Source organism: Musca autumnalis, unplaced genomic scaffold, assembly GCF_047663935.1.
Source record: "Musca autumnalis isolate F117 unplaced genomic scaffold, ASM4766393v1 scaffold_1, whole genome shotgun sequence".
NCBI lineage: Eukaryota > Metazoa > Arthropoda > Insecta > Diptera > Muscidae > Musca > Musca autumnalis.
In genome coordinates, this window is record NW_027411644.1 from 186,296,423 (window position 1) to 186,440,601 (window position 144,179).

Here is a 144,179-nt window from a genome sequence, read left to right on the forward strand (position 1 = left end):
TTTGCAATGGATTTGGATATGTATGCAAATATGATTGAGAGAGTTAAGGGGGAAAGGGGAACCAATGTGTACAAATGAGAAATCGATGACCATTGTTGAGGCATAGCGTTTGTATGTATGTTATTGAGCTTCCTTTAAATTTATGTTGTGTATGTTTGCATTAAACCTACATTCAGCATTATACAATATCGGATTTGTTTTGATTAAATGTTATGAAGCTGGGTTATTGAATTTTTTTAAAGACGACACCACGTCTGGTTCTTTAAACCCTATATGTATGTATAGATGTATGTATATTTCATATTCATATGTTCACATTGGCCTTGAAAAGGAATATGTTTAGATTATGACTTTGATTTCTTTACGTCTGTGTGTGTATGTCGTTTGGTTCCTTTTGCTTTGCATTGGATCAGCAGCCACGATAGCTTTATTATATGTTTGTGTGTATGTCGTTTGGTTCTTTTGTTTTACTTTAAGTCAGAGGACAAGTGTACTGAGTATTTGCTGTGTGTTTGAATAAGAATTCGATCGATCTTTTCGATTTGTTTATTATTATTCGATGAAGGCGACAAAATCTTTAATATTTAATTGAAGGGTGGAATGAATTTTGGTTGCTTCAAATTGATCTTTGCAATGGATTTGGATATGTATGCAAATATGATTGGGAGAGTTAAGGGGGAAAGGGGAACCAATGTGTACAAATGAGAAATCGATGACCATTGTTGAGGCATAGCGTTTGTGGTGGTACACTGAGAAGATATGTATGTGTGAGTGTGGGAAATTCTTGGAATTCTGTCTGTCCGTCCGTAATGTAAACAAATAACACGTGTTACCATGGGACAATTCTTGGAATTCCGTCCGTCCGTCCGCTGACCGTGGGAACTTTTTGGAATTCCGTTTGTCCGTCCGTCTGTCCATAAGCATGCTCAATTATGCTTAAAATCAACGTGGGTGGTCCTGTTTGTCCGTCCGTCTGTCCGTGGGCATGCTCAATCAAGATTAAAATCAACGCCTGTACGTCCGTTTGCCAGTTCATTGATCTATTTTCCCAATGTTGTGAAATAAATGAGTCATCATCAGCTGGGTTTAAATAAAAATGAATGAAACTGTACTCAAAAAGAATTTCTTTGAGTGCATAAATCAAAAAGATCCAAATGAATTCATTTGGATCTTTTCGATTTGTTTATTTCAGAAGTCAAGTAAAGAATTAGCAAAAACTTGAATATTGGATTGAAGGGATGGTTTGGGATATTAAAGCATATGTGGGTGCGTGTGTATGTTTGATTCTTTGCAGTTATGAGGAGTGTATTGGCATTAAGTTCTAGCAATTTGTTATGAGTAAGAGGTTGAAAGGGGAAGCAAGCATCGAATGCTTTAACATTAGCTAGAGCATTAACCATATGTTTGTATGAATATTGCCCTTCGATTGAAGCAGTGACCATTGTTGAGGCAATCAGTTTATATGTATGTTTGTGTGTATGCCGTATGTTTCCTTTGCTTTGCATTGGATCAGCAGCCACGATCGCTTTATTTTATGTTTGTGTGTATGTCGTTTGGTTCTTTTTCCTTTGCTTTAATTGTCGCCTTTAACGAAAGCAAAATGCGACAAGTGCCTGTGATTAGGGAAGTTAAAGGGGATGGGGGAACCAATGTGTCCAAATAATAAATCGATGACCATTGTTGAGGCATAGGGTTTGTATGTACGTCAGTCCAGCTTACTTTAAATTTATGCTGTGTATGTTTGCATTAAACCAAAAGGAGGAATCATTGAACTTTCATTCAGTATTACACAATATCGGATTTGTTTTGATTAAATGTTATGAAACTAGGTTATTGGACTTTTTTAAAGACGACACCACGTCTGGTTCTTTAAACCCTGTATGTATGTATAAATGTATGTATATTTGTGGGTATATTGACCTTGAAAATGAATATGTTTAGATTATGACGTTGATTTCCTTACCTCTGTGTATGGAAAAGTGAAGATAGGTTTATTTTAGGAGAGTGAAGGGGGAAAAGGGAATAGCGAAAAAAAGAAATCAATCTTTACAAATAAGAAATCGACAAGAACTTTTAGTTGGCTTAACATATGTATGCTTAATGAATTCCACAATATTGTGAAATTCATGTTCTTTTCGATTTGTTTATTTCAAAAGTCAAACTAGGAATCGTCAAAGACTTGAATATGGAATTGTAGGGGTGATTTGGATATAAGTGGATCTTTGCAGTTGTGAAGAATGTATGACATTAATGCTCCACATGAATTCGTTAGATTTTTTAGATATGTTTGTTTTGGAAGTCAAATTAAGATTCGGGTTTTTGGAATGTTTTATTCTTTACAGTTATAAGGAAAGTATGGAATTATGCTGCAACACTGGTTTACATTATGATTAAGGGATTTGAAGGGGGAATGCAGGGAAAGAATAGATTTTGCTTTAAGCTTTGTTTAAGCATTGTTCTGCGACTATTCGATTGAAGCAATGATCATTGTTGAGGCATTATTATGTATGACCATCAACTTTTTGTTGTTATGTGTTTACATTAAAACAAAAGAAGGAATCATTGATTTTTCATTCAGTATTACTCAATATCCAATTTTGTTAGTATTATGGATTATTGGACCTTTTTCAAAGATAAGAAATGTGGCTGGAACATCAAATAGAGGCAAAAGTATGCTTCAACTTGACCTTGAAATAACATTTGAAAATATGCTTATGTTGCTTTTCATCACAACATCAAAATGTCACCCCATTTCTCTGAAATTTAATACACAAATTATGAAACACATAAATCTCACTCTTCATTCAAATTTTCGATCTATAAATGCACACCTATATTAAAATAATTTTATTAGTCAGAAACATACTTTCAAACTGTTACAATATGGACTCTCAAAATATACTTCCTGAAATCTTCAAGGAAAGCACATTAAGGGAGTCGAAGGATATCGAAGCAGATAAATATTTGTTAAGAATAACGGATGAAATTCAGGCGGAATTCTATATAACACATGGTTTGAAAACGGACAGAAACAGAATCCTTAAGCTTTTAAAAAGGTTGGAGAAAATCACAAATGCCAATAATAATTGAATTTAAATGATTATTAATAAATAAGAAACAAACAAATATATTTGTTGCATATTTTTTGGGGGAAGAGAATGCAATGGTTTATGTATAATTGTCATCTTCTAATCTAAAATTTTGTCCCTGTGTTTAGGGAAAATGTGACAACACTATACACAGTTACTATTTCGTGCCACAGCTCGCTTTTCGCTTCAACAAATTCTTATTATAGCTCACCCTATCCCTAATTTGGTTCAACAGCTCTCTCTTAGAGTTAAACAGCTTCATATTATAACTTAAGAGCTCCCTAATCTTATTCAACAGTTTCGTACTCAACCCTCTTCACTTAAGATCGATCCTCTTCATACAAGGAACACATTTTGATAGTTAACAAACATACCATTTGCTTCAAATTTATGAAAGTTACAAAAATTACAAAGCGTACAGATATCATATTTTCAAGAATATTTATTTCAAGCAAATAAATATTAGTGTACCTTACTCAAATTGAAAATTCGAAGGAATAGAAAATTAAACTTAGCCATCTAGGGGTTGAGCTATCGATACCTAAATTATTACGAAGATATTATAAATGCTGACTTGTGTACATAACTGTACCATATTACTAATTAAAACAAAACAAAAAATGAAATAAAAAAACAATGATGTTCAGAAATTCCTTTTATATTTAATATAAACATTAAACCCCTATAAAAGTTGGGTTAGACTCGGAAACTATATTCAGTTTTCAAAATTCCTTTAAAGGAGTGAGACATTTCATCAAGAAAAGTAAGAAACCTAAAAATGGTCAGTAATATCAACGGAGAGCTAGGAGTTGAGTTCGAGAATAAAACAGAGCTCGAAAAGATTTGTTGCAATATGTTAGACCATTACGAGGCAACACAAAATACACCACAACAAATTGAATTATATGAAATGGACTATGAGTTCGAGGCTGCTTGCGTAAAAGCTGTAAATGAATTCGAGGCAAAGTATAATGAGTCTCTGCGAGTGGAAACCGATGCTGAAGGAAAGGAGAACGAAACCCGAACAAACCAATCTTTGGAGAACTCAGAAGAAGATTATCCGTATATACCAGAAGCACAAAACGTATGGGCATTGGATGAAAACGATCCATGGTTTATAGTTTAGCCGACGGCACTCAAGCTTTTGATATGTATATTAGAGGTGCCTATAGCACCACTCTTTGTTTACTTCTGCATTTGTTTCTTCTTGAAAAATGTTGACATTTAAATAAATGAATAATATGGTTTGTCTACAAAAATATATCTTTATTCTGGGATAATAAACAATAGAAAAGGTGAATACACATCTGTGGGACTGTAAGTTTTAATAATCTACTACTGCTAATCATGCAATTATGACCGTCTAAGCAAAGTTATAAAATATTAAAGATTGAACAAATGTATATGCTGTTGAGTTGGGTTCGGGTTAGGTTGGGTTCAGGTTAGGTTGGGTTCAGGTTAGGTTGGGTTGGGTTCGGGTTACGTTGGGTTCGGGTTACGTTGGGTTCGGGTTAGGTTGGGTTCGGGTTAGGTTGGATTCAGGTCAGGTTGGACTTAGATCAAGGGATACACTATTTATATTGTGACAATGTCCCACATTTAACAGTAGGACTCTAACTATGGACGAAGAAATGTTAAAACGATTGGTTCAATCCCGCAATGTTTTGAAAAGAAAATTTCAAAACATCAAAAGGGGAGAACAACGCAATTGGAAAATACCTTCAAACCTATAACAGAAGAGTTAAACAAATTAGTTAAAACAACAAGTGAAAATGCATCCAAATACATTCCTAAAACAGAAAATATACCCGAGTATGGGAAATCATCGTTTTCCAGTATCAAGAGATATAAGGAAGATTTTAAAAACGAAATCACTGCAAACGATGAAGAGTACAAAGAAGATAATAATCAAGATGAGTCAAGCAACGATGAGGGTGGAGAAGAATCTTTTTATTCTGATCATGATGATTATGATTATGAAAACAATCTTCTTCAATTGAAAATCAATAATAATCTGGACACTGTATACGGTCCACATACAGATGTTAATGGGGAATGGAAATTTGGTGATAAACCTTTACATATAAATAATGAGAAAATTGTCGTAGGAAACCAGAATTGGGCGCTCACACCAGGCTTATTTGAACTTCTATTTCATCAAAAACCCAAAAACTACGATGAATCAGAGTTGGAGATATATAAGAAAATTTTACTCAACTCCAATGCACATAAAGTAAACTACAGCCATAATGAACGAGTGAAATCTAACAAAGGATATAAATACACCAATATAATAAAGAAGATAATCGATGGTACTCACACTGGTAAAGGCCTAATGAGGGTAAATTCCGAAAAACCTCAATATGTATATTGGAACGATCCCAATGTTCTTGTTGAACGACTAAAGCGGTTGGTGGAATCAAATCAAAGTGGAAAATATGATCATACAAATGAGATGGTCTCTATAATTGAAGAACTACGAGAGGCAGATATTATATATTAATCATATTTTATATTATATCAAATGTGTACATTGCGATTACGAAATAAATGCAACCTATGGTCTTCTGAATATCATTGTTTTTTATTTCATTTTTTTGTTTTGTTTTAATTAGTAATATGGTACAGTTATGTACACAAGTCAGCATTTATAATATCTTCGTAATAATTTAGGTATCGATAGCTCAACCCCTAGATGGCTAAGTTTAATTTTCTATTCCTTCGAATTTTCAATTTGAGTAAGGTACACTAATATTTATTTGCTTGAAATAAATATTCTTGAAAATATGATATCTGTACGCTTTGTAATTTTTGTAACTTTCATAAATTTGAAGCAAATGGTATGTTTGTTAACTATCAAAATGTGTTCCTTGTATGAAGAGGATCGATCTTAAGTGAAGAGGGTTGAGTACGAAACTGTTGAATAAGATTAGGGAGCTCTTAAGTTATAATATGAAGCTGTTTAACTCTAAGAGAGAGCTGTTGAACCAAATTAGGGATAGGGTGAGCTATAATAAGAATTTGTTGAAGCGAAAAGCGAGCTGTGGCACGAAATAGTAACTGTGTATAGTGTTGTCACATTTTCCCTAAACACAGGGACAAAATTTTAGATTAGAAGATGACAATTATACATAAACCATTGCATTCTCTTCCCCCAAAAAATATGCAACAAATATATTTGTTTGTTTCTTATTTATTAATAATCATTTAAATTCAATTATTATTGGCATTTGTGATTTTCTCCAACCTTTTTAAAAGCTTAAGGATTCTGTTTCTGTCCGTTTTCAAACCATGTGTTATATAGAATTCCGCCTGAATTTCATCCGTTATTCTTAACAAATATTTATCTGCTTCGATATCCTTCGACTCCCTTAATGTGCTTTCCTTGAAGATTTCAGGAAGTATATTTTGAGAGTCCATATTGTAACAGTTTGAAAGTATGTTTCTGACTAATAAAATTATTTTAATATAGGTGTGCATTTATAGATCGAAAATTTGAATGAAGAGTGAGATTTATGTTTTTCATAATTTGTGTATTAAATTTCAGAGAAATGGGGTGACATTTTGATGTTGTGATGAAAAGCAACATAAGCATATTTTCAAATGTTATTTCAAGGTCAAGTTGAAGCATACTTTTGCCTCTATTTGATGTTCCAGCCACATTTCTTATCTTTGAAAAAGGTCCAATAATCCATAATACTAACAAAATTGGATATTGAGTAATACTGAATGAAAAATCAATGATTCCTTCTTTTGTTTTAATGTAAACACATAACAACAAAAAGTTGATGGTCATACATAATAATGCCTCAACAATGATCATTGCTTCAATCGAATAGTCGCAGAACAATGCTTAAACAAAGCTTAAAGCAAAATCTATTCTTTCCCTGCATTCCCCCTTCAAATCCCTTAATCATAATGTAAACCAGTGTTGCAGCATAATTCCATACTTTCCTTATAACTGTAAAGAATAAAACATTCCAATAACCCGAATCTTAATTTGACTTCCAAAACAAACATATCTAAAAAATCTAACGAATTCATGTGGAGCATTAATGTCATACATTCTTCACAACTGCAAAGATCCACTTATATCCAAATCACCCCTACAATTCCATATTCAAGTCTTTGACGATTCCTAGTTTGACTTTTGAAATAAACAAATCGAAAAGAACATGAATTTCACAATATTGTGGAATTCATTAAGCATACATATGTTAAGCCAACTAAAAGTTCTTGTCGATTTCTTATTTGTAAAGATTGATTTCTTTTTTTCGCTATTCCCTTTTCCCCCTTCACTCTCCTAAAATAAACCTATCTTCACTTTTCCATACACAGAGGTAAGGAAATCAACGTCATAATCTAAACATATTCATTTTCACGGTCAATATACCCACAAATATACATACATTTATACATACATACAGGGTTTAAAGAACCAGACGTGGTGTCGTCTTTAAAAAAGTCCAATAACCTAGTTTCATAACATTTAATCAAAACAAATCCGATATTGTGTAATACTGAATGAAAGTTCAATGATTCCTCCTTTTGGTTTAATGCAAACATACACAGCATAAATTTAAAGTAAGCTGGACTGACGTACATACAAACCCTATGCCTCAACAATGGTCATCGATTTATTATTTGGACACATTGGTTCCCCCATCCCCTTTAACTTCCCTAATCACAGGCACTTGTCGCATTTTGCTTTCGTTAAAGGCGACAATTAAAGCAAAGGAAAAAGAACCAAACGACATACACACAAACATAAAATAAAGCGATCGTGGCTGCTGATCCAATGCAAAGCAAAGGAAACATACGGCATACACACAAACATACATATAAACTGATTGCCTCAACAATGGTCACTGCTTCAATCGAAGGGCAATATTCATACAAACATATGGTTAATGCTCTAGCTAATGTTAAAGCATTCGATGCTTGCTTCCCCTTTCAACCTCTTACTCATAACAAATTGCTAGAACTTAATGCCAATACACTCCTCATAACTGCAAAGAATCAAACATACACACGCACCCACATATGCTTTAATATCCCAAACCATCCCTTCAATCCAATATTCAAGTTTTTGCTAATTCTTTACTTGACTTCTGAAATAAACAAATCGAAAAGATCCAAATGAATTCATTTGGATCTTTTTGATTTATGCACTCAAAGAAATTCTTTTTGAGTACAGTTTCATTCATTTTTATTTAAACCCAGCTGATGATGACTCATTTATTTCACAACATTGGGAAAATAGATCAATGAACTGGCAAACGGACGTACAGGCGTTGATTTTAATCTTGATTGAGCATGCCCACGGACAGACGGACGGACAAACAGGACCACCCACGTTGATTTTAAGCATAATTGAGCATGCTTATGGACAGACGGACGGACAAACGGAATTCCAAAAAGTTCCCACGGTCAGCGGACGGACGGACGGAATTCCAAGAATTGTCCCATGGTAACACGTGTTATTTGTTTACATTACGGACGGACAGACAGAATTCCAAGAATTTCCCACACTCACACATACATATCTTCTCAGTGTACCACCACAAACGCTATGCCTCAACAATGGTCATCGATTTCTCATTTGTACACATTGGTTCCCCTTTCCCCCTTAACTCTCCCAATCATATTTGCATACATATCCAAATCCATTGCAAAGATCAATTTGAAGCAACCAAAATTCATTCCACCCTTCAATTAAATATTAAAGATTTTGTCGCCTTCATCGAATAATAATAAACAAATCGAAAAGATCGATCGAATTCTTATTCAAACACACAGCAAATACTCAGTACACTTGTCCTCTGACTTAAAGTAAAACAAAAGAACCAAACGACATACACACAAACATATAATAAAGCTATCGTGGCTGCTGATCCAATGCAAAGCAAACCCTGCGTTTACAAATGCCAGTATTGGCAAGACAATAGCAAAAATGCAAACCTTTTTCACAAATACATTTACAAATTTTTAAATATGAATAGAGAAAAGTGTGAATGTATTGGTGAAAATGGTTTGTAACTTTGCTATTGTCTTGCCAATACTGTCTGTGTGTAAACGCCTAGTAAAGGAACCAAACGACATACACACACAGACGTAAAGAAATCAAAGTCATAATCTAAACATATTCCTTTTCAAGGCCAATGTGAACATATGAATATGAAATATACATACATCTATACATACATATAGGGTTTAAAGAACCAGACGTGGTGTCGTCTTTAAAAAAATTCAATAACCCAGCTTCATAACATTTAATCAAAACAAATCCGATATTGTATAATGCTGAATGTAGGTTTAATGCAAACATACACAACATAAATTTAAAGGAAGCTCAATAACATACATACAAACGCTATGCCTCAACAATGGTCATCGATTTCTCATTTGTACACATTGGTTCCCCTTTCCCCCTTAACTCTCTCAATCATATTTGCATACATATCCAAATCCATTGCAAAGATCAATTTGAAGCAACCAAAAATTCAATCCACCCTTCAATTCAATATTAAAGATTTTGTCGCCTTCATCGAATAATAATAAACAAATCGAAAAGATCGATCGAATTCTTATTCAAACACACAGCAAATACTCAGTACACTTGTCCTCTGACTTAAAGTAAAGCAAAAGAACCAAACGACATACACACAAACATATAATAAAGCTATCGTGGCTGCTGATCCAATGCAAAGCAAAAGGAACCAAACGACATACACACAAACATACAATAAACACAATGCCTCAACGATGGTCAATGCTTCATAATTAGATCAATCAACAGACAGGCGGACAAACGAGACCACCCACATTGATTATGAACACGATCCAGCATGCTTACGGACAGACGGACGGACAAACGATGCCACCCACGTTGATAGTAGACATGCTTCCCCCCCAGCATAAGGAATTCCAAGAATTTCCCACGGTCACCCCATCTCATGGTATGCTGTTTGTTTACTTTATAAATGAGTCTGCCACCCTTTTTACCCCATTTGTTTACTTAAGATATGTAATTTGATACTTTTAATTACTATATGACTTGTAATTTGAGTTTTTTAATGGATTTTGAATCCTTCTCAATACTCTACTTGTGTGTGTATGTGTGTTCTACCTTATATAAATGTGCCTTGGAACAGGGCTAGAATCATGTGTCATGGCTAGAATGTTTTTTTTTTATTTTTCTTTATTAATGCGAAACCTAAATAAGGACGGGACGTACACAAATATTTCACCAAGCTACCAAAACAACGCTCTCTAAGCGTCCGTATTACCCAAATATGTTGAGTCCCAAATCACATTTAAAATACAAAATCCGCGACCGAAACTTACTTAAATTTTTTCATTCGTAAAACAAATAATTTCCTTTTGCAATGAATTGTACTTCAAGCTTTGTTGGGCCTTTGTTTTTAAAATACAAACCACTTTAAAAACAAAGGCCCAACAAAGCTTGAAGTACAATTCATTGCAAAAGAAAATTATTTGTTTTACGAATGAAAAAATTTAAGTAAGTTTCGGTCGCGGATTTTGTATTTTAAATGTGATTTGGGACTCAACGTATTTGGGTAATACGGACGCTTAGAGAGCGTTGTTTTGGTAGCTTGGTGAAATATTTGTGTACGTCCCGTCGTTATTTAGGTTTCGCATTAATAAAGAAAAATAAAAAAAAACATTCTAGCCATGACACATGATTCTAGCTCTGTTCCAAGGCACATTTATATAAGGTAGAAGCGACAATCAGCTGTAGTTTTACTTTTTTGTAAATTTGGTTTTCAAATTATAATAGGGTCTACTCATGCAATTTGAAAATTCGAAATGTGCTACCATAAAATACTTCTTTTCATCGTAAACGTGTAATAACAATGACCTACGACAGTTCTGAATGCTTTATATTTACATTTTGATGTGAATTTGTTCTATTTTAGAGGATTTTCAATTTTATTTCCATTTATAATGCCCAGTCTTTCAACCTTAGGGCTGTATACTAAATTTGAATTTAAAATAACAAATTGCATGACTTAACATAGTACCTTAAAATTAACAAGGAAAGGGTGTTAAACTACTCCAATCGAAACAAAATACACCTTTTGCAGATGTAATTCGAATCATTTAAATGTAATTCGAGAATACCATTTGTAATTCGTAACATTTTATTTGTAATTCGAGAATTCTAGTTGTAATTCGAAACATTTCAATTGTAATTCGAATTATTCCATTTGTAATTTGAATTATTCTATTTGTAATTCGAATTATTCCATTTGTAATTCGAATTAATCCATTTGTATTTCGAATTATTCCATTTGAAATTCGAATTATTCTATTTGTAATTCGAATTATTCTATTTGTAATTCGAATTATTTTATTTGTAATTCGAATTGTTTTATTTGTAATTCGAATTATTCCAATTGTAATTCGAATTATTCTAGTTGTAATTTCAACTGGAATACTTCGAATTACAAATGGAATAATTCGAATTACAAATAGAATAATTCGAATTTCAAATGGAATAATTCGAATAACAAATGGAATAATTCGAATTACAAATAAAACAATTCGAATTACAAATAAATAAATTCGAATTACAAATAGATTAATTCGAATTACAAATGGAATAATTCGAATTTCAAATGGAATAATTCGAATTACAAATAGAATAATTCGAATTACAAATGGAATAATTCGAATTACAACTGAAATTCTCGAATTACAAATAAAATGTTACGAATTACAAATAGAATAATCGAATTACAAATGAAATGTTACGAATTGCAACTAAAATGATTCGAATTACATTTGAAAAAGGTGTAGACCATTATAAAGGGTAAAAAAACACATATGTAAATTTGCATCTCCTTAAGCTGGGCACTCACCTATCAGTCTGTCCGACAGCATTTGTAATAGTATGTGTAAATTTTCGAAAATTTGAGAATGTATGTGTGAGTTTTCCTAGACTGATGAAAATAAAAACTGTTTTGAATTCAAAATGAACCCCCATCGGTCTGGGTGAATTGTGTTTATTTTCAAATTGTCAATAAACAATTTTGAAAAAAGAAAATAATGTTGGTGTAGGAATACAAAAATCGTAGAATTCATTCATATTTGGAGGAGAAATTCAAGGTTTTTAGACCTGACTGATGGTTCGTGCTACACACTTGTCAGTCACACATACAGAAAGGGTTCATCGGACTGACGGCACAGACTGATAAATGAGTGGGGGCCTTTACAGACAACATTTGATTAAAAATTCATGAATTAATTTCAAAATGGTTTTATGTTTTTCCTGAGAAAATTTTTAGAACAAACCCATTTTTCAATATTTTATTTGACATTAATAGTGCGGTTACACTACAGTTTTTTGCAGGGTTAACCCACTTTATGAGGATTTATTGCTTAATCTGGTCAAATCTGACCAGATTTGCCATACAAAAATTAAATCCTCTCATGACTGGGTTTATTTTAAATCCGGCACAAATCCACCAAAAATACAGTGTTGTATTCGGTATTTGTGCAAAAAAATCCAACTCTACTCAAAAAGTACCAAAAATTGCAACTGTTTTTGCAACAGAGTTTGTCGTGTTTTACACGTTTACGATTGGTCGCATGAGATTTTATGGAGTTAATAAATCTAAAGTTATTTGAAAATCATAAAATTATTTATTTTTTTTACATTAGACACTTTTTTAACAAAAAGCACGCTTGATACCATGATACAAAAATGTATCCCTGTGTGTAAAATATACCAATATGAGCAAAGAGGGGACGATATACCATACGAGAAATTGTAAAAGTATAACACACGACTTTATTAGTTATTTTGTATGTATACGTAAACAAACATCAGCTGACAGTTTATACCCTCGAAAAGCTAAATGTAACCAGCAAAGATTAACCCACTGGATCTATTAAACCCAGTGGGTTAACCTTCAATAGTGTAACCGGGGTATAAATTTTCTATAACAACAATGTGGTTTTTGTAAATTTGTTAGTTGTTGTCAAGGCATATTTATACAAGGTAGAAGTGACAATCAGCTGTATTTTTACTTTTTTTGTAAATTTAGTTTTCAAAATGTAATAGGGTCTACTCATGAAAATTGAAACTTCGAAATTTGCTACCATAAAATTCTTCTTTTCACCGCAAACGTGTAATAATAATGACCTACGACAGTTCTGTATGCTTTATATTTATATTTTGATTCAAATTTTTTCTATTTTAGAGGATTTTCAAAATGTATTTATGTTTTTCCTGAACAAATTTTTGGAACGACCCTATTATTCAATATTTATCTTTGACAATTAATTTTCAATAACAACAATGTTGTTTTTGTAAATTTGTTAGTTGTTGTAATTCATGCATTTACCTTATATGAATATACCTTGGTTGTTGTAATTCATGCATTTACCTTATATAAGCTTTGTTCCCTTACTTTATAATGGAAACAGTGGTAAAAGAGAAAAGTGTCAAAATTGCTCTCTCATGAACATTTTTACCAGAAAAGTAAGGAACGAAAAAATGGTAGATCTGGTAGCAATGTCAAAAAGATATGTACATAAAAATCAATTTTCGTCATTTATTTCACAGTTTTTAATTTAGTTTTGTCAGCGTTCGACTTTTTCTTCTGTTTTTCTTCTGTTTTTCATCCATTTTTTTCTTCATTGTGAAATAATCCTCAAACAAAAGTCGAAAAATCAGTTCTAACATTTTTTACCTGCAGAAATTTTGCTGGTAGCCTGTGGTAGAAGAGAAAGGCATATGAGCTCTCTCTCTCCTCTCTCACTCTCTTAGAAATTGCTGCCAGTTTTGCCACTTTTTAGGGTTAGGTTTTTATTAATAATAATAATAATAATCAGACAACGAAGCCGACCGATTTTTTCGGCTCGCTCGCTAACCTCTGTGCAAGACAATCGGCGGCGGCGCGCCGACTTATTTACCGACTCGCGGCTTATGCTTAGTTTACATTCGGCGTCGTTTCGTGATTTCGAAGGCTTTTCGTGATTTCGCGCGGAATCAAGCTAAATTTATCATGATTTCGCATACAAAAATGAAATCATCTCATTTCGTGATTTCAGCGAAATCAACATCGAAATCACAGTACACATGATATGCAACCCTGTTTTTGCCTAAAAAAGTACCAAAAGTTGCAACACTTTTCACGTATCACAATAAACAAGGTAGATGGTCAATTGCTGCAACAAAAAATTTTAGTATCAAAATTTGTAAACAATTTGAAAAAAAATTAAATTACTTTGTTATAATGCTATTTTTCATTGTGTTCCCATACTTTTTTAATGGTAATGTTAGAAAAAAGAGCGAATTGTCAAAAAATGCTTCCCCATACAAATTTCTTAAAAAATACGGGAACGGAAAAATGACGGAAATTGCAGAAACTCCTGCATAAATGTCAAAATCAACGTATCAGCTAACATATTAAATGCCAATGAAAATATTTGCTGCTAGTTTCTACTAGGCCAAAATTTTATTGCAGAAAACAGCAAAAGGTATTAGTCGGCGCTACCCAGCAAAAAGTTTGCATCCACGGAAGCAGTTAAATCACTGGTGCAAGTGTCACGAAGTGCTTCTTTTTCTATGAATTCCTCAGTGAATTTTACAAGGGAGCGCGCAGAAAGGAAGCACTCCATTTTGCTTCCGCAGCACGCAGTTAGGAAGCACTCCATTTTGCTTCCGCAGCACGCAGCTAGGAAGCACTCCATTTTTACAATTTTTACCACTTTTACGAGTTTTGCGTTCCCGTACACAAAATTTGTATGAAAATAGTTTACGACTTTTACCACTTTGTAAAGTACGGGAACAGGCCATTAATAAGACATTTTAATTTTATTCTTATAGGCCGTTTATATATAACAAGGTTAACCCAGTGGGTCTGGGTTTCAAATGTCATTTCCATTGTATATACTTCAAACAAATCCTCATAAAGAAGGTTAACCCTGCAAAAAACTATAATATAAACGCCGTATTACTTTAATTTCATTTGTTGAATGAAAATTGAATTTTTTATCGTTTATACATAAAAGTGCTTGTTGGATGTAATCCAAATGTGAGGAAAAGGATTGCCTTTTTCATTAGTCCACTGGAAGCGCATCCATGCATGTAATGAAATCCTCACTCCAACTTGCACCACTTCCATTTTTTTTTGCTGGGTATTTTTGTTTGAAGAGAAGTGCAAGTCTTGCTAGATTTCGGAGTACGGGAACGCATTTTTAGCACTAAACGGGAAAACTACTGCAAGTACTAATATTATGCAGGTTCTGAGCACAACTTTTATCTATCAAAATTTATTATTATGATGTCTCAACGATAAAATCATTTTTTTATTTTTTCATTTTTTAATACTATACACATTTTACGATAATTTTCCAAATAAAGTTGTAAAGTTCTATATTTTTGATGATTAATTCAATTTACAACAACTTGTGAAAATTCATGTTCGATCAGCTACGCATATGCATCTACCTTGATCATTGTGATATGTTTGAAATCAACAAAAAATAAGTGTAAACACCGGGGTGTATTTCAGGATTTCGTGAAATCCAGTGGATTTTGGAGCGCTAGTGTAAACTTAGCATTAATTTCAGCTTAGTTAACATGTAGTTTAAACATAGTCCCGGTACACACTAGAATGAATTTCATTAAAAAATTTCATGAAATTAGACGTTCTACGATCAAATTCTCCACTACAGAAATTTCATAAAATTACTCAGAAAGCAAAATTTCATGAAATTTTTTCAATGAAATCAGTCTAGTGTGGACCGGGACTATGTATATCGCGAAATTTCATGGATTTTTGCTGAAAATTATCGGCGCGCGCCTTTTCTACCGATTTGACGACTGGCGATTTTTAGCCGATTTGAACCGACAAAATCGGCGGCGGCTCGACTCGAAGAAAACGAGCGGCGGCGACGCGCCGCCGATTTTCAGCCGACTGGCTTCCTCCTCTGATAATAATGATAATAATAATAATAATAATAATAAAAGAATAACAATAAAAGAAGAAGAAACGGGCAAACTAGTTCGAAATTGGCTCGGCCTTCTCATAGGTCTGGGTACATAAGCTGCCTTGCCTGCTTACCTTGCTTACTTCTGATAAAAGAATAATGCTTGGTTTACATTCAGCGTTGTTTCGTGATTTCGCATACAAAAATTAAATCATCTCATTTCATGATTTCAGCGAAATCAACATCGAAATCACAGTGCACATCATATGCCTAAAAAAGTACCAAAAGTTGCAACACTTTTCACGTATCACAATAAACAAGGTAGATGGTCACATGCTGCTAGTTTCTACAGAAAACAGGAGAAGAGGGTGTTATTCGGCGCTATTTTTGTTTAAAGAGAAGTGCAAGTCTTGCTAGATTTCGGAGTACGGGAACGTATTTTTAGCACTAAACGGGAAACCTACTGCAAGTTGTAATAATTTGCAGGTTCTGAACACAACTTTTATCTATCAAAATTTATTATTATGTTGTCTCAAGGATAAAATCACTTTTTATTATTTCATTTGTTAGTACTATACACTATTAATTAATTAATTCTATATTGTCGTATATTTTTGATGACTAATTCAATTTACAACAACTTGTTTTGAAAATTCAAGTTCGATCAGCTGGGCATATTCATCTACCTTGATTATTGTGATATGTTTGAAATCAACAAAATATAAATGTAAACACTGGGGTGTATTTCAGGATTTCGTGAAATCCAGTGGATTTGGAACGCAAGTGTAAACTTGACTCAAAAAAGAAAAGGGCAACCCAGTTCGAAAATTGCTCGGCCTTCTCTATACTTTAATTTTTATTATGTCAGAAATGAAGCAGAAAAGCAAGGCAACCAGGCGAGGCAGCTTATGTACCCAGACCTTTATTCTTTTATCAGAAGCAAGGCAAGCAGGCGATTTACCCTGCGTTTACACACAGCAAAAACAAAATACACGTATTTCAATTTTAAATACAGTCGAACCTCGATTATCCGTTATGGTCGGGACCGGAGGCATTACGGATAATCGATTTTCCCGGATAATGGAGGCAATGTTTTTATGCGGTTTTTGAACATATTTTGAAGTAATAATGACAATAATAATAAAGTCTGCAGTTCTTATTATATTTGTTAAGTCAATCCACCAAATTTTAGAAGGATACATAATATCATCATCATCATTATATTCATCTGTAGTGGGATTCTGTAACTCATTTTTGCTGTTACCGACAAAAATCGATCAAATTAAATCGCAAAATTATGACTAAAAACATAAAGAAAAGTTGGCATCACTGTTTGTGTCGGTAGAGGCTAGCGACTACTTTTTATTCATCGTTAACTTACCGAAAATTTTCGTTAATTATCAAAATTATAAGCATTTTAATTTTACCGACAATTATCGATAACAGCAAAAATGAGTTAAGGCCTGCGTACATAAGCTGCTCTGCCTGATTGCCTTGCTTTCCTTCTTCATTTTTTACATAATAAATATAAAAGAATAAAGGCCTGCGTACATAAGCTGCTCTGCCTGATTGCCTTGCTTTCCTGCTTCATTTCTGACATAATAAAAATAAAAGAATATAGAAGGCCGAGGAAATTTTGAACTCGGTTGCCCTTTTCTTTTTTATTCTTTTATCAGAAGTAAGCAAGATAAGCAGGCAAGGCAGCTTATGTACGCAGGCCTTAAGGAAGGCCGAGGAAATTTCGAACTGGGTTGCCCTTTTCTTTTTTATTCTTTTATCAGAAGTAAGCAAGGTAAGCAGGCAAGGCAGCTTATGTACGCAGGCCTTTACAGAATCCCACTACTGAATGGACTTTGTCCCATGGTTTTTGTGATACCATTAATACACAAGTATTGAAATATGAGAGAATTTCCAGTTTTCTTTTGTCTACCTTCTGTTGCTTAATCAAATTAATTGGAAAATTTGCGTTTACTCCCGTATAATAAAGTTTATAATGGAAAATAGAGGAAATGGAAAAAAATGACCAAAATTTCTTTTCTATCCCGGATAATGGAGGTTCTCGGATAATCGAGGTTCAACTGTACATATATTTTGTTGTTTCTTTGAACGCACACGCAACACGCAAAGTTTTAGGTTTTGGCCTTAAATAACTTAAAAATCGCCATACGAAAGAAAAACACGTCATGTTGTCACAACTGGCATTAGTCAAATTTTTGTTTATAGGCGGAATTTGTTGTTTTTATCTGTGCTTGAGATAGTTTGCGTCCTTTGCATTGAAAGAGGATTATTTTCAGGCTGATACTGATCCTTAAAGTGTAAGATAACATAAACAAGTCCATGTATTTTGTTTTTTTGGACGCACCCGCAGCACGCAAATTTTTAGGTTTTGACTTTAAATAACTTAAAAATCGCCATACGAAAGAAAAACACGTCATGTTGTCACCACTGGCATTAGTCAAATTTTTGTTTATAGGCGGAATTTGTTGTTTTTTATCTGCGCTTAAGATAGTTTGAGTCCTTTGCATTGAAAGAAGCAGGATTTTCAGGCTGATACTGATCCTTAAAGTGTAAGATAACATAAATAAGTCCATCTATTTTGTTTTTTTTTTTGAACGCACACGCAAAGTTTTAGGTTTTGACCTTAAATAACTTAAAATCGGCATACGAAAGAAAAACACGTCATGTTGTCACCACTGGCATTAGTCAAATTTTTGTTTATAGGCGGAATTGTTTTTATCTGTGCTTGAGATAGTTTGAGTCCTTTGCATTGAAAGAAGCAGGATTTTCAGGCTGATACTGATCCTTAAAGTGTAAGATAACATAAACTTCTTCTTCTTTATTTGCAAATCCGTTATCCGGATATAAGCGATCATACAATAGAATTATAAATGTGTTAATATAAGTTCATATTTATATTATAATGATTATTCAGGCATAAACAGCTCTCTATTTCTTGCAGCCGAAATCACATTTCCTTCATCTTGGCAGCCTGTCCAGTCTTGTATATTTTTCAGCCAGTTCAGTTCTCTTCTACCTCTTCCTCTTTTTCCTTCTATTTTACCTTTTATAATGGTTTGCAGAAACTTATATTTGTCATTTCTCATGAGGTGTCCTAGGTATGCAATTTTTCGAGATTTGGCATGTTGCAGCAGTTGTCTTTCTAATCCCATTCTTCTTAGGACGTCCTGGTTTGATACATGGTCGGTCCAGGGTATCTTTAAAATCCTTCGATAGACCCATATTTCGAAGGATTCAAGCTTTTTCTCATCGGTAATTTTGATGGTCCACGTCTCAACTGCGTAGAGTAGTACAGACCATATATAGCATTTCACAAATCTGGCTTTTGTTGAGAGGCTTATGTCGTGGTTTGTTAATACTTGTTTATACTTGAAAAAGGCATCTCTGGCCATCTCTATACGTCGTTTAATTTCGTTTGACGAATCCCATTTTTCGTTTAATAGTACCCCAAGATATGTAAAATTTGTGACTCGTTCAATATTATTATTTTTAATTTTTAGGGTGGTGTTATATTGATAGTTCTTCCTACTCACAACCATGTATTTGGTTTTTTTAATGTTTATTTTTAGGCCATACATTTCGCTCACACAAGTAACTTTGTCTATGAGCTTTTGTAGACCAGATATGCTGGCAGCTATTATTGGAGTGTCATCTGCATAGCGTATGTTGTTGATTATTATACCATGTACTTTTATTCCTATTCGTTCGCTTTCAATGGCTTCCTTAAATATTTTCTGGGAATAAATGTTGAACAGCAAAGGGGACAATATGCATCCCTGTCTCACTCCTCTTGAAATTTCAATTTCGTCTGTTGGTTCACTGTTTATCTCCATCCGAGCTTTTTGATTCCAATACAAGTTTTTTATGCATCTTATTTCTTTTTCCCCAACTCCAATGTCCTTCAATATTTTGATTAACTTGTCGTGCTGAACGGTGTCAAACGCCTTTTCGTAATCTGTGAAGCAGAGGAAAGCATCTTTTTGGACATCTCTGCATTTCTGCACCAGTATCAGCATGGACAGCAAAGCTTCTCTCGTCCCCATGCCTTCTTTGAACCCAAACTGTGAGTCTCCCATGGCTTTTTCACATGCAGGATATATTCTTGTGTGTATTATTCTAAGAAATATTTTTAGAACGTGGCACATAAGACTAATGAGTCTGTACTCACTGCATTTCTTTGCATTAGTCTTCTTTGGTATCGCTACAAAGGTCGATAGTAGCCAGTCATGTGGGTATTGACCAGTGTCATATACAGTTTGACAAGTAATTGTTTTCAAACTGAGAAAACGAACACTTTTCATGCATTAATTACTAAAAAATTACAAATACTTGTGATAAAAATGTCGGTTTTTTTGCAAAAATTAGTTGGTCGTTTTATTTAAGACCCAATTAAACGAATAAATAAAAAATTAACTCGCTTATAGCTCATTTAGACTAGCCATAAATCCTCGACTGGATTTAATAAATCCAGTACAAATCTCATTGCATTTAGATATACATTTTGGAGGATTTAAATGGCAGTCAGCTGATTTTTGTTCATAGCACAATTACCAAGGTAGATGCATCAGCCCATCTGAACGAATGTGAAACGTTAAAAGATTTTTTTGTAATTTGAATTCGTCTCAAAAAACATTCGTCATATTACAAATGTATTGTTTAATACTGAAAATGTTAGCACATTATGCTACTAATGCTAACTGAATAGCAAATAAAGAATTATTTTATCGCAGTTTGTCCATATAAAATAAATAAACGAATTATTTTATCGTTTAGACATCGTAAATATTAGTCTTGGTTGATTAAAATCGACTTTGTACATCAAAACAAATTTAATTTCTCCGCCTTGTTTACAAATTTTTACATTTTAAATTATTTTTTTGTAGCAATTCACCGATGCATCTACCTTGTTTCTTGTGCCAGTTTGCAACTTTTTGTATTTTCTAGCAACATGTTGCAAAAAACAGAGTTGTATACGAGGATTTATGCCAGATTTAATACAAATCCACTCAATAGGAGGATTTATTTTTGTATGGGAAATCTGGTAGATTTTGGCTGGATTTAGCAAATAAAACCTGATAATGCGCTAAATCCGGCTAATGGTGTCATATCTAAATGGCATATTAGTTCAACAATAAGAACCAAAAGAATAATTAACATGTAATGCAAGGTGCCAAGAAAATGTTTTCAAAATGTAATTAAGGTTCCAAAATACCCCATGTTTTCGGTACATGCTTAAAAATCATGACATTTTATGAATTTCATTATTAGCAAGGAGTAGTTGCTAACAAGTATCAGCAATATTAGGCATGGGATATCCCCACTAAGACGGTTAACATATGGACCAAGGGGGTATCAGATCATATTGTATGAAAACAATGTCCTATAGGTCTCAAGCCGGGAATATCTAAAAACTAAGACGTTTTATGAGTATTTTGGTTTACCAAGATTGTATGACATCAATTACAATGAATATTACCTACAGCAGAACTCGATCAGGAGGGTTGCCAGATCGACAAAAAATGTACCAGTTCTTAATAACTGTAAACTAGACCTCCTAGGCCCACAATTAGATCTTAAAAGTGGTTTATTTAACTGAAATTTAATTTAGGGATAAGGATATTCACTAAAACAAACCAAAATATAACCAAGAAGTACAAAAATCGTTTAGAAATGCATATGTAAGATATTGCTAAATTATACTGAGCTTGCTATAGACATCCAATTTTATCTATTAACAGCCAGATTGAGGAATTCCCGTAAGTTTTTTGGCTTTGATGGTATACCATGGTAACACTGTAGCATTATTTCCCCATCACTTAGACATTTTTGTCACAGTATTACTTCACAGTACACAAAATGTCTCCAGTAGGTCATAGTAAGCATTTGCGAAAATTGTAGAAATCTGTACCCCACAAATTTCTAAGGAATATTATAAGAATAAGAATATTTCATGAAACAGTCGAAAATAGCACATTTGGAGACTAATACCAAATGTGCTATTTTCGACTGTTTCATGAAATATTCTTATCTCTTAATAAATTTTGAGTTGAATGAACCACTTGTAGGCTGTGGTTGTGGGCCTAGTTGGTCCCTTTTACTGTTAATAAGACCTGGTACTATTTTAGTCGATCTGGCAACCCTCCTGATCGAGCTATTCTGTAGGCAATATTTATTGTAATTGATGGAAGTCCATCCTGGTGAACTAAAAATACTCATAAAATGTCTTAGTTTTCAGATATTCCCGGTTTGAGACCTATAGGACATCGTTTACATGTAATATGATCTGGTACCCTCTTGATCCATATGGTAACCCTCTTAGTGGGGATATTCCATGCCTAATATTGTTGATACCTGTTAGCAACTAATCCTTGTTAAGAATAAAATTCATAAAATGTCATGATTTTTAAGTATTTACCAAAAAATGGGGTATTTTGGAACCTCAATTACATTTTGAAAACATTTTCTTGGCACCTTGCATTACATGGTAATTATTCTTTTGGTTATTATTGTTGAACTAAGCTGGTTAATTTTTTATTTATGCATTTAATCTGGTCTTAAACAATTCGACTAATCAATTTTTGCAAAAAACCCGACATTTTTATCACAACTTTTTGTCTTTTTTTAATAATTAATGCATGAAAAGTGTTCGTTTTCTCAGTTTGAAAACAATTACTTGTCAAACTGTACATAATTAAAAAGTTTTACTATTATTGGTATATGGCGTCCATCTACTAGTTTCAGCATTTCGGACGGGATTTGAACAAGTCCATGTATTTTGTTTTTTTGAACGCACACGCAGCACGCAAATTTTTAGGTTTTGACTTTAAATAACTTAAAAATCGCCATACGAAAGAAAAACACGTCATGTTGTCACCACTGGCATTAGTCAAATTTTTGTTTATAGGCGGAATTTGTTGTTTTTATCTGCGCTTAAGATAGTTTGCGTCCTTTGCATTGAAAGAAGCAGGATTTTCAGGCCGGGCCGATACTGATCCCTAACGTGTAAGATAACATACAACAAGCCCCTGGACAACAAAATTCAAACAAAACAGTCCTCATCTTGCTATAATTAAAGGGAATAAAAGCAGCAAATATGGGAGACATGGATTATCCAAACATGGAGAGTATATGCCGTTTGTGCCTGAAAGAAGATGCCGGGATTGTTTCCATCTTTCCACTACCGGAGGTAAAACTCGAAAAGAATTGTGTCAACATATCCATACCGATGCGCATAATGTCGTGTGTAGCATTAGAAGTTCAGTCCTATGACGGGTTGCCGGGGAAAATATGTCCAGAATGTCGTTATCAGTTGGAAAAAACCTATCTGTTTCGTAAACAGAGTCAAGCTTCCGATTCCAAGCTAAGAAAACATATACGCCTTTTGAGTTTGGGTAAAAAGAGTAAAGTTTTCAAAAAATCTACAGACGATGATGATGACGATGATGAACTGGAATTTCAAGATTCCATTGATTTTATAAAAGAGCATGAAGACAAATTGAAGGCGGAAGAACAAACAAAACTTCAACGTTTAAAGGAAGAAATGAAGTTGGAGCAGGAAGCCGAATTGGAACGTTGTAAAGAATCTATAAAAATTACTTGCAGAGAAGAAGTAAGAAAAGAAGTTGAACCTGTGCTCAAGAAGGAACTACAAGAAGAAATGCAAAAGGAAATGAAAGAAGTTATAATACCAAAGATACGTAACGAATGTCTACAAAAAGCTAGAGAATCATTAAGGGAAGAAGTACGAGAGGAGTGCCGTGAAAATGAAATTAAAAACCTATTGGATGACTTACAAGTATTTCTCAAAGAAAGGCAGAATTCTCAAGCAAATAAAACTCCCACTAAAAAAGCATTAGTAATTTCCCAATCAACAGCGAGAAATGATGAACCCGAAGCCAAAAGACCTCGATATTCTAATAATATGAACCAAATGCAATTAATACAAATAGGCAGCAATTCGACAATGAAACCTGTTAAAGTATTTACAGCAAGTCAAATTAAACAGGAAAACAGAATGGCCATAATGAAACCTATTTCGGTTTTAAACAACAATCCTTCTTCTGCTGAGTTGAATATAAACATTCAAAATGATGTTGATGATGATGAGGAGGAGTTAGAGGATGAAAATGATTGCGATAGTGACAATTTCTTAATATACGATACAGATGAAGGCTTCGAAGTACAAAAGAAATCAATTACTTCCTCTCAGGGTAATGATGGCAACTTAATCTTATCCCAAGAATCTGCTCAGACATATGATAGCGCTGATGATAATTTGATAACAGTGGAATCCCAACCTCAAAAGAATTTAGAAACAATAACAACAACATCGTATAGAAGTAAGTGATATTGAATATTTGTTCAAATTTTATACATAGTTTTTAATAATAAACATTTTTAAAAATATTTTTAATTTTATAGAATCAGTAGTTTTTAACCAAAAAGCAAACTAAGATGATGTAGGTTGTAGGCTAGGAAACATATGCCACTAAGAGAGTTTTTAGGCTTTTACTGAAGTTATTTGACAAGGTTTGGCAGGGCAGTTGAATAGGTGCAGTGTGTCGCATGCTGGGCGGATGTGTTGCACGGTGTCATTGATCCTTGCCCCATAGGAATTTAGAGGGCTGCACCATCCCAAGCGTAGTTGAGCCAAAACTACTCTGGCTTGTCGTGGAAGCAGACGCCCCTCAGCTGCGATGGCTGTGATGGCTCCGAGGACCACATTCCCATGATAGTTGTTTATGTCATCTGCGACTGCATCCTGTGAATTCTTGATAGGCATGTTGATCTAGGTGTTATCTCTTGCAACATTGGGACTCTCTTTGCCGGTCTCAAGGCGGCATTCTGACATGTTTGAACATTTTTACATAGCGTTGCATTTATATTCTGGTAAACAGAGTGACCGTAGAGTGGCGGATATTTGCATGTTCCTCGCGTGGAAAAAAAGTGATAAGATCAGTCAAATAGGAGTTCAGCCTTTCATGGTACATGACGCCAAGATCGTACAATCATCTGCATATGCTGCGATCACAATGCGGTCTGGAGGGGCGGAATACAAGAGAGGTAGAGGTTAAACAGTTCCGAAAATATTACCGCACCTTGGAGAACTCCCTCTTTCACTCTACGGTGCGTGGAATTCTTGTTCCTGAATTCCAATGTTTCCAACTTGTGTGGAGTTCTTCACAGTTTCAAAGGCTTTTGATAAGTTCTATCACACGGCTTGCTCTGGTTGAGTCCTCGACTAATATGTGTGGAGATAACGTGCAGTCGGCAACTGGATAGATAATTCTAACTAAAGCCTAAAGTGTCTTTACTAGGGCGATAAAAGCTGGCATTCTTGTCTCGCTTCAGTAGCGGCAGGGTGGTGGATGGTATTCGCAACATCATCCATTGTAAATTGTGCACCTCTTCGGATCAGTTAGCGTAAAGCCGCCAAACGTAACTGAGATTCCTTCTTTCCAGGGTTCGAGAGTGACTTAACCGTAATCCACAATTCACATATTCCGGCTCCAATATTGCAAATCTTCTACCGATTTAGCCAGCTTTTCCGCTTGTGCTCGCCGACCAACCTGTCAGCTCCCTAACTCATATCGCTTCTGCTGGGAAATTTGGTCTTACTTCGGCTATTGGGTCAGCAGTTATACAGCTAGTGGCTGCAGCTGTGATGATGTCTTGGGACGTGCCTTCTACTATCCGTACATCAGAAGAGTTGGGCTGTTCTCTGAAGCGGTGATTACTGAACTCACTGAAACTGGGCGATGAAATCGGGCGGTCTACTGAAAGAGACAATTATGGGGAGATGATGTTCTGACCAAAAAGAAATAACGGCTTGCCAGGTGACATCATTTGTCAAACCAGGTGACACGATGGTTACGTCTGGCGAACTGTGGCACTTCCTAAAATTCTGGTAGAGGCGAGCTCATTGACCATGCAAAACTTAGAGTTACCAATATGCTCAGCCAGCACTATACCCTCTGGTCGTTTCCAAAACTGACAATGATGAGCATTTAATTCCCCCACGATTGTGACCTTCCAAAAGCGGGCTAATGTTGGTCCTATTACCTGAGCACAACTGTTATCGGCGGGATGTATACGTTAAGCAACTCCAGCTCGATAGTTCCACACCTAACTACTAACCCAATATATCTAATGTTCGTACATGATCTAAGACTTTTATAAAGTTACCCACAATACACCTTGATTTATCTAAAAGGATTTAAGTTCTTTGTCATTGTAGTTATTCACTATCATGTTTTTAAGATGCATAACATATTGCATGTTTATTTTCCCATCTAGTTGAAGACTCTCAAAATGGTGAAATAAAATTTCTAAAGAAATCTGGTGGCATGACGGATCACTCGGAAAATAATGAGGAGGAGGACAACAATGATCAACAGCAGAATGCCAATATAATGATATTGGATTATCCCACAGAAGACGCTGAGGAGGAACATTTGGAACTAATAGATTGTGGAGAAGATTATGACAATAAAAATATGGTATGAAGCGGTTTGTATTCAGCTTCAAAAAATACCTAATTTATTTTTTTGTTCTTTCAACAGAAACCGATCATATTAAAAACACAAGTAATTAATACCGTACAACCAGAAGAAGAAAATAACCCTCATCAATTTACCTCAGCTACAGTGCAAACAACAACGACCACTACAACGCTTATGTCGAAAACCTATACACTGCAACGCCAAACAGATACTCCAAAAACCTTTAAATGTACCAGCTGTCCCATGGTATTCTCAACAAACGGCTCACTGGAAAGACATTTACGTACGCATCGTAAAGGTGAAGAAACTGGTGTTTCATTTCAGTGCCCTGAATGTCAAGTAGTGGTGTCGTGTGCCAGTGCCCTACGACGTCATATGTATGTTCATTGTGCGGAAAAACCTTTCATTTGTACCGAATGTGGTCGTTCGTTTGTTCAAAAGGAAGTACTCAAGCGCCATATGCAAACACATACAGGGATTAAACCATATCAATGTGAACACTGTGATCGATCGTTTGCTCAACGTATTAATCTGAAACAACACATAAATCGTCATCATACCGATGAGCCACATATTCAACAGTATTCCTGTCACTTGTGCCCGAAACGTTTTAATCATGCATCTGGTTTGAGTCGACACTTGGCCACTCATAGTGGTGTGGCATTTCAGTGTTCGGAATGTGATCGCACATTTGGTGACCGTTCGTCAATAAAGAGACACATTGCAAATAAACATCCAAAAATTGCCCTAAAAGAATTGGAGAAATCTTAAGAGAATAAATCGATCGACATTTTATTAGTTTTTGTATACATAAGTATGTATTTTAAATGACGTAAATATGTATGTTTTAGGATTGCTATAAATGATATCAAAGAACAAAGAGTAATTTTATACTCCAATACTGTATCACAAAATGTTCAGATATGTGTTGTCTTAATTTATTAGTTTTACAATATTGAAAGAATTCCCATTCCTAATTGCTAATAAAACAATATATTTAGGTTCATTCAAAATGTGAACGAATTTTTTTTGCAAAGTTATTTTGTAGGAATTAAAAAAGTAAGAAAGGTTGCAGTCGGAACGCGCCGACAATGAGATAAGACTAATCCTGTCATAAGTTTTTCGTCATGAGACGGGTTGTTACCACATTCGAATTCCAGCCAGTGGTTGTCACATCAGTGTACATATGTTTGTATCGTTTTTCTGTTTTTTTTTGCGTTTCTGTCAGTTTTTCCATTCCCTTACTTTTATTTATTTATTTCATAGAATGCAATTTTAAGCTCTATGGTCGATTAAAACTAAATTGCAAAATTGTTTTTTGCACAAATTTGGATGTGGTACAAATTTTTGTCTGTTCACTCTTTGGGAACTTTTACCATTAAAAAGTACGGGAACGGAGCTTATGTTGTTGCATGCTGTGTGAATACGACACACTGTGCCGTCATCGCCATAATTAGAATACGATACTCCCCAGCAATCCCCCAGCACTTAATGCCGGTCTTAGCTGTTCTAATTCCTGAAAGTACATTATTTTTGCAATTTGAAAAGTGGCCTTCATGAGTCGGATGAAAATAAGGGTCGCGGTGGTGCAGGAAATCAAGCTTAATAACAACTGAAGTTTACAACGTTGTGATATTCACCACGTACTGAGAAAGTTTCGTTCCAAATTGAGCTGGGGGTATTAGCTTTCCTGCTGCATGAGTCTCTTTGAGCCTGACTCTAATGACACGGACATGGGATGTATGGTGTAGCAGTCAGATATGGAACTGCCGAGGTAGAGTTACTTAACGTATACATCTTGCCGATTAATAGTTGTATGTACTAATAGTCCCAATAGCCCGCTTTTTGAAAGTCGTAACCGACTGGTCTTTGTTCTCTTTAATCCGTGAAAAGTATAGCGCTGTACCGCCCGTATACCGACGGGTCACTACCCACTCTTAAACACTGACATGTGAGATGTTTGCCAAATATGTGGACAGGCACTGCACCCAGTCGAAGCAACCCGATGCCCTATTCCGGATGTGGAAGCTTAAATGTCCCTTTAATTTATTACACATACATACCAAACCTGTAGACCCTACAACTACTACTACAACAACTTCTCCATCACATCTGCACGCCGAATTTTTATCGATCACATGAAACTCAATTGGCCTAGTTTAAGAGAGTTCACTTATCATCACTTCAGAGATCTGTCCAACCCTTCTGATGATCGGGTAGCAGCAAGGACTTACCGATACATCATCACTGCTGCAGCCGCTGGTCGAATATCCGAAGTGAGACCAAATTTCCCTGCAGAGGCGATGGGATTAGCAAATGAGCGTGATGAGCTTCGTCGTGCCAACCCCAGTGACTCCAGAGTCAGGGAGCTTACACTGGAAGTTAACAGGTTGGTCGGTAAGCTTATGCGAAACAAGTGGCTAAATCATCAGAAGAGTTGCAACATTGGGATAGGAATTAGTGAATTGTGGGCAAGGGTTAAGTCATTTTCGAATCCTAGAAGGAAGATAGGACCTCAGCCGAGTTTGCTACGTTACGCTGACGGATTCGAAGAGGTGCGCAAGTTATTTCAGTCGAGCACCCCAGGAGCGACAGATGAACCACCACAATTTACAACCGATGATGTTGCGAATATCATCAGGAACGCTAAATCATCCGAAGCGTTGAGCCCTGATGGAACCTCCATGGCAATGGTGAGACAGATAGATGAACCAGAAGTTGAGTATCTTATCCATATTGTGTCCGAAGTCTGGAAAATGGGCTAGGGGGTATCGGTACTGGAGGCAAAGGTGAATCATACAGACGATTTTGCTTTTGTCATCCGCTATTGAGGCTTTACTCCTCTCCTGTAATCCGCACCTCCAGACGGTATTGCGATCGAACTTATGTGGATGATTGTACGATCTTGGCGTCCGAAACCTTCCCGGAAGTCATTTGTGAAAGGCTGAAATCCTATTTGACTGATCTTACCACCTTTTTCCACGCGAGAAATATATAAATATCTGCCACTAATTCTACGGCAGATGCGAGAACAGAGTTGAATGTCATGGTCGATGGTAGCAGAATTCCGATCACAAACTACCCCAAAATGTTGGGGGTCACATTCTACAGCATGTTCATGACTACCACACATGCCACAGCTATCTGTGACAAGCTGAGATGTAGGATCAAGGTACTCAAGTCCCTAGCCCGCAGCACATGGGGTGCAGATTGTTGTTGCAGATTGCTGTTGTTTGTTGTTGACCACATATAACGCGATAGTTCGGTCTGTGGAAAGCCATTCGGCGCTAGTTTAGTCCGCAAGTATAAGTGCAACGTGATTGAAACATATTCAAACCTATCGCCCTGAGAACAGCAACTCATTTCTTCAGTGGACCATCTACATGAGAAGACAAATATTCTTCCAGTACAGCGACACAATGGCATGCTTTATTTGGAGTCCTTGCTCGGGTGTTACAGCGAGAGACATCCTAATCACAAGACGGTGTTTAAGACCACCCCTCCATCCATGCATTTCAGGAGGGATCTTCATGATCTAGAAAGAGAGATCCAACGTTACAATAGAGAACACCTACATCAACATGTCTATCAAAAAGGTTTGAATAGCATTTACACAGATGCAGTGTGAATGCGATCCTCGAAGTACACACTCCTCTATCAGCTGTCAACAGAAACCAATTTTTCAGAGGATTGGTGGTTAGGCCATTCATTAAAGTACAAAAAAAAAAAAAAAAAACAATGGATTCAATAAGATTTGATGGTTTAACAAAACCAATATATTTTGTTTAAATTAATTGCTAGGTTGCATACAGATTTGCTTCTTAATTTGCGTCAATAATATTTTATATATAGAGCTCAACAAAATTTGTATAACAATAGGAATTTGTTTTTAAAAAATACAATTCATATCCAATTTGTTTTCAAATATATAAAATCAATTAATAATGGATGAGCAAGAAAATGAACAATGGAAAGAAAAAAAGAAGAGGAAAAGAAAAACAAGCACTAACGTTTGACTTAATTTAACTCATTTAATAAATATTAATAATAATAATTAGGTATTAAATAAAATCAATAATAATATTTACCAAAATAGCAAAAATAATGATAAGAGTAATAAGGATTATTGTTTTTTGTTTTGTTTTAATAATTATTGATATAAAAATTCACAATATTTAACATTGATTATGATTACAATTAGCTCTTAATAAAAGCACCTCACATCATCATCGGGGGTTTTTATGAATGCAATTGATATTTATAAATATATTTTATGCGTGTATGTGTATAAGTTTTTTAATAATTATAAGTATAATATTGTATAAGTGTATAACAGTATGACTGATATTTTTTCTTAATGATGTTCTTTTTCGTTTGTTTTTCTTCAATTTTTATAAATACAATTAACAAATAACACGTACATACAATATAAAAAAACAAAACGAAAAAGTGTAAATTATAAGAAAAAAACAAAAACAATATTAAAAACTGTAGATGGGTGGTGTTTTTGTATCTCTACTTCTTAATTTCATTAAGATCAAAGAAGGGCTGTCGTATTTAATTGTTGTGACATCAATCCGAATTGGTCATGGAAGAACGTTGAGATTCCAGTGTATTTGAATCGTTACGATTTCGCAACATGCGTGGCTGACTGGATGTAAAATTGGAAAAGTCCTTCATAACATCTTTATAGGTTTCGTCTTCGCCATTACCTTCGTCATTTAGTCCGATTTCGTCATTTAAACGTGTTAAACGTAAACTGAAAGAAAGAAGTAAACATCATTTTAAAGAAATATCATTCGAAAGGAATTAATGGTAAAAACATGGCGAATGTAATAAAGTGAAGTTTGAATCTATCCATGGATTTTTTATTAAACGATGAGCCGGTGTTAGCAAACAGAATAGATAATCAAAATTTTTGTTTTGGTTCAAGAAAATAAAGCCATTTGGTTAGAATTTTTCCACCGAAGACACGAGGAGACAGCCTGTTGCAGATCTCAGGGCTATATTTTGGCAAGTTTATATGTTCTTCCATAGGGTCTAATTTACGCTGACAAGCCACACTGGCGCCGCGTAGTTAAGTCAAAACTACTATAGTTTGTCGTGGCAGCAGGTAGCTTGTTAGCTGTGAAAGATGGGGGATGTACTACGAGGACCGCATTCACACAATAGTTGTTTATGGCATCTGCGACTGCATCTGTGCGAATGATATTTAAACCTGCATGATATATATTCTCCTGACATGCCTGTTAAAGGCGTGGGGTCCTTGTTGTTGTTGTAACAGTGTTTATTATTATGTTTGTATGTTCGTTCTTCTGTTCAATCTGACTCTGGGTCTATCTCCAGCTCCAGGAAAGTGGCTGCTTCGATGGGATGTAACCACAGATTCACTGGAGTTAGATGAGTAGGTTTGACTGAGCAGTTGAAAAGGTGTTTTGTGTCGTGCGGGCCCATGCCACATACTGGGCAGATGTCTTGCTCGGCTCGGTCGATTTCCGCCCAATAAGAATTTAGGCGACTGCAAAATCCCGAGCGTAGTTGAGCCAAACCTACTCTAGTTTGTCGTGGCAGCTGACGCTCGATGGATGGCCTTAGCAACTGCATCCGTGTGAATATTATTTAATCCTGCTTGATATGCCTGTTGATCTAGGGGTTCTCTCCTATATTGTTGGACCCCCTCCCTCTCTAGAGCGTAAATATCCTTCCTGATATACCTGAATGTGTCGGGCCTAGCCAGCAGATGATTGGGATGGCTCTCACGGTAACACCCAAGCAAGTACTGCAAGTACGAAAGCATCTCATTGTGTTGGTTTACTGAAAGAATATTTGCCTCCTCATGTAGATGGTCCAGTGAAGACTTAAGGAGGCTGTTTTCAGGGCGACATTCTAGCAGGTTTGAATCTTTTTTCAATTCGTATCACATAATCCCGAAAGCATCTCATTGTGTTGCTTTACTGAAAGAATCTTTGCCTCCTCATGTAGATGGTCCAGTGAAGACTTAAGGAGGCTGTTTTCAGGGCGACATTCTGGCAGGTTTGAATCTTTTTCCAATTCGTATCACATAATCCCGGAAAGGACCTTGTTCCTACTTTTCAGATTGTCGCAGATAGTGTCGAATGCGACCCCCAAAAATTTTGGGGCAGTTTGCGGTCGGAATTCTACCACCGTCGACCACGACATTCAATTTTCTTCTGACGGAAATCTGCGGATCGGCGGATATTTGCATATTCCTACCGTGGTAAAACGTGGTAAGATCTGACAAATAGGAGTCCAGCCTTTCTCAAATGGCATTAGGGTACCCTTACAATCATCCGCATACGCTACGATTTTCAACGATAAACAATTCCGGAGATATCACCCCACCTTGGGGGGGAACTCCCTGTATCACTCTATTGGTCTTGGACTTTTTGTTTCTGAAATCCATGTACGAATGACGTCCAAACATATAATTGATTATCCAACGTTTCAAAATTGGCCGCAGGGTAGTCTGCTCAATGTCCTCAAACATCTGATAACACTATTCGACACGAAAATTATTAACCATATTCTGACACCGCAACGTGATAGAAGGCCAAAAATAATAACACACGTGTCCCGGCGTTTTCCCTATCACTTCAACTTTCGCGTTTATGGGCCCTCAAAGAACTGAGGCCTTGATGTCAAAAGGTATCATTTTGTCAGGTTCATATCTTCTAACCCGCTAAGAATTTGCATTGACTCTGGAAGCAAAGCTGTAGCTCTCATCTTGAAGAATAATAATTGTGAACACATAAAATCCACTCAACTGCATCTTCAAGGTCAAAATCGTCAAAGTCAAATTTCCATTATAATTTTTTTCTCGGAATTTAGTCTGCAGATATACAACCGATCAAAATTGAAGCAAACAACCATCTAGAAATATGTTCCTTAGATCTCAATAAAGAACTCTCTAGAACCTACGTGCCCTGTAGCAACGGTTCTTAATGGCCAAAATAGGAAAACAAATGCGATTTTTATCCTCTTTTCCGCTCGGTTTCCGCTCCATAGATACTAAACCATTCAAAATTCAAGAAAACAAACAACCACAATTATGTAGCAACGACATCAGCAAACAACTTTCTGGAACATACGAAATGTCTATGAATGGTTCTTAAATACGAAAATACCCAAAAACTTTAGAAAATATTAGATTTGCGTACTTTTTTCTCCAATTCAGGTCCACAGATACCACAGATAAAAATTAAGGATACGGTTAACTACAAAAATTTACGTAAGATTTCAATAGACAACTTTCTAGAAGATATAAAGATTCTAGGAATGATTCTTTAAGCTGAATCAGCTGCCCCCAACGCAAACGATACAAATACAAACATATGTACTGGAATGATGAATTTCCGGGCGCGAGATAAAAACAAAACATTAGATGTAAGATACTACCTTTGTCGATGTTGAAACCACAAGCAGAAACCACAAGCAGTATGCTTCCTCAGTTACAGTAACCATTATTGAATACGCCAGACCAATGGCCTTCTAATATACCGCCCGTCCTAAAACCTAACTTTCATAAGATCTATGAGCCGTTTATATCCTCAACTATAGCCATTTAATAATAAGGATTTTATTTATAAATAATTATGGCACTTATATAGGACATATGTTCTGTAAAACAAATGAAATATACATAATAACATTAACAGCATACTTACAGTGTAACAATATCTGCATTTCGTTGTTCAACAGCTATGTCTAGGGGATTTTTACCATCATTGGCTTTCAAATCATATTTGGCTTTATGTTTAAGTAATAAATATACTTGAGCTATAAATCCTTTTTCAGTTGATATATGTAAAGCACTATAACCGTTGTCGTCAACAACATCTATGGGTACGCCATTTAGCAGGAGATATTCGCAAGCCATAACAGAGCCCTTTTAAAAAGAAAGAATTTAATCAATTAATTGCCATCAAAGCTTTATAAAACTCTACACTCACCGACAACACTGCTTGATGTAAGTACGTACGATTATGATCTTCAGGGTTACGCCAATTTTTATCAGCACCTAAGGCAAATGCCATACACATAACTGGTAAATTGTGTACAGCTGATGCCTGATATAACATGAGATTCGCATCCAATTTGGAAAAGGGCACTTCGTATATCACCTCCGGTTCATTTTCACCTTCTGTTGATTCCTGATCCGAGCCTAACATGTGGGGTGTTTCATAGGTTTCTAAACCTAAATCATCACCAACTATTAAGAGATCTTCTCGTGAAATACTCAATGACATTGAGGGTATATTTATTGATTCATCATCATCGTCGTCATCTTCATCATCTACCACGGGGTCATCAGACGATTTCGAACTGGAACGTTGACGTTTACGTTGACGATGGCGACGACGTCTAAACTTCTTAACAGCCCATTTTCGTGTACTGCCCAATGAGAGAGTAGCACGTTTACTAATATCATTGCCACCACTATCGATGGACAAGACTTCAGCTGTTTCACTTGACAAGTATTCCGGTGGTTTTGGCATACCGCATACAAAACGTTTTTCAACATATTTAGCTTTAATCCACGCCTCTCGTACTGCTATTTCACAATTTTCTGTAGCCGGTTTAAGGTCTGAATTTTCACCAATACGTGCTTCATAAATACGATTTACCACCGCATTACCAAGTTCCATCATTACTTTAACATTTTCCGTTTCCCATGCATCTAGCGTTAGGGAACGCACTTTACTGTAGTGCACCCCGAGGCTGCGATGTACCCCCGAACATTCAATACACAATGTAATGCCTAGATTAATGGAAGCCCATCGTGGATCGGTACCACGACAATCACAACATATTGAATTTCCGGGAATTTTCAAAAATTGTTCCCAGTGTCTGTAAAAGAAATAAGAAGTAAAGGGGATGCATTTAAGTCTTATCGTTCCTTAAAATTTATTGTTAAAAATAATGTATGGTTCCTCTAAAAATCGCGATTATAATTTTGATAGTCCAATAAAAGTCTAAAAACCTGAAATAGGGAAAAGGAAATAGTTCAAAAAAACATCTTCAAAGGGAGAAGGACAGGCTGATTTTATTTCTAGTCTAATAAAATGGGCCACATTTTTATCGTTGAATTCGAACGGCACTTGGAACATGTAGATTCTGGAATACCTATCGGGAGTCAATTTCCCTGTATGTTTGGAAAATCTACAACCGACACGTCACAGTCAGCCTCACGCTGAAGAGCATGATAGAATGTTTGGCAAGCTACCCAAAACTTATATGAGCCATTCGCTCCTTCCAACCTTAGCAGCCTATGTTAACAATCCTGAAGGACATTTGCCTTTTTGGGAATATCGCTCATACAGAGTCTATGGAATGAGGTAACTCCATTCTCATAACTGGAAAACCCATGTCACACTTTACCCAAAGGCAGAGGTATTTTTCTGACTCTCAGTCCTTTGATAGCAGCCAGAGGAGTTAGAAGGTTTGGAGTTCACACTCAGGCTGGGTTTCTTGGCATTTGGGTGAGATTACTACCTTGACCTACACTTTGTTCTTTGGTCCAGAAAGGATGGTTTTGGTTGAAACCACACGACCACGTATAGGGCAGGTGCCGAGTCAGTCTTCCCAGCTTTCTGCATCCTTAACTTATTCTGTGGCTGATTCATCTCCTTTGACTCGAAAGGCTATTTCTATCGGCTTCGGCCAAAGGACAGTCCTCCTGGTTATCGACGGTTTTGGTTTAAAATTGTTAGCGCTTTCATCATCCTCAGCAGAAACACTACCCTGTAGTGATCGTTGGGTTTGGAAGTAGCTTTGTTTCAAAATTTTTATTCACTTTTAAAAATACCTCTCACAACTAATGTGGCTTCTGGAGTTAAAGGAAATTCTTGGTCTGACCTGATGCATGGAGCTCTAGTACAGCTATCAGGCTGGGCCCGAGACAGTGTTCTTTGAATAAACCTGTTTCTTTGAAGCTTTCTTCCGATCCTTAATACCTTGGAACGATCCTGGACCATCGCCTAAATTGGTCCAAAGCAAAAGTTTTCAGAACTATAAATATTTTGGGACGATTCCGTACTATCGCCTAAATCAGAAAAGGGGAATCAAGGAGCTACTAAGATCTTTAAGCACTTTACTCCTGCAAGAACTTTATTGGTAGATGTTAGAACTTAACGATGACTGCACCGTACTTAAGGATTAAAGAAACCAAGTTGGTGAGGAAATTTGAACCAGGAAATTTGAACTAGAACCACATATGTATGTAGTTTTCCCAGATAGTCTTCAAAAGGAATAAAACTCAGATTTACTGGCCAGACTGCAAAAATAACCCCTCATATTTGCCATGTTATATCCTTAAAAATATTCTTCTAATAGGTCTATCGACCACATCAACACATATAATAATACTTACACTTTTCTCTTTGCATTCTTCAATGGATTTGTATTCTGTGATGACTGAGGTCTGGAATGTTGGGGATCATGTTGTATAGCTGCACCAATACTCTTTTGTAATGCTGAAATCCACATAGCCAACATATCAGCTGAGTCAGCTTGTAAAACGTGAGACCTAAATGATGATGATAACATACACAAGAAAAAAGAAAGAGGGAAACACAGAAGCAATACAAACATAAGTTAGGCAGGCATCACAGGAGGGGGGTTATTGAAATTATACCAATAACTCATAATCATGCATCATGAGTTAAATATATCAAAACAACAAAACAGCAATTTCTACTTACTTTGTTGGTGATATGACTTCGAAACAAAATCGACGATCGCCATCGTTGACGGGACGTACTGTACAAAGGCGTAAGTCTTCTTCCATCACAGAAAATGAATCCTCGTTGCTACGTTTTCTGCAATTCGAATCCAAATCACTTCAGCGTTACAACAACAACAACACAAGACAATTTCAATTCAAATCAACACAACAACAACACAACACAATAAAAAACATAAAAAGTATAAATGATTGGATTTTTAGCGAAAAATAAGAATTAGAATATTTTTTTGTTTTGGTTTGTTTAAGAACAAAAGAGACAAGCAAAACAAGAAATTAATTTTTGTTGGACAGACAATTTTTGGTTAAGCAAACAGTTTAAACAATAGACAATTAACACATGAACGAAAGAAAACAAGAGAAAATATCGTTAACTTTTTTGTTTAGTTAAAGAAAAACATAATGTTAAAATATAAAGGAAAATTATAAGGAGTAATAAAATATAATAATATAACCTCAAATCCTATCGAACATGCCTTACATTAATCAGTTACTACTTTTCATTTAGGAATTTATTGTTTTCTTTATCTATTTTGTACACAAAACAGACATATACCAGACACTGAAACATTTTATGAAAAACTTGGAGTTTTTTTAACCTCGAAAATGTTTGATAAAATATTCAGTTTGTGGCATATGTCAATCAAGGAGATTATTGTAACAACATTCCTAACAACAATTGCATAAACATAACTTGTTTTTGGTCTCAAAATTTATAATCCAAAATGCCCCTCTCGAATGTTATTACAATATGCCCTCGAAATTGATTTGTTTTTTATTTTCGTTGAGCAACGCACCTGTACACCAATTGATTGTCACTCAAATAAAACCAACGACGACACCATGTTTTAAATCCTTTGGATTTCTTCTTAAAGAGATAACCTTCAATCTTATTGGAAGTACTATTCGTATTTGTATCACTAAAACTATTCACACTCATGTGACGATTTTGCATGACTTTTTCTAATTTTTGGTATTCGCCGCGCATCGCATTTAAGTCGTCTGTGAAACTTTTAAAGAACACATCGAAATCGTGGCACAAATCGAAACCTTGATGATAATAGGTGACGCATGCTTGGTAATAGTCAAGTAACTGAAATGGAGAATAAAGAAATTTATTATTAAAAATTAATTAAAATATGTGCATGTTTATTAAATACAAAGTCGATCAGTTGGTTTTGCAGAGATTGAGAGATTTTTTTTTTGAGATTTCCTACTTTCTTTGTTAGGTGCTTTTGCACTACCTCTAATAGCTGAAGTGATATTCGAATAAAAACCAGTAAAAACCCTCATTCTATGTATTTGGGGGTTTTCAGAATTTTAGACGTATGTACTTATCGACAAAAATATGGACTTGGATTAAAGCTCAAAAGTGTAGCGGAGGAGGTATCTGAAGGAATGGACCGACACAGTCCATTTTTATAGTTGGACTTATTTTGGGAGTCATTACTTTCGATATGATATCACGACAACCAGTCATTTCAGTTGCTAACCGTATAATTTAGAGCTTTTGGACCATTATATCAGGAAGCATGTACTTGCCCAAGGAGTAGCATCGGTATAATTTTGCAAAGGATCTTCAAACAGATCCTAAACTGCACTTAAACAAAAATGTCGACCTTTTGTGGGGTAGGTACCCTAAGGAGAAGTCCGCTATGGACCATTTTAAAGTTAAACTATATTTGGACAAATATTAAGAGATCCAAAGTTTGGACCAAATCGGTTGTTCAGTTTATGGATGTTGGGCGCACAATGTTAGCAAATATTTTTGAACTTTAAAATTTTTATGTCAAGTTTGGAACAACCCCTTTGTATCCATTCGCTACCCATGGTGGCCGTGGGGTTTTTACAGCTTTCGGTCATTTTCTCAAGAAGTATGGACATGCCCTCCCCTGTCAGGGGTAACAATCTTGACGCGATACAGGGGCTTAGGTCGCAATCTCTCGGTACTCGACATGGCATCTCAAACGGACCAATAGAGCTCCGTTTTACTTGACTTTTTTGAGCGCGAGAGAGTGCGGCTGACCAAAGGTTATCCAGGTAGCGATCTCCTACCCATCAGAGATCCCCCAACACCGGGGTGTTATGCGTAAAACTCGTGCCTATCGGTGTTTTAAGGTTTGCAGTGGGGTACCTAAAACTGTATTCGAACGGAGCCTCGTTGACATCTGGGCGAATCAACGAGTAACGAACTTGTTTTTCTGTCAATGCCCTTACCGTGGTAAGGAGGCAATGCCACGGTTGACCTCCCATCCTTCCTTAAAAACAATTAGCCTATGGATAACAGAACTTTTAAAAAAACCCCCCCAAAAAACAAAAACCTTCAAAAAAAAAAAACAAAAAACCCCGACTGATGTTGGTGTGGATGCCTTGGCACCCTCAGTCTTCACTTCCACAAGTGCAAGTACCTCTCTCTCGTTGACGATTAGGAATATGGACACGGACAACTCTCATTTAATTTCCCCCTCCACTTCACGTGGTACCCCAACCAGGGGTAAGGTCGACAGCCCTACGTTAGACATAATTAATGACAGTCTAAACAGACAGAGCAGGGTCCTCCTATCCAAAATAGATGAGAACTTTCTCACATCAACAAATTTGGATGACGAACAGGTCGACGAGGTAAATGACTCAACTTTAACCAATGAGGAAGAAATGATGGAAACCACCATTATTCCCTCCACAGGTCAAGCTGAGTCGTCACCTCTGTCCGACAAAATCGTTCCTCCAGTTTGTTCAGGAGAAAAACCCTCACAGCTTCTTAGGCAAACTGCGGTTGATGAAGTTGTCGGAGAGTGCGACGCAACCATGGAAGTCATGGATGAGTCGCAAAAACCCTCAACCTCAAAACGTGCAAGCAAAGAGGCTATGGATAGGAAAGACTATCGCTTTGCAATCTCGTATTGTGGGCGATTTGTCGATAAGGACCCCAAGACCATCACCGAAAGGGAATTTAAATTGATTAGGAAAAACCTAAAGTTTGTGAGGAGATTTGAAAGGAAATATCCTCACCTAACGATTAAGGATTTCCTAATCAATAAAATTCCCACGTCGAGTGAGGGAGGGTATTCTGCCGTAACCCGTACGGATGTGACGACAGACCACCCTCCTACTACTACACCCGCCGGGGACCTGGCAAAATCACAGTCCATACAGACTGTGAAGAAGCCAACAAGGTCAAAAACCAGGCCCAAAAAAACCGCTGCCTCCCCAAACCCCTCTGCTGCCCCTTCTTCTAAGCCCATAAACAAGGTGATGGAGGTGGGTCGGCTGATGGGCAGGGGGAAGCTCGAAAAACGGGATGAGAAGTCAGTGGCAGGGAAGGCTTCTTCAAAGACCAGTGGTACCTCAAGGACAAACTCCACCGAACCCGTAGTGGTGAAGAGGATGAGGTCCTCTGAGGAGCAACCACCGGCTGCGAAGAAGTCATCCCTGTCACGACCGATCATCTCGCAGACCTCTGCTACACCGGTAATCAAGGTCAGTGCAGGTGCCAGTAACTGTGGGGCTACACACTCCGCAGCTACCGCCACCACGCAAAAACCTTGCGAGCCGAAGGTGATCAAGGAGAGTGTGAAGGACAACACAGGGAAGAGTAATACTTCCACAATTGTTGTCCCTTCACAAAAACCTTGTAAACCAGCCAGCGGGTCTCAAGAGAAACCTTGCACATCAAAGCAGGGTGACAGTGCGTTGCGACGGACAGTTCCGGATGACCTGAGAGTGGCCATCATTGACAAGGCTGACCCCAATGGGAGGATCAGCACAAGTCATTGGTTGCAAATCGAGGGTCATCTTAGAGACGTCCTCATCTCAGACGAGGTGGATCGCAGTAAAGTGAGACTCGGTCAGTCTGCCCCCTATAAGGGGGTCATGGTTGTTAACTGCGAGAATAAGGAATCTGCGGATTTCCTTAGATCTACGGTTAACAACCTTGATCCTCTTTGGGAGGGGAGTGTTTTGGGTGCTGTCAGCATTGCTGAGATCCCGTGTGGGATGGTGACTTCAGTATGGGTCCCCCCTCCATCTATGGAGCTGGACAAAATACTGAAGTTAGTCGAGAGGCAGAACGTCGGTCTTCAGATGGAGAACTGGAGAATTCTCAGCTCCTATCCGAAGAACGGCGGTCTTGTCATTCGCTTTGCAACGGATGTTAGCGGGGAAGCCTATCTACGTAGTCGAGAGGGGTTGCTTAACTTTGGATTGGGAAGGTTATGCTTCAAAATCCCAACAAAGCAACAGTAGGAGGTAGGCGACAGCAGCTCAGTGTGGTGCAGATTAATCTGCATCATTGTAAAGCTGCTGCTACCGAACTCCTACTTACTCTCTCGACTTCCAAGATTGATATTGCTCTAGTCCAGGAGCCTTATTTATACAATAATAAGGTTGCTGGACTGAGTAATAACAACTACACTGTCCTCGCTGCCTCGAACGGAGACAAGGTGAGAACATGTGTAGTCGCAAAAAAGAACCTAAAACTAATGCTTCTCTCTAATTTCAGCAGAGGAGATATCACCACTATAAGGATGGACAGAGGTCATGGAAAACCCCTTATAATGGCCTCTGTCTACATGCCCTATGAAGCCCCCGACCCACCCGGCGGTATCGTAAATAATCTAATGGACGAAATGGGGAGCACAGGCCACATCATTCTTGGATGCGATGCAAATGCTCATCACTTCCATTGGGGAAGCAGCGATACCAACACTAGAGGTGAGTCAATTTTTAAATTTATTTTGCAACATAATTTAAGAATTTGCAATAGGGGCACCACACCCACTTTCCAAAATAGAGTTAGAGGCGAAGTAATTGACATCACCCTAACCAATTTGGAAGACTCCGAAGTTATGGACTGGAAGGTATCCGAAAAGTGCTCTTTTTCAGATCACAAGATGATACTCTTCAAAGTCCCCATAAGTTCGGAGAAACAAAAACCATACAGGAATCCCAGGAGGACAGACTGGAACAAGTACAGCTTACAAACGACTTCGGTGTTAGGCAATTCACAAAGACTGTCTACATCAAAGGAAGTCGAGGTTGCTGTAAAAGATCTAAGTAAGTCCCTCCTGAGGTGTTACGAGGATTCTTGCCCAATAACCTACCCTGGGAAGAAATCTCAGCCGGTATGGTGGAACAAAGACCTGGCCAGTCTTCGCAAGGCGGCCAGGAAATCATACAACAAAGCCAGCAAATCTTCTGTCAGTACAGATTGGGATACCTACAGGGTTAATTTCAATAAGTACAAGAGTGAAATTAAAAAGGCTAAACAGAGATCTTGGGTTTGCTTCGCTGAGTCTATAGAAGGAGTAAACGAAGCTGCCAGGTTTCGTAAGATTCTATCCAAGGATCCCAAACCCATGGGTAGCATCAAACGAGAAAACGGCACGTGGACTAACTCTGGTCTAGAGACTCTAAATCTGCTGTCTGAAGTGCACTTTCCAGGCTGTACAGACCTAGAGAGTGACTCGTTACAAACGAGTCAAAATCAGGGCTGCACGGCACAGGACGAGCAACTGATTGACAGCTTAACTAGCATCCCAAGAATAAAATGGGCGATAGACAGCTTCCAACCCTATAAGTCTCCTGGACCGGATGGCATTATCCCGGCTATGTTGCAGAATGCAGCTGACTCGGTACTGACAACCATAAAGGAAATTTACAGGGCTTGCCTGCGTCTATCGTACATACCTAACTCATGGAAGGAGGTAACGGTGACTTACATTCCCAAAGCTGGGAAGCCTAGTCACACACTACCTAAAGACTATAGACCTATTAGTCTTTCTTCCTTCCTCCTTAAAACTCTAGAGAGACTACTCGACCACGACATACGGTCTCATCTAGATTCCAATACTATAAGCAACTCGCAGCACGCCTATATTAAAGGCAAGTCGGTGGACACCGCCTTACACGAGGTGGTTGGATATATTGAGAGGAATATGGAGGGTTCGTGCTTCACACTTGCAGCCTTCCTCGATATTGAGGGAGCCTTCAACAATGTGAAGCTGGAATCCATTCATAATTCGCTCACTAATGCAGGAGTTTCCTCTATCCTTGTTAGGTGGGTTGATGAAATGCTGAAGAGCAGAATCATCAACTCCCATCTAGGAGAGAGTTCCGTAAGGAAAAAGGTTTGCAGGGGTACGCCTCAAGGAGGAGTCTTATCACCCCTCCTCTGGCTCCTTGTAATAAACGAAATTCTTGTGAATTTCAACCAACTAAGGACGAAGGTGGTAGCCTATGCTGACGATGTTGTTATCCTTATAAGCGGCAAATTCTTGTCGACCATATCAGACCTTATGCGGCGTGCTTTAGTGCAGCTGTCTAGCTGGGCTCGCACCAATGGACTTGGTGTGAATCCAACGAAGACCGAGCTCGTACTCTACACGAAGAAGCGCAAAATTCCCGATTTCCCGCTACCAGAGCTGGATGGTGTTGCCCTAAAACTCTCATCAGAAGCCAAATACCTCTGTGTTATCCTGGACCAACGCTTAAATTGGAAAAGGAATACTGAGGAGAGGGTTAAGAGAGGTTTTATGGCACTCTATTCCTGTAAGAACTCCATTGGTAAGAGTTGGGGTCTCAAACCAAAGATCATACACTGGCTGTATGATACCGTGGTTCTCCCAATTCTTACCTATGGTGGGCTTGTCTGGTGGCATGCACTCGGGAACAGTGCACTTCTGTCCAAATTATCTAGTGTTCAAAGAGCTGCATCTCTGCTAATCTCTGATGCCATTAGAAGCACACCTCAAGCCGCCCTGAATGTGATACTGGATCTCCAGCCTCTGGACATCACTATCAAATTTCAGGCGGCGAGAACGGCTTTCAGGCTTAGAGAGGCAAGTATGTGGCAGTGTTCACGATTTGGACATACAAAGGTCCTTTTCCCCTTCACCGATTTAGTTGAGTCCAGTGAACCCAATCACATCAGTGATTATATACCCACTGTGCTCAACTTCAACCAAATTAACGTCACAATCCCAAGCAGAGATGCCTGGTCTAGTGGCAGACCTCCTCTTAGCGGTCTGGCCATCTACACAGACGGCTCAAAGATGGAGGCCGGCACAGGTGCCGGGGTCTTCTGCGAAAACCCACATATTAAGCAATCCTTCAAACTCAACGATAACTGCAGCGTCTTTCAGGCAGAGATTTTTGCAATTAGGAAAGCAGCGGAGATGATCAAAGAACTTGGGAGTGTCCTTAAAGGACCGGTGACTATTTTTGTCGATAGTCAAGCGGCCCTTAAGGCTCTCAAGTCATGGACCATAAACTCAAAAGCTATCCTCGATTGCAAAAACGCTCTGCTTGAAGTACGCGACTTCGTTGATCTTTGCTGGGTTCCAGGACACAGTGATATAAAGGGAAACGAAGAGGCGGATGAACTAGCACGGGGTGGCTCTCAGTCGACCGACTTACCAGTTGAGTCATCTATTAGACCACCAAAGTGCTACTACATCCGGCAACTTCGCGGTTACTTCCTTGAGAAGGCGGGACAAAGATGGCAAATGGAAACTGGCTGTAAAGTATCCAAGGCAATCTGGCCCAGCTATTCTCAAAAAAGAACCAACTCTCTTTTCTCGCTAAATAAGTTAGGGATAAAGACCACTGTAGGTCTCATTACCGGTCACAACATGGTCAGGTCACTAACTTCTAGATGGGACAACAGTGGTGTAGACTACTGTAGGCTATGTCAAGATCCGGAAGAAACAGAGACGGTCGAACATCTACTATGTAGATGCCCCTCGTTACTCACGAGGAGACATCGATTCTTCGGTAGATATGAGATAAATACTCTGACTTTCTTCTCCGACATAGACCCCATCTACTTGTACCAATTTGCCAGAAATCTCACATGGCTGGCAAACAAAACTAATTAATCATTGTTTTTTTCTCTCTCCTTCACACAGGGGATGGAAATCGGCTCAACACTGAACAACACCCTCAGCGGCAATACACCCACATCACATTCATTACATCAACAACTTTGCCACAATCACAACAGTCGCGCAACCATATCCATTACTCACCACATCCATCACACCAAGCCACTTTACATCAACAAAGCGACAATAGCCCAACCACCTCACATTACTTCAGAATAAACCAGTCACCAGTTTCAACACCCACCTTATAAACCAGCATCCATCATCATCACATCCAACCCATCTAAACTTACATCCACCATCACAACCTCAGCAACAACCTACAAACTCACATCCATCATCACAGCATCACCTACACACTCAACTTCACAACAAATCCGCAATAATCCAGCATCTATCATCATTACATATAGTCCAACTACAACACACAGTTTCTTTAAGGATGATCACAATGGACCTCAAGGTCTCCGAGTGAAGTAGCTGCCAACAACGGTAGCTGCGCGTCCTAAAACCAAACCATGGACATGCCCTTAAAAGCGAATACAAATTCTTGCAATAAATCAAAGCGATTCGAAAGCAGGTCTTAAACTGCACTTTTCCGCATTATTTTTGTGGGATGTACCAGAAGAAGTGAACCGGTATAGTCCACATTAGAAACTGATCTATGTCTGGTAGAAATATTACGATGTGCAAAGAATGGACCGAATCGGTTATTGTCTTCGTTAGTTTTAGTGCACAACATTTTAGCGAAAAGTTTTCGTGGAGCTACCAGAAGGAGTGGACCTATATGATCCCATCTTCGAACTTAAAGTTTGGGCAAAATATTACGAAGGCAACATTTTGGACCGAATCGATTGATCCTTCGAGAGTTATCATGCACTCCAGCCAGATCGACAGACGGACATGGCTAAATCGACTCCAAATTGTCTGAAACGGATTTCGTCCAAACATACTTGGGGTCTAAAACCATTATTTCGATGAGGCACATTTTCATCGTATTAAAGTGTATATACCATATTTAGCTGAAGGTATAAATAAACTGCCAACGATGAGGTCAATAAAAGAAGATATAATAATGTTCAAAGTATAACTTCTAGAGTCTGCAATCAACAGAATGCCTACAAGTTGCAAAAGGTTGGGGAAGAGGAACATGGTCATAACTAATAAAATAAATTGTTGGTCAACACAAAATAATAAAAGCTTTCCCACGTTCCGATGATGGCTGTAATAAAATTATCATGTCCTTGTTTTCCCAAGTAGTGATATTGATAGTAAAAAACCTTGCTGGACTTTTTCTCAAATGCTGCCATAAAACAAATACATATGTATGGATTATCAAATATATTACTTACCGTCGATAAAATGGAAGGTACTTTACGGGACTGAACTAAAGTAATGTAGTTGACATAATCTAATGCTGTATGATGAAAACATGATTTGGATGCTGATAATATGTTGGCGGCTTCCTGTACTTCTTGGGTACGATTTTTACTTGCCTTGAAAAAAAAAAACAACAAGAAAAGGAAAAAGGATATATTGATTATGTGTGTATTAAACATATAAAAAGACGTAGTACATTCGATGGATGAAACATGTGTTGTAAATGTAGACCAAAACATGCCCATCCAACCAAGCAACCAACCTTTTTTGCATTTTATTACTACTTACTTGAGCATTTTTAATTAATGCATTGTCATAGCCTTCAGACACTTTTAGAAAATGCCCTTTATAGTCTTTTACTTGATTAATGTCGTCCTTAACGAATACGGTTAAATTTTTTAATACGGTACGACTGGCTTGATCCAATAAAATGGTATGAAATTTATTCATTTCCTATAAGTAAATTGAATCATGGAGAGAGAAAAAACATCAACAACAACATCGTAGTCATCATCGTCGTCGTCATCATCATGTGAATGATTGAATGAATGAAATGAAATGTGAATATGAGAGACAGAGCATGACAGTGCTTTGTAATTAAAAACTTGGCACAGTGTTCTTTGTAAATGTACAATTTAAAACTTTATTTTCTATATAATGAAGTGTGTTCAATGCATTGCCATTTATTGTCCATGTAAGCTATTTAGTTGTTTATAAATGTTTGCATTCCACAATAATGCAACAACAATTCATACTTTTTTTAAGTTATGCAGATTTTTTGCAAGCGTTCAAAGGCCCCAAAATTACTCACGAGAAGTTAACATGCAATTTATTTTCAATAGAACAACTTTGGCAATGTAATATATTTCAATGAATGTTCACACTGAAATATCGATTTTAATAAATAAAAAGAACGTTAGGTGTTGTGCTTTTATTGTTGTTAAATAAAAGACAATATTTAATAATACTAAAGGTTTAAATGATTTATTGGATGATGAGCGTTCACAGCTACTAACTTAGAAAATATGATGAAATTACTAGACTACTGAGAGTGATTACTGAGAATGAAGTGGCGGTTGATTAAGAGTGTTGCCATATTGACAGTGTTGTAAGACGTGATGCCACTCCACTAGTGTTGCAATACGCGATGCCATATTGTTATTGTGGGATGTGTCCCTAACATCTCCCTCCTTAAGATGAAATGGGTGATCTTGAAATAGTTTCAACAGGTTGTCTGCGACATGTGATCCTTTTGGGAGACCAATGTGGTGAACCTGTTGGCGTTGCAAAGTGTTCTTGTTGTTGTGTTGGTAGATCAATTTCGAATTCTTCAAGTAGGAAGTCCAATGGCAATTTTGATGGTTCTTCGCTGCTTGGAGAATCTGCGTCTCTGTGTCTTAGTTGATCGGTATGAGCGCGTACGAGAATTTTTCTATCTCCAACGTCAATTAGAGCGTTGTAAATGACTTTACCTTTGCGTTCGATGATTTCGCCTGTAGTCCAATAACTTTTGTTTCCTTTGAAGTTTCTTGCATAAACTAAGTCTCCGTTATTGAACTCTCGGTTTTTGGTACCGTGTTTGGTGTTGTACTGCTTTTCCATTTTGTGATTGATGTTGCGCTCAGTTGGTTGTGGTTTTATTAAGGCGTCGAAAACTGTCCTCATTTTTCTTCCGATGAAAGATTCTGCTGGAGTCTTACCTTCTGGTGAATTTGGATTTGGTGTAGATCTGTAGACTTCCAGGAATGTCTGAAGAGCTTCCGTAGGCGTTTCCTCCCCTTCGAGTTTTTTTAATGCGCGTTTAAGTGTATCAACGAAACGTTCTGCTTGTCCGTTTGAACTTGGATGGAAACGTACAGTTCTGGTGTGTTTGATGGCTTTTTTGCTGCACCACTTTTCGAACTGTTCTGAACAGAATTGTGATCCGTTGTCTGAGACTAATTGTTCTGGATTTCCGAAGAGAGCACAATATTCGTTCAGCATTTTTAATGTTGCATGTGTGGTTGTAGTTGACGTCTCGTAAATAACTGGGTATTTCGAGTATGAATCGATGATAAGGAGATAATATTTACCTTTTACTGGACCTGCATAGTCTATATGGATCCTTTCAAGAGGGTGTGTGGTTAATGGCCATGGACAAAGATTTGTTTTTACTGGACTCTTTGCCGCATGTTGACATTTTTGACATTTTCGAGCATAGTCCTCGATTTGTTTGTCGATGTTAGGCCAATAAACATAGCTTCGGGCAATGGATTTGCTGCGTTCTGCCGATATGTGTCCTCTGTGAAGTTGTTGTAGAATCTTCTTTTGATGCGCTTGAGGGATTACTACTCGATTGTTGAATAGAATACATCCATCGATGATTGAAAGATTTTCTTTACGATTGTAAAATTGAATTATTGATGTGTTAACGTTTTTGTTGCTTTCTGGCCAGCCAGTGTGTATGTATTTGATTACCATTTGTAGATCGGTGTCTTTTGCTGTTGCATCCACGATCATTTTGAATGAGACTGGTAGGACTGATATAGCTTCGTTTACCTCGTTACGTATGTCCTCTTCGAATGATATTGAAGCCACTATAAAGTCGTCTGGTGGTTTTTCGTGATTGTTGACTAATCTTGATAAAACGTCTGCGTGACCAAAGTCCTTTGTGTTTGTGTATTTGATTTCGAAGTCGTAAGCGAGTAAAATGAGAGCCCATCGTTGTAAGCGATTCGCTGTGTATACAGGAATACCTTTCTTTGATCCGAATATTGCCAGTAATGGTTTGTGATCGGTGTGCAAAGTGAATTTGCGTCCGAATAACATTTTGTGAAACCGCTGAACTGCAAATATAAGGGCTAAGCCTTCTTTTTCAATTTGGCTATAGTTCTTTTCAGCTGGTGTGAGGGATCTTGATACATGATGTATTGCTTTCATACTGTTGTCTGGAAACATATGATATATAACTGCTCCTATTCCGTGTGATGATGCATCTGCTGCTACGTGTATGGGCAGGTTTGGGTTATAATGTGTTAGAAGTAAATCTGATGTCAAAATGTTTTTGAAATCGTCTAAGGATTTTTGACACTGTGACGTCCACTCGAACTTGGTGTCCTTCTTTAGTAGATCGTCAAGAGGTTTTCGTAAAGATCTCATGTTGTTGACAAATTTCCCGTAATGATTAATAGAGCCTAGTAATGATCTTACCTCTGAAACGTTTTCTGGAATTTTCAGATTTTGAATGGCTGCAATTTTGTTTGGATCTGGTCTGATTCCATCTTTATTTATAATTTGTCCTAGATATTTGATTTGTTTTTGAAAAAATTGGCATTTTTCAAATTTTAGTTTGAAACCATGATCTTGAATCCTTTGAAGAAGTTTATTTAGGTTAGATTTATGTTCTGAAATAGAGGCACTTGCTAGCATAATGTCGTCTATATATGCGTTTGCTCCGTCTATGCCTGCGCATAGTTCATCCATAATCCTTTGAAATGCTCCAGGCGCTGATTTTATACCTGGGGTTAAACGGTTGAATTTATACAATCCTTTGTGTGTATTGATGGTGAGTAATTCTTTACTTTCGTCGTCGACCTCGACTTGTAGGTATGCGTCTGACAAATCTAAGTGACTAAAAATTACACGGTTATGACAATCTGAAAGGATTTCTTCCGGTGTGGGTAATGGATATTGATTTGGTTCTACCATTGAGTTGAGACCTGTTGAATAGTCTGCACATATTCGTATTTTCCCATTACGTTTGCTGACCACTATTGGTGCTGCGTATCTTGATGAATTTACCGGTGTTATGATGCCTGAATTTTCCAATCTTTGAAGTTCTGCTTCAATTTCGGTTCTTGCGGCGAAAGGGACTGGTCGTTTAGGAACGAATACTTCTTTCGCGTTTGGCAGTAATTGTATGTTGACTTTTGTTTTGCACAGACCTGGGGTGCTGTTGTCAAATACGGATTGATATTTGCTTTTTAATTGTGCAATGTCGTTATCGAATTTTATTTGATGGCACCATGAAGTTATTGGTTTTTGCCATAAATTGAAGGCTTGAATCCAGTCGATTCCCATGATGTTGAGTTTATCTATATCTGATATATAGCATTTCAGTGTTTTTGTTGTGTCATCGATTGTGACGTCACATTCAAATTCTGCTAGAAGCTTGATTGAGTTTGCATTTGCGTCACTAGCGCTGTCTTCTGTTATGTAGGCTTCTGGCTTACCTATGGCTTTCCATATGTTGACTGATATTATTGATATGTCTGATGCAGTATCAATTTGAAGTTTGACTGGATTGTCGTTGATTTTGACTGTTGTGTATTTTCTGAGATCACGGAAATTAATGTTGTTCGTTTTGTGAACTGCCTTTGTGTTGAAAGCTTTCTTCGCTTTGTTGAAGTTTTTGAATTTGTTTTGATTGTTGTCTGACGATGACTTGAAATTCTTACCAGATTTGGCGATGTTGCAGAAGTTGTCTTTGTGACCCACTTGGTGACATGTTGCGCACTTGTGTTTCTGAAAAGGGCAAAATTTTACGTAGTGGAGGTCTCCGCAATACCAGCAAGGTGATTTGGGTATTTTGTGTTTCTTGGAACTTTCTGCGTGTTTGTTGAGTGAACATACTGTTTTTGGTTGATGTTCAATGAGACTGTTGTCTGCTTTGAGGTCGAGAATACGTTGTGTTTCGTCCACTAGGTCATCTAGTGTAGTGTTTTCATCATCCAGTACCTTTAGTAAGCGTATTCTTATGACGTTATCTTTTGCTGACTTGAGTCCTAGCACGAAAATAAGACACTTGAATTGATCGATTTTCAGATCTTGCATTTTGAAAAGTTCGCATTGTAGGTTTACTCTGCTTGCGTATTCTCTGAAGTCTTCATTGTCACTTTTTGCTAACTGTAGGCATTTGTACCTTTGTGAAACCTGTGTTTCTGTCTTACCGAAGAGTTTCTTAAGTTTCTCGACTGTTTGCTTAAGCGTCATGTCCTCTGGTTTTGTTGGTAAAACGTAGTTGGCAAATCTCTCGTGTACTTGGTTTGACATTTTTCTCCATAAGAGAGCCACTTTATCATGGTCTTCGAGTGAGCTTGCTTCTTTTTCGAAAACATGCACGAACCTGTTGTACCACGCTTGAAATATGAGACCGCTCTCTGGCTCGTACTCGAATGCTGTCATTGATTGTGCCAGTGATTCCATTAGTGCTGCTTTGGACGAATTCGATGTTTGTGGAGATTGTGATGAACTTGATGCTCCTTGCGTTTGAAGAAGTTCAGCCATTTGTTGAAGTAATTGCGTTTGTTGCAACATTGCTTGTTGTTGCTCTGCTAACAATTTCACAATTGTTTCTTGAGACATTTTGGCAAACTGTTGTGTGTGCAATTATTGATTAATTTTCCACTATCCTCGTCGCCACTTTTGTTGTGCTTTTATTGTTGTTAAATAAAAGACAATATTTAATAATACTAAAGGTTTAAATGATTTATTGGATGATGAGCGTTCACAGCTACTAACTTAGAAAATATGATGAAATTACTAGACTACTGAGAGTGATTACTGAGAATGAAGTGGCGGTTGATTAAGAGTGTTGCCATATTGACAGTGTTGTAAGACGTGATGCCACTCCACTAGTGTTGCAATACGCGATGTCATATTGTTATTGTGGGATGTGTCCCTAACATTAGGATTGGCACAGTAGAGTCCACAGTTAAAAGAATTAAGTCAAATACTTTAAATTTTTTTTCATCTGAAATAAGCAGAAAAGGATTTGAGGCTATTGGCCTTTCATCAATGGCATCCGGTTTATAGTTTACTTTTTTAGGTGGGCCAGTACAAAAGGAATGTTTTTTTCTTTTTTTTTTCTTATTTCAAAGTAGTTATTGTTGAAGCAACGCAAATATGTTCGCATATTTTATTCAGTTATCTGGCTCTAGATCCTCTGGGCCCAGATTCAAAAATTCTGAAACATGGACTGGCTTTGTCCATAAAGAATCAGGAGACAGGTGACTGGGGTTATCTGGGCAATTAAACAAATGCAGCGTTGTTGCTGTTATGGCTTCGGGTTAATTGAGTGCGAAAGAATCCGCTGCCGTGGGATTGGACATATGTTGGGTATCGTGCTGTCAATTCGGGCTCAATTCATATTGCCTGCATCGTTCGGATCTTAACTGGTTTAAAACCACTCGTGCTTGTCTTGGCAGCTGGCATTCTTCTATTGTGATGAAGTACGGCATTCACACTGTATCTTTGCACTGCCTGCGCAACTTTATCAACATTCACGTCTTTCTGATAGGCTCATTGATCTATAGATTCTCGCTTTTACCTTTGGACCTCTCTCTCTCTCTAGATTGTGAAGATCTCTCCTGACGCGACTGTGTTGGGAAAGTCTGTCCACTTTACTGTGGTAGGGATGTTCACAACGGTAACATTCAAGTAGGTACTGCATCGACAGCATCTTGTTCTTCTACTCATAAAGATGGTCCAAGGGTGTCATGAGGAGGTACCCTGTTGCAGTATTCTGGCGGCATTCTGACGGGGTTTAAAATTCTTCCATTGCGTAGCGCTAATTTTTGATACCACGCTGTCGCCGCATAGCTTACCACAGACCGGCCTATTATTTTATAAGAGGCCAACAATGTTTCATTGTCAGCACCCTAAGTACTGCCGACCAGCGACTTGAGAACCTTGTTCCTAATTCTGATTTTGTTATAGATTATTGTCTTAGAACATTACCCCAATATCTCGGAGTTGGTAGTGATCTAAATAATGACACCATTGACCAATATGCTCTGGGGCAGTCTCATTTCAGCCGCCCAAGTAGCGAACAATGTGGCAATGGATTTAGCGGAGAATATTCTCATATTCCACAGATGGAAGAACAGTACTAAGTCAGCTACGTAGACATCCTCATCATTACGATCTCTATATCGCCTGGAGTGGGTGGAATGCAGGAGAGGTAGAGGTTAAACAGTTCCGAGATATCACCAGCCGTGGTGAACTCCCCTTGTTTCACTCTACGGGTCTCCAGTTTCTTTTTCTGAATTCCACAAACGACTAGCGCCCACAAATATAGTTAATTATCCAATTTTTCAAACAGCCTGGAAGGATGTCTTCTCAATATCCTAAAAACTTAGCAAGGTTGATCGTATCGAAGGCCTTCGATAGGTCAAGAGCCACCATTACTGTTCGGCCTTTTCTGGTTATATTCTCCATTGATATGTGAGGCTATGGCGTGTAATGCTGTTGCCGTGCTGTGCATTTTCCGAAACTCCATCCTGATGCTGGGCAAGTGGAAAACTGTTTCTCATCTTGGGAAGGAATAATGGCTTTAAAATCTTCGCAGCTGCAACAGGAGGGAATTCGGTCTGTTCGATTCAGTGGTAGGACCACCTTGCCAACTTTGCAGGCTTCTGGTACAATATACGTGGCTAACGACAGATCTGTTCGATTCTCCGTATTTATCCAGTTGCTTAAGCATTGTCATTGAGATTCAGTATGAGTCCAAAGCTTTGTATGATTTCCGATTTCGGATGATCATTGTAAATTCCTCCTCAGCTGAGAATGTTCTTATACGGCGTAGCTTACTTCTCTTAACCCTATTACTGCCGGTTAAAATAACAAGTTTAACAGCCTTTCTGTCATCCTTCTTTCCCGAACTCGAGAGTAATTTAACTATTGCCCACAATTCGAGGATTCATAAAAGTACGGCGAACAGAGTTGGTCTGTTAACGGAGACAATAATAAGCAGTTGGTTTGTGCCAAGCGAAATAACAGGTTGCCAGGAGACATCATTTATCCGACCGGGTGTCACGATGATGACGTCTGGCGAGCAGTGGCAATCTCCTTTTATCCTCGAAGGAGCGTCTTCGTTCACCGTACAAAATGAGCAGCTATCAATTTGCTGGGCCAGGGATGCACTCCTCTGATCATTGCGTAGAAAAAAATGCCAATGCTCATAATGAGAATTAAGGTACCCTAGCACCAGACGTTCATTTCCCTTCAAAAGCGAAATAATATCAGGTAGAAGCCCCTTTACCTCGGCATTTTTAAATTTTACTGCATGTATGGGTCACCAAAGTCAAGCTCAAACGAGATAAACATTTACTGGACAGTCTGGTGTATATGAGCGGCAAGTTCTCCCCGTCTTCCGCTTACTATACAAACCTTCCGCTAAACATTCTAACCACTAACCATTGCAATAATATAGGAATGCTAAGAACCTCAAGCTAAAATATTCGATGAATTAATATTAATTATATAAAGATAAAGTTTTTCTGACTTTAACCAAAGTTTTTCATTTTTGTTTAATTTCAAAACACTGTCCTCAACTCTGTTATTTTTTAATGAACTCAGCAGTATGTCTCTGGTATGGCAGTTTGTTGTAGTAAACAATCAAGAATTACAAACCTGAAAGCAATGTATCAGCTTGCCCAAGGCATTGTGGGCACTTTTATTATCCGAGAAATGTTGTTGCAAATCCCAAAGGGACATTGCAAATGCACTGAAATATTAAAGGAAAGAACGGCAAATGAGAGAATAAACAAAAAGAATATCGAATATGTATGTACATACATAAACAATATCTATTGAATATTTAAAGAAAATTTAAACAATGAAATGAGTAAAAAACTTCTTTGTATTTACCTTTGATTTTTTACATATTCTTTACCAGAATCTACAGCTATATTACAAAGTTTGATTATTTTCTCTAGCCGCTGTTCCAAATGTTCAATGTCTGCTTCTTCTTTGGATATAAATTGCCTGAAAAAAGAAAATATTTCCATATATAAAATGCTATCATAATTTATTTAGAATGAAGAAATTAAGAAAATGTTTAATGTTTAAATTTAAATTGGCAATTACTGAAAATACTCAAAGTATTGTACCGCATAATTATTAAATGAGAAACAAATTTTTCTACGAGAATGTCAGGAGTGACAAGGGGAGTCTTTCTCTCCTATTTCAGAGTGATGCCCGATTCACTCCAATGATATGGGATCCCCTACTTTCACCCAGTCTGAACATAAGCATGTAGAGTAAGACACCACTAAAAAATAAGATTTAAATGACTGAAACGTAGCCAACATTACGCTTAGGCATTTAACAGCAGCCGAAATATGTGATGTCGTGTTTCCTCTTTTTCGTATACAGGAATTTCTTTCTGCAAGATGTTACCGCGATTCTCTAAAGAAATACAAACTTCTTTGTGATTGTTTTAGAAAATAAGACAAATTGCCTCGAAATCTTACAGACTTAAAAAACTTGAAGCAATATGTTGTGGAGGGAGCCACCGATACTCCGACAAGCCGCTCAATAGAGGGGCTCCTATGGGTTTCCTATGGATAGAAAATGTTACATGTCTTCAGTAGGCAGATGATCTTTTAGAAGCCTTCTATAGATACAAAGTTTATTAAGGGGTTATTCTACATAATAAAAGTGGTCTTTAAAGCAAGTTCGTGAAAAGTCACCTTTGGCCGTATACAAATTACTATGGTAAATTTGAGGCCCTATTGGCACGTGTTAACATCTTCCAAATATGCTGAAAATTTGACAATCTTAAAATCTAACAAAACTAAACATTTTAGTAGACACCGCTGCTAAAAAATCCAACATAGATTTTTTACAACCACATATTTTCCCACAGCATCCCCAAAGGGACAAGGGGGACTTCTCTCATATTAATGAGGTTTCAAGGTGCTAGCTTATGTTTGCAATTTCATTGTTATCGGCGATACGGCTTAAAATTGCATTTTATGAATTAAAATAAAAAAAATTATAAAATCTTTCTTAAAAATTCCATGTTATTTGTTGTTGTTTTAAAGCCGCATTAAAGGTTATTTTAAAGGTTTTATATATGTATGTATTCATTTTAAAAAATGTCGCATTTCGCGCCTTGTAGGGTGAAAAAATTAATACAAATTGTAATGCTAGAAGAACACGTGTTCGATACTCGGGCTTATCAGAGTATCAGAGCCTCATTAGGAAAAAGATCTTTTAGATATCTTTCATGGACAAAATACTTTCTAGATGTGTTTTAGGCAGTTTGGATTTAGAGGTTCGATTTTGCCACTTTATGTCGGCTTTCGTCACGGAGACGACGTCATTTCTTGCTTTCCGTTTTCGCTTCATTCGTATTTTTTGTAAGTAGGGTTGCATTTTTGCGGAATTTTTGTACCAATCGTACATCTTTACCTAAGCGTACTATTCAGGTACCGAATGTACATAAATGTTTTAATGAAATATGTAGAAATAGAGATTACAAAATATGTGTATAGATTGATTCTGATGAAAAACATCATTGCAGGTAAGAAAAATAATAAATGAGTACAATAAAATAATTATATTGTGTATGAATTCACATCAATAGTACTTTTTCGTACGTTTTCTTGCACTACATTTTCCCACCCTGACAACATCTACGAATGGATATCAAAACGGAAACTGCGAAATGGTGTCGTCAAAACGACACAGTGTGAAAGCCAACTCGTTCGTTTATCAGCCTGACTCTCTCAATAAGACGATAACTTCCTAGTAATATGTCTTCAAAGCTAGCAACAAATTTGAAGATGGATTTTATCGATTGCAAAAATTATATAATTATAGTAGGGATAGGTAATGGAAGACAATAATCGGTTTTTTAACTTTTCGATTTTGGTCTAAAACTAAAAATGCGATTTTTCGGTTTTGCGATTATTTCAGTTGTCTTAAATCTCGACTTTCGACTTTTTTATAACCGCAGAAGATCGATTATAATCGACTATTCGTCGACTTTCGAGTTTTTTTTTTGAAACTGTAAAACCGCCAAAAGTGTAAAACCGCCAAGTCCACAATCTGTGGGCAAACTCGAAAATCGATCACAAGATAATCGATTAGGCAATTTTCCCTCCAGACAAAAGTCGACTACGATTTTAAGGTTTTTGACTTCAAAAAGTCGATTAATCGATTAATCGAAAGTCGACTTACCCATCCCTCAATTATAGTCAATCAAAATTATTGAAAGACACAATAACTATCTTAGGGAGTGACAAATATTGGTCTACAAAGTTCAATGCCTTTGCGCTTAAAATTAATAATCCGTCCCTAGGACATTTAGGTAACAACTCCGAACAATTCTTTTTCATTACCTTAAAGACCTTCAAAAAAAAAAATATTCTTACATGACTTCTATGAGTAGTAGACTTGTTAAACGGCTTCTCTGAAAGCCTTTTTTTGGACAGATAGCCTTTAAGAGTACCTCAGATAGATAGAACACACATAAAAAGTCTTATATGGAACAAAACTTCTTCAGAGGTCTTCAATGTGTAAAACACCCTTCAGAGGTCTTCTATGGATAAAAGACTCTTTCCCTTATGAGTATTTCTAAAGATGGAACATACTTCACTGTTTTTTTGACAGATTGAAAACGCTTCTATAGACCAAATATCTTTTAGAGTATGTCCATAATAATATGCATTTTCGAAGGACCCTATAGAAGGTCTCTAATGTCGATTTGCTGTCTCCGTGCGTATGTCTGATAAGAACAATAACTCTCGAGCCAAAAATTAAAACAAAACAAGTGATAGAGGGCAATAGTCGAACGATGCCGATCATGCTATACCCTACACCACTTTCTCTGGACACTGTTTTCCACGGAATTTATTTTATATGATTGCGATACGTTATTGATATAATTAATTGATATTTTTGAATCATTTATTTTTGATATAATTTTCATGAAAAGAGAGGGCAAGAGTTGTTTCTTAAGGGGTTATGGCTCCTTATTTCGCGCGACATGCCCTTGTTAAAATAATGGGTTAGTATGGGGGTTTTGTAATGAGTATTTTTGCTGGGCTATAACTGCGACCTCTAGCGTTATGGTTACATGGCTATAATTACATACACACAAATAAAACTGTTTTATCCCTGTATATAATAGGTTGTAACTCTGTTATCTGACCACGTACATCAATACAATTGGCATCAATGGAAAGGTAGAGAGATCGTCTTCCAAATATAACTAACGTGGACGTAATGTGTCTACCAGTAACAATAACAATAGGTGTCTACTCTGGTCTGAAGCTGACCTTCATTCAAAATTTCGTGACTATCGTTCCATAATTGCGGTCTGGAGTTTGATTACAATTTGTAATGGACAGATGGGCGGACACACATCGCTTACGACGAATAATTTTTAATATCTTAATTTTAATTTTTAATATCTTGCCTAATGATATGAATGTTTTCACTGTTTCCCCGATAACTTTTGCGAAACGTCTTATATGCCACTTAACTATTTTCTCCTACTTTTAATGTTTTTTTGTGATCGGTTTTGTAATTTTTACCCCAGATCTCACATTCTATATACATACATAAATTTGTTATATTTCTCATACACTCCACGTCAGTAGAATAGAACACCTACATTTTTGTTAATGTTCGCTTATTTATCCCAAAATAATTGAATCTACGTTTTTAATTTTGTGGGGATTTAAGGTCCATGATGTTCCGTATCAAACACAGAAAAAATTATGTTTCTAGCTTTTCGCGAAATGATTTTCTGCTCAATTTTCAGATAGTACTATGAAAAATAGACATTTATTTTTGGTCATCAGGATAGAACAGTCACTTTATTTTCGCGAATTTTTGAGATATTAACGCCGAAATTTCTTTCAGTCGATAAAACAAGGCTTTCTAATCATTTTCCACCAAAGAAAACCTATAAATTATTCCGCGGACACCGAAATAACAGCGTTAAAGGGTTTAAATTGGCAGATATTTTAAACATATCGAAATATCAATAGGAGTCGCGCAGTTATGTCATATTTCTTCACAATAAGATAGAATATGAAACAGACAAGCTCGACGGATACAATCGAGTGCTTCGGATGCTGATAAGATGGAACATTTTCCAAATAATTATGAAAACGTCAAATTTTCTCATAAAAACCATGATGTTTTGATCAATAAAACGGTTTTTCCGCGAACAAGTCTGCCGTTCAACGGTTTGGAAATATGCTCCAGATTTAGAGGAAAATAATCTGATATGAAAACAACCGCTATTTTAATACACTGAGGGACATTTTAGCTCATTTTCAAATTGAACACACCCTTTGGACTTTGAATTTTATATGTGTTCTTATTTCGTTGTCCGCGACTGTTCTCAACAGTGTTATGCTCCAATATAAATGGACCAGGTTATGCTCTCCATACCGGATTTTACGAATTAGTAGTTTTTTAACTGAACTCGCAAATGTAAAATACCCGTTTTCGCGGAAAAACACAGTCATGGAAATTGAGGTTTTAGGTTTCGTATGTTGTTTTAAAAAGTACTAAAATTTCTCTCAATGTATGAAAATAACGGTTGTTTTCGTATCAGATTATCTTCCTTCAAATCTGGAGCATATTTCCAAACCGTTGAACGGCAGACTTGTTCGCGGAAACCCCGTTTTATTGAACAAAACGTCATGGTTTTTATGAGAAATTTTGACGCTTTTCATAATTATTTTGAAAATGTTCCATCTTATCAGCATCCGAAGCACTCGATTGTATCCGTCGAGCTTGTCTGTGTCATATTCTATCTTATTGTGAAGAAATATGACATAACTGCGCGACTCCTATTGATATTCCGAGATGTTTCAAATATCTGCCAATTTAAATCCTTTAACGCTGTTATTTCGGTGTCCGCGGAATAATTTATAGGTTTTCTTTGGTGGAAAATGATTAGAAAGCCTTGTTTTATCGACTGAAAGAATTTCGTTAATATCTCAAAAATTCGCGAAAATAAAGTGACTGTTCTATCCTGATGACCAAAAATAAATGTCTATTTTTCATAGTACTATCTGAAAATTGAGCAGAAAATCATTTCGCGAAAAGCTAGAAACATAATTTTTTCTGTGTTTAATACGGAACATCATAGACTTTAAATCCCCACAAAATTAAAAACGAAGATTCATTCGTTTTGGGACAAATAAGCTAACATTAACAAAAATTTAGGTGTTCTATTCTACTGACGTGGAGTGTATGTGTTATTATATTTTAATCATACAATTGTCAAATTAATATTTTGAGTAGTGATAACATACAGTAATGTTCGGTTGTTAAATACATAAATAATATTTCGCGACGTTACATGAATTTTTAGCAAAACAAATTTATAATACCTTTCCAAATCGCACAGTGGATCCAGTCATTGGCCAAAAATAAAAAACGTAAAAACGTAATGTAATGTCAAATTGTTGTTATAACATCTGGCAACTCTAACAGCTAATAGCTTAATTTTCTTTAAAAAATAATGTTTAAACGTGTTGTAAAATTCCAGATAGCTATATACTTCCTTGGTGTATTTTTTAATGTCAATTCGATCATGTACTTAAATTTGAACTAAGGTTTTAGTCATGATGCCCCAGTGCCCACCATCATTTTCCAAATTAGGTCATGGGTTTAAGATTATTCACTAATAGTATCAGCTGCAATCTAGTGTCACACTATAAATGGTGGGTCGCTGACTAAAGCTGCCCTAGAATAGGGTTTCTATGGATATATTAAGGTATAACTCTGTTATCTGACCACGTACATTAACATAATTGGCATCAATGGAAATATCAAGAATTCTTCAACCAAATATGACTTATTTGGGCGGTACGTGCCTTCCAGAAAGAACGCTATAAGATATACATTAAAAATTTTACCAATTTTCAGACAAAAATGTTGATCAATTTAATAATCTAAATTGGTTGGATTTTATATTATTTTGAAGATTGTTTTGTTTCCCCATGCATATCTTTGCATTATAATATAATAGGGACCTTTGTTCATAACATCTTGTATTAACAGCATAAAACAATTCCCAGCAAAATTTATTTTTAGTTGTTCTATGTGAAGTAGTGATGAATAGCTTTTTTAGAAGCAGTCCACGCAGAGTCATGAAAAAGCCATTCCGTTCTTCACATTTTGACAACGTCCGATTTGAATCCATTTCTTAAAATTTTCACATTTAAGCAATGTTTACATTTATGGTAACTCTTTGCAAATAAAATTCTTAAGAACACAAGAAACAATTTATTTTATGGTATTTTAATTACTCAGCAAAATGTTTGTATCCAAAAAGATAATCATGGGTGCAAGAAATGTCAGACTGCATCTTTGTTTGTAGCCAAAAAAGTAGTTGAATCATGAGTGCAAATGGCTATGTCTTTTTACGTGAAAGAAGTCATGATTTTTACAAGGACATGGTGCAGCTAGAATGCAATCAATTTTAGATGACTCTATGCAAGAAGCATTTTAAGATGTTTTTGGGTATTTTTGAGTAATAAAAGCTAACTTTCTAGAATAAAAGTATTTGTTTTTGCACTCAGTCGCTTTTTATAATGATTTACTTGAGATATTCCATTGTTTTATACTCATTATATTTCAATTTCATTAAGACGATCGAACTATTATCGAACTACTGTTTTTTTTTTTCAAACAAAAATGTTCTACAAAAGTTCTGGTAGTAATTAGAACGAATTTTAATTCGAATCGTCCTAGAGAAACAGGCCATAAATATTAATTAAATAAAAGTTACCACAACTTTTTTAAATAATTTTTTCAAATACCCCTGAGGTCTCAGATCAGTGAAAAATCCTCGCTTAATAGATGTTAACTTTTCCCATATCCTCGCTTGGGAATCAATTTTTAAATGAATCGAAAAATCAATTCAAAGTACTTTCCATGGAATGTATATTTATTCACTACAAAGAACTAATATGCAAGCTGTTATTAAGAAGCAAATTAGACAGTATCCTCACTGCACCATGCCCTTGTAAAAAGCATGACTTCTTTCACGTAAAAAGATGTAATCCGAAATCACTTGCACTCATGATTCAACTACTTCTTTGGCTACAAACATTTTGCTGGGTTCTTACCGTATACCCCCTCCAGAGGGGAAAGGTGGGAGAATGCTACGCTCATGGTTTCTTAAAACAATCTTTGAAGCATCAAAAAGCTGTAACTCCATTCAAGTGGATCCACAGTGCATTGTGGAGTAAGGTATAATATTTACTACAGCAAATAAAATATTGATTTTACTTGAACAATTTTTGGAAAAGATATTTTTTCGTTAGTCGTCCTTGGATTTTTTCCATACATGTTATTATTTGTATTACCGCAATTATTATATTTTCAAGACCAAAACAAAAGAAGAGTTCTACATGCATATGATATGTACGAACGTGTGCATAAAAGTAAACAAGAATGTATATTAAATTATCGTAGCCACTTCACGCCCCCTTTTCATGGGTTTTGTTTATTTATTCTGCTTACTTGCCATTGTCAATGCAAACTTTCATTCGCTTTAAAGGGGTTTCGTGTCGAAATTGTGGTTTTACCATTCTTGTCACTACTTCAAGTGTGTGCTTATGTATGTTGTCGTACCTGCTGCTTAGCTGTTGTTAATAGTTTGTTATTTGTTTTTCTAAGCTTGTTATCGGCAAATGCAAATAATTATAGATTCAAATATATGCTGAGGAGATATGTCATAATATAGCGACCGACGATAAAGAAAGTAAGTAAATAATAAATACTGTTGACAATTTTATAATTTAAAACAAACATGGTTTTAATTAAAATGCATTTAATCGCAGACAAATTATAACAGCATTGATATCCTTTATAACAGTCATTTAGTAATTTGATACTAAGGGTTCTCCTAAAGTTGTTGTATGACACACAACTTAACGGAAACTAATATAAACGCACTGTAAATACATGACAGCAGGAGTTTTCTAATAACCAATTCTTACAAGGGAGACAAAGTTAAGGTTTAATTTAGATTGATAGGTAGTAGGATCCCATAAGTAAATCACTAAAAAAAACAGTCCATACTGGATTTGCTTCTTTTTATTATGCCGCATGAGGGTATATCTCTGTCGTCTTTGCCGGCAGATACTTTTTAACTTGTTTTAAATACTATTTACTTAAACCATATTTCTGCCTCAATAAATAAATCACTTGAACTTAAATGTCACTTAAAACCGAGGACAGGCAACAATCACATAAATAACAAGAAAATACCCTCAGTCTGTGGCATAATGAAAAGAAGCAAATCCAGTATAGGCTGTTATTTCAATACGTTACTGTTGTAAATGTGCGTGAAGATAAAATCGATTTTAACTAGCGGAGACAAAAACCATAACTACCACCACCACATTTAGCCAAGACACATTCTCTCACGTATAACAGATTTATAACAGTTCTAAAAACGATTTTGACAAAATCGTTTTTGAAGAATATGTGTTTTAGCCCCTTTTCAGGATCTAAAAAGATATGAGCACACGGAAAATTGACAAAATTGAAAAAAAAAACGGAAAGTTTAAAAAAAGGTTCTGTAGGACTTTTTATTGAAAACCTTCATACATGTGGGTGGACCTATTGAGGGCCCCCTAGGCGAAATTTATGCCGCGTACCTACAGATTGCGAGTACAGCTAATTAGGCCATTGGGTCGACTATAAGAAAATAATAATTTGATTACAGGTTGATTGTATAAATTTTGAAATATCGACATTTTATGAAAAACCTTCATACATGTGGGTGGACCTATAAAGGGCCCCCTAGGTGAAATTTATGCGGCGTACCAACAAGTGGCGAGTACAGCTAATTAGGCCATTGGGTCCACTATAAGAAAATAATAATTTGATTACAGGTTGATTGTATAAATTTTATTAGTTTCTCATAGTGGACCCAATGGCCAAATTAGCTGTACTCGCAATCTGTAGGTACGCGGCATAAATTTCGCCTAGGGGGGCCTTTATAGGTCCACCCAAATATATGAAGGTTTTTCATAAAATGTCGATATTTCAAAATTTATACAATCAACCTGTAATCAAATTATTATTTTCTTATAGTGGACCCAATGGCCTAATTAGCTGTACTCGCCACTTGTTGGTACGCGGCATAAATTTCGCCTAGGGGGGCCCTTTATAGGTCCACCCACATATATGAAGGTTTTTCATAAAATGTCGATATTTCAAAATTTATACAATCAACCTGTAATCAAATTATTAGTTTCTTATAGTGGACCCAATGGCCTAATTAGCTGCACTCGCAATCTGTAGGTACGCGGCATAAATTTCGCCTAGGGGGCCCTCAATAAGTCCACCCACATATATGAAGGTTTTTCATAAAATGTCGATATTTCAAAATTTATACAATCAACCTGTAATCAAATTATTAGTTTCTTATAGTGGACCCAATGGCCTAATTAGCTGCACTCGCAATCTGTAGGTACGCGGCATAAATTTCGCCTAGGGGGCCCTCAATAAGTCCACCCACATATATGAAGGTTTTTCATAAAATGTCGATATTTCAAAATTTATACAATCAACCTGTAATCAAATTATTAGTTTCTTATAGTGGACCCAATGGCCTAATTAGCTGCACTCGCAAACTGTAGGTACGCGGCATAAATTTCGCCTAGGGGGGCCTTTATAGGTCCACCCAAATATATGAAGGTTTTTCATAAAATGTCGATATTTCAAAATTTATACAATCAACCTGTAATCAAATTATTATTTTCTTATAGTGGACCCAATGGCCTAATTAGCTGTACTCGCCACTTGTTGGTACGCGGCATAAATTTCGCCTAGGGGGCCCTTTATAGGTCCACCCACATATATGAAGGTTTTTCATAAAATGTCGATATTTCAAAATTTATACAATCAACCTGTAATCAAATTATTAGTTTCTTATAGTGGACCCAATGGCCTAATTAGCTGCACTCGCAATCTGTAGGTACGCGGCATAAATTTCGCCTAGGGGGGCCTTTATAGGTCCACCCAAATATATGAAGGTTTTTCATAAAATGTCGATATTTCAAAATTTATACAATCAACCTGTAATCAAATTATTATTTTCTTATAGTGGACCCAATGGCCTAATTAGCTGTACTCGCCACTTGTTGGTACGCGGCATAAATTTCGCCTAGGGGGGCCCTTTATAGGTCCACCCACATATATGAAGGTTTTTCATAAAATGTCGATATTTCAAAATTTATACAATCAACCTGTAATCAAATTATTAGTTTCTTATAGTGGACCCAATGGCCTAATTAGCTGCACTCGCAATCTGTAGGTACGCGGCATAAATTTCGCCTAGGGGGCCCTCAATAAGTCCACCCACATATATGAAGGTTTTTCATAAAATGTCGATATTTCAAAATTTATACAATCAACCTGTAATCAAATTATTAGTTTCTTATAGTGGACCCAATGGCCTAATTAGCTGCACTCGCAATCTGTAGGTACGCGGCATAAATTTCGCCTAGGGGGCCCTCAATAAGTCCACCCACATATATGAAGGTTTTTCATAAAATGTCGATATTTCAAAATTTATACAATCAACCTGTAATCAAATTATTAGTTTCTTATAGTGGACCCAATGGCCTAATTAGCTGCACTCGCAATCTGTAGGTACGCGGCATAAATTTCGCCTAGGGGGGCCTTTATAGGTCCACCCAAATATATGAAGGTTTTTCATAAAATGTCGATATTTCAAAATTTATACAATCAACCTGTAATCAAATTATTATTTTCTTATAGTGGACCCAATGGCCTAATTAGCTGTACTCGCCACTTGTTGGTACGCGGCATAAATTTCGCCTAGGGGGCCCTTTATAGGTCCACCCACATATATGAAGGTTTTTCATAAAATGTCGATATTTCAAAATTTATACAATCAACCTGTAATCAAATTGTTATTTTCTTATAGTCGACCCAATGGCCTAATTAGCTGTACTCGCAATCTGTAGGTACGCGGCATAAATTTCGCCTAGGGGGCCCTCAATAGGTCCACCCACATGTATGAAGGTTTTCAATAAAAAGACCTACAGAACCTTTTTTTAAACTTTCCGTTTTTTTTTCAATTTTGTCAATTTTCCGTGTGCTCACATCTTTTTAGATCCTGAAAAGGGTCTAAAACACATATTCTTCAAAAACGATTTTGTCAAAATCGTTTTTAGAACTGTTATAAAACTGTTATACGTGAGAGAATGTGTCTTGGCTAAATGTGGTGGTGGTAGTTATGGTTTTTGTCTCCGCTAGTTAAAATCGATTTTATTTTCACGCACATACTGTTGTAATAAGTACTGAGAGAAGAATCCGAAAAAAAATAAAATTTAACAACATCTTCTGAATGACTACAAAAAATAAAAATAAAAGGAATGGTGGACCCAAATGTACTAACACAGACCAAACAAACACCGTCTACACCAAAAAATCCTTCTTAAGTTGCAAAAATACCACTTGGGCGTTTTTTTTGGGATCCACTATTGGGAGAAGTGTGGAGAATAGTGTTATAGTGGTGAAACAAAGACCACTATGGCTACTAAAAACTTTAGAATGAGAGACGTATGAAGGAGGATTTCACAATGTAGGAACATTTCGGGGCCCATACCTACGAAGTTTTGGCTTATCCTAATGAAAAAAATAATTTTGTAGTCATGATCAGAATATCTAGCCTACATGAAAGTTCTATCTACACGACCCAAAAAATGGGCTTAAACTTGATTACAACGCACGAGTGTAGAATTTTTGTACATGTGGTACCTGAAGGATTGTACCTACATAGGTCATCTTGGTACTGGATCTAAGTTCTGGAGTCATTCCTTTCGCTAGTTATCATTTCTACCAGTCACCGTAGGATTTTTGAGACCTTCGGCTAATTATGTCAGGAAGCATTGAATCGCTTAGTACCTTGCAATCAGAATCACGAGAACTATTTTCGATGGAAATTTCAAAACAATTCTTGAGTAGCACTTAAACTCAGCTTAAGCGAAAAGTTTGAACTTTCGTGAGGAACGTACCGGAGGAATTTATTTGTACAACGTTTTTTTTGTAGTTGTTGTAACCTCTGGCTATCCCCAGGTCTGCGAATTTGACTGCTTCGATCGGTTGCAACCACAATCCTGCTGGAGTTAGTTGAGTAGGTTTGACAGGACAGTTGAGTAGGTGCTATGTGTCGTTCGGGCCTGTGCCACATGCTGGGTAGATATTCGTTGCACGGCGTCACCAATCCTTGCCCTATGGGAATTTAGACGACTGCACCATTCCGAGCTTAGTTCAGCCAAAGTAATCTGGTTTGTCGTGGCAGCTGATATTCTTCAGTTGCGAGGGATTGGGGATGCATCAGTGTAAATGTTATCCAAACGTGCTTGATAGGCTTGCTGCTCTAGGGGTTCTCTCTTATATCGTTGGACCTCCCTCTCTAGATCATGAAGACCCCTCTTCATATGCCTGGGCTGGGAGTTCTATCCACTATACGGCGATTGGGATGGCCCTGAGGGTAACACCCGAGGAAGTACAGCAACGAGGGCATTGTGTTGCCGTACTGGAAGAATCTTCGGCTCCTCATGCAAGCGGTCTACTTATCACATGAGGAGTCACCCTGTTGCAGTTCTCAGGGTGGCGTTCTGATATTTTTGAATACAGTTCTATCGCGTTGCACTTATGGTGGACCATACTGACACCTCATAAGTTACCACAGTGCTGCCGACCAGCGACTTAAGGACTTTGTTCCTACATCTCAGCTTGTCAGAGATAGCAGTGGCATGCGCAGACGACGAGAACATGCTGTCGAATGGCGTGGAAAAACTCAAAAAGATCAATGAGATAGTTGTATAGCATGACACAAATGTTATCAATCGCATAGGAAATTACCTCATTGCCGTCGGGAGGACGTACAATTGCAGAATGGTAGAGGTTGAATAGTTATTGAGTTACGCCCTGCCCATTTTCCAGGCTTCGGGCACTATCTATGTAGGTGGCTAGCGGACAGGTTGAAAACTTTCGTAAGATACTCAAATCCCTGCTCATTTAGCTGTTTTAACATTACCATGAAGTTACCATCAGGGCACAACGCTTTGGATGATTTAGCGTTCTTAATTGTGGTTAATCATCGGCACTAAGATATCTAACGTGACGTAATACTCTTCTGTTCCCCATGTCACAACTGGGGTGCTCGACAAACTGTCGATTAAAATAACTTCTGCATCTTCGGATCAGTCGGCGCAACGTCGCCAAATGTGACTAAAGTCCTATCTTCCTTCTTTCCAGGGTTCGAGTGTGACAAGGGTTACCTTGTCCACAATTCCCTTATTCCGGTTCAAATGTTACAACTCTTCAGATGATTTAGCCACTTGCCCCATTTATGCTCACAGACCAACTTTTTAACTTCCAGTGTCAGATGCCTGACCCTGGGGTCACTGGGGTTGGTATTTGTTAATCCCGTCGCCTCTGCTCGGTAAGTTGGTCTCACTTCGTGTCTTCGGGTCGCCTCTGCTGGCATATTAGGTCTTATTTCAGGTTTTCGACCAGCAGAAATATTTCGAGCGGACGCAGCAATGATGATGTCTCGGAAATTCTTCTCTGCAACCTGAACATCAGAGAGTTGATGAATTCTTTATACCCTTGTCAATTAGCTTTCCCTTGGTTAAGGAAAGTACTGCGTCCAGAGTTTATGAAGTCCGGTGATCTATTGATGGAGATGAGAGTAGGGAGATTATCAAGCCACGTCATTCGTCAGTCCACATGACACTCATCATTCCATAACTTTCCTAAAACCAGCCGGTTATCACCTTCCAACAATAGCCTGGTGTCAGGCGAATATCGCGGGACACAGCTCTTAATCGGCCCAAACTCTCCAAGTATGGGTCACTAGAGTCGAGCTCAAGCGAGATAGGACCGATTGGATAAAACGATACAATAGGATAGCAAGTCCACCACCGCCCACTTCTCGTACGGTTGAAGCGAATTACGTTGTATACATCACAACTCCGAAGACTTCAGGTGTTGTTCAGCTTCGTTTCATGAATTGCCGCTACCATTATACTTCTACGAATCAAAAAATTCACAATTTCATTGATCTTGCCATGACAAGACAATCACAGTCAAAATTCAGGAATGTTACATTGCCGTGTACTGGAACAGCAATACGCGGTGTTAAAAAGTGCGGCTGGCACTGCTGTGCGGAGATTGCGAGGGAGTTTCACAATCCGATGGGGACAAGGAAAACTCACTGGGGATCAAGTTGGTCTGGGGTTATGTTTATCCGGCCCGGACCAGAAGAATCCGGTGCAAGCATTCCAGGACATACCACACACAAAATAAAAATAAAGACGAAAACCAACATGTAGTTCCTCGGGTCATCCGGAACATAAAACCGTCCGTCGCGGGAATGATGCTCATCAGTAATATTAGTTGGTGCCGGCAAGGTTTTGAGGAACTTTTGGACTATTATATCATCCAGCGGAAAATGTTTATCTTTTGTGGTTGAGTACTCGAAAGAGTGGAACGATTTGGCACATCACATGGGCTTCATCCTCGAACTTGATTATAGTTTAGACAAAATATTACGAGGTGTAAAGTTAGGACCAAGTCGGTTGATGAGACCGACAGACAGATAGGTAAAAAGACATTACTAAATCGACTCAAAATTGTCTGAAACGTTTGCCGTGAGTAAAACTGATTTTTTGAATATGAATATTTTCGTTTTACGGTATGAATTTATATAATTTGTCTATTATAATAATCCGACTAAATATTTAAAAAATGTGTCAAACTTCCCACAAGTTGCACTAAAAATTATTACAGTCGAACCTCGATTATCCAGGATGCTCCATTAACCGTGATAGAAAAGAAATGTTGGTCTCGTTTCCATTGCCTCTATTATTCGTTATAAACCCTATTATCCGGGAGAAAAGGCACAACTCTTTACATAAACATACCCAGCAAAAATTTGCCTCCAAAGAGGCAGTTAAATGATATGTACAAGTGATCTGGAAGTGCATCAAATTATGCATTTTCACTCAGGATTTTTACAAGAGCGTGACTACGGAAAGAGGCACTCCATTGCACTGCATTTTAACTGACCCTCTGGCACTGCATTTTAATTGATCCTTTGGCATTGCATTTTAACTAACCCTTTGGGGTAGAATAGGAGGCAGTCCAAAGCACGTGTTTTGATACAGGCATTCTGCGGAAATTGTGCAATCCATTACAAAATATCCCAGAACAAATAAAATGCATTATTTGTGTAAAACAAAAATATTAAGAACTTTATTACATTAACACAAATTATGAAAATTCTCCATTGAATTCAATCGCAAACATGCGTGTTTCCTCCGCTCACCATTTGTTCCAAGCTGAACTGTTTTTGCTTCATTTGCTAAATGGGTTCCCATCACCAGTTAAGATTTCGACATGTACTCCAACAGCACTCCATTCTTCTCTTGAGTTTCCGGAAAAATGTTCACAAATTAAATATTATTTAGTTTGTATTAACAAATGTTTGGAAATGTTAACACGCTTATCTCTTTTTGTAAAATATATACCGCTACCTGTAGAGATGTACATACAAACTGATTTATGTACATGTAGGGATCTCTAACAACTGCTAATAAAATGTAGCGAACGGAGTGCCTTTTTCACGACTCCGTTCGGACTGCATCCGGATGCTGTTAAAATGTGAGGAATTGGAGTGCCTTTTTCACGACTCCGCTGAACGGCATCCGGATGTTGTTAAAATGTGACAAGTGGATGTGATTCTTTGGATTGCATCCAAATGCAGTTAAAATGTGAGGACTGGAGTGCCTTTTTCACGACTCCGTTTGAACTGCATCAAAACATGCTGTGACAGAACTAGTCCACATTGCACTACTTCCAATTTATTTTGCTGGGTACATATTCGAATTCGTCACCGATTGCATTCAAAACATCACCTGTTGCTAATCCTCAACAAAACCACTTCAATTGCATTTTGGACCTACGGTAATTAATTACTGAGAAATTTATTTGAAACAAACACACAGCACAATAACACCAATGTAAATACCAAACACAAAATGAGTCATTCCAACATGATGCATAGCAGCGGTATGCCAAACCCAGTAGTAGATTTACATTGGCAAAACATTGTATATCTTTTTTAAATATCATCGTTTTTCTGCCAGAAAAAAAATATTCTTAAAAATGTATTATGGATAACGTACATAAGAGTACACACCCTCTCATGTACTACAAGATGTCGCGGGTACAATTGTCGCAAACTACTTCCCGTTAATGAAAAAATTATGTAGTTGCGAAAAGAGAAAAAATTATTAAATACATAATAAACATTTTCAACACATACAACAACAACGACGATGTCAATGATGAATAATCAAGAAAAGCAACAAGATTGGAATACAATTTCATTACGTTCACATTGGTTTGTTGTGTTTTAAGATAACATTAAATGTATGGGGTTGCCATTTCGCAATAAAATGATAACAACTAGTGAATATGGAAAAGATATTACAATTCCAGATTTTATGGAATAAAATTAATTTAAAAAAATCTGCAGAGGTAGAGTTGCTGAACGTATTCATTGCACCGATAAATACCTGTACTCAAGGTTATAGACCTATTGGAAGGCCATAACCGTTTGGTCTTGGGAGACTTTAATGCCCATCATGAGTTGTGGCACTCGGTAACGACCGCTGAGGTATAGTGCAGGCTGAGCAGATTGATAGCTCTACGTTTTGCAAGGTCAATAAGGACGCCCATACCTGAATTAGCGATGAGTGTCACAGTTTGTTAGACATAACCATCGTGTCGTCATCGTTTCACTTGGATCAGGTAATCTCCCCATAATTCCTCCACAGTTCTCCGTCAGCAGACCGCTCGACTTCATACCCACTGAACGCCGTACTTTCCTTAACCATGGGGAAGCCAATTGGCAAGGATTCAGAGAATTCACTAACGCCCCTGATGTGTTTGGTTAGCAGAGAGAAAATTCCGAGACAACATCAATGCTGCAGCCGCTTGCCCTATTCATGCTGATCGAATACCTGAAATAAGACCTAATATCCCAGCAGAAACGATCCGAATAGCCGAAGTGAAACCAAATTTCCGAGCATAGGCGACGGGTTTAGCAACGTGTCAATCCCAGTGACTTCAGAATCAGGGAGCTCACACTTAAAGTTAACAGGTTTGTCGGTGAGCATAAGCGGAATAAGGGGCTAAATAATCTGAAGAGTTGCAACATTGGACCTGAAATAAGTGAATTGTCGACAACGGCTAAGTTACTCTCGAACCCTGAAAATAAGGAAGATAGGACCTTGGTCACGTTTGGCGATATTACGCTGGCTGATCCGAAGAGGTGCGCAAGTTATTTCAATCGTCAATTTGTCGAGCTCCCTGGGATTGACAGGACGAAGAGAAGAGTATTACGAAGCATTAGCGTTGGGCCCTGATCGAGTATCTCAAGTATCAAGTATCTCAAGTTCCCAACCTGTCGCTAGCCACCCATATCGTCGTTCCCGAAGTCAGGAAAATGGGCAGAGTGGTCCCGCTACTGAAGTCAGGCAAGGATGCCAGTAAATGTGAATCGTACAGACCGATTCCCCCTTTGTCGCCCGTACCAAAGACCCTTGAGGCTTTATTCCCCAGTAGCGCCAGATGTAGCTATCCAGGTGCCGATTATCAACGCTGCACGTCATCCCCACACATATTAGTCGAGGACTCAACCATAACAAGCCGTGTGATAAAACAGTGATGGTGGGGATTGACTTATCAAAAACATCTAACACTGTCATGCAATCCACCCTGTTTGAAGACATCGAGCAGACAACCCTCCGGACAAGTTTGAAACGATGGATAATCAATTGTGGGTGAACGCCAGTCGTACGTGGAATTCAGGAATAAGAACTCCAAGGCCCGTAGAGTGAAAAAGGGAGTTTCTCAAGTTGGGTGATAACTCCGGAACTGTTTAACCTCTACTTCTCCTGTATTCCGCCACCTCCAAACGGCTTTGAGATCTTAACGTATGCGGATGATTGTGAGATCTTGGTGTCTGGTACCTTCCCTGATGTCATTTGTGAAAGGCTGAACTCCTATTTGGCAGATCTTACAACCTTTTTCCACGCGAGGAACATATCCGCCAGTAAATCAGAGAGAACGCAGAGTTGAGCACTTAGCTGAATGTCAGGGTCGATGATAGCAGAATTCAGACCACCAACTACTCCAAGATTCTAGGGTTACATTCGACATCATCTTCACGTCGCCGCCCATTTCAAAGTTATCTTCGACAAGATTAGTAGTAGGACCAAGGTCCAGAGTGCAGATAAAGAAACCTTGTTGACCACATATAACGCGATAGGTTGGTCTGTGGTAAGCTATGCGACACAAGTATGGTCCGCGAATATAAGTGCAACGCGAAGGAAAAAATATTTAAACCTGTCAGAATGCCGCCCTGAGAAATGCAACAGGATGCCTCCTCATGTCTTTAGTGGACCATCTACATGACGAGACAAACATCCTTCCAGTACAGAAACATATGTAATGACATAATGGCTTACGTTGCAGTACTTGCTCGAGGGTTGCCGCGAGGGCCAATCCTAATCACCATATGGAGGATAGGACAACCAAGGCATGTCAGGAGGGATCTTCATGATCTAAAACGAGAAGTCCAAGAGATAACCCCTAGGTCACCAAGCCTATCAAGCAGGTTTAATAGTACTCACACAAATTCAATCGGAGATGCTATTAACAACTATCGTGTGAATGCGGTCCTCAGAGAACATCCCTATCTATCGCAACTGAGGAGCGTCAGCTATCACGGGATGGTGCACCGTCTAAATTCCTTTAGGTCAAGGATCGATGACACCGTGCAAAACATCGACCCAAACCCGCACGACATATAAGACCTTTTTTAACTGTCCTGCCAAACATACTCAGGTTACATCCCATCGAAGCAGCCACATTCCTAGAACTCCAGATAGACCCAGAGTCACATTAAGCAGAAAAACAAACTTACATACATATCAAATAATGTTATAACAACAACAACTGGAGCAAATTTCCTTTACCGACAGTTTTCATTTTTTTTTTTTTTTTGGACAGGAGCCAATCTCGGGAACGGGAACAAAATTTTCTTTTAAATTAAATTTTTTCTCTAAGTAGCCGACCTTTAACAAGGGATTTTCGGAACTTCAGAGGCCCATATCTCTGGAAGTATACAAAAATTATACAGCGTTAGAATCTGCGTAAAAAGCACTATCTGTGGTAATTATTTCACATTTTTCCGAATACTGTCGGTAAAGGAAAGATATGCCCAACAACTAATGTAGACATGGCAAAGAGATCCACGAGGGGCTCTTAAACTGAACTTGTTCCAAACTTTCTTAGGGTCATCTACGTGAGTAATAAGGAGTAACAACATCACACCATACCAACATATCTTATTAGAAAAATAATTCCGACCCTGCTTTTATTTGGTTATTTCTCATGCAGCTATTCTTTCAAATATTATTTTAAAAATTAATGGCATGGCATCTCCAACTATTTTTATTAATTTTACGCTATGTGAATCTACACACATGTAGACAGGGAATTTCTAACTCGATTTGTAATTGATGATAATGAAGGGGAAAATAGAGTGTCGTGCGGCGGCTGCATGGCTATTAAAGAATGTAGTTGTTTTATAATTTTAACGAAAAACATGTTAATTATGGCAAGTACAACAGCATAATTAAATTGATCATCGTCATCACTACTTTATCATCAATTCAATAAAAAGAAACTAAAAAAAATACGATAATATCCAACATTGCATGATTCGTTGGAATTTGAATATTCTTAATGCGGTTACTGCTGTCTGTCTGTTGATTTGCATTTTGTTTGTTTATTTTCTACTCTAACCGCATTTTCATAGGGGCGTAGCTTAAAGTTTATCACAAATATCAGACTGACGGACGAGAGTGTTCTATCCATCCATTGTCGCATTTCAATACATATAGCCCCGACACGACAGCACAGTAAATCGCAATCTAGAGATTCGTTGTTTTATTTTCGCTTTTGTGTCATCCTCAAACTACTGAACAACAACAACACAAACAACCCTCTTTTGCAGCAACAAAATAAGTTCATAGTGTATTTATATGTTCAACAAATGTGGGTTTTATTTCTGGGTTTCTCAAGTGTGTGTTCTTAGAAGTTGTAAATTTGGACTGTTATGTTATTTGCTTACCTAAACTTTGGAGAATCCTTGAGACATTCTTCAAACTCGATCGTAGGTCTCATGTTTAGCCAGTTTTTTGTTTGTTGTATGGGTATTTTTTATAATTTCACATGCAGACACATTCGCTTGAAAAACAATTAGCGCTCACACACAAAGTAAATCTTCAAAATAGTTTAACCCGTTTCTTATTGTCAGTGACACGATACTGGTACACTACACTGCCTTTTCTCGACTAAAACTGGCACTTATAAAAATTACAACAACAACAAGAATATAATCACTGGTTTCAAAACTTTCAGCTGTTGCATGTGATTATCCTTGTGTATTCCTGTATTCCTCGTTGTTTGACGAAGCGTTTTTCTTTTTTCTTTTGTATTATTCATACACTCTCTCACACTTTATTTGATGTTATTAACTTGATTGAACGCGTATATTTTTGATTTAAAATCGTTATCTACTTCTGTTAGCCTTATTTTACAATTTCTACGGGTTTTTAATAGTTTTCGTTGTTTCCAGATAATTTTTTACAATTTATTATGTTGTTTTGCAAGAAAGCAAAAACTGCCAACAATAAGGGAGAACTACAATAAAAAAACTAAACATCAACGTACCCACTTTCCCCCGTAAATGACAACTACCAAATACCGAGTACTTTTTGATTGTCTTTGACAGAGTTATACTTAATAGTAACGCAAGACGTAAGGTAGACGTGTAGTATCCTTGGTCTGTTCCTTTACGTGCAAGAATCTTCAAGTTTTACCACTTTTTACTCGAAAAGCATTCCTTTACTTCTGAGACCATACAATTCATATGGGAGCAGTAGACAAGTTTTACTACTTTTGCCGGTTTCACCATTTTCAAAAGTAAAGGAACAGACCACTTGTAAACTCTTGTGCCAGAACTGATAATAAAGGTAGAAACACAATGAAAAACGCCGCTTTTTCACGCTCAGAATGTCCTTGGTCACACTAGATGGTTTCATTGAAACAATTTCATGAAATCCAGGGTTCCTAGGTCGATTTCCATACTAGAGTAAAATCATGAAGTTGCTGTAATGAGGAACTCGATTTAAGAATCCCTCAAAGTTACAATGAAACCACTCTAGTGTGACCTTCGACTTTCATATAAAAGACTAAAGGCCAAGTACTAACTAATTCAAATGAATTATGCAGTATTTCATGGTTTAATAATACAGGTTAGCTAAAGCTTCCTGTCAATTTAATTTTTTTTCTTTCGACCATTCCTAAAACGTCAAAACAATATACACAGTTTTTGTATGTGTGTGTGATGTTTGAATAATATGCCAACAATTTTAAAAACAATCGAATTCAATGATTTTCAAAATTGTTTTTAGAACATTTGTATGGAAGAAATCCTTCAGCATATAATTGAAACAAAAATTTTATCATATCCACAACTCGATTATGTGGAGAAACCTTGGCCCCTCATTCATTTTTCGCGTTTTTTATAAAATGCTCAAAATTGGTACTTTGTAAACAAACCCACTTGTTGCCTTTTTGTTTACTAATTTTGAAGTTTTATGAATTCAGGAAAAACAAGGTTTCTATAGATTTTTTCTATTTAAATCTACCTCTTTACTTATACCATGCAGCATTTGAATTAGGTAGTACTTGGTCTTTAATCTTTTACATGAAACTGAGCGTGAAAAACACTAACACAAACTTTACACGATTTGTTTTTTACATATGAGTTGTCACTTTGCATATACATTTTGTATGGGAGAAGTGACAACTCATATGTAAAAAACATATCGTGTAAAGTACACATAAACATATCCAACCTTTGTTTTGAAGTTTCGTGTCGTTCGTCGTCATCGATTTATGTTGGGCGTTGTGCTAAGTTTACATTTATGAAATCCACTCGATTTCAACTGTCAATTCCATAGCTCAAACCTATGGATTTGACAGTTGAAATCGAGTGGATTTCGTAAATGTAAACCAAGCATTGGTAACACACATAAAACGCTTGATAATAGCCCGTTTAGACTATACCCTTATACGATTATTAAGGGCATTATCTCGATTTAAGTGCTTAATTCACCCAAATCCACCCTGATTTATATGCCATTTAGATATGACACCATTAGCCGGATTTAGCGCATTATCAGGTTTTATTTGCTAAATCCAGCCAAAATCTACCAGATTTCCCATACAAAAATAAATCCTCCTATTGAGTGGATTTGTTTTAAATCTGACATAAATCCTCGTATACAACTCTGTTTTTAGCAACATGTTGCTAGAAAATACAAAAAGTTGCAAGCTGGCGCAAGAAACAAGGTAGATGCATCGGTGAATTGCTACACTAAAAATAATTTAAAATGTAAAAATTTGTAAACAAGGCGGAAAAATTAAATTTGTTTTGATGTGCAAAGTTGATTTTAATCAACCAAGACTAATATTTATGATGTCTAAACGATAAAATAATTCGTTTATTTATTTTAGATGGGCAAACTGCGATAAAATAATAATTTATTTGCTCTTTAGTTAGCATTAGTGGCATAATGTGCTAACATTTTCAGTATTAAACTATACATTTGTAATTTGACGAATGTTTTTTGAGACGAATTCAATTTACAAAAAATTCTTTTGACGTTTCACATTCGTTCAGATGGGCTGATGCATCTACCTTGGTAATTGTGCTATGAACAAAAATCAGCTGACTGCCATTTAAATCCTCCAAAATGTATATCTAAATGTAATGAGATTTGTACTGGATTTATTAAATCCAGTCGAGGATTTATGGCTAGTCTAAATGAGCTATTACCATACAAAATGAAATCAACTCAAAACTTGGATTTGTTTTAAATCAAATGTTAAATCGAAATTTTTTGATATACAAAACTGCTTTTTGCTCCTAAAAATTCAACTATGCAGTCTGTACCAATATTGCCAACTATGTTCATGTGTCGTTTATTTACTAGGGTTATGACTATTTTGTTTTTCAAAATAGTCAGGCTTAATCCCATAGTCGTTGTTTTAATATTTTATTAAAACAACTTTAATTTATTAGTGGAAAAAAATTTGGCGATGTTTATCAAGGGGTAAGGCAGGGAATACTATAGTTTCAGATCTCGCCACAGATCTTCATCAGTTCCCTTATTTCTTGTTTTTCAACAAGAAACTTTTTATAGTCCCTGTTTACACAGGGAAAGTTGATGGGAAAGAAAATTGAGTTTATGGGCGAGGGAGTAGAGAGGAATAAGAGGGAGTACACACAACTCTGTACTGGCAAATTCTGTTTTGTTTCGTTTTTCTTCGTATACAACCTGAAGTTGGCTGCAGATTTGTTTTTGCATTTTCTTTCATTTTATTTTCTCTGTCGAGAAACAAACAACAGCGGAGACAATTGAAAAAAAAAACCATTTGGAGGAAAAACTATTTTTTTTAAACAAAACAATTCGAAATAAGTGGAAATATCAAAATTAAAATGAAATTCAAGGGTTCCTTTAATAATTAATTGTTTATCACACACTTCAATTTTTATTTTTCATTACAATTTTGCCTTGGCTTTGTTTTTGAACGGCGCAATGAGAATATGAGTGTGAAGAAGAATAAGAAAAATTATAAAATTGACACAAACATGATTTCCGTGTCTAAACAACAAGAAAATTTTAAAAGAAATTGAGAAGAAAAATTTTCTTTCCAGTTTGAATGTCTAAACACGGTCTTACCCAAGTGTCAATTGCTAGCTCAAATAGATACGTGCGCAAAGAAACACTCTGATCGAGAATTTCTTTGGCACTACCTAAACTCTAGCAACTTCACTTGCAAACAAAACTAAATTTTTCCCACTGCTATGCGTTCGTCGATTCTCGACGAAAAAACACATAACTAATTTGTTGGTATTGCATACTACAGCAATAAACAACATTGTGACGGTGCCCGGTCTCACAATTAGGAGGGTTGGCGTTTTTTGTTTGGGATGACGACTTCTATTTTGTTTTTCAAAATAGTCAGGCTTAATCCCATAGTCGTTGTTTTAATATTTTATTAAAACAACTTTAATTTATTAGTGGAAAAAAAAGTGAAGTTGCTAGAGTTTAGGTAGTGCCAAAGAAATTCTCGATCAGAGTGTTTCTTTGCGCACGTATCTATTTGAGCTAGCAATTGACACTTGGGTATAAAAAGTTTCTTGTTGAAAAACAAGAAATAAGGGAACTGATGAAGATCTGTGGCGAGATCTGAAACTATAGTATTCCCTGCCTTACCCCTTGATAAACATCGCCAAATTTTTTTTCCACTAATAAATTAAAGTTGTTTTAATAAAATATTAAAACAACGACTATGGGATTAAGCCTGACTATTTTGAAAAACAAAATAGAAGTCGTCATCCCAAACAAAAAACGCCAACCCTCCTAACTAGGGTTATGACTTTATGACCTTTTTTCTCAAAAATGATTTCCTGTAGCGAGAGTGAATGAACTTTTGCCTATTAATGCCAAAAATGACGTTCATTCTATTTAATTATTGATGTGATTTTTATATTAGCACGAAAAACAGGTTTTAAGGCCTGCGTACATAAGACGCTCGGCTTTCTAGCTTAATTAATTTCTAGTAAAAGACTAAAGACCAAGTTCGACCTAATTGAAATGTGGTTCTGACATTTCTTTATTCCTTTACCAGAAATGAATTAAGTAAGAAGGCCGAGCGGCTTATGTACCCAGGCCTTTAGGGCTGTTTCGTCATTTATTTGCTAAAACAGGTAACATTTTGCGTCATTTACCATACAAAAACAAATGACGATAGCTGCGTCATTTATTCTAAACAACGCACGAAAAAACCATACCATTATAAGCAGTCTTGTTTTTTGTCATAAACTACCAAAAAATGCAACTGTTTTATGATGTCTTTGTTTGTTTCTGTGTGTTGTAGAAAAAAATACTCAAACGATGACAAAAGTGAAAATAAATGGTTAAAAAAACTTGCAAAAATTTGGTTTGTTCCAGAACTGCAAGAATCTACTTCTTGCAGGTTCTGGAACAGAGCAATTATGTTTTTTTTTTAATTTTGATTTAAGTCAAGTTAGTTGGTAAACATTTGTGTTGTGAAATTATTATTTTTTTCCTGTTGCACGAATAAATTACATTTTGACTATTAATGACTAAAATAATTTTTATTCCACTTAAATATTGAAAAAGGTCCCGCACAAACCACTTTCAATTTATGTGATACATGGAATAAAGCTATACATACATGATATAAAATGATATATGTATATGTAATGATATGACGATAAAATTGGTGAGAAACAAAAGCTTATGTCATTCTGGATATGTCGTGTGGCTTTAACGATTGTTTGGAGTTATTTATGTGCTTAAAGTGACTCCAAAATTTTTTCCAAAAAGCTCATCTATAAAAACCTCTAATCTTATGCAAAAGCTCATCCAAATATGATACAGGGATATAAGGTTGTAAAAAAGTCATAACCCTATTATTTACATTTTTCAAATAACTGTAAACACAAACACACAAAAACAAACAGAAGCGGAAAAATAGAAAAAATATTAAATAAAAATGAAATGGAAGTAGCTTTAATTTAATATAAATTGTAAACAACATATTTAATAGCAATTTGTCAGATTGTTTTTTGAAGTATTCCATTCCATTTTTAATTTTCAATTCTTTTTGCAAATTCGCGTATGTATACGTAAACAAAGATCAGCTGACTGGCATCTTACATCGTTTTAGACTAGTCTAAACAACTAGGATTTGAAAGTTGGATTTAGAAATCGGGCTATTACGCCAAAGTCAGCCATATATTTAATAATGTGCTTTTTACATTAGCACGAAAAACAGGTTTTAGGGCTGTTTCGTCATTTATTTGCTAAAGCAGGCAACATTTTGCGTAATTTGCCATACAAAAATAAATGACGATAGCTGCGTCATTTATTCTAAACAACGCACGAAAACACCATACTATTATACGCAACTCTGCTTTTTCGTCATAAACTACCAAAAAATGCAACTGTTTTATGATGTCTTTGTTTGTTTGTGTGTGTTGTAGAGAAACAAAAATACTCAAACGATGACAAAAGTGTAAATAAATAGTTAAAAAACTTGCAAAAGTTATATTTTTAATTTTGAATTAAGTCGAGTTAGTTGGTAAACAATAGTGTTGTGAAATTCTTATTTTTCGGAATTAAAATTATTGTGTGCGTGTGTATGTGTTATTGTATAAGTGTGTGTGTGTGCGTAAGCAAATGACGCAAAAAACAGATGTAAATACACTTCATTTGTTTCTAGGATTTCGTAAAACGAAATCATTTAATGTGCATATGTAAATTGGACTTAAATGTAAAAATATGATATAATTCCTCTCCATTGTTATTATATACGTTTTATTATAAAATAAGAAACAGAGAAACAAAAAACAGGAATAACTTAAAAAATGAGTCAATGTGTTTGTATAACATGTAATGGCTATATCACACTATATGCTTTTCACATGTATGTTGTCACTTTGGGTATACTAATATACAGACCAGGGGCTCAAATCTGTTTCTATGAAAATGTGAAATGAAAACTTTTATAAAGAAAAACACTTTCAAATGAAAAAAAAATTATATAGGGAATATTTTCCATTTCAAATTTTCATAGAACAAGAATCCAGCCCCAGGTGGTGTCATACATATGAAAAAGCATATGGTGTGATGTAGCCATAAACAATGAAATGTAAAAAACAACACAGGTGTCAGTTTTGACACCGTCGGCAAATTCAAAAATGTTTAACTTTGAAGTCTAAAACTGAGCAACACAAAGAGAAACTAATGGTTCACACATACGCAACAGTTGCTGCAATTTTACAATTCCGTTTTGACCTTCATTTTCACATTCTGCAGGGATAGAAAAAAGTAGCAAACATGGGTAGAAAACGTACAATGTAATTATGGTAATTCTGCATCCAGCAGATTTTCATCCGAATTCATCTATTTTTAAAATCCCACACACATAATTTTGAGCCTCTTTATTTCATAAAACACACAAATTTATTTTTTATTAAAGGCAGTTCATGTTGCTTTGGTACCAGGATCTATTTAGCAGGTCACGTAAGTAGCACAACAACAACTCTATTTTGGCCGAAAATTCTTCAATATGTCAAAATGTTTGTTTACGTTTTCATACAATTTATTCACAATAACAAAATATTTGACAGATTGAAACCAATCAGCTGGCCGTTTTACGCCACCTTATAATTTCATCATGCTTTGGTACATGAATAGTACATTTTTGTTCACAAAGTACGTTTGTTACAAAAATGCAACAAAATGCAACCCTTCTGCTAAACATAAGAAAAACGGTCAAAACGGAATTGAAAAATTGCTGTTGCGTGTGTGTGAACCATGAGATATAGAACAAGAGAAATTTTCGGACGTCAATGCCAAACGCAAAATTTTACCCAAATGTTGTATGCGTTTACAGCTTAGTCGATGGTCAGACTATTACGATTTCAACATGGCGACGTCAAGTTTATAGGCGAGGGGTATGAAGTACTGAAACCCATGTACATGGTTTTCTGTGTTTGTTGTGTTGCCTCTTCTTGTTATTCGTTGCAAGATTTTTTCTTCCATTTTCTTTCATTTTTATTTTCTCAAGCAAACGTTAACTACAAAACAAGCATAAAAATATTTAATAAAAACATTTAATTAATGAAATAGTGAAAATTTAACTATTAATATTAATTTAATTATTAATGTTAATTATTTTGTGTCGTTTTTTAGTTTTTTTATTTTTGTTTTTATTGGTCTGAGAAACACAACAAACGCGAATGGTAAATTAAAGAGGACACGCAAAAATCCTAATTTTCACGCTAACGTGTGTGGACACTAACGAAACTTGAAAAGAAACTTTAACGAAATTGGTTTCAAGAAACCTTGCTAGTCTGACCATCGACTTAAGAACGCCAAATTTAATTACATTTTTTCAAAGAACCCACTCTAGTGTAAACCGGGGCTAAGAACGCATAATTTCATGAGATTCATGGTGGAATAAGAAGTTGTTAAATCCCAGTAAAAAGTTTGCATCCGCGGATGCAGTTAAATCACTAGAACAATTGCCGCTGGAGTACATCTTTTCCTATGAATTCACCTATGAATTTTGCAGCTGGGATGCACTCCATTTTGATTCCACGGCACACAGCTAGGATGCACTCCATTTTCGATCCAGATCACAGCCTTTGATGTAGTGTTTTCGATTGAATTTAAATGCAGTCTAAAGATGCTATAAAATGCAAGCCATTGCAGATATCCCAAAATAAATAAAGTACATTGCTTATTGGCGTAAAACAAGAATTTTAACATTATTACATTAACACAAATTATAAAAACTCTCCATTAAATATGATCGTAACTGTGTTTACTTCCTCTGCTCTGCTTTATATGACACCGAAATTGATATTGCTTCATCATCCAAACGGTTTTTCATTTTTCCTCCTACTCCAGTTCAGATTTCCCAAAAAAAAACTCCAACTCCACTTCAAAAGAATTTGCGTTTCGTGAAGCAATGTTCGTAACTTTAGTTTGTATTTCTTTATTTTTTTAAACAAATTCTTATAATTTTAGACACTCTTTCATGGTTTAATAAGAAAGGTTAGCCAAAGCTTTATGTCAATTTAAATTTTTTTCATTCGAGTATGCCTAGAACTTCAAAACAATATAAACAAACGGTGTATGTGTGTGTGGTGTTTGAATAATATGCCAAACAATTTTAAAAACAATCGAATTCAATGATTTTTAAAATTGTTTTTAGACCATTTGTATGGAAGAAATTGGTGAGATTTGCATTGAAACAATCAGCTTAGTCCCGGTCCACACTAGAGTGAATTTCTTTAAAAAATTTCATGAAATTAGGTGTTCTTAGGTTGAATTCCCCACTACAGCAATTTCATGATTTTACTCTTCTATGGAACTCGATCTATAGACGCATAATTTCATGTCAAAATTTCAATGAAATTACTCCAGTGTGGCCCGGGACTTATCATATTCACAACTCGATTATATGGGGAAAACCTAAATCTTCATTCATTTTTCGCGTTTTTTATAAAATGCTCAAAAAATGCATTGTAAACAAACCCACTTGTTGCTTTTATTTTGAAGTTTTAGGAATTAAGAAAAACAAGGGTTCTATAGATTTTTTTCGTTTAAATCTACCTCTTTACTTATACCATGCACTCTTTCTTCAGAAAAAAGACTGCGACTTTAGGGATCAAAAAAATGGCTTGCTTGCCTAGGGATCTTTAAGCGAGTGCTTCCAAAATGTATCGAGCGGAGTTCATTTTCATAACTCCGTATCAAGATCTATTTAACAGGTCACAACAACAACTCATTTTTGGCGGAAAATTCTTCAATATGTCAAAATGTTTGTTTACGTTTTCATACAATTCATTCACAATAACAAAAAATTTGACAGATTGAAACCAATCATCTGGTCATTTTACGCCACCTTATTATTTCATCATGCTCCGTATGGATGGCATCGAAAGATGTATTGAAATCATAACACTGCATTGCACTACTTCCAAACTTTTTTGCTGGGATCAAATCATGTCAAACGTCAAATTTGCTCACAATAATGCATTACTGTGAATTGCTTGTTTACATTTTGTATGTGATTTTATTCACAATAACGCATTTTGACAACTGGTATGAAGATGAGATTATATCAAGATCTATTTAACAGGTCACGTAAGTAGCACAACAACAACTCATTTTTGGCGGAAAATTCATCAATATGTCAAAATGTTTGTTTACGTTTTCATACAATTTATTCACAATAAGAAAAAATTTGACAGATTGAAACCAATCAGCTGGTCGTTTTACGCCACCTTATTATTTCATTATGGATCATGATGAAATAATAAGGTGGCGTAAAATGACCAGATGATTGGTTTCAATCTGTCAAAGCAAGTAAGAGAGCAAATGTTTTGATTTTTTTACTTCAGTCTTGTACTGAATGTCATGCAAGCAGGTTGATGCCGCTTTCTTTGTTTTTTTTTTTTGGGAACGCTGAAAAGATTTTGCAGTTGTACAGCAAATATGTGGAGGGAAGAATTTGAAAATGATTTTTTGTTTTGTATTAATATTTTTAATGACGCAGAATGCCTCGTCTGCAATGCATCAATAAAAAATGTATGTATGCTTAGAAAGTCTTAAAAAATCATTTTTATATACAATTTGTTTTTTCTTTAAAAAAATTAACATATCAAGAAAAATACTTTTCAAATTATGAAGTTATTTATATTATTTTTAATTTAAGTCATACAAAGCAAACGCGCCAACAATATATTTTTCATTTCACACTCAATATGAAAATCATCACCCTGTTCTGTCAGTGTAATTTTACCCACACATAAACAATTTAAGCGCTCGCTCTTCTTGGTCGGCTATGATCTAGAGACGCACAATTTCATGAAATTTTTTTAATGTGGACCGGGACAAGTTTCAATCGCTCATAACGAAATAGCTGCGTCCGCTTCATGGTATAAGTAAAGAGATAGATTTAAATGAAAACAGTCTATAGAACCCTTGTTTTTTCCGAATCGTTAAATGTTTGTTCCAATGTCCCGGGCCACACTAATGCTAAGTTTACATTTACGAAATCCACTCGATTTCAACTGTCAATTCCCATGGTAGAACAAATACAAGGTAAAGTTAATACTACAACAAATACAACTCGAACAACAACCACAAAGGAATTTGTATTTGTTTGTAACGTTACTGCCAGTTGTATTTGTAAACAAAACAAGGAAATGTCTATAAATTATTGGAATTTAAAAAACTAATAATTTTTCACATTTGGTTGAATATTTTGGAAAACATGAATGAAAATTCGTTACATTTTCAATTTTTATGTTTCCACATCATTCCACTAAATGCATAAATTCTCGCAGAAAGTAGAATTCTTGCAGAAAAGTTTGGGGTCGCTGGAAATTCATAGAAAAAGGAGAAGCTGTTTCAATGTTTTGTTTTAGAAATCAAAGAAGCACATGTTTATTAGGGCTTTATTTTTTTAAATTTTAACAAAATACCTCACATATTAACAAACGTTGTATCGCCTCTACAAGCGGTGATTTACTGCGCGGCTTATCGTTCGAACTTGGAGGAGGTTACATATCATTGATATGAAGAAGTCTTTCTGGGAAATGGTTTTTTCCGAATGATATATTTTTTTTCTCAAAAAATATATGTCCCTAATGTATATGGAAATAGAAATAAATGTATAAAATGTCATATGAAATTTGACACTAACACTACAACCCAGTTCAGTCAGCTGGGTATTGCTGCTACCTTTTCTTGTTCTACCATGTGTCAATTCCATAGCTCAAACGTCAAATGAAATCTCATCGGAAATCCATTGGATTTCATTTGACGTTTAAACTATGGATTTGACAGTTGAAATCGAGTGGATTTCGTAAATGTAAACCAAGCATAAGAGTAATTTCACTGAAACTATGACATGAAAGTAAAAGAAAATGTAAAATAAAACGGTCTGTTTGTTTCATACGAATATTGCAACAAAGCAAAATTGCAGAACACATGAAACCGTGTACACTAGTTTCTTGAAATTATGAATTTCTCCCAAAAAATGCCAAGTTTTATGTCAAAATTTCATTGAAATTACTCTAGTGTGGCCCGGGACAATGCAAAACGGAAGAATTTCTTCCATACTAATAGTACGTTTATATATAACCGGATTTAACAAACCCACTGGGTTTCAAATGTCAATTCCATTGCTTATATTTCAAATAAAACCTTATAAAGAAGGTTAACCCTGCAAAAAGCTATAATATAAATATGACCTAATGCCCTAAAAAGAATTTAAAAATCATTGTGTACCCATGCCGTTATATTATCTCTTTGTTTTCATGAAATAACTCATTCGCGAACGAACTATGGTACTGAACTAGTTCACTAGATTTAACAATTCTAATCAAAACATTTTGTGGTTGCCTGATGACTGTCAAAAATGAAAGGCCACACCGGCAAGCAACCGATTTTTTGACCAAAACTGACCATGTATACACCGCTTTAGGATATACAAATCTGGCAGTGGCAACCATCCTTAATCAGCTGTTTTAAATTTTTACTACACGTCGGCACTAATCACATCTATTTGACACTTTTGTCAGTAGCACTACAAAAACAACAAAGAAAACAATTACAAGTTCTAATTTTACATACACACACATGCATGAAAACTGTAAGTGCCTGATGACTGTCAAAAATGAAAGGCCACACCGGCAAGCAACCGATTTTTTGAGCAAAACTGACCATGTATACCCCGCTTTAGGATATACAAATCTGGCAGTGGCAACCATCCTTAATCAGCTGTTTTAAATTTTTACTGCACGTCGGCACTAATCACATCTATTTGACACTTTTGTCAGTAGCACTACAAAAACAACAAAGAAAACAATTACAAGTTCTAATTTTACATACACACACATGCATGAAAACTGTAAGTGCCTGATGACTGTCAAAAATGAAAGGCCACACCGGCAAGCAACCGATTTTTTGAGCAAAACTGACCATGTATACCCCGCTTTAGGATATACAAATCTGGCAGTGGCAACCATCCTTAATCAGCTGTTTTAAATTTTTACTGCACGTCGGCACTAATCACATCTATTTGACACTTTTGTCAGTAGCACTACAAAAACAACAAAGAAAACAATTACAAGTTCTAATTTTACATACACACACATACATGAAAACTGTAAGTGCAATTTTCTTCTGCCAAACAAAATCATAAATGGCAAAAAAATGCAAAGCTGAGCAAGTCTACTTCTTTAAAACATTAAAATTCTCAAATGAAGTCAAAAATTTTTGGTATGGATGTGGAGGAAACATAAACAATTATTAAAATAAACAATTTGGAGGAAGAAGAAACAGGTGCAAGTGTAAGTGTGGTATAGTTGGTTAGACACAGATAGACCGCGACAGCGAGAAGAGCAAGCACTAGCCATATAATAATAATCATACATGGAACAAAAAAGAAGGAGGCGGTGTACTCAACACAAGAAAATACATGCGAGCGAATAGAGCGTTTTCTGTGAATATGCATAAATTATAAATTTATAATACGCTGGAATTTTTAATAAACAAACCACGTACTAGAAGTGTTGTAGTGGTCATAGGGAACAACAACATAGAAGAATATCCCAGAAATTTCAATTTCGAGAAAAAGATTTCCCAAAAAAAATTTTGAATTGTAAAATGTAAGGAATTATGGAGACTTCAAGAGTGAGATTATAATTGACCTGCCTACTTTTCAGTTTACACAGTTTTTAGTTCTTTGTTTCTTCACTTCGTTGGGTTTTTAGGCCATTTAAGTTCAATTACCTTTTGCTGCCCACTTAAAACAATAAATTCATTCTTTCAGCCTGATTTTCATGCATTTGGATGTTGGTGCTTCTGGTGTCACTCAAAAAACAATTCACACACACAGTACACAGTGACATACAAGAGGGAAAATTGGAGCAAACCACTTAACTATAGGATTTCCTTCCCAATCAATTTGCACACAAAAATAAGATGTGGAAGTGTCATAAGTGCGGCAAACCCGTTTATTTTGGTAAGTTGACCAAAAGAAGTTGTGCCATAAATTGAATTAATTTGTTGCTTTTATTTCTAATTCAGCGGAACGTAAACAGTCGTTGGGCTATGACTGGCATCCGGAATGTTTACGCTGCGAGGAGTGTGGCAAACGTTTAAATCCCGGACAACATGCTGAGGTGGGTGTGTCCTTTTTTGTACATTAGTCACAACAAGTTGATATTGTCATTTGTTTCTTATTTTTTGCTTATTACAGCATAAAGGAGTGCCTTACTGTCATGTACCATGCTATGGTGCCCTTTTTGGACCACAACTTTTTGGGCATGGTACTCGTGTAGAATCTCATAAAAGTTTTGGTAATAAAACTTTCCAAAGGCCGGGACAACATAATGGTCCCTCATTACCCAGAGATCATTTGGAGTCGAAGTTAAAGGTAATGACGGATTTTGTTACAATACATTTTTCAAGGTTTAGTATGAAACGTATGAGGTGGTGAAGTTTGACCGCAATATACTTTAAACTTTATTACAAGAATTCATGGTGATTGGTGGATAAGTTCATTTTGGGGGCAACAACTCGCATGAGTTTAACCAGACGCAGTTATGAGCAAGATAACTTACGGGCAATGATCGAATAGTTTTGAAAGATTTTATTGGAAAAATTCTTCGGTCATTGATTTAAACTTTCTCCTATTGGCAGGAGCAAAACACGACTCGACACGATTAAACATTTTCTTTAAATTGAATATTTAAAAATACCAAAATTTTCGAATTTCCTATTACTAGTTACAAACTGTTGTCTACAGACGAACATCAATCACATATCCTATGCACCTTATATTCCATTCACCCATCATCCTCAACTTGATGCGTCTAGAATGCTTCTTGGAATTACAACAATAAATTGTGTAGCATCTTGCGTTAACTCAAAGACTCTAAGCATCATAGACTTCCTTACCGCATTTTGAACCAATTCTCAACATCATCCCGAGAAAGGCAACAGAGTGTCACTTCTTGTCTTCACTGTTGTGTTGGCACAACATGATATTTAGAAAATAAATGAAATAAATTAAAAAATAATTATCTGTAATTTTAATCTTTTCTTTCAGGTCTATAATCAATTTTACGACAATAAAAGTATGGAAGTGCGTAGCCGAGAAGTTAATAACCGTTTAATACTCGAAGGGGCCTTGCGTGTATATTGGGGTGTTCAGGGTGTAATTCATCTAAAGGAGGACGATGATCAGCGCACCTTTGTTGTGCGTAAACGTAACTCATGTCGTATGTCGAAAGCAGATTCCTCAGACAAAGAGAACAATGATGGTAGTGAATCATTAGATGTGGGCACCACAACCAGCGATCAAGTCGATGCCATATCAACAGACATATCACTTACCGAAAGTATGTCTTTCGATTCGTGCAGTTTAAATGAATTTCCAGATTTACCAACTACACCCGAAGACGCCTCGGCCAATACCACAGGAACTCAAACTTTAACAAATGGTGGGGCTTTAAATGGCGTTGGTGGTGAAGATGAGACATCCTCAACTAATACATCAACATTATGTGATGATCAATGCTCATCACTTACAACGACAAATACAACAACAACCACAAATGGCGTTAGCTCAACATTGCCGTCAAAATTGGATAAATTGGTTAAATTAGAATGGGATGAAATTGATGATCTTTTACAGGTGGAAAGGCGTGTTAGTGAAAAAGATAAAATCTACGAAACAATGCCGGTACGTTTACCCTCAACATCACCCCAAAATTCATCATCGTCTACGCCAACAACATCGGATAGCTCCAAAACTGTTTCCAATCAATTGTGTACAGACACCACAAATCTCGAAGATATAACTTCATCAAAGAATTCAACAACATCTTCCTCGCCCGCAACATCACCTTCCTCGGCCTCAGCTTCCAACAATACCACTTCTTCGGATAATTTCTTAACGGCCACTGCCTCTATGGCTACCACCTCTAGCAGCACAAGGGATACCACAACAACAAATGCCAGCACTTCCACTACTACTGTAGATAACTATGAAACATCCGATGATGCCACTTTAAAACCCATGGACTTTGAAGATTTTAAACGTAGCGTCCATCAGGACTATGTTAATGGTGCCAATTCGTTTCAAGAACACAATGATGATACACTTAAGCGTAATCAACCCATAGATCCATCACGTATACATGATTCTTTGAAGCTTTATAGCCATGCCTCTGGTGATAATCCAATGAGTAAAAGTTTTAATTGTGAACATGCTTTGCGTTCGATTGATGCAACATTTATCAATGACACATTGGCTTTGCGTATGTCTGAGGGGGGTGGGGGTGGTTCACCCCAGAAGCGTTCACCATATGTTTTGCAAAAGAGTGGTTCTGCGCAGGCGCAACTTATAACAAATGGACGTTTTGAAAAGGGTGGTGGTATTAATCGTTCGAAATCAGGACCATCATGTATGGCAACATATTCTTCCAGTGATGATGACGACGATGATTCTACGTTGAAGCCTCAACGTAGATCAGCAAATCAATTAGGTCCTGGTGATCATATTTCGGCAACAATACGGAAAAGTGATATTCCACCACGTTTTATACAAATCAATATGAATTGTTATCCCAAAGAGGGGGCAGGTGGAAGTAGTGAATGTGATTCAAGCCAAAATGCTGGCCAGTCAACAACTTCACAAAGTGGTGCTGTTGCTGGTGATGAATTGACCCAGACGGATGAAATGTTTACGGCCACTGGTGGGGATGCAAAAAGCAATAGGGGTAAATATCCCGAACATTTGGATGATGATGATCAGCCGTTACATGTTACCGAAGATGGTGTGGTATTACGACGGCCACCACGTACAGGTGCAGCAGCCATCAAGAGACGCAGTGGCAATAGGAGGTAGATTATCAACGATTATATTTTATTTTCTTGGAAAGTTAAAATAATATATTTTATATTTCATTTTCAGATCTCGCACCAAACTTAAACGTCGTTGCTCAATTAACGGCCACTTTTACAATCGTGAAACATCTTTCTTTACACCACCCTATGGTTCACAGATGTCCGTATGGGTAACATCATTGGTAACAACACAAGAAGTAATCAATTTACTTTTGGAAAAGTATAAAGTTGATAGTCCAGCTGAGAATTTTTCCTTATTCATAATACGTGACAATGGTGAACAGAAACGTCTCAAGGAAAATGAATATCCCTTGATAACACGCATTATGCTGGGACCCCATGAAGATGTAGCCAAACTATTTTTAGTTGATGCCAAGAAAACCGATGAAATAAGGTATGCTTAGATATTGTATTAAATAGAAAAATAGGTACTTTAAATGGGAATATTTTTTGTTTTTGTTGTTTCAGCAATGAAGTTGCCCAGTTCTTAAATTTATCATTACCCGAATGCCGTGCAATTCTAGAACGTTACGATCAAGAATTGGAACGTGAAGTTACCAAAGTTAAAGATAAGTGAGTATTATTTGCCTTAATTGAACATACATTTGCGATTTATTGTGATATTGGAGTAGTTAAGAAATAATGTAAAATTGTGTGCTGCTGCCAATTCTTGTCAATGAAATTGAGCCAAATGAACGACCTAAACTTAGGTGAGTCGAAACCAGTTTGTTTCCCCAAGCCAGTTAATGTTCTTTTGCTGCAATAGGCGAAAATATACTCTGACGATTGCTTCCATGTGAATATTTTTAGTAATATCTGATATGCTTGTTGATCTATCGAATTTCTACTGTAACGTTAAATCTCTATCTACATCCTGAAGATTGCTCCTCAAAGAATGTTGGATTTTGTCGCGGTAAAAAACAAATTACTGAAATGAAAATTATAATATGTCGGAAGAGTGAGGAAACTATCTTCATCTCCTTGTGCAATAACGTTTTGTGAACAGTTGCTGTATGAAGTGAGATCTAATCACCTAATCAGGTGACCCCAGTTATTGCAAATATTACATCGCAAGGAGGTGGAATTCGCAACAACGTATCTTGATAATTCCGACAGGGGTTAGGAGAATGATTCCTTTTCTTGTAACAGCATTATTATATGTTTGTATGTTCATTTTCAGCATAAACATCCTCTATCTTCAGTTCTAGGAATGTGGCTGCTTCGATGGGTTGTAACCACAAAGCTACTGGCGTTAATTGAAAAGGTTTGTCAGTTGAAAAGGTGCAGTGCGGGCTTGTGCAGGGAAGGTGCGAGCATAGTTATGCGAAAACTACTCTAGATTGTCGTGGCAGTTGACTATTCTCAGCTGCGGTTGATGGGGGAGTTGTTTATGACATCTGCGACTGCATTTGTGTGAATGCTATTCAAACCTGCTTGATAGGCTCGGTGATCTAGGGTCCTCTCCTGTATTGGACTTCTCTTTCAACATCATAAATATTTCTCCTGACATACCTGGGTGAAGGATTCTATCCACCAATGGTTATGAATATTTTTCCATTGCGTAGCACTTATATTCGCCGACCATACTCGCACGCATAGCTTACCTCACACCGACCTATCGTGTTTTATGTGGCTAACAAGGTTTCTTTAGCTCGGGACTTGATGAAAGACGTGCTGTCGAATGTGACTTCTAGAATCTTGGTGTAGTTAGTGTTCGGAATTCCGTTACCATCAACCATGATACTCAGTGCTCTCACATCCGCAACGCATTTAACAGAGTGACCGTCGATTTAGTGCCGGAAGTTTGCATATTACTCGGGTGAAAGTGGTTGTAAGATCAGAGAAATAGGATTTCAGCCTTTCTCAAATGTCATTAGGGAAGGTAGCTGCAGTCAAAATCTTACAATCATCCGCATACATTACGATTCTATTCCGTCCGGACGTTGTGGAATTTCAGAGGGGTACAGGTTGAACAGCTTCGGATATATCGCCCCTCCTTGAGCAACTCCCTTGTTCAGCGGGTACGGGTCTTGAGACTTCTTATTTCTGAATTCCCATACGACTGGCGCCTCACACATATAATTGATTGTTCAACGTTTCAAACTCGGCTGGAGTGGAAGTTTTCTCTATGCCCTCGATAAGCTTGGCATGTCTGACGGTACCGAAGGCATTCGATATGTTAATTGTTCTATCGTATGGCCTGTTATGGCTCAGTACTCGACTGATATGTGTTGCTATGGTTTGTTATGCTGTTGGAGTGCTGTGCATTTTCCGGAATCCATGCTGATGTTGGGTAAGTGGAAAACTGCTTTCGCTACTGGCGACAAGAGCGAGATCAGCCTTGATACATAGTTTGTGGACACTTGTCAAATACTCAAATCCGGGTCATTCAGTTGCTTAAGTATTACCATAGAAAATCCGTGTGGGCCCACGTAATTTGTAGTGGTACATCATCGTAAATTGCCGTTGTACCTCCACGGTTTAGAGGGCTCTTACACGGCGTGACATACTCGGTTAAAATGACACGGGCGCCTCTTCGGATCTTTCACTGTCACGCTGTTGAAAGCAAAAGCGTTCTATCGTCCTTCTTTCTCCGATTCGAGAGTGTTTTAACCGTTGCCCACAATTTACTTAATCCTGTATTAATGTTGCATTGATTTAGGTGGTCTAACCACTTTTTCACCTACGCTCGCTACTACTCTTTTGACTTCAAGAGTAAGTTCTCTAACTCTTGGGTTTTTAAGGTTCGTATGACGAAGCTCATTCCTTTGCCTCTGCTAGGACATTTGGTCAATTTCGGGTATTCGACCAGCAGGTATATAGTGAACGCTGCAGGTGTGATGATATCCCAGAAAATTCTCTCAATGTGAGGAAATAGGCAGCTCTCTGAAGCGATGATTGGTAAATTCACTGAATCCTTGCCAATCAACTTTAACATAGTTCAGAAAGTACGGGGTTGGGTGGTTTGTTAACGCAGATGACGTCGGAGGATGATCTTTGCCAAGGGAAATGATTGGTTGCCAGGACATGTAATTGATCAGTCCGTATATCTTTGCTTTTCTTATGATCCCTGACCAACCATTGAATTCCGTTATATGATCTTTGCCTTTGGATCGCTAGGGTTCGTATAGGACGCCCATTCGTTGATAACGTTACCTCTGCTGGAAAGACTGGTCTTATCTTTGATTAGATTTTTCTGTAAAAATGTATGTACGTTCAACACACAAGTTATTAACTTCTTATTTTTTTAATATTCTATTTTCCAGATATGCTGAATTACGTCGCCGCATTGTTGCACGTATGGAATCTCTTAAGGTTCACCTATAAATTCCTTTTATTTTTTAATACATATATTTCCGCAATCTACAATACAATTCTAAAAATCCAATATTTCCATTTACCGATATCCAGCAATATGAGTTTTTTATGCTGTCGTCTATGTTTCTCTTAAATATTTTGTTTTTTATTTTAAACTTAAGTTTAAGCACAAAAATGTTCTATGTCCCTCTTTAAATATACAAACATGGTACATGCTGCATCATGCTAATATGTTATAAAAATTGCCAAAAGTGCGCATTTTATTTAGTATTTCACAGTATTCTTAGAAACAAACAAATCACCATTTCGAACAATCAAGTGTCATGCTATTTTTTTTATAAATTTTTTAAATATTTTTTTATTAGTTAATTAATTACACCTATATTTTATTGTTTCCCTAACATGCCAAGATATTATTGTTTTCTCTGTGTGTTTGGATATTTCCTGTCAATTTAAATTATACATTTTATGACCATTCTTATTCTAACCACTCCTCAAAGTTTAAATAAAATAATCTCAAGAAATTGTTAACATAAATCAAAAATAAACAGAGGATATTGAAAATGAAATTTATAGACTATTAAAAAGTATTTAATTTCACTAAAAACAATGAAAAATCACAAACAATTGGTCTGAATTTCAATAATAGTTTAACAAAGTTTTTTTTTACAAAAAATTATTAAATCATAAATTATTGTAGTCTTTTTTACGTACAGATATATTATATATAGAACAACATAATGAACAAGAGATATGTTTTTAAAACCAAAAAAGAAACTTATAAAATATATATTGAAACTTTATGAAGTACCCCAGTGTTTAACATACAAATCAATGAGTGTTTTATTTCGCAGTTTAAAGAGGTGTATTTTTATTGGTAAGGATGTAACGTGTCCCTATTATTAAGTGAATGACCACAAGAAGACTTAGTTTTAGTTTAAAGGTAATTTTCGTCCAATAACTTGAACTTTGATATGTATTTATATTCTACTAGCAAATACCCGCTACTTCGTATGCGAAAAGGGCATAAAATATATATGAACTCTGTTCTGTTGTACTAAAACCTATTTTAAATACCAACATTTAATCGATTTAATTCCAAAAAAACATATCTGCCGTATCGCACCCCTACACAGTTACCATATTTTTATTTCGGATTTCCAAAACTACGACCTCATATCACAGACATACACCAACCGCGACTCATATTGCAAATTTCAAACTTGACTTCTGGTTTTACTCCTTCACTTACACAGCATTCCCTCCCAATACGAATTTCCAAACACTAAACTTTCTCTCACCCCTTCACAACAACAATAACGCACATTCACAATTCAAGGTTGTAGCTTCAGCGGCTTCGCCAAGAACCCGAGTAGGTTCGTAAAATTTTCGAAATATATCCCCATATAACGGTACCAAACAACTTAGTGTTTTTTAAACATAGAACAAATCTATACTGTCCAATTTTCTTTACATTTGGACCTTGAATACTCAGAGGATATAAAAGCTTTATTTAAAAAATGTCTACTTCAATCCACTTTTATTAGAAGAGGTACCAACATGTTACCAAACTTTTCGTACACATAATTAAAGGTTTCAAAGCTTACTTCCTTATACTCAACATATATCCCGACCGCAATTCACTTTTCCAGCTTTATATGTTCCGCTGAAAGCAATTATATTACTATTTAGTACTTTTTGTATAAATAAGTGCGAATTTTCAAAACTTCATCCCTACCTCCACTCTAAACAACAATTGCTAATCTAATACCGAATTTCAAATTTAAAAATTCCACCCCTTTACAAAATAACAAATTGTACAAAATTCTGTACCATATAGCAAATACCAAAAGGTACCAAATTTTGTACCATTTGCCACTTATCGTACACGGCTTTCCAAAAACAACTTGCATAACTCACTTCTTTCGTTCACCTAAATCCAAATTATAGCCAATGTACTTTCATTTAGCACTTTTTCATAAGTACGAATTTCCAAAGTAACCGCAATCCTACACTCCAACAGTAATCTGTTCACGCAAATATAAATTGTATCGAATTTAGTACCATTTAGTACTGCTTCGTGCACATTAGTATGATTTTCTAAAGTTACCTCCATATCTCAATTCTAATTCTAACAGTAATCTTAATTCCAAGTTTCACTCACTACCATTTAGGACTTTTCCACCTTTGGTACACCTTTCTTACTGTTTATCAGTGACCCTTATTCCAAATTTCAGCACTATTCGTTAATTCAAATCCAAATTGTACTATATTTAGTACTTTTCGTACACTTTTAGTTCGAATTTCCAAAAACCTGTCTTTGTTACTCTCCATCAGTCACCCTTATTCAAAATTCCAAGATTCCTGTCCTATCCGTTTACCCAAATCCAAATTGTACTAAATTTAGTACCATTTAGTACTTTTCGTACCCTAATAGGTAGACTTTACAAAAACCTTTGATTGTTACTTTTCATCAGTGACCTTCATTCCAAATTTCAGTATTCCAGCTCTATCCTTTCACCCAAATCCAAATTGTACTAAATTTAGTACCATTTAGTACTTTTCGTACCCTTATAGTTCGAATTTTCAAAAACCTTTCAACGTTATTCTTCATCATCGACTCTCATTTCAAATTTAAGGATTCCATCTCTATCCGTTTACCGAAATCCAAATTGTACTAAATTGAGTACCATTTAGTACTTTTCATACCCTTATAGTTCGAATTTCCAAAAACCTTTCATCGTTATTCTTCATCAGCGACTCTCATTTCAAATTTCAGGATTCCACCTCTATCCATTCACCCAAATCCAAATTGTACTAAATTTAGTACTTTTCGTGCACATACAGTTCGAATTTCCAAAAACTTTTCTTTGTTGCTCTCCACTAGTGACCCTCATTCAAAAGTTCAGGATTCCAGCTCTATCCGTTCACCCGAATCCAAATTGTACTAAATTTAGTACCATTTAGTATTTTTGTTAATCTCCATCAGTGGCCCTCATTCAAATTTTCAGGATTCCAGCTCAATCCGTTCAACGAAATCCAAATTGTACTAAATTTAGTACCATTTAGTACTTTTCGTACCCTTATAGTTCGAATTTTCAAAAACCTCCATCAGTGACCCTCATTCCAAATTTCAAGATTCTAGCTCTATCCGTTCACCTAAATCCAAATAGTACTGAATTGAGTACCATTTAGTACTTTTCGTACACTAATAGGTAGAATTTCCAAAAACGTTTTTTTTGTTACTCTCCATTAGTAACTCCATTTCAAATTTCAAGATTCCAGCTCTATCCGTTCACCCAAGTCCAAATTGTACTAAATTTAGTACCATTTAGTACTTTTCGTACCCTTACAGTTCGAATTTCCAAAAACCTTTCATTGTTATTCTTCAGCAGCGACTCTCATATCAAATTTCAGGATTCCATCTCTATCCGTTTACCGAAATCCAAATTGTACTAAATTTAGTACCATTTAGTACTTTTCGTACCCTTATAGTTCGAATTTCCAAAAACCTTTCATCATTACTCTACATCAGTGACCTTCATTCCAAATTTCAGTATTCCTGTTCATTCAAATTAGGGTGTCCAAAACCGAAACCGGTTAACCGGTTAACCGGTTTTGAGTTACAAAACCGAAACCGGTTTTCGCCAAAAACGTAATTTTCGGTTAACCGAAAAAACCGGTTATTTGTGTCGGTTAACCGGTTTTAAAAAAGTAGTAATATTTTTAAAATTTCATTACAATTGTATTCTTGAAAGTAAACTAAACATAACTAACAAAAGGTACGGCTAAATTATAAATGTCAGATAGATACCTTTAAACTTGAAAATATTTAGTGTAAAATGGCACAATTCCAATATAGTTCAATTGAACGATCTATGAAAAAACTGCGTATACGTAATATCACACGGTTGTTTGAATGACGTTATTCATACGTTTTTGAATTATTTCAGTAAACTAAGAACTAGTCGAATTTAAGGTTGTAAAGGGTAACGATAACAAAGTACATTTTGATTCCGGCAACGCAAGAATGAGAATCCAGACTTAATAAAATGTAAATTTAATTCCTTTGGTACACAATCGTATATTTGTAAGGGCTTTTACTATTTTTAGAGCACAATTTCTGGCATATGTTTGCTGTCTCCACTTTAAGGTTGAATGTTAAATAACAAGGATATTATCAGATAATTATATAATAATGAATTAGTTATACTTAATTTACCCCTTGCCGCACATTTTTAATCAAATATTTATCAATTATGAGCAATTTTGTACCTATTTTACAAAACCGGTTTAAACCGGTTAACCGGTTTTGAAAATTTTTGAAAACCGAAAACCGGTTTTTGAAAAAACTGAAAATTGCGGTTAACCGAAAACCGTTTTGTTTGGAAAAACCGGTTTTTTGGACACCCTAATTCAAATCTCAATTGTACTAAATTTAGTACCCTTTTGTACTTTTCGTACACTTATAGTTCGAATTCCCAAAAACCCTTTGGTACATCTTTCTAGCTCTCCATCAGTTACCCTCATTCCAGAATTCTAGCTCTTACCGTTTGCCTAATACAAAGGGTACCATATTTAATACCTTTTAGTACTTTTCGTACACTTCTAGGTCGAATTTCCAAAAATCCAGCCTTATCTCACCCCAACACACCAACAGCAACCCACACTAAAAATTTCAAGTTTCTAGCTTCAGCCGTTAGGTCTGGGCGTTGATGAATCAGTCAGTCAATCAGTCAGTCAGTCACTCACCTCACTACTCTTTTATATATATAGATAAAAAACGCGGAAAAGACGAATGAATCACCCTAATGTTGACGGCCCCAGCAAACGTTTAAAGGACCATGATCTGCGGATATGTACCTGGAATGTCCAGCCTCCTTATAGAGAATATGGAATTTATGCACTGCCAAATGTTTTCAGAAAATACAAGGCCGATATTACATGACATACTAACATACTATATTGTCTTGAGCTGTATTCCGGAACTACCTCATCCAGACTGAAACTTGTTAAAAAAGCCTTCAACAGTGCTATGCGTTATCTATATTCCACCAAACGCTTTTTACATATAACGCCTTTCGCAATAGATTTTTTAGGATGCACTTTTGAAGATCTGATTAAACTTCGGTGCCTCCTTCTTTTTTATAAGATTTGTAAATTTCAGTGTCCTTGTTTCCTTGCGACTTCCTTTACATTTTCTCGATTTACACGAATTACTAGCCTCAAAATCCCTCGCTTGGATGGACGAATGGATAATTCGTTTCAAGTTAGAGTTTCTCGTCTCTTCAATTCCCTTCCCAATAATCTAAAAATGTACAATTTCTCTATTTCTACTTTTCGAAAGCGCTTTCTTCTATACATTAGATCAACATACGAGAATATCTCACATATCCTGTTGTATTAATGTGTTATATTAAATAAACAGGCAAAACAATTACATATTTATAACTTTAAATTATAGTTTTAGCTTTATGCATTTAGCTTATAAATAACTTGTATTTATATATGAATTTGTATACACTATTTATATTACTATATTTTGGAGTAGGAACTCTTCTTATGAATATTGTAAAACTAATTGGCCTTCAGGCTTACTTTACAAAATGTTTCAATAAATAAATAAATAAATATTACCCGATAGAACGAGTAAAGGCTTCGACACATAAGAAGCATGGCATTCTTGGGTAAATACTCGAAATCGGGGTTCCCTCATATTGGGGCTATTAGAAAACGTGGACCTACGTTGACAAATTTGTGCAAGGATATATTATACTCCTTGAGGATTCACTGTGCCAAATTACAGCGTGGACCTACGTTATTAAATTTGTACAAGGATATTTGATACTCATTGAGGACTCATTGTGCCAAATTACAGCCAAATTACAGCCAAATTGGTTGTAAAATGTGGCTAATAGGTGAAAAATACCTTAAGCCGGGAGGTACGGCTATATGGGGGCCATATCAAAACATGGACCCAGGGACTCCATTTTCAATACCTTTAATACTATTAATATAAAAAAGTTTTGAGCCAAATTTTGTCAGCCTACGTCAAGTTGTTCGACAGTTAAAGAGTTTTTACCCAACATTTGGGTAAATACTCCAGAATTTACTCAAGTATTTACCCACTTGTTTAAAGTATTGTAAAACTGTCCATTTTGAAACGATTTCACAACCTATACCCAAGAATTGGGTGTAAGATGTTGTATTGGCGATTCAATATAAGCTTCGTTCCAGAACTAAGAAGTTTTTACACATTTAACACATTTTGAACATTTTTCCCCGAAATGCATTCCCGTACACCAAAAAAGTTGCAAAATGTTCACTTCTCTTTGAACAAAAATGGCGCTGAATGGCTCTCTCTTTAGAAACTTTTTACACGACAAATTTGAGCGAGCAAAAATGTGCAACATGTTTACCGGCTTCCGATTGGCTGACACGCCGACTTTGATTTTTTGACGTTTCTGCCATTTTTCCGTTTCGTACATTTTGGAAAAATGTGTGTGTTGGACTCATTTTCAACAGATTGCTCTTTTGACACTTTTATCATTAAAAAAAGTACTGGAACGAAGCTATAGTAAATACCCAAATAAATACCCACAAATGGGTATTTACCCACCGTGAATGAAAAGTATCAATAGAAGTTGACAACACTATTGATATCGGTAGGACTTAGCGACAGCTTTATTTTGGTTGTTAACTTACAGAAAAATTTCGTTAATTGCCGAAATTATAACAATTTTAATTTTACCGACTTTTGTCGATAAGTCAAAAAATGAGTTACAGAATTTCACTACAGGACCGGGATGCAACAAAACAAAAACAAAATATGTGAACGGAAAACAAAAAGAAATCTATGATTTTCATTCATAATTTTACAACTGTTTTTGCAGTTGTCTGGACGCCTACGTCACAGAGGCAAGTTTTGTGTTTTTGATAATCAATACATGAAGTCAACTGTCCTGTCTTTTGTAAACGCAGGGTAAAAGTTTTTTAAGTGGCAAGTCCATACTTCTTGCCGAAAAGTTGTAAAAACCCCTATGGCACCATATATAGTAGCTGGAGAGCACAATAACTCTCGATTTGGCCTTCGTCATATTTTGTCCAAACTTAGGTTAACTTCAAAAATGGCCCATATCGGTTCTCTACTTAAGATACCTCCCCCACAAAAGTTCAACATTTGTGTCCAAGTGCAGTTTAGGGTCTGTTCGGAGATCCTTTGGAAATTTATACCAATGATGTTCTTTGTGCTCCTGTCCTCTGAAAAGACTAGTGTGCGCGATATCTATCGAAAAGATATGACTCTCAAAATAAGATCCTCTTCCGTAATGCACTATGTCGGTCCATTCACTCCTCCGCAAAACTTTTGAACTTTAATCCTAATCCTCATTTTTGTCGTCAAATGTCCAAAAAGTGCCACGAAATTCAGAAAATATCCTAAATACATTCGATCTGTCCGTAGATGAAAGTTCCAATTGACATAGGCTTAGGATATATGTATCTCTGTCGGCTAAGCCGACTGATAATTTTTTACTTGTCTGGGAAGCAATCAAAGCAAGCAACGATTGATTCTGCTTCTACCCTAAGATTTGAAGGGTGCTATGCCTTATAATAACCCTCCCCGCAGTAGAGTTATCACCACAATGTGCGATGAGCAAAGTTGTAGATGTTATTCGAAATCTTAAATTATCCAAGGCGTTGGGCCCAGACGAAATCTCCGGTAACGTTTAAGCAACTGGATGAACATGGCCCATTACAGAACATTTGTTCCATAAGCCGAACTAAGAAAAGATCTTCAACTCTCTCTGTTTACTGCAGGGACGCGCTTCTTTGCAAAGACAGTATAGTGAGGGCGCCCACTGAGTTGTTTTTGCATTTGTTTCTCTCTCTCACGTAAAGTGTACGTGTACATAAACAAACGATGAACATCACGTGGTTCATGCACACATGCTTTAGTATAGATGGAAATATTATGGGCGACGCTGGTTTACTGCTTCGCTTTCTGGAATACCGCGCCTTTTCATCTCTTCATCCACTTGTTTGATCCATCTAAGCTCAGGCCCGCCAATTCTGCGTGCACCGCCATGACACGTATTTATACGCCTTTTTAGCGGGTTCATCATCGGTAATTTTTATGATATGGCCTTGCCAACGCAATCGTTACATCTTGATACGTTTATCTATACTGATGTCGTTGTATAGCAGATACAGCTCGTGGTTCATACGACGTCGATATTCACCGTCAACGCAGATTGGTCCATAGATCTTTCAAAGAATTTTTCTCTCAAACACACCAAGCACTGCCTTGTCTGCTTGCGCAAGTACCTAGGGTTCGGAACCATACATCAGCACGGGTAGTATCAGTGTTTTGTAAAGCGTTATTTTTGTTTGACGAGATGTGGCTTTGTTCTTAAACTGCTTCTTTTTATTTCACAACTGATGTTGTTTGTTGTGTTTAGGAACCAACTTCCACTGTTGGTCTGAGCTCCATGGACGCATGCGCGTCGACACCATGAAAGTTGTCTTTTTGCAAAACAATCGTTGCGTTAGAATCCGTTCAGCCAAGAAGGAAGAATATGACCTAGGAAAACCTGTCGACGTTCCACTGAAGCCGAAATAAGATCTATAGGATAAACCAACTTAGATATACATATAGCATCAAACCGAGTGAGAGTTAAAGGGATATGACAATAGTCTTTAGAACGCATTACAACGCTTTCATTTTACTCTCTATGCTTCCCTCGGAAAGTTTCAAAAATGAAGGAATATATGAAGGAATATGGATTTTATTTGCATGAACTGTGTGTCTTTTAGTGGTACCCACAAGTTCCTTAAAATTTACGTAGGACACTTTGTATACATCTTGTATCTGCTCCAAAAATTATATTTCTTCTGATTCTTGAGAGAGGGTGTTGAGAGGCAAAGTGTTACCATATACCTCACCTCTCTCTTCAACAAACTGACAATTGCCTAATGTAAATATGGACTATGTGAAGAGCCATGGTAGAACAAGGTTAGGTTAGGTTGATAAGAGGGGTGATCCTAGATCACCACATGCCCATGTGGACATACACTTAAGCCATAAGTAGGCCTGTTGTGCGCTCTAATTTTTTTTTTTGGGTTGTGGAGGATTATCTTTTTTTGACTTAGTCTAGGATCTCTGTCCTATTTACATAGTCTCTGATCTTTTTGAACTCGATTGTCCTAATTTGATCGAGTCCTGGTATAATGTCATTCCCTAGTAACTGCGTTCTCAGATTTGTGAAGGCTTGACAATGGCAGAGGTAATGTTCCAACGTTTCGTCGTCCTCTCCGCATGCTCTGCATTCACTGTTTTCTGCACAACCTATTTTGTGCAGATGCGCTTTTAGACCTAGGTGACCTGTAAGGATTCCTGTCAGTCTACTAAAATCTTTTTTACTTAGTAAAAGTAATTCTTTTGTTTTGTCGTCGTCTGGGTTTCCCCATAGGATTTTTGTGTTTTTTCCCTTCTCTTCACTACTCCAGAGGGATACATGTGCATTTTTTGCCCATGTCTTTAGTTCTAGTCGCGTAGCTTTAAACGGCTTAGCATTTTCTAGACTTACCGTGGGTTGCTCCTTGGCTTGTTTTGCCAAGGAGTTTGCTATTTCATTACCCCTAATCCCGGTATGCCCTGGTACCCATATAATGTTTACCTTACCGTGTTGGGAGTAATTATTTATAGATTTAATACATTCCAAAACAGTTCTAGATTTCACTGTCTTGGTTGATATAGCTCTAATGGCTGCTTTGCTATCCGTAAGGATATTTACAGTGGTAGGCCTTGTGTGAGTATCAAACCAAAGCAGACACTCTGTTATCGCCCGGAGTTCCGCCTGCAGGTTCGTGTTAAGATCCGGCAGACGGAGGGAGATTTGCGTTTCCGGTTCCATTATATAAAGACCCAGTCCGGTTCTCCCCCCTAGCACAGCCCCATCCGTAAAACCACAGCTTCCAGCGGGAATCTGTGCTAGAGCTCCCCCGATCCACATGTCTCTGTCAGGTATTGACACTTCACACAAGGCTACTTCACTAGTTTCAGGTATACGGTCCGATACTACCTGATTTACCTACCGTTGTGACCTTTAATATGTTTTGGTGGTATGTTTGGTGGCTCTTTTCGATCCACTCGCTCATCGACTTTAGCCTTACAGCTGCGATGGCTGCCTCATACCTTACCTGAATATCTATTGGGTGTACAAACAAAATTGTTTCTAGAGCCCTAGTCGGTGTGGTCCTCATTGCTCCGCTAATGCTTAGGCAGCATGTTCTTTGGACCTTTTGCAATATTTCCACATTGCATTTTTTGTCCATGGCTGTCCACCATACCACAGACGCGTACGTTAGAATTGGTCTAATTACGCTTCTGTATAGCCAGTGTATCATCCTAGGATTGAACCCCCATTTTGAGCCTATCGCCCTTCTGCTGGTTGACCAACATATTTGGGCCTTGTTAGCCCTTCTTCCCTAGTCCAACTTTGTCTCTTATTTTCACGTCGTATAGCCCGCAGCTTATCCATCTATTCCTTAGCATGTGGTTTATCCAGTTCCTTAAGGCCCTGTCTACCTGAAACTCGTCTAAGGAGTGGATAAGTGTCTCGGTGCTTACGTTATTGAAAGCGCCTTCGATGTCGATGCATACAGCAAGTGTGTACATTTTCATTTCGAAGGTTCTTTCTATGTGGTGTACTACCTCATGCAATGCGGTTTCCACTGATCTGCCTTTAACGTATGCATGTTGTTTGAATTTAAGCATATCGTTGGGGATCTTACTCTTTATCATGGTGTCGACTGTCCGTTCCATTGTTTTGAGTAAGAATGAAGTTAAACTTATCGGTCGATAAGATTTTGGTGTTGCATAACTTGCCTTGCCAGGTTTGGGTACAAAGACTACCCTTGCCTCCTGCCAGGCTATAGGAGTGTATGCAAATTTTAAGCATGCATTGAAGATCCCGACCAGTTTGGACGCAATAAAGTCCACTTCCCTCTGTAGTAAAGCCGGGAAGATCTGATCTGGTCCAGCTGCTTTATATGGTGAAAAGCTTAAAATGGCTTGTTGGACCATTAAGCTGTCGATCTTTGGTGCCTCTTCCGATGAGTTAATACATTCCGTCGATGCCTCAGTGTTAACCATGGTATTCTGCGGGAAGTGCGTTTTCATCAGAAGGCCTAGAGTTTCTTCTGTTGTTTCAATCCTTTTTCCATTTCCATCGACCAATTGCTCGGTCTGTGTATGGGTTTTAGATAGAAACTTTTTAATCTTTGAAACGTCATTTACACTATCCACCTGTTCGCAGAAAAGCTTCCAGGAGTTTCGTTTGGCGTTTCTTGTTATTTTGTTGTATTCCTTTAATTTTGCCTGATAGTTGTCCCAGAATACAGCTGCTTTTTTACGTTTGGCCCTATTATAAAGTCTGCGGACCTCCTTGCCTTTATTTCGAATTTCCCCTGTCATCCAGGGTTTTTCGTAGGCGGATTTCCTCTCTCGAAGGGGACAACTTTCCTCGAAAGACTTTACTAGTGCCTCAGTTAACTTTAGGACATCTCTCTCTATGTCCTCCTTACTTAGGCATTCCTCATCAGGTTGCCCAAGTCTTTCTTTTACTCGTTTTCCGAACTTTGTCCAATTTGTTTTGGATTTGTTTCGGAAGGTTATCGGGTTAGGCTATGGCCTAGCTATTTTAAATCTAATATTCTTATGGTCTGAGAAGGAGTACTTCCTCCCTAATTCTATTAACAAAGGTTGGCGTATTCCCGGTGTTAAGTGTAATCAGGTCGTTAGTATTTAAGTAATCTATAAGGGCTTGACCCCTTTTGTTAATGTTAGTACTACCCCACGAGATGTGGTGAGAGTTAGCATCGCTACCTACTAGTACTTCGTTACCTGTTTGCTTTATCCTTCTCACCAGTTGCTGCAATTCCGACGAAGGTGGTAATGTCGGGGAGTCGAACGGCAGGTATAATGATGCTAGGTATATGTTACCATTCCCCTGCTTCATACTGTGACGTCCGACGATGACAACTCTGGAGAAAAAAGAAAGCATAAGTTTTTGTGGCATATAATGCAGGTCCTCGGTCGGGATCCCGTATTTGCGTAAAAAAGTTGATAATTTATATGGTTAAGTCCAGAAACCTTGTTTATTATGGTCCAAGGTTCTTGGATTAAACCAATATATTACCTTTTGTTATTTTGTCCATCAGGGCTAGTGTTGCCGTTTCGCTCCGATGGAGGTTGATCTGGATGACCTCAATCATTGGTACTCCAGTAGGTTGGCTTCTTGGGAGTCGCTAATATCGTCTGCTCCTCCCTCCTGTAAGCCTTTTGGTAAGTTGACCTCTTGGTTGTTTGGTTTGGCAATCTCCTCCTCACCAACTCTTGCCTTTCCAATTTTGAAGAAGACCGAGTTCGAGACGAAGAATGCGAAGCGAAAGATCGTCGATCCCCATCACAAGGAGAGTGCCGTCTTCCTTCTCCTCCCTGTGGAAGACCTCCCATCTTTCCACCTTTAGGGCCTCGTTTTGTACGCCAAAGACCTCGAGCATGCGCTCCGTCTCGAGCTTGCAGCCATACCCCTTGATGTACACCGATGCTTTGGTTAGATGAGGAATTTCGTCTTTCCTCACCAGTTTTAGTCTGCCACCTTCCCATGGAGTTGCTATACTGCTGACTACCTCCCCGAGAGCTGCAGAGTTTGCGTGTGAGTCCAGGTGGTACAATAGGAGGTCCCCCCTTGGCTCACAGCAGTTTATTTTTATTGGGACTCGTCCTTTCAGGATTTGTTCCAATATTTGACCGTTGATCGATTTTTCGATCTCCGATAAGTACTCTTTGTGTAGCCTTACAGATCCTTTACTAGTATCGATTACTGCGTAGCACAGCTCGTCCTTGTAGCATCTCTTGGCTACTTTGGCGTAAGTCGATGGCGGCTCCGTTCCGGTTTCAGCGTCCATCTTCCTCTTCTGGGTGGAGGTAGGCTTCTTTACTGAGTCCTTGGCCACCACAGAAGATTCCGATGTCGCGCTCACCTTCTTTTTGTCAGAACTCGCCTCTTCAGTATCATTTGAAGGATACTTTTGGCAGTCTCCTTGGCTTTTGTCCTGACGAGGTTTGTCCTGGGCAATTGAAGGTGGGAAGCTATCGGATTCGGAATCAGGGTCGCTACCATCATCAGATAGTTGGGTCAAGTTAATCCTCCCCCTGTGCTCCCCTTTATCCTCCTCCGTTTTTACACTAGGTTGTGTGCTTGTAGCATTACCTTCGACCACAGATGCCAAGGCACCCACATCTATGGGAGATTGCTCACGATCGCATGATATCGACGGGGTGTGACTCGTAGGCAGATCACTGGTCCCCGCCGGCACTGGGTTTATTAGGCCCTGCACCGTAACTTTTTCTTCCTTTTTTCCTTCCATATTTGTTTTTTGTTTTAGGGGAACACCCCCATAGTCAGTTTTTTGTCCGCGGGAAACTCAAGGTTTCCAGAGGTGGATAATCCCACCCCTCTGCCCCAGACCCACCATGCAATAGGTATTGGACAGAGTGGTACGACCATCCTCCTCCCCCTATCCGCCGGTGGGGACGCGCCCGGTAGGAGAACTAACAAACTCCCGCGGGATGGTAGAACAAAGAAGGTAGTGTAAATACTACAACAAATACAACTCAACAACAACCTCAAATGAATTTGTTTTTGTTTGTAATGTTAGTGTCACTGGTACATGTAAACAAAACAAGGAAATGTCTATAAATTATTCGAATTTATAAAACTAATATTTTTCACATTTGATTGGATATTTTGAAAAACATGAATGAAAATTCGTTACATTTATATAAGGTAGAAGTGACAATCAGCCGTATTTTTACTTTTTTTGTAAATTTGGTTTTCAACATGTAATAGGGTCTACTCATGAAATTTTAAACTTCGAAATTTGCTACCATAAAATTCTTCTTTTCATCGTAAACGTGTAATAACAATGACTTACGACAGTTCTGTGTGCTTTATATTTAGATTTTGATTCAAATTTGTTCTATTTTAGAGGATTTTCAAAATGAATTTATGTTTGTAATTCATGCATTTACCTTATATAAATTTGCCTTGATCTATGTATATCATTCCACAGAATGGATAATTTCTCACAGAAAGTATAATTCTTGCAAAAATGGTTGGGGTCGCTAAAATTCATTGAAAAAGGAGGAGCTGTTTCAAACTTTTGTTTTTGAAATCAATAAAGCACAAGTTTATTAGGGCTTTATTTGTTTAAATTTAACAAAATACTACCATCCACCCATCCAAGCGAAAGTCATCATTTATAGTAATCTTTTAAAGACAAAAACACCAAAAAATATCCTTCAATTAGACTTTAAAGGGTTGCTGTGCTTTTTTCAGCCATGTAAAACTTATCTACAAGTGGTTCTTTAAGACACGCTTTCGGACTTAAAGTTTGTCCCATATATGAATCTGAGAGCAATCATTCTTATGAGGTGAGAAAAAAGTCTCCGTTGACTGTTCGGGAATGTTTGTCATAACAAATGTATACATGTATTTAGGTTACCCCTCGATGCAAACATGGGTTGTTATGTCTTGCACCTATATAAACAATATTCATTATGCAAAGACTTACTCTATCCAATACGAACTCCATTCATACGTTAAATTGTTGCAATACTGTAGCGGAGGTTGTAGTTATAAGAAATTGTGAATCCTTTCCCAGTTTTTTTTTTTTGCAAAATACGAATAATGTTAACAATTGGAATAAGTCATATGTACATATGTATTTGATATACATATTTGAGTGTAACACGTGGTGCGTGTTTCAATAATGGGAATTCGTTCATGACTCTTTATCAATGTTATGACATATTTTGTATTGCCAACACCCAATGATTTGAAGAAAAAACAAGAAAAAACGTATGTATTTTTTTACGGATTTTTCAACAAAATTTCTCAATATTGAGAAGAAGAGTCATTACACTATTATTGATATCGATTAATCTTCGGATGTGGTAAAAAAAAACTATGACCATGTAATGATGACAAATATGCGATGGAAATAAGGACACATTTAGTTACATATTTGATTCCTTGTAGCGTAGCTGTGTGCGTGTTTCTAACGGTCATACAAGCATATTGAATTTTATCTTATGAATAAGTTTGGAATTCGTTAACATCAACGTTGTAGATTGATTTTGCCAATATGTCGTTGAATTGAAGTTGGTGTGGTAACATCTGTTGGCAATATATTATTCAAAATTATAGTATGTAAAGTTTTTAGGTTGACATACTATGAACATATGCAGTATGTATATTTGTGAAGATACGTTTATTACATAACCCAGCAAAATAAATTGGAAGCAGTGCAATGTCGACTACTTCTATCACGGCATGTTTTGATGCAGTTCAAACGGAGTCATGAAAAAAGCACTCCATTCCTCACATTTTAACCGCTTTTGGATGCAATCCAAAGAATCACATCCATTTGCAGTTAAAATGCAGTGCCAAGGGTCAGTTAAAATGCAGTGCCAAAGGGTTGGTTAAAATGCAGTGCTTTGGAGTGCATCTTTCAGTAGTCACGCTCTTGTAAAAATCATGAGTGAAAATGCATAATTGGATGCACTTCCAGATTGCTTGTACATATAATTTAACTGCATCTTAGGAGGCAAACATTTTGCTGGGTAAACTATGTAGGTACATAGATTTTTCTTAAACTACACCGTTTGTATTTTTATACCCTCAGTCTTTAGGCTAATGAATGATGCGATTACAAGTAAGAACGGCGTTAAGTTCGACCGGAACAATACGAACAGTTGGTTTCATTTCTTTTATGAAAGTACTAAGCTCTTCTTCTTATTACTTCCAGAAATAGAATATCATAACAAATAACACTCCCTTTAAAAGAGCGCATATGGGGCGCTATCAATGTTCTATCCAAAACATGGACTAATATTTACAATTTTCAAAATCGAGCTTTTGTATCCTCTGGCAACATTAAATTACAGCAATCTCGAAAATTTAGCAAAAACCTCCCGACATTAGGCAATATCAGCTAGATGGATATACATACATATATGGATAGTTTTTTGTTTGGGTGTAAGTTTTCTATCTTCTGTAGTGCGATTCCCTAACACTTTTTTGAGTTACCGACAAAAATCGGTAGAATTAAAACACAAAATTCTGAAAGAAAAGTTCATATAAAACTTGACAACTCTATTGCTATCGGTAGAACTTTACGACTACTTTTTATTCGTCGCTAATTACCGAAAAACATATGTAATTACCGAAATTATAAGCATTTTTATTTTACCGACAATTGTCGGTAACTCAAAAAATGGGAACACAAAATTCCAATTAAAAACCAATTCGGTAGAAAGATGTGACTAAAATCTTCAAAAATCTTAAATGGGGGCGACCCTTTTACATTCTTAATTTTTGCAAGAGACGTTTTTACCTTTAAAATGTGTTGTACCTAAGATTAAATACCAAGTTTCAGTTATGTGACTACCCCGAAGATTCTATGGGGGCTATATAAAGAACTGGACTTATACCGACAAATTTCTGCTGACTAATTTTATGCCCCCAACAATACCAAATGTCATCCATTTCGGTGCGATATGAAGCCAAAACCTTCAAAATACCGGAAATTCGGAGGGACCGTTCTATGGACTCTATTTGGAGCAAAACCGAAAAATTTCAGGTGGAATGTTTTATACCCCCAACGAAGGCTAAATACCAAATTGCTTTTCGAAATTTTCCATTATTTTCTATTGATCAAAAAACTGTTATAAATTTTAGAGAAGTTAGAATATAAGCGGAATTGTACATTTTGGAAGACTTACATAAGTGTCAAACATTACCGAAGTCTCCACAAAATCTTCCAGATTTTATAAAAGTATTTAAAAATGAAATTATATCTGAATTTGTCAGTAGCAATTCGGAGAAATTTTACCACACTACGGTATTCGACGAAGACATTTCGTATATAGAGTATATTAATTATTAAAATAGAAGAAAAAATTAATTCGGAAAATTTTTATGTGTTTGCATTTCTTTTAAATAGCAAAAATATTTTTGTTAAAGATCTCGCTATTTTTTTCAAAAATATTTTCGCCTGCGGCGCTTTTCGGTTTATTTTTTGCAGTTTGCAATTTTTTAGAAAAACTTTGTATTTTCTAAAATATTTTTTCAAAGGTCTACTTAACACAAAGTTTTTCTAGAATATTTTTGAAAAAATCGGGTAACTTTTTGCAAAAATATTTTCGCCTACGGCGCTTTTCGGTTTTATAAAATTATTTGCAATTTTTTAGAAAAACTTTGTATTTTCTAAAATTGTGAACATATTTTTGTACAAAATCGCGCGATCTTTCAAAAAAAGTTTTCGCCTGCGGCGCTTTCGGTTTTAAAAAAATGGTTGCAAATTTTTACAAAAACTTTGTACTTTCTAAAATTTTTCAATATATCACCAATATTTTTGAAAATTTTTTTTATTATTTTTTTTTATTTGATTAATAGATGATATTACATATTAATTGTATTGATTATTCTATAAAATATGTACATAAATATAACTAGTATGTATTATACATCTATGTTTGGCATAGCTATATTGCTGTTAGCCATTTTTTCTGATTGTAGTGTTTACGTTTACAATAAATTGATTTGCATTTACATGTTGTATTCATTTAGTATTAATCTTCTATATTTACAACTTGCAATAATATATTTGTATAGAGAATTGAAATTCGCGCCATTCAATATACTAATCACTTTCTTCAAGATTTGCTTTTCCAAAGAAAATAGTTCTGTACTCGGCAAATATTTTTGAAAATTTAACATAGCTGAAGCCAAGGTTTTCCCTTTTAGAATACGCGACTTGTGGTTCTATATTATACAAATTAAATATTTTTGGATAAGATGAAATGTTGTTGGACGTGGCAAAAAATATTGGCCTTAAAAGATAATTTGTGTGGAAGCTGTGGCTATATTTATGTTAAAAAATGGGTTGAAGCCACCATGTCTTTTTTTGTTTTTTCTCGATTTGTGAGTAAACCACACTTCTCTCGATTTTCCTGTCAAAGTAAAAGTAGAAGCAAACTAAATAAGGATCATCTCACTAATGTATTACTTTTCATAATTTGAACTGATTCTACCATTAAATGGTGCTGACATTTTGAAGCCAGTTTTACAGTGTTTTTTTGACATTTTCTTCAAAATTTCATTCCGCAAACAGGTTTTACAAAAAATCGTATATAGGATTGTAGAACTCGCGATTCTGAGTTATTTGATATATTTGTCGTGAATGTAGTCTAACAGCTTCATAGAAATCTGCATCCAAATACGGAAATTTTGTGCGAACATTTTTCTAAAAATCATATTTTTCGGGCCTAATTTTTACAATTGTCATTCGATTTCCTCGTACTTGATTGCACATTTTAGTTTTTTACGTTCCGGATCTAATATGTCATTCCCCGTGAAAATCCATCCACTAAAACGCGAGTTACAAGAAAGTCCGAAGTAGAAAAATCACCTAAAATTGTTTTTGGAAATATCGCGTATTTTATCGCGTTTTCTGCGGTTCGTTTCCACTGCAATGAAACAACTAATACAGCATTTTCGTTTTAGCGGAAAAAGAGTTTTGAAAACTTCACTGATAAGGGAGCTACATTCATTTTATCCCAAAAAATAGTGTGTGATGCTACATCCACGGTTCCTGATTGATCGCCTTGAAATAGATATATATCGATGTAGATTTTCATGGTGGACATTGAAATCGGATGCGGACAAAAATTGTATGCACTTTGCGCAAATTAGCGATATTTTATTGGTATTTTAATGCTAAGATGCAGCTGATACTACATCTTAGCCACCAAATTAAATTTCGAAAACTATATTCAAATTAAAAGATACGGTATTGCTGTACATGAAAATCACATGCGGACAAACTGATTTTGATAATTACGCAATTTACACGTATTTTAAAATGAATATAAATAAAAATGGGTTATTTGACCTATATTTCCATTTCAGAAGCTTTGACATATATCCCCATCAGCCCAATTAGCTTCCCTAATGGGAAAGCTTTAATATGAATGTCAATAAAGCAAAATCCGTCTATTTTGTTAGGAGATTTAAGCAAAATGAAGGAAGTATTCATATAAATTTTTAAAATATTTTCTACTACATAATGCATGTGAAAAAAATATTTTTTCAAACAAAAAATTATTTTATGACCAAAATATGTGCTTATTTTGGCTGTAACATCCAAACTATAACACCAATCTGTATGATTGCAGTCTCATTTGATACAGGTGAAATTGGGATCCACAACAATTTTTATGTAATTATATGACAACTAAATGGGCTTTAATTTTGAAAAAAGTACACTTATATTCAATAATTTACCAATTTTATGTACATTCCGCGAATTCTGTGTAACATTTTGCAGGTATAATGCAATCTACTCGCTGAAGTCACTTCGAGAGAACTTTTTTGTAACAATTGTGCTCATTAAAATAATTAGCGTTTTTATAATATTTTCTTTGTTAAAAAGCGCCATAACTTTTGTCTGCAACAACCAAAAATTGGCTCCCGACCAGATTCGTACTGGGAATCTTTTTCTTAACCTACATATCAAAAATCGTTGATGTATCGCGAAAAAAATTTATCCTTTTTTTTCTGAAATGGAATATGAAATAATTGACAATATTCCTGATATATTTTTCCTCTACAACTCTCCAAATCTGTTTGAATTAGAAAGGAGAGTTGAAGTGGTTTCAATATGTTAAAATTATAAAAAAGTATAGCCATCAATTAGTTATTACAAACTACTATATGAATATCTTCAAAAATCCTTTTTGCAAATACACCCCAAAATTGTTGCTTCATTTACACCCCAAATTTAAGCGAATAAATATTTTGGGGCGTAAATGGATAGTTTGGGGACTAATTGTATTTTCGGTGTTTGGGGTGATATTGCATTTGCCAAATGAACCCCAATTTCAAAAATGAATTTTGGCCCCAATGAAATTTTGGGGCATAAAAGTAATATTTTTTAAGGCCAAATTTCCTAGTTTGTGGCCTTTTTGCATTGGGGCCATTTTTCAAATTGGAACAACACCCCAAAAATTGGGGTCAATTTTCATTTCCGTTTGGGTGTTATTTCATGGGGCCCTATTTCTGTACGCCCAAATGTCAATCATATTGGCGGGATATTAAGGCCACAATCTTCAGAATACCGAAAATTGGGAGGTTGCGGTCTATGGGGGCTATATAAAGGCGTGGACCTATACCGACAAATTTCATATGACAAGTTTTATACCGCCAGCGAAGACTAAATACCTAATTTAAGCCATTTCGGTGGGATATTGACGCTACAACCTTCAAAATAAAGAAAATCGGGAGGTCGCATTCTATGGGGGCTATATGAAGGCATGGACCTATACTGCCAAGTTCCAGGTGGAACGTTTAAAACCTCCAACGAAAACTAAATATCAAATTTCAGCCATTTCGGTGGGATATTGAGGCTAAAACCTTCAAAATACCAAAATCGGGAGGTATCGTTCTATGGGGGCTATATGAAGGCGTGGTCCAATACCGACAAGTTGCACGTTTAAAGTTTAATACTACCAACGAAGACTAAATACCTAATTTCAGCCATTTCGGCTAAAACCTTCAAAATCGAGAGGTACAGTTCTATGGGGGCTTTATCAAAACGTGAACCGATATAGCCTATTTTCAATATCAAAAATCCTAAGAGTAATATAAACTACTATATTAAATAACAAAGGCCTATATTAAAAATTGGACGGACATAGTTATATCAAATTAGAATTTTACACTGATCTTCAAATATTTTCGCACAGGTGCAGTTTAAGCACATGTCTCGGATTGTTTTGGAATTGTCTGCAACATGTTGTCTCCGAAATCCCATTTAAAATATACGAAAAATTTCTAAAAAATTACTATTTCGGTTTCAATATGAATTGAGGAGGTTTCATCGGAGGGATCTTAATTGGGCCAAACAACATTTATTCGCTTTAGCAGCTGGCGTTATTCTGCTGGATGGATGGGGGCGTTTTTGTTGTTGTAACAGTGTTTTTATTTAATGTTTGTAAGTTCATTCTTCTGCTTAATCTGGTTCTGGGTCTATCTCCAGTTCTAGGAATGTGGTTGCTTCAATGGGATGTAACCACATATCTACTAGAGTCAATTGAGTAGACTTGGCAGGGCGATTGAAAAGGTGCAGCTGACGCTCCTCAGCTGCCATAGATGGGGATGTTTCAGAGGACCGCATTCACACGTTAGTTGTTTATGGCATCTGCGACCATATCCGTATGAATGCTATTCAAACATGCTTGATATGCTTGTTGAGCTGGGGTTTCTCTCTTCTAACGTTGGACCACTCTTTCTAGATCATGAATATCCCTCCTGACATGCCTAGGTGGGGGTCCTTTCCGCCCTATGGTGATTAGCATGCCATTGTGTTGCTGTACCGGAAGAATCTTTGTCTCCTCATGACGATGGTACACTGATGACATGAGGAGGCATCCTGTCATAGTTACCAGGGCGGCATTATGACAGGTTTGAATATTTTTCCAAGTCGTTGCACATAAATTCGAGGACCATACTGGCGCCGCATAACTTATAACAGGCCGACCTATCGCGTTATGTGTGTACTGCCGGATAGGGACTAGAGGATCTTGTTCCTACATCTAAGCTTTTCGCAAATAGCTGAGACATGCCAAGACGACATGAACATGCTGTTTAATGTGAGCCCTAGAATTTCGGGGTAGTTTGTCATCGACCACGACATTCCTCGTAGGACTGTCCTCGTTCAAAAACGTTGTCATGTAAAGTTGTTCGGCCAGCGCTGTACCTCTCTGTTCCTAAAGAGAACTAATTTCAGGAATTAATGCAGGGTACAGCTATTCATCGGTGGTATGTACATAATCAGCGCCTACACCTCTACAGTACTACACTTTACAGCGCTTCCACATATACAGTACCACACTTTACTATTACTTTAGTCCCGAACATTCCATGTACGGGTCACTATAGTCAAGCTCAAGTGAGATAGGTCTGTACTGGCAGACTGATGTATTAAGAAGACAAGTCCCCCTCATCCGCATCTTGTGCGATCCTTTCGCCGAACGTTGTAACCAACGCATCGTTGCAAGCTACAGCTACCATTATGTTTTTTGGACTCATAAAGTCCAAAATTTCGCTAACCTTATTGCTGAGACCGTTGAAATTGAATTGCAGTAATAACTTATGGTGTTCGGTGAGGCGTTTGTTGCTGTTTGGGAGGCTGCGGGGACGTCTCGTATTCCGACGACGATGAAAAATCGGACGACGAAGTTGAAGACACACGGGCCGATGTTCTGACGCAGCAAGCAGCAACATACCTATCGCAGTAATCCTGGGTGCGACTAAGACCAGAGTTCCCATGGAAGTGCACCCATGCCCTATATCCATTACATCTGACCGTTTTCCACATGTTGTGTGTGTACTGGCCAGGGGTTTATCTCTATCCCGGTACGGACCAAAAGAGCTTGGAGCAGGCATTCCGGTATAATTTGCAGTTTCCAAGGTGAAAAAATGCGCAAAAATATTTCACCGAAATGGCTGAAATTTGAAATTTAGTTGGTTGGTGGTGTACAATTTTCCACCTGAAATTCGTAGGTACAGGTCCACGTCTTCATGCAGCCTCCATAGAAGGGTACCTCTTAATTTTGAAGGTCTCAGTATCCTACCAAAATGGCTGACATTTGAAATTTAATCTTAGTCTTGGCGGTATAAAACTTTCCACCTGAGATTTGCCGTTACAGGTCTAGGTCTACGTCTTCATACAGCCCTCATAAAAGGGCACCTCCCGATTTTCGGTATTTTGAAGGTTGTGGCCTCAATATCCAACCGAAGTGGCTGATATTTGAAATTTAGTCTTCGTTGGCATAAAACTTTCCACCTGCAATTCGTTGGTACAGGTCCACATATTGCCATATTGCCCCCATATAAAGGTCCCTCCCGAAGGTTTTAACATAATTATCAAATGCAATGAAATTGATGCATTTTGGTATTTAATCTTCGATGGGGGTATTAAACATCCCATCTCTTCTGGGATGTTTAACACGCCTTCTATGAGGGCTCCATGTTTTCGTATAAGCCCCATAGAAGGGTACCTCTCCATTTTCGGTAATTTTAAGGTTGTAGTCTCAATATTCCAACCGAAATAGCTGAGATTTAGAATTTTGTCTTCGTTGGGAGTTTAAAACTTTTCACGTGAAATGTGTCGGTATGGCTGAAATTAGGCATTTAGTCTTCGTTGGGAGTATAAAACAATCTACTTGAAATGTGTCGGTATAGTACCCATAGAACGGTACATCCCGCTTTTCGGTAGTTTTAAGGTTGTGGTCTCAATATCCTAACCGAAATAGCTGAAATTTGGAATTTAGTCTTCGTTGGAGGTTTAAAACTTTCCACGTGAAATGTGCCGGTATTGGTCCACGTCTTCGTATAGCCTTCACAGAATGGCACCCTGCATTTTTAGGTATTTTGAAGGTTGTGGCTTAAGATCACACTGAAATTACTGAAATTTTATATTTAATCTTCGTTGGTGGTATATAGCCCCACGGAAGGGGGCCGATTTTCGGTATTTTGAAGGTAGTGTCCTCCATACCCCACAGAGATGGCTGAGATTTGGTATTTAGTATTTGTTGGGGGTTTAAAACTTTCCACTTGAAACACTATGTCGTTATTGGTCTACGATATTTTTAAGGTTGTGGTCTCAATATCCCACCGAAATGGCTGAAATTTGGTATTTAATATCTAATTGAAATTGCTGATTGAAGTTTATTTTCATATAATGATGAGAATGGTGCCAGGGTTTCACTAAGATTATTTTTTACAATAAACTGGAGTATTTCCGATTTCTTAAAGAAAATAATTAAAATGTTTACGCCTCATTAACCAATATCTGGGTGAACAACTTTAAAGTCATACCGCTCAGTCGGGAAATATCAAATTTAACCACAAATTTTTGACAATCTTCGAAAAGCATTTGTCTATTGTTGTTTGTAAATGTATTAATCGTGGCCCCTAGTGACACACGACAACATCTCATCACATACTCGTAAATACGAAGAGGTCATGTTGACAGGCCATGCAGTGAAAATATTCGTTGTCTGCCATTCTTGCCTTCATTAGGCTTCTCATTTGGCGGCAGTCCTTTCTTAAAAAAAAGAGAATGTATGAATGTATGTATGTCATAGCGATACTCATGTTTAAACAAACACCGCTTTTTCCGTTTTAAAATAGAGCACAAATCCAGCAGCCGCCACATACCACCCCCACTACAACACTCATACGCCATATGGACTCTGGCTGGCAGAGACAGCAAAGAATTCTATTTTATAAAATTCAGGCTGACGAAAGAGTAACAAAGTGAGGGTGGTGTATTTGTTAGGTTTGGAATGAATGTATGAATGTAACCACCACCAATACCACCCTGACTACGACTCTTTGTGCCAAGGCAGAAGAAGACGGAGAGGGTTTGCAATTTGACTCGACTACACCACTGAGCTGTCACTTTATAACGAATAGAAGAAGATTGATTACCGCCATAGAAGTGTCCTTGTTATTTTAACCGTATGGATGAATGAATGAATAGCTCTATAATCGTGTATGTGTGCTTGTGTGTGTAGGACAACAACAAATATATTTCATTGTTGGTTGTTTGTCTTTTGCCTTTAAAAGGGGGGTTGGATGGCTTCTCAATTGAATTGTTTTTGTTCGGCTTTGCAGCGAAATGAAAGAGTTAAAACAGTTGTTTTATTTGTTCATGAGTGTAATTGTTCTTTTTGTTGATGTTGTTGTTGTTGTTGTTGCTATTGTCCTCTGTCTAGTTCTACATAACAATATCATTTAGGTGAGGATGATGTTTTAGAGATGATTTAATGGGGATTAGAGTGTAAGTGGCAGCTTCTATGTTGAACAAACGACATGATTATCGAAAGATGGTTACAAGACGTGTTTAAGGATATGTTTTAATTTCATTGAGAAATATTAGAGTATCAGAGCTATAATCCAAGCTTTTCTTAGTATCTTTCTTCGATGTAATAAATATGTAGATATTATATTCATATGTAAGTATGTTTAGAAATGCCTTATGTAAAAATTGAAGATTCCTTTATTTATTTCTGTATAGACCAAAGGTGTGGTGATGTAAGGTATCACATCACTTGAATTCCAATATTGGTATCAAGCATCAGTTGGCTTTGCCGACAGCCAAATACCCTCAGGCTAGGGCTTTACAAAAAAAGCACAATAGTCTTGAAAATTTGCGGAAGAGGAATTTGAGGCCAGCCATTTAGTTGGCCACCGATTTTTTTTACAGTTTTCAAACCATTATGTAGGAACAATGGACTTACCTATACCCTCGAAAATCTGTAAAATTTTCAAAATGTTCCACGTTTTTTCTTAAAATTCACATAAGCGAAATGATAACGGGAGTGCGGTAGGAAAATGCAATTTTACGAAAGTATCGGCCAAATCGGATACACAATTCCTAATTAATTGTGCTTATCCGTCATCATAGATGGTGATGGCAGAGATTTTTAGAGGTTATGATACATTAACCCAGAAAGTATAGACTTGCCACCGAATAAAAATTGTATCATTGTATTGTATCATTGTACTGCGAGGATAACCCACTGCCAAAATATTCAATCCCGTGGCAGCGGGATCTTTCGTACCGGGTTGACCCCGAACCAAGCAACACCCGTGTTCCAGTCAGCGGCTGCTACCGTCAGTGCCGGGATGGAGGAAAACCCAGGCTAGACAAATTTAAATGGACTACGACAAGGTTGCAACGTACAGAAAAAGGATCACAGCAGAAGTGGAGGTGGGTGACTAGTTTTCATATTGCACCAGTCTGTTCAATACAGACAAATCTTACTTGAGCCTCACTCTAATAACCCGTAAATGGAATGTATGGGGTAGCAGTCAGGTGTGGAGGTAGAGTTGCTTAACGTATACATCCCGACGATAAATAACTGTACTCTGGGTTATATGTCCATCATTATAGAGGGGTATAATGCTGGCTGAACATATTAATAGCTCTAAGTTTTACACGGTTAATGAGGACGCCCCTACCAAAATTAACGGAGTTCGCCAGACATAACCATCGTGTCACCTGGTATGACATCAGCAGACCTCCCGATTTCATCACCTCTGAACACTCTCGTCAATCATGGGAAAGCAAATTAGCTAGTTTCAGAGATTACACTAATAGCCGCATCGGGTAGCAGAAAATACGTTGTGAGACATAATCGCTGCTGCAGCCGCTCGCCGCTCTCACTTCGAAATCCCAAAGTGAGACCAAACTTCCCAGCAGCTTCGTCGTGCTAATTCCAGTGACCCCAGAGTTAGGGAGCAGACTCTGGAAGTTTTGAGCAGCGGTTAAGTTACTCTCGAACCCTGAAAATAAGGAAGATAGGATCTCAGTCACCTTTGGCGAAGTTACACTAACAGATCCGAAGAGGTGACCAAGTAACTTCAATCGACAATTTGTCAAGCACCCAGGGTGAGACAGGGCGAAGTATAATAAGTACTACGTCGTATTTCAATTTACAATCAGCAACGCTATGTCATCCAAAGCGTTGGACCCTGATGGAATCTCCATTGTAATGCTGAAACAGCTGGATGAAAATTCTAAACCTGTCGATAGTCACCCACATCGTTCCCGAAGTCTGGAAAATGGGCAGGGTGGTCCCGCTACTGAAGCCAGCCAAGGATGCTGGCAAAGGTAAATCGTACAGGCAGATTTCGCTTTTGACGCCCGTTGCAAGGCCCTTAAGCGTTCGGCACATACGGTGCGTTGCGTTACAACAACCACATGAAAAAAGTGTAAGTGATGCCAAGTTTTTTGAAAAACAACAACGTGGCTGACGCATTAAAGTTAAACATAATTTAACTGTTTTGGGACAACGTGTGTCCCAACGTGTCACTAAACGGACCGTATGTGCCGAGGGCTTTAAGGTTTTACTTCTCCCTAGCGTCAGCTAGCCGATCATCAGCATGGGTTCCGTAAGCAGCACAGCACGACAATAGTGCTGCACCCCACCTCCACACATATTAGTCGAGAACTCAACACGAGCAAGTCGTGTGACAGAACAGTTATGGTGGCCCTTGACTTATCAAAAGACTTTGATACAGTCAAGCATTCCACGCTGTTTGAGGACATTCAGCAGACAACCCTTCGGCCAAGTTTGATACGTTGGATAATCAATTATATGAGTGGACGCCAGTCATACGTTGAATTCAGAGACAAGAAATCCAAACCCCGTAGAGCGAAACAGGGAATTCCCCAAGGAGGGGTGATATCTCCGGAATTTTTAACCTCTACCTCTCTGAAATTCCACACCCTCCAGACGGCATAGAAATATTAATGTATGCGGATGATTGTACGATCTTGGCGTCCGGTATTATCGTCGATGACATATGTGATAGGTTAAATATCTACATAGCTGGCCTAGTGTAGTTCTTCCATCTGAGGAATATAGAAATATCCGCCGCTAAATCCACTGCCACACTGTTCACCACTTGGACGGTTGAAATGAGACTTCCACTGAACATATTGGTCGATGGTGTACTGATTCCGATCACTAACTACCCCAAAATATTGGGTGTAACGTTCGATAGCCTTTTTAAGTCGTCCGAGCAAGCCACAGCTATTTGCGATAAGATCAGAAGTAGGAACAAGGTCATCAAGTGGCTCGACGCCAGCACTTGGGCTGCTGATAAAGAAACCTTGTTGACCTCTTACAATGCAATAAGTCGATTTGTGATAAGCTATGCGGCGCCAGCGTGGTATGCAAATGTTAGCGGTACACATGGAAGAATATTCAAACCTGCCAGAATTCCGCCTGAGAATTGAAACACGGTGCCTCCTCCGGTGCGTCAACTCAACAAGATGTTGTCTATGCAGTACCTGCTTAGGTATTATAGCAGTGAGCATCCCTGTCATCCCTGTTTAATGGACAGGCACGTCAGGAGATATAGAGAAAGAGGTCCAAAGGTATAAAACGAGCCTATCACGCAGGCTTGGGTAGCTTTCACACTGACATGGTTTCACAGGCAGTACAGAGATACAGTGTGAATGCCGTACTTGGGGACCACCCCCATCCATCGCAGCAGAAGAACGCCACTCGAGTGGTGTTAGCCCAGTTAAAATACGGGCGATTTTGGAACTCCTACCCCTTAAATGTTTTCCATTTGATCCAAAAACGATATATATGAAATTTTTGTATTGTAGTTTCAGAATCTGCAAAAACTTCCCAGGTGTAAGCACCTTCCATTTAAATTTGGTTAAGGTACACCGTGTGTTGTGTCTAAAAAAACTAATCCTACAAAAATTTGTGAAAATCTGATCGGATTTTGATATAGCTCCAATGTCCGTATTTAGCCGATTTTGGACCCTATATAGCAATATCAAAATCCGATCCGATTTAGGGGGTCATAAAGTGAGTTTTATCTCGTTTAGATGATTCAATGATTACCACAGTCTGACAAATAGACGCACATGGCTAGAGCGAATTATAATTTTACTTTGTTCATAAATATTATATTGACTATTTATACAGTCTGACGCGATTACTTTGACAAGCTATAACAAGAATGACAAGCACTATATAATCTCCACGCCACTATGGTGCGACCAAAATATGGAATGAAGCCAACAGTCATTGAATTTCGCTTATAAAATAATTCTTTATTACTTATTTTTGAGTATACAAAATGTCGAAATTGTCAATTATTATCCCAATATTAGCATATTAATGTATGTGCTTCAAACTAATTCAATTGTACAACACCATGTTGTTTTAAATACCTAAATTCCAACCACAATTTAAATTCTTTCTTCAATTGGCTTCATTTAAATGTCATTCCATTGACCATTGAACAAAGATTAAAAACAAATTGTGGTTGACAAAGTAGTAGAAGAAGAAATGTTTATTGCACTATTTTTTAATAATTTTCTAGTCATTACAATAAATTCCAACTGTGGGCTCTCTCTCCCCTCTCTCCGTGAGCAGTTTCTTTTTTATTCCGAGATTACATTTCCATTTGAATTGCTTGGCCACAATTGAATCCATCCAACGTGGATTCATTCTGCTTGTTCCGTTGCTTAAGACAATTTAAAAGGCTTTGACTGTTAATTAAATTAAATATTCACGGTACTTCATTGTGGTGCTACGAACGAGCGACATTGCCGCAGGAGTTGAGTTGCTAATCAGTTCTGAATCTTAGACGTGTTGCTATGTTTGTTTGTGGTAACATTTAATTGTGTTTCTTTTCGTCGCGGTTTTTATCCACAGCATCCACTTAAACGACGACACTAAAACAGCCACCACAATGTAAATTCTGGAAAACAAAACCACAGAAGTGTCACAACTATTGCGGCAGATATTTAAGAGAATTCATTTTATGAAAACAAAGTAAAGGTTGCTTCTTAAGACTCTTTCCAAAGGAAAGTGTGTTTCTTAAGGCCCTTTCCAAAGGAAAGAGCACCCTTTGGGAAGGGTGCTTCTTAAAACCCTTTCCAAAGTAAAGGGTGCTTCTTAAGACCCTTTACAAAGGAAAGGGTGCTTCTTAAGACCCTTTTCAAAGGAAAGTGTGCTTCTTATGACCCTTTCCAAACCAAGGTGTGCTTCTTAAGATCCTTTCCAAAGTAAAGGGCGCTTCTTAATACCCTTTTCAAAGGAAAGTGTGCTTCTTTAGACCCTTTCCAAATGAAAGTGTGCTTCTTAAGACCCTTTCCAAATGAAAGGGTGCTCCTTAAGACTCTTTCCAAAGGAAAGGGTGCTCCTTAAGACTCTTTCCAAAGGAAAAGGGGGTCCTTTGGAAAGACCATTTCCAAAGACCCTTTTCTTAAGACCCTTTCCAAAGGAAAGTGTGCTTCTTAAGACCCTTTCCAAATGAAATGGTGCTTCTTAAGACCCTTTCCAAATGAAATGGTGCTCCTTAAGACTCTTTCCAAAGGAAAGTGTGTTTCTTAAGATCCTTTCCAAAGGAAAGTGTGTTTCTTAAGGCCCTTTCCAAAGGAAAGAGCACCCTTTGGGAGGGGTTCTTCTTAAAAACCCTTTCCAAAGTAAAGGCTGCTTCTTAAGATCCTTTCTAAAATAAAGGGTGCTTCTTAAGATCATTTCCAAAGGAAAGTGTGCTTCTTTAGATACTTTCCAAGGACCATTACCAAAGGATAGTGTGCCTCTCAAGACCCTTTCCAAACTAAAGGGTGCTTCTTAAGACCATTACCAAAGGATAGTGTGCCTCTGAAGACCCTTTTCAAACTAAAGGGTGCTTCTTAAGACCCTTTCCAAAGGAATGTGTACTTCTTAAGACCCTTTCCAAAGGAATGTGTACTTCTTAAGACCCTTTTCAAAGTAAAGGGTGCTTCTTAAAACCATTTCCAAAGGAATGGGTGCTTCTTAAGACCTTTCCAAACGAAAGGGTGCTTCTTAAGACCCTTTCCAAAAGAAATGGTGCTTCTTAAGACCCTTTCCAAATGAAAGGGTGCTCCTTAAGACTCTTTCCAAAGGAAAGTGTGTTTCTTAAGACCCATTCCAAAGGAAAGTGTGCTTCTTTAGACCCATTCCAAAGGAAAGTGTGCTTCTTTAGACCCTTTCCAAAGTAAAGGGTGCTCCTTAAGACCTTTTCCAAAGGATAGTGCGCTTCTTAAGACCTTTTCCAAAGGATAGTGTGCTTCTTAAGTCCCTTTCCAAAGAAAAGGGTGCTTCTTAAAACCCTTTCCAAAGAAAAGGGTGCTTCTTAAGACTCTTTCCAAAGGAAAGTGTGCTCCTTAAGACCATTTCCAAAGGATAGTGTGCTTCTTAAGACCCTTTCCAAAGTAAAGGGTGCTTCTTAAGACCCTTTCCAAAGTAAAGGGTGCTTCTTAAGGCCCTTTCCAAAGGAAAGGGTAGTTCTTAAGGCCCTTTCCAAAGGAAAGGGTAGTTCTTAAGACCCTTTCCAAAGTAAAGAATGCTCCTTAAGACCATTTCCAAAGGATAGTGTGCTTCTTAAGACCCTTTCCAAAGAAAAGGGTGCTCCTTAAGACCATTTCCAAAGGATAATGTGCTTCTTAAGACCCTTTCCAAAGTAAAGGGTGCTTCTTAAGGCCCTTTCCAAAGAAAAGGATACTTCTTAAGACCCTTTCCAAAGGAGAGTGCGCTTCTTAAGACCCTTTCCAAAGGGTAGTGTGCTTCTTAAGACCCTTTCCAAAGGAAAGGATGCTCCTTAAGACATTTCTAAAGGAAAGGATGCTCCTTAAGACATTTCCAAATGATAGTGTGCTTCTTAAGACCCTTTCCAAAGTAATGGGTGCTTCTTAAGACTCTTTCCAAAGTAAAGGGTGCTTCTTAAGACCTTTTCCAAAGGAAGGTGTGCTTCTTAAGACCATTTCCAAAGAAAAGTGTGCTTCTTAAAACCCTTTCCAAAGGAAGGTGTGCTTCTTAAGACCCTTTCCAAATGAAAGGGTGCTTCTTAAGACCTTTCCAAATGAAAGGGTGCTTCTTAAGACCTTTCCAAACGAAAGGGTGCTTCTTAAGACCCTTTCCAAAGTAAAGGGTGCTCCTTAAGACCATTTCCAAAGGATAGTGTGCTTCTTAAGACCCTTTCCAAAGGAAAGGATGCTCCTTAAGACATTTCTAAAGGAAAGGATGCTCCTTAAGACATTTCCAAATGATAGTGTGCTTCTTAAGACCCTTTCCAAAGTAATGGGTGCTTCTTAAGACCCATTCCAAAGGAAAGGGTGCTTCTTAAGACTCTTTCCAAAGGATAGTGTGCTTCTTAAGACCCTTTCCAAAGTATAGGGTGCTTCTTAAGACCCTTTCCAAAGAAAAGTGTGCTTCTTAAAACCCTTTCCAAAGGAAGGTGTGCTTCTTAAGACCCTTTCCAAATGAAAGGGTGCTTCTTAAGACCTTTCCAAACGAAAGGGTGCTTCTTAAGACCCTTTCCAAAGGAAATGGTGCTTCTTAAGACACTTTCCAAAGGAGAGTGTGCTTCTTAAGACCCTTTCCAAAGGAAATGGTGCTTTCTAAGACCCTGTCCAAAGAAAAGAGTGCTTCTTTAGACCCTTTCCAAAGTAAAGGGTGCTCCTTAAGACCATTTCCAAAGGATAGTGTGCTTCTTAAGACCCTTTCCAAAGTAAAGCGTGCTCCTTAAGACCATTTCCAAAGGATAGTGTGCTTCTTAAGACCCTTTCCAAAGGAAAGGATGCTCCTTAAGACATTTCTAAAGGAAAGGATGCTCCTTAAGACATTTCCAAATGATAGTGTGCTTCTTAAGACCCATTCCAAAGGAAAGGGTGCTTCTTAAGACTCTTTCCAAAGGAAAGGGTGCTTCTTAAGACTCTTTCCAAAGGAAAGTGTGCTTCTTTAGACCCTTTCCAAAGTAAAGGGTGCTTCTTAAGACCTTTTCCATAGGATAGTGTGCTTCTTAAGACCCTTTCCAAAGTAAAGGGTGCTTCTTAAGACCCTTTCCAAAGAAAAGTGTGCTTCTTAAAACCCTTTCCAAAGGAAGGTATGCTTCTTAAGACCCTTTCCAAATGAAAGGGTGCTTCTTAAGACCTTACCAAACGAAAGGGTGCTTCTTAAGACCCTTTCCAAAAGAAATTGTGCTTCTTAAGACCCTTTCCAAATGAAAGGGTGCTCCTTAAGACTCTTTCCAAAGGAAAGTGTGTTTCTTAAGACCCATTCCAAAGGAAAGTGTGCTTCTTTAGACCCTTTCCAAAGTAAGGGGTGCTCCTTAAGACCTTTTCCAAAGGATTGTGTGCTTCTTAAGACCTTTTCCAAAGGATAGTGTGCTTCTTAAGACCCTTTCCAAAGAAAAGGGTGCTTCTTAAAACCCTTTCCAAAGAAAAGGGTGCTTCTTAAGACTCTTTCCAAAGGAAAGTGTGCTTCTTTAGAGCATTTCCAAAGTGAAGGGTGCTCCTTAACACCATTTCCAAAGGATAGTGTGCTTCTTAAGACCCTTTCCAAAGTAAAGGGTGCTTCTTAAGACCATTTCCAAAGGATAGTGTGCTTCTTAAGACCCTTTCCAAAGGAAAGGATGCTCCTTAAGACATTTCTAAAGGAAAGGATGCTCCTTAAGACATTTCCAAATGATAGTGTGCTTCTTAAGACCCATTCCAAAGGAAAGGGTGCTTCTTAAGACTCTTTCCAAAGGAAAGGGTGCTTCTTAAGACTCTTTCCAAAGGAAAGTGTGCTTCTTTAGACCCTTTCCAAAGTAAAGGGTGCTTCTTAAGACCTTTTCCAAAGGATAGTGTGCTTCTTAAGACCCTTTCCAAAGTAAAGGATGCTTCTTAAGACCCTTTCCAAAGAAAAGTGTGCTTCTTAAAACCCTTTCCAAAGGAAGGTGTGCTTCTTAAGACCCTTTCCAAATGAAAGGGTGCTTCTTAAGACCTTTCCAAACGAAAGGGTGCTTCTTAAGACCCTTTCCAAAGGAAATGGTGCTTCTTAAGACACTTTCCAAAGGAAATGGTGCTTCTTAAGACACTTTCCAAAGGAAAGGATGCTCCTTAAGACATTTCCAAAGGATAGTGTGCTTCTTAAGACCCTTTCCAAAGTAATGGGTGCTTCTTAAGACCCATTCCAAAGGAAAGGGTGCTTCTTAAGACTCTTTCCAAAGGAAAGTGTGCTTCTGGAAAGGGTCTAACCAAAGTAAAGGGTGCTTCTTAAGACCTTTTCCAAAGGATAGTGTGCTTCTTAAGACCCTTTCCAAAGTAAAGGATGCTTCTTAAGACCCTTTCCAAAGAAAAGTGTGCTTCTTAAAACCCTTTCCAAAGGAAGGTGTGCTTCTTAAGACCCTTTCCAAATGAAAGGGTGCTTCTTAAGACCTTTCCAAACGAAAGGGTGCTTCTTAAGACCCTTTCCAAAGGAAATGGTGCTTCTTAAGACACTTTCCAAAGGAAATGGTGCTTCTTAAGACACTTTCCAAAGGAGAGTGTGCTTCTTAAGACACTTTCCAAAGGAGAGTGTGCTTCTTAAGACCCTTTCCAAAGGAAAGGGTGCTTTCTAAGACCCTGTACAAAGAAAAGAGTGCTTCTTAAGACCCTGTCCACAGAAATGGGTGCTTCTTAAGACCCTTTCCAAAGGAAAAGGTGTTTCTTAAGACTCTTTCCAAAGGAAAGGGTGCGGTATTATTATGAAACTACCCATCTGAAATTTGTCGGTATAGGCCCACGCCTTCATATATGCACCATAGAACGTTAGCTGCCGATTTTCGGTATTTTGAAGGTTGTGACTTCATTATCACACCGAAATGGCTGTATGTTGGTATTTAGTCGTCGTTGGGGGTATATATGAATGTACTATCCTGAATGAAAGGAAACTTATTGTTCAATACAGTTCGTGATGGAGGGTATAAAAGGTTCGGCCCGGCGCACAGCGGGTGAAATCCAAATCTAGCGGGGAAAAATTAATAACTCCTAAACTAATTGAGGTATGCGGCTATAATTTGGTAAAGATGTTACTTATTTGTATAGGTATGATTACACTGAGTGTGGCGAATATAGCTCACCGTTAAAGCATATCGTCCTCGTAACGGTACCTCCGCATATAAGGTATTTTGGGTATATGGACCACATTTCACTGTTAATTTTGCTGTATTTTGGTATTTAGGATCCTCAGGGGGTATATAACATTAGTTCTAATGATGGGGGTCTTAGGTCCTCGTTTTGGTCTAACCCCGAGATTTTCGTTATTTTGAATGTACTCTTCATATTTTCCAATCAAATTGACTATACTTTGGTATTTCGGGTTCTAAGTACACACAAAACCTCCGTACCAAAAATGTCGAGGTCGAGATCAACGTTTTGATATAGTGCCCATATATAGGTATCTCCCGATATCCAGAATTTAGAAGGTTTTAGCAACATTTTCCAACGGAAATGGCTATAAATTTTGTTTTCGGGTTTTTAATAGACAAAACATCTACACACCAAACATTATTCACTTAGGTTCACGTTTTGGTATATCCCCCATACAAATGTCCTACTTTCTATTACGTATTTTCATGTAAAAATGGGTTTAGAAAATTGTTGATAATATGAAAAAAGGCAAAAAAGGCAGACGAAATTTTGGGAATAGATACCTCGGAGTATGTAATTTAATATTAAAAAAAGTCCTGTAGTGTTTCCGTGTGTTTCCCATAAGTTGCACTTTACTCGAAATTCTCTAAGTATAAAAAATCTCATATAAATGTTTAAAGATTTTTTTCCGAATATTTACAACATCAAATAATGCTACAACCTGAAAAAAATAAATTACGGTCATATTTATTTTTATTTGTCCATATTACTTGTCAATATACAAGTCATCAAAAACTTCGATTTTATCACTTGCAAAAAAACTCCTAGTAAATGTACCGTTATAACGGCCAATAACCATTAAATATAATACTGATTGTTATTTTTAGGTCTACCAGTATGTTTGGAAAAATACTGCATTAATGATTTTTACTTAGCTCTTGGTCAGTTTTCGGACTTTTTCCCCGCTAGATTTGAATTTCGCCCACAGTGCGGCGTTCTTACTTGTTATATTAAAAATTGGAAAGCCAATAAAAAGAGGTGTGTAATTCTATACATAGGTTGACTTATAGAAGAAATATTCTGTAAAAGGCCACTTGAGAAGGTAAAATTGTTATCTGGCACTCCCCAATGATTTCATTCCTTTTAATAACAGTAAATAGCACTCATCTTTGCAATTTCTAATTAGATTGAATCTATAATTTTTATGGCAGTGGCTAATCTCCGTTTGTATTTCTTTCAACTGGAGAGCATTGTATCGTCGTTGTCTACTACACAATGCTTTCTTTCTAATTCTTTTGCTTCGTTTAATTCATGTCCGTTTAGCAAATTTTCAATTACTTTCAACAGCATCAAAGTGAAAATTACCCCCAATGAAGAGGTAAACGAAAGCTAGTGAAGCTAACAGAGAATCGAAATAATTTCTGTAATATACATCCACACAAACATCTAATGAAGTTACCGATAGTGTTGAAATTTAAATATTAATGGATATTTAGTTATGTTCTCCAAACATGGTTAGGTAATTCCCTTAACGTAAAAGAAGAAGTATAATGTTTTGGCTGGAACGACTCTGGGACTGTCAGACAAATGAAAGGATTAGGGAAAAGTATAGTAAAAAGTCGTACTAAGGAGCGACCTATTTTTTCAGTCGGCAATGGCCCGTCGTAGATGATATAAAAGGAACTTTGGTAGAACAGGCTGAAGCCTAATTATATGAGGAAACTTGAGTAAATACATATATCCTTATATGCCTACATCAGTCTCAAATCGGTCAAACTAGTTTTCTAAAATTAATTAAGCCGCACCGTGTCTATAGATGACCACCTAAATAAATTAGAACGTGGTTTACGCTAATAGAATAATTCCGGATTTTTAGTCTAATCTTATGTACCTATATGAGGGTATAAGAAATTTCCCAACGACCTTCCATTTTAAATAAAATTATTTTTAAATAAATTATTTTTTATCCGGCGAAAGTTATCAAATAGTCGGCCGACTATACCATTTTCTTACTTCTTTAGCCTAAGCCAATGACATTTAATTTATAATAATTGTTCCACAAACATCTCAGAAGGGACAAGGGAGATTTCTGTCGATGACATGTAAAGTTCTTAATTAGCGGAGAACATTGTATTAGATGTACCGGAAGCGCTAAAGGCTCGCATCGTCAACCCAAGCATTACAGACATTCGGATATTTACTCGGAAGCTTTCCTCCATAATCTCTGGAATTTCCAGTTATTTAATTTGCAATTACTTAATTAAATTTCTATCCGCAGCCTTTGGACGCGTCCGGTAGCACGCAGCCCTACTTCCCGAAAAGAGGATTTAAAAACCTACATTATGTTTCTTCTTTTCCGAGTCATAGGCTGAGGGCATATTTCTGCCAGAAAAATTGACTCTTACTTTTTCAAGTGGCTAAATCATCTAAAGAGTAGCAACATTTTAGCCGGAATTGTGGGTTACAGTTAAGTCACTCTCAAACCCTGGAAAGAAGGAAGAGATTACGTCTGTCACGTTTGGCGACGTTATATGATAATGATAGGAGAGGTGCGCAAGTTATTTTAATCGAAAATTTGTCGAGCTCGCCGGCTGTGACACGGAATCTCCATGGCAATGCTGAAATAGCTGCATGAGTCGGGAGTATAATATCTTACCAAAGTTGTCAACCTGCCGCTAGCCACCCATATCGTTCCCGCTATTGAAGCCAGACAAGGATACCAGTAAAGGTGAATCGTAAGGACCGATTTAGCTTTTTTCGGCCGTAGCAATTACTCTTGAGGCATTACTGCTCCCCAGCACCAGAAATATCTATCCTGTTGCCGATCATCGGCATGGCTTCCGTAAGCAGCACCTCACAACTACAGCGTTGCACACATATTAGTCGAGTTATGGTGGCGCTTGACTTATCAGCTTATCAGCTTTTGATACTGTCAAGCACTCCACACTGTTTCGGGACATTAAGCAGACTACTCTCCCGCCGAGTTTGAAACGTTGGATGATCAATTATCTATATGTGTGCACGCCAGTCGTACATGGAATTTAGGAATAAGAAGTTCACGATATCTCCGGAACTGTTTAACTTCTACCTCTCTAAGGAATAATGATCCGGGTACGATGCAAAAATATTCAAATCTGTCAGAATGCCGCCTTGAAAACTGTAATAGGATGTCTTCTCATGTCTTCAGTGGACCATCTACGTGAGGAGGCAGAGATTATTCCTGTACAGCAACTCAATGGCATGCTCTCGTTGCAGTACTTGCTTGTTCGTTACAGTGAGAGTTAACCCAATCAGTGTATGGTGGGTAGGACTTTCCCGCCCTGGCATGCGAGGATGGATCTTCATGATCTACAGAGTGAGAGGTCCAACGATATAGAGAGAACTCCTAGGTCAGCAAACCTATCAAGTAGGTTTGGATAGCATTCACACAGACGCAGTCGCAGATGCCATAAACAACAACAACTATGTGTGAATGCGGTCCTTGGAAAGCATCCCCCATCTATCGCAGCATAGGAGCGTCAGCGGCCACGACAAACCACAGAACGTAATTTTGGCTCAACTAGGCTCTGGATGGTGCAGCCGCCCGGCACTACGAAACTCATCATACTCATGTTCTAATCCCGGGAAATTTTGGTCTCACTTCGGGTATCAACCAACAGGACAGTTCCTGACAGTTCCACACCTGACTGCTACCCCCTTACATTGCATGTCCGGTCATTAGAGCCAGGCTCAAGCGAGATAGGTCTGTATTGAACAGACTGATGCAATAGGAAAGCTAATCCCCAACTTCCACTTCTGGTTCGATCTTTCTTCAGTACATGTACGATGTTGCTTAGCTTGACGAACAAGAACTAAATAATTTATAAAACAACACACACTCTGCCTCCATATTCTCTGCAGTTTCAGGTGATTTATTATACCTTACTATATGGGAAGGGTATTATAAGTTTGTTTTGGTAAAAATTCATGTAACACCGCGAAATATTGGCCCTAAGCCCCCTATGTGGTATACCAATCTTCATATCTCGACGAGTTAAAGCGATTTTGAGATGTGTGTACGTCCGTCCCTCCGTTCGTCTGTCTGTCCATTTTAAATTGTAATCAAACTGCAGGCCGCAATTAAGGACCGATCTTCACGAAATTTTGCATGGAGGTCGGGCTTAGACCAGATTAGACACCTATTGTTATTGATGATGATAGTGAAATATTTAGCGGGTGAAATCGAGTAAAGACATAATTTTTATCCGATTTTGTAGCTGCTCTGTGGGTCGTAATAATAGTTCGATCGCCTCGAAATTTTAAATAAGGTAAGAGTACATGACGAGGAAGAACCTTGCAATTTGAGATGGTGATCAAATAAAATTAAGAGGGTTAGATGTACCACAACTTCTGTGTGAAAATTGTGAAAATTTTTAATATTTATTCCTGGAAGACACATTCTAGGGAAGTAAACAATACTTGGAAAAGGAACTCTTGACCTTTCTATTGATGCCAATTTTGTTGGTGTACATGATCAGTAGACAGCGGAATCCTATGTAATGCATATATGATTAGGATGGTCGTAGAGAAAATCTGATTAGACCGAAACTCGTTTCATCACAAGATAAAACGAATTAGGCCCAGAAATGTTTGCATATTTTTCATATTTTGCATATCGTGCATATTTTGCTATATTTTTACATATTTGCATAAAATGAGAATATGCAAAACTATATCCAAAAATATATACAAGGATTTGTGGTCTAAAAATCCCACCGAAATGGCTGAAATGTGGTATTAAGTCTTCGTAGGGTATGAAACTTACACCTGAAATTTGTCCGCATGGGTCCCCGTCATCATATAGCCCCCATAGGACGGTACCTCTCAAATTCCGATATTTTGAAGGTTGTGGTCTCAACATCACACTTAAATGGCTGACATTTTGCATAAAGTCTTCGTTGGAACTATAAAACTTCCCACCTGGAATTTGTCAGTATAGGCCCACGTCTTCATATAGCCCCCATAGAACGGTACCACCGGATTTCTGGTATTTTGAAGATTGTGGTCTCAATATTCCTCCGAAATGTCTGATATTTGGTATTAAGTCTTCGTTAGGTGTATGAAACTTACACCTGAAATTTGTCCGCATGGGTCCACGTCTTCATATAGCTCCCATAGAACGGTACCTCCCAAATTCCGATATTTTAAAGGTTGTGGTCTCAACATCACACTTAAATGGCTGGCGTTTTGTATAAAGCCTTCGTTGGGACTATAAAACTTTCCAGCTGAAATTTTTCACTATAGGTCCACGTCTTCATATAGCCCCATTAGAACGGTAACTCCCGATTTTCGGTATTTTGAAAGTTGTAGCCTCAATATCTCATCGAAATGACTAAAATTTGGTATTTAGTCTTCGTTGGGGGTATACAACTTTCCACCTGAAATTTCTCGGTATAGGTTCACGTCTTCATATAGCCCCCATTGAACGGTACCTCCGGATTTCTGGTATTTTGAAGATTGTGGCCTCAATATCCCTCCGAAATGGCTGATATTTGGTATTAAGTCTTCCATGGGGGTATAAAACTTTCCACCGGAAATTTCTCGGTATAGGTTCACGTCTTCATATAGCCCCCATAGAAGGGTACCTTCGGATTTCTGGTATTTTGAAGATTGTGGCCTCAATATCCCTCCGAAATGGCTGACATTTGGTATTAAGTCTTCCTTGGAGGTATATAACTTTCCACCTGAAATTTGTCGGTATATCAATATCCCTCCGAAATGGGTGAAATTTGGTATTAAGTCTTCCTTGAGGGTATAAAACTTTCCACCTGAAATTTTTCGGTATAGGTCCACGTCTTCATATAGCCCCCATAGTACGGTTCCTCCCGATTTCCTGTATTTTGAAGGTTGTGGCTTCAATATCCCGCCAAAATGGTTGAAATTTTGTATTAAATCATCCTTGGGGGTAAACAACTTTCCACCTAAAATTTGTCGGGTTAGGTTCAGGCCTTCACATAGCCCCCATAGAACGATACCTCCCGATTTTCGGTATTTTGAAGGTTGAGGCTGTGGTTATACATTTCTCTATTTTATTAACTTGCTGAAAAGGATTTTAAACAGAAAAATTTTACATACAAACATTTTTGTACCTATTATTGATATATTTAGAGAAGTATTACATGGCTGAAATACTCAGAAAATGTCGCCAACATTACTGAGGGTATTTTGCCACCGTTGAAAATTTGATGTGACCTGACCTGCATTTTCTACACATCAACTTTTCAACTGTGGTACAATACGCCTCAGTAATGTTGGCGACATTTAATGAGTATATTAGCCATGTAAAACTTCTCTACAGGTGGTGTCTTAGAATACGCCTTTTGGACTCGACGATAAACAGTGGGTTCCATATCATTGGGCTAATATGAATCGGGGTACACTCTCTTTCACTTCTGGGATGTTTGTGGAACAATTATTCTATTATTATTTAAGCTTAATGTGTTGAGGTGGCAGACTCCACAAAGTTATTTCTTACAATAAGTTTATTTGTTCCAAAGAAGAATTTTGATTTGCTGAAAGCTAATTCCCAGGGGTAGTGGTGTAGGGTATCACATAGTCGGCCCCGTCTGACTATAGCCTTAGTTTACTTGTTTTCCAATTGCCTAATTTAGAAACTGCATTCCACAATCCACAACCTATGAAAGCGTAGCACTCAGTCTTACTTCCCGAAGGGAATCTACATTATTGTAGTTCTTTTCCGAATTATAGACTAAGGATATATTTCTGTTGGAAAAACCTACGGATACTTTCTTTACTTGTTCGTTATTTGTTTATCAATTTAATAACACCATCACAATCCGATATTCAATACCTATTTAGCCGATAATTTCAATCCGAAAATAGGATATATTCAAATATAGTAAATCATTTGTTTACAACTATTTTAAGGATTCGTTTTGGCTATTTGATTAGCTGTGTTGATTGTCAAATGATTAACCACACCCTTCAAACCAAAATCACATCTATATTCATTATGTTGCGTGTGTGTGTGTGTGCGAGGACGTAAATTGTTTGTCCTATATCCCATACCACCACCGCATAACCAATCCCACTCTAAATGCCAATGACTGCTCAAAGCAAATAGAAGAATACCAAAGGAAATGTGTGTACTCGTATGTGGGTGAGTGTGTTTATCCTATGGTAAGTGGGTGTAAAGATTTGTGTTATTTTCACGCACACCAGAGAACACATGTTTAGGAAATGTCAATTGTATTAAAAAACTAAACATATGAATGCCACATAACCCAAAGAAACCAGGAGTCAAACATATCCACTTCCCCCCATACATGATTATCCCATCCATCCATTACTAAAGAGGTAACCCCTTCTTTTTGACTTTGTTGTTGTTGTTGCTGCTGTTCTTTTTGCCTTTGAATGACACTTTCTTTTTGCCGACATTGTCGTCGTAGTCATCGCCAAAACCGTATGTGTTTGCCTAGTAATGATTCCCAAACAACTTCCTTCCTTAAGTCTATAAAAAGGAATGGAATGCCAACCGTACAACCAATGCTAAATGATGGTCTCACATGACTACCCCGGGGGGGGATATAAGCCTCAGGGGAGATTTTGGTCACACATTCCATTGTAGAAGTAAGAACAACGATTGTTGAGGTTAAGGGAAGCCTGCCTTGAATGTCAACCGAAGACAGGCGAGCGACTAACAAACCAACATACTACATGAGATGTTGATATTTTAAGAATGGCAATAATGAAAGTACTAAACGCACCACAAAAGCAAAAACAAAAAGTACAAGGACACTATTCAGCTCGCAGGACATTTAAAAGTCGGTTGGTCATCGTTTTCGGTGCGGTTAAATATCCATAAATCAAATAAGTTTTTCTTTTTCTTCGGCGTGTGTTTGTTTTCCATGGACATTTGTTTCATATTATTATTATAGTTGTTGTTGTCGTTGTTTTCAGGTCCCCTTCTCCACATTATTCGCATTTTATGCACATTCCTAAGATGCCCTTGGTACTCTACTAATGGTATATTTGAATAATAGGCAAGCGATAATCTTTACATTGTTCTTAAAACACATATATTGCCTTAACATAGACTTTAAAATGGCCACTCCGGAATGTGACTGCCGTCTCAGGTTGCGACAGAATTATAGACTTACCCAAGAAAACAAATTATACCATTGAAATCAAGGCCACAATAACAACCTGCAGTTAAAATTCGAGAAGTGGCCTTAAATTTGATAAGATGCTGAACTTTTTGTGTGGGAGGTAGCCGAAGTAATGGACCGATATAGTGCAACTTCGACCTTGATCCTATTTTTGAAGAAATTTAACGATATGCTAAAAAATTATCATGTCGATTACCCCTTTTGAGAGTTATGTGGCGACATTTCAGTCCCTTGACCGTCGTTATGAACAATTTCGTCTGTACTTACGGAAAAAATTCAGAGAGATTCGTCAAAAGTGAACTGCTCTTAGGTGAAATTTTTTGCCATTGCGGTAGACTCTCCAAAATATCCATTTTGTTAACAAATGTCAATACATTTGCAATAGCTCATTATCGATTCTTTGCAATTATATTATTTATCCATCTAGCTATGGGACACTTCTTAGCCTCACAAACCAACATCATCATGGTCACACATATTTGTATTCATCTCATTGTCGTTGTTTTGTGGTTGACAATATGTTGTTGTAGTTTTTTTTTTTCTAAACAAAAGGAAAAAAGGGATACGCAACCCAAACACTTTTGAGAATTCCGTGCAGTGTTTTCGACATTTCTCAAACTTGACCTCACAAACCACAAGAGGACATTAACAAGTGACCAAAGTAAACATAACAGAAATATACACTAAATATTTTTTGTAGAGTTGAATGAAATGGAGTTCATTTGAATTGAATGGGTTAAACTCTTTAGGGATTGAAAAATTAAATTATATTTTGATTTATTGCATTCGATATTGTTGTGAACTACTTTAAAAGAATAATGTTTTCAATGCTAATTGACTTTACTTTTTTTATTCAAAAATACCATTGAATAAATTCTTTAAATTCATAATATAATGGGTGCTGCATATAGAAAAAAACAGTAGGGAGATTATTGATGATTTTAAAGGGGTTTAATATTGGTACTGCGAGACATAGTTTCAAATAGTGCAGCCCTGTTAGCTAGCATTCGCGCGGTGTTGCTGCAAGATACCAACCATACCCTTGGAGTTATGGTCACAACATTCAAGGCGTCATTCAGTTGGATCTGATATACAGGCGAGTTCCTAAAATGATCATCGCTTCGAATACAATGTAATCATAAACCAACATAATACTCAAAACTAGTAAACCAAGGCTATAGTCGGACGGGCCGACTATGTGAAATTCTACACCACTACCCCAGGGAATTAGCTGTCCACAAATCAAAATTTATTTATGTAACAAATAAACTTATTGTAAGAAATAACTTTGTGGATTCTGGCACCAAGCAACACAAATATCCCAGGAGGGATGTACCCCGATTCATATTCGCTTAATGATATGGGACCCACAGCTATGCAAATGCATATATAGTTAGGATAGTCGTAGAGAAAATCTGATTAGACAGAAACTCGTTTTATCACAAAATAAAACGAATTAGGCCCAGAAATTTTTACATATTTTGCATATCGTGCATATTTTAACATATTTACCTAAAATGAGCATATGCAAAAATATATACAAGGATTTGTGGTCTAAAAATCCCACCGAAATGGCTGATATGTGGTATTAAGTCTTCTTTAGGGGTATGAAACTTTACACCTGAAATTTGTCCGCGTGGGTCCATGTCTTCATATAGCCCCCATAGAACGGTACCTGCCGATTTCCGATATTTTGAGGGTGGTGGCCTCAACATCACACTTAAATGGCTGACATTTTGTATAATGTCTTCGTTGGGAGTATAAAACTTTCATTTGAAATTTGTCAGTATAGGTCCACGTCTTCATATAGCCCCATAGAAAGGTACCTCCCGATTTTCTGTATTTTGAAAGTTGTAGCCTCACTATCCAACCGAAATGACTGAAATTAGGTATTTTGTCTTCGTTTGGGGTATAAAACTTTCCACGTGAAATTTCTCGGTATAGGTTCACTTCGTCATATTGCCCCCCTAGAACGGTACCTCAAATTTCTGGTATTTTGAAGGCTGTGGCCTCAATATTCCTCCGAAATGGTTGAAATTTGGTATTAAGTCTTCCTTGGGGGTATAAAACTTTCCAACTGAAATTTCTCGATATAGGTCCACGTCTTCATATAGCCCCCATAGAACGGTACCTCCGGATTTCTGGTATTTTGAAGGTTGTGGCCTCAATATCCCCCCGGCATGGCTGAAATTTGGTATTAAGTCTTCCTTGTAGGCATAAAACTTTCCACCTGAAATTTGTCGGTATAGGTCCACGTCTTCATATAGCCCCCATAGAACGGTACCTCCAGATTTCTGGTATTTAGAAGGTTGTGGTCTCAATATTCCTCCGAAATGGCTGAAATTTGGTATTAAGTCTTCCTTGGGGGTATAAAACTTTCCACTTGAAATCTTGTCGGAATATGTCCACGTCTTCATATAGCCCCCATAGTACGGTACCTCCCGATTCCTGGTATTTTTAAGGTTGTGGTCTCAATATCCCGCCAAAATGGCTGAAATTTGGTATTGAGTCTACCTTGGGGTTAAAAAACTTTCCTCCTAAAATTTGTCGGTTTAGGTTCAGGCCTTCATATAGCCCCCATAGAACGATACCTCCCGATTTTAGGTATTTTGAAGGTTGAGGCTGTGGTTATACATTTCTCTATTTTATTGACTTGTCTGAAAAGAATTTTAAACAGGAAAATTGTACATACAAACATTTTTGTACCTATTATTGAAATATTATGCATTTTGCATAAGTCATATACAATGTAGATTGCAATTTAATCAGAAGGCAAAAATATGTACAGTCCCAAAATTTGACATGAATCGGACCAAAAATAGGGGTTGCATAAAATTCCGCTGTCTAATGATTACACTACAAACAAATAACTGGGTATATTAGGCTGTAACCCAGTTATCTTATCATGTACACCAAAACAATTGACATCAATAGAAAAGTCAAGAGTTCCTCGTGCTTGCTTGTCCGGAATGTGTCTTCCAGGAATGAAGATATAAGCTTTATATTAAAAATTTTTACAATTTTCACACAAACAAAGTTGTGGTCAATTAAACCCTCTAATTAATTAATTATTTAAAATTTCACGTTGATCGGACTATTATTGCGACCTACAGAGCCGCTACAAAATTGGATAAATATAATGTTTTTGGTCCATTTCACCCGCTAAATATTTCACGATCATCACCAATAAAAATAGGTATCAATTCTGGTCTGAACCCGACCTCCATACAAAATTTCGTGACGATCGGTCCATAAATGCGGCGCCTGGTGTTTGATTACAATTTATAATGGACAGACGGACGGAGGGATGGACGGACACACATCTCAAAATCGCTTTATCTCGTTGAGATATGAAGATTGGTATACCACATTGGGGGTCTCCGACGAATATTTCGCGGTGTTATATGAATTTATACCAAAAAATCTCTTATAATACCTGTTCCACATAGTGGTGTAGGGTATAAACATTGAGCTAACTAAAATTACTCAACATGTTAAAGCGATATTTAAAAAAATTAAGCTATTAACCTCCTCCTTCAAAATCCATAATAATATTTTGCAATACGTGTTAGTTTCGCGATATTCTGAATATATTTACTTGCGCTTAAAATATAGGTTGTACTCACAACAAAAAATATTAGTCAAATGTTCCGACTATTGAAGCTATTCTTAAGAAGATCGCGTTCGAATGAAACAAAAACTAATATATTTTAAAAAAGGTCCATGTCATAGCTGTCAGATTTGCCAGATGTTGTAACAATATTTTGACATTTTTTTTTATTTTTGGCCAATGGATGGATCCACTGTGCGATGGAAAGACCAAGTTAAAAATGATATTACAAAAAATGGCTTCCAAAATTGAAGAAGTAAAGCAGAGGATCGTGCGTTCGGAAATCTCTTCTTATTACGGCTTATGGAACAAAACGTTATTTTTAGAATGAAAGCCATTTAGGTACGTAAGTAACCATAACAAAATTTTAAATATAGGTATGTAAGTCATATGCATACCTACACCAAAATTATCGAAGCCATATATTTGTAATTTACATCAAATATGACACTCGCCATATGTAAAAGTATATAAATGTTTTTCAATTTTATTGAAAATGACATATGATTAACAAATAGATATGGGTTTCCACAATTGATTTTTTTTTAATGAAATTACCTTATTTTATTCTGCTATTGAGTTATACTTATGTCTTTGATTAAAACATCAATTACGTATTAAACTATTTTGTTTTAAGACAAATACTTTAGTTATGTACATGTATATACTCGTACATATGTGCACACAACGCACTCATAGATATGTATGCGTAAGCTCTCTTTCTGTTGCAGCCAATCAATATTTTCTTCATCCATACAAAATACCTTTGAACTCCATGAAAAAGAAGAAAAAACACACATCAGACCAATTATGGTCTATAAAAAATAATGATCCATAATAATAGAGAACAGCGAATGGTTAACAACAACACGAATAGCAAACACACATACATACTTACATACATACATATATACATACATACATATAAAGATGAAGGCACGAGAACTCAAAATAAAATTGGTACACATGTAGAATCTACATTGTAGATATGTATATGATGTATATGTACATATATATCTTTAGGTACAATGTATATACAGTGTCCGTCAAAATAAAGCAAACACCTAACATTGATTTCAACACAAAAATATTACACTATCAAAAAATAAAGAAATAGAAAGTTCTTCAACATCAATCTTTTTAGCGAATAAATTAAGATTGACAGCGGAATGCTGATATCGCAAGAGACAGCTGCAGAATACTCTACTCAACTTACTTAAATGCTTCATGAAAACAGTCCTGTTCCCGACAACTTAGTGTAATATTGCCCACTCCATGCTTGGGTACCATGGTCTATGCTCAAGAACCCATGATAAGCTTCACGGTATTCAGTATAAACACGTAGCTAATAAAAGAGGTATTGATACAAAAACATTGTTTCTAATCGAAATAATGAATTTGACCCTACTTATGTAAAACCAAATCCGTTTCAGATAAGTTGGAGTCGATCTAGTATTGTCGGTCCGTCTCTCGTGACTGGCGTGGCACATGATTTCGTAAGGAGTAACCAATTCGGTGCAACTTAATACGCCTTAATATTTCTTACAAACTTAGTTCATTTTCGGAGATTTACTATATTTGTCTACTCTTTCGGGTACAACCCCACTAAATTTAAAAATGTTTTGATTAAGTGTTTTAAGGGCTGTTTACAACAACATCATTTTCGAAAGCCTTAAATCCTATGTTAAATATTGACTGGAGTGGCTGACACAAAAATTCAACATTTTAGCTCAAGTGTAGTTTACAGCCTGTGCGCAGATGGTTTAGAAAATTTTGCAGAAGGTTCGGATTAATGCATTTTGGAAATGACAATCGCTTAAAAAAACAAGTAAAAAAGAGTCAGTCGGCTTTGACGACAGAGGTATACCCTCACCCTGTGTGAATTGAAACACTTTTTCCCAAAAAAGGATGTATTTACGCGGTCTTCAGATTGAGTGTATGAACTTGTGATTGGGCGTATGAAGTTTTGCGCGGGAGGTGCCTAACGCAATGGACCGACATAGTCCATTTTGGAAGTGTGTCTTATTTTAGGAGTGATTCCTCTCGATAGGACCATTATATCAGGAAGCATGGTCTTGCCCACGAAAAAAATAATGTCGCTGTAAACAGGGCTACTAGGAGAACCTTCAGTATAAATTTTCATAGGATTCTCGCACAGACCCTTAATTGCACTTAACAAAAATGTTGGACAACAGAAGGAAAAAAGTGTTGTCACGGCGTGTTAGGATTCAGAGCCAAACTCATAACTTTCAAAAGACTACGCTAAGAAGCGTTTGTCATGAAAGCCATACAATTACTGAACAAAACATTCAGAATTGTAAAAAACAAATTGCATTTGAAAGAGTAAAAGTTAGATGATAGCGAAGCCGTCCCACATCCGATATGTCGTAGCAGCCTTCATTATCAAAGGCGAAACATGT

At 37.0% G+C, this 144,179-nt stretch overlaps 3 protein-coding genes across 11 annotated transcripts; 2 read left to right on the forward strand and 1 right to left on the reverse strand.

Moving 5' to 3' along the window:
* The first annotated feature begins 18,772 nt into the window (after window positions 1–18,772).
* Window positions 18,773–27,588, forward strand: LOC141388815 (uncharacterized). Of its 4 annotated transcripts, none has more exons than XM_073959215.1 (4): window positions 18,773–18,865; window positions 23,126–24,412; window positions 26,370–26,572; window positions 26,636–27,588. In XM_073959215.1, the coding sequence occupies exons 2-4, from the start codon at window positions 23,167–23,169 to the stop codon at window positions 27,344–27,346; spliced, it is 2,160 nt and encodes a 719-aa protein (XP_073815316.1). In that variant the 5' UTR covers window positions 18,773–18,865; window positions 23,126–23,166; the 3' UTR covers window positions 27,347–27,588. The 4 variants fall into 4 exon arrangements, with proteins under 4 accessions (XP_073815316.1, XP_073815315.1, XP_073815314.1 ...); XM_073959214.1 differs by having other exon boundaries at window positions 18,780–18,865; window positions 23,149–24,412; XM_073959213.1 differs by lacking the exon at window positions 18,773–18,865 and adding an exon at window positions 22,944–23,075 and having other exon boundaries at window positions 23,149–24,412.
* A 2,730-nt stretch (window positions 27,589–30,318) lies between these two features.
* On the reverse strand, window positions 30,319–76,222 carry CenB1A (Centaurin beta 1A). Of its 2 annotated transcripts, none has more exons than XM_073959211.1 (11): window positions 75,600–76,222; window positions 55,229–55,345; window positions 54,992–55,085; window positions 46,889–47,053; window positions 46,573–46,716; window positions 38,135–38,430; window positions 37,297–37,413; window positions 36,966–37,121; window positions 34,546–35,443; window positions 34,261–34,481; window positions 30,319–31,334 (listed from the first exon to the last, which is right to left on the reverse strand). In XM_073959211.1, exons 1-11 carry the CDS (start codon window positions 75,650–75,652, stop codon window positions 31,148–31,150), a joined length of 2,448 nt encoding a protein of 815 aa, XP_073815312.1. In that variant the 5' UTR covers window positions 75,653–76,222; the 3' UTR covers window positions 30,319–31,147. The 2 variants fall into 2 exon arrangements, with proteins under 2 accessions (XP_073815312.1, XP_073815311.1); XM_073959210.1 differs by having other exon boundaries at window positions 37,297–37,434.
* An 11,957-nt stretch (window positions 76,223–88,179) lies between these two features.
* Window positions 88,180–96,219, forward strand: Rassf (Ras association family member). 5 transcript variants are annotated; one of them, XM_073959216.1, is made up of 8 exons: window positions 88,180–88,505; window positions 88,988–89,179; window positions 89,245–89,339; window positions 89,417–89,593; window positions 90,269–92,067; window positions 92,138–92,464; window positions 92,539–92,643; window positions 95,337–96,219. In XM_073959216.1, exons 2-8 carry the CDS (start codon window positions 89,140–89,142, stop codon window positions 95,395–95,397), a joined length of 2,604 nt encoding a protein of 867 aa, XP_073815317.1. In that variant the 5' UTR covers window positions 88,180–88,505; window positions 88,988–89,139; the 3' UTR covers window positions 95,398–96,219. The 5 variants fall into 5 exon arrangements, with proteins under 5 accessions (XP_073815317.1, XP_073815318.1, XP_073815320.1 ...); XM_073959217.1 differs by having other exon boundaries at window positions 88,191–88,321; XM_073959219.1 differs by having other exon boundaries at window positions 88,282–88,823.
* The last annotated feature ends 47,960 nt before the right edge of the window (window positions 96,220–144,179 follow it).

What these genes read in the sequence shown, in the direction of transcription:
- LOC141388815 (XM_073959215.1), top strand. Translation starts at nt 23,167, where the DNA reads ATGGGAGACATGGATTATCCAAACATGGAGAGTATATGCCGTTTGTGC. An exon ending in AACAACAACATCGTATAGAA is followed by an intron (nt 24,413 to 26,369) that starts GTAAGTGATATT and finishes TTTCCCATCTAG; the next exon opens with TTGAAGACTCTCAAAATGGT. An exon ending in ATTATGACAATAAAAATATG is followed by an intron (nt 26,573 to 26,635) that starts GTATGAAGCGGT and finishes TTCTTTCAACAG; the next exon opens with AAACCGATCATATTAAAAAC.
- CenB1A (XM_073959210.1), bottom strand. Translation starts at nt 75,652, where the DNA reads ATGAGACCTACGATCGAGTTTGAAGAATGTCTCAAGGATTCTCCAAAG. An exon ending in AAGGATTCTCCAAAGTTTAG is followed by an intron (nt 55,346 to 75,599) that starts GTAAGCAAATAA and finishes TTCTTTTTTCAG; the next exon opens with GCAATTTATATCCAAAGAAG. An exon ending in GAATATGTAAAAAATCAAAG is followed by an intron (nt 55,086 to 55,228) that starts GTAAATACAAAG and finishes TTAATATTTCAG; the next exon opens with TGCATTTGCAATGTCCCTTT.
- Rassf (XM_073959216.1), top strand. Translation starts at nt 89,140, where the DNA reads ATGTGGAAGTGTCATAAGTGCGGCAAACCCGTTTATTTTG. An exon ending in ATTTGGAGTCGAAGTTAAAG is followed by an intron (nt 89,594 to 90,268) that starts GTAATGACGGAT and finishes CTTTTCTTTCAG; the next exon opens with GTCTATAATCAATTTTACGA. An exon ending in GTTACCAAAGTTAAAGATAA is followed by an intron (nt 92,644 to 95,336) that starts GTGAGTATTATT and finishes TCTATTTTCCAG; the next exon opens with ATATGCTGAATTACGTCGCC.